The sequence below is a fragment of the Mirounga angustirostris genome, unplaced genomic scaffold, assembly GCF_029215605.1.
Source record: "Mirounga angustirostris isolate CCGP_5_RB_7025 unplaced genomic scaffold, mMirAng1.0.hap1 SCAF_10, whole genome shotgun sequence".
Taxonomy (NCBI): Eukaryota; Metazoa; Chordata; class Mammalia; order Carnivora; family Phocidae; genus Mirounga; species Mirounga angustirostris.
In genome coordinates, this window is record NW_026991718.1 from 108,342,956 (window position 1) to 108,464,851 (window position 121,896).

The 121,896-nt window shown below is 50.5% G+C and overlaps 2 protein-coding genes across 7 annotated transcripts; one reads left to right on the forward strand and one right to left on the reverse strand.

Moving 5' to 3' along the window:
* Nucleotides 1-43,917: 43,917 nt before the first annotated feature.
* Nucleotides 43,918-63,172, forward strand: ADRA1D (adrenoceptor alpha 1D). Its single transcript, XM_045883826.3, has 2 exons — nt 43,918-45,693; nt 61,693-63,172. Exons 1-2 carry the CDS (start codon nt 44,577-44,579, stop codon nt 62,292-62,294), a joined length of 1,719 nt encoding a protein of 572 aa, XP_045739782.2. The 5' UTR covers nt 43,918-44,576; the 3' UTR covers nt 62,295-63,172.
* Nucleotides 63,173-70,855: 7,683 nt separating this feature from the next.
* SMOX (spermine oxidase) lies at nt 70,856-120,856 on the reverse strand. Of its 6 annotated transcripts, none has more exons than XM_045885439.3 (8): nt 120,663-120,856; nt 95,862-96,095; nt 91,957-92,183; nt 87,724-87,897; nt 86,814-87,573; nt 85,972-86,132; nt 84,023-84,112; nt 83,129-83,582 (listed from the first exon to the last, which is right to left on the reverse strand). In XM_045885439.3, the coding sequence occupies exons 2-8, from the start codon at nt 96,067-96,069 to the stop codon at nt 83,445-83,447; spliced, it is 1,758 nt and encodes a 585-aa protein (XP_045741395.1). In that variant the 5' UTR covers nt 96,070-96,095; nt 120,663-120,856; the 3' UTR covers nt 83,129-83,444. The 6 variants fall into 6 exon arrangements, with proteins under 6 accessions (XP_064428930.1, XP_045741395.1, XP_064428927.1 ...); XM_064572857.1 differs by having other exon boundaries at nt 91,957-92,204; XM_064572860.1 differs by lacking the exons at nt 83,129-83,582; nt 84,023-84,112 and adding an exon at nt 70,856-72,161 and having other exon boundaries at nt 91,957-92,204.
* Between the last annotated feature and the right edge of the window lie 1,040 nt (nt 120,857-121,896).

The window sequence follows — 121,896 nt, forward strand, 5'->3', positions numbered from 1 at the left end:
AAACTAAAAAGAATGGCTGCATCAATTTCCACCCCCCACCCCTCATTCTCTCTTTCTTTCCATTCTCTGCTCTCCTTGGTGTTGGCTTCACTCTGAGCAGCTCTTCATGTCTTCATGGGTCAATGGCAACAAGACCACAAGAGCAACTTCAGCCTAATATCATCTGACATCATCCTTACATCCAGAAATCCCAGAAGAAAGAATTTTGCCTTCCCAAAGCCTTCAGCAAATGTCTCACTGGACCAGCCTGAGTCATGCCTATGCCTCAGAGGGGCCATGGAGATGAAATAAGCTCACTTGAAAGTCCAGGATTGTGTGCTCACCCCAGAGCCTTAGAGGTTGGAGTTAACTCCACAATAACAACATAAATAATGTGAGGAATCAAAGGTCTATAAAGGGTTAGAGGTTTGCTCAAAATCACACAGCCACTGTGGGCAATCAATAAGAGAATGATGGACCACCCAACAGAAAAATGGGCAAAAGTTTTGAACAAGCTTCTTTTGAACAAGCACTTCACTAGAGAGATTATCCAAATGGTCAATAAACATATGAGTATAAGGTGCCCAACCTGATTAGCCATAAGGAAAATGCAAATTAAAACCATAATGTAATATCATTACACAACCACCAGAATGGTGAAGATGAAAAATACAAAAGGTATCAAGTATTGGCAAGAATACAGAGCAATTGGAAATCTCATACATTGCTGGTGAGAGTGAGGTTGCTGAAAACAGTATCTACAAATGCTAAATAGATGCCTACTCTACAGCCCAGCGATCCTACTCCTTGGGGCATGTGCAATGGAAATGCAAACATTTATCTATCAAGACATGCACAAGAATGCCAGAGCAGCTTTATTCATAATAGCTAAAAACTGGAAACAATTCACACTTCCATCCAAACCGGAATGAACAAATAGACCATGGTATAATCATAAAATGAAATACCGTACAGCAATGAAAAAGAATAGCCTGTTGTTACACACAATGTGGATAGATTTCACATACGTAATGTTGAAGGGAAAATGACAGATGCAAAGGTATGTGCACCAAATATTTCCACTGGTCTGACTTTCAAGAACTGGCAAAATTAAGCTATGCTATTAAAAGTCAGGATAGTGGCTACCCTTGAGGAGGTAGTGGCTGGGAAGAGAGCACAGGGTGGGGATTTTGGAGGTACAAATCATCTTCCAGTTCTCTAACCAAGTGCCAGTTACATGGGTGAGTTCAGTTCATGAAAATTCATCAAGGAGCAGTACACTTTTGTTCACTTTTCAGAATGAATGAGAGTTCAATTTTTTTTTAATTTCATAAAAGACAAAAAATTATCCATCCTGTTAATGAAAGAACTGGAGTTAATAAAACCAAAGCCTTTCTCTCCCAATCAGAAGGTTTTCTACCAAACAAATTCCCCAGCACACCTTCAGGGTCCCCTTTAGCCAGACCCAACAAAGCTGATTGCTCCTGTGTTATACTTTATTGGAGAATGGAGTCCCCTTGCCTCTCTCATCCTTACCCATGTACGAAGGCAGCTTCCCAGCCTGGCCTGGATCTTTCCTTTGGCAGCTTGTACTACCCTCCCTGCTCTGGGTGGGAGGTAGCTGCCAGGATTCCAGCCTCCCTTTTCACCAGCTCTTTCTCTTCTGGAATTTCCTTGAGCCAAATGTTCTTTGAGTCTTTGGCTGATCTTGCTGAGCTCTTTCCAACTCCTGTTTAATTCCTTCAATGGGTAAAAGTGTTCCAGATTCAGGATGAACAGATGGATGCATGAGAAATGAAATTCACACAGTCATGAAGGCCTTTGGTCCTCATTGCCAAGGTCACATTATAGAATCTCCTAGAATTCAGGCCACAGGAGACCCTCTACCCCATAGGCGATCTGTGCCTTCAGAGCTCCAGCTATGGGTGGGCTGCACTCAAGGACCCACTCTCTCTTTGCTGGTCTCCTTGAGGTGATAGCATCTGTTTCTGGAACAATATTTGAAATTGGACTCATAGGTTAGTCTAATGGCAGGGGTGGGAAAAATCAGTCTATGGCAAGTGTGAAGTGTTCTTTGAAGCCAGGACTGGAGGTGAGTCTGAGATGGGGTCAGAGGGTCCATTAATGACCCCAAAGTGTAGGTCATAACCACCAGCTCAAGTTTCCCTCAGTGGGGAACAGATCAAGTACTGTGTTAGGACAAAGGTATGCAGATGCCCTGGCAAAAGGTACCCGAGCAGCCACTCAGACTCAGAAAGAAGATGTGGGTTTTGGCTGGCCAAAGTGGCACTTTCTCCCAATATCCAAATTACTTAGTAGTAAACTTTCCAGTCAAAGCACGTCTTTTGGCAATACTGAGGGCCTAACAAGCTTCAGGGTCGCTCCAAGTTTATCAACCTTTCTCCTCTTTAGCAAAGAGCTTACACTGAGAAACCCTGCTTCACAGGCCCACCTGACCCTTCCCCTGACCTCAGACCTACCTCCAAGTGCAGCACCTCAGTTCCACCTGGCCCCTGACACTCATTGTCTCCCAGCCCTCATCATAGGCACAGCGAACCCCAACAATCCCAGAATGCTTCCGGGACCCTACACCCACTGGTTCTCATGTTGAGGCCACCCACATGGTTTGGGTGACCCTGAATGCACACTTTGAGATAAGGAATCGAGCGCAAGTTTAATCTGGGGAGAAGTGACAGCAGGAAACACTCATGGGAGAGTTGAGATCTGAAAAAAGAAGAGAAGGCAGCCCCCAAAAGGGGGTATATTATCCAGCAAGTTACCACTATGGGCTTCTGGAGCTACTCCTGTGAGCGAGGCTGGGAATGAGGCTAGCTGTGTGTAGGTCCAGCCTTGGGGGAGCACACAGCACACACTTCTGCCAATTGCCGAGGTGTCCTTCCCACTCCGTAGCTCATTGTGTGTGTGTGTATACATATACATCACCTCTTCTTGCCCTTTGCTCAGGCCATACGTGATCCCCAGCCAGAAAAGGAAGTCCTGGGGCAGAGTCACAGTGTTCACTGTGCAGAGTGAATGCTGCAGGGATGTGGGCAGGGCACCAACAGCATCCACTATGGTCCCCATAATCGTGTCACCAGCACCCATCACACCAGTGTTCATGGAAGACTGCTCAAGGACTCGGCCCTGTGCTTGGCTGTGCCATGGGGACAGAGAAGAGACTCAGGCCCAGCCTTGGGCAGACAAAGCTCACACCTACAACAAGAGCCAACACTCAACCAGATGCCAATATCCCCTGGCGTGATGAGTGACCCTCAAGAACATACACTATGAAGGAGCAAGGGGAGGAAGAAGACCCAGCAGAGGTGCAACCATAACCGGGCCTTGAGTCATGCACAGGAACTGGGCAGGCAGAAGGAGAAGAGTGGGCTGGCAGGCCCAGAAGGAGTGGGGTGGGGTGAGCAAGACTGGGAATGAGGGTACAGCTAGCTGTGTGTAGGGCTGGTGAGGCAGGTCCAAAACAATTTAATCCATCAGCCAGATGTGCATTAGCTCCCACTGAACACATGGTGTGGATAACCGGAATGTCAGTTTGATTAATTATGCATTCTGTTATGGTTATAACTATTTATGGATTGGAGGGTAAAGAATTATCAGGCAGCGCTGGAATGGCAAGAATTCGGGAAGTTAGCTCGGATGAAATAAGTGACAGAGACCCATGGAAGCTGGTTGAGCAGGGGAGTGCCATGATGAAAGCATTATTCCCATTTGTGGCCGTGCCCCCACCAGGAGGAAATCAAGCGGCTTCCGGCGCCTGTGGATTCCTGGTAGAGGGTCTCCTTCCATCCTCCAGTGAGCTCCCACATCTGGTCTCCCTCAGCTCAGCCCTGCAGATCTACCTGAGCTCACTATCTGACTGGGGAGGGCCTCCTCTGTGCACAGAGCTCGCAGGAAGTGCCCAGGAATTAGCTCCTGGGTGAGGGTGGGAGTTGGGGGCGGTGCTCCAGCCTCCTCACCCCTCACCCCTCAAGGGACATTCAAGCAGAAGCCCCAAGCAGGACAGAGTTTCCTGAGGGCCCCCACCAGCCCATTAATGTGCCCTTCACTGGCATTTCCTCCCTTCCCTGTCTCTCCTCCCCACTCCTCAGAGTGACTCCTGGGACTATCCCCCAAATAACTCCCTTGGACCCAAATTGTTCTCAGGGTTACAACACATGGCACCAGACAGAGAAAACATGCATGTGGCGCTCACATATGAAAATTGCCTGCGAGGAGAAATGTTTAATAATCTTTCTCTGGATCTGAGAGGACTGGCGGGGAATTTAAGAGCAGGTGAATCGGGGTTGAAGGCAGAGAACTCTGGGGGGTAGTCCAATATTTCCTTTTCTCTTTTTGATGAAGCAACAGTGGTAAAATCAACTCAAAGTTACCCATATATCACTAAGTTAAGGGAAGAGCATCTTAAACAGAACACGTAAATTGTCTAGGGCACCAAACCAGACTGCTCATTGAGGCAGAGCATAAATGCTAGAGGGAGATACAGCACCTGTCCCAGTTCTTTCTGTTCTCAGACTCCCTTCCTATCTCCCTGGCACCCATCCCCACTCGCGCAGTCACTCAGTTTCCTAGCCACAAGACCATGGAAAGAGACACTGATAGTGTCCTGTTGAAGGCACCCCCCTTGGCCACTGCCACATCCCACACCCAGCTGCTAGCACGCACCTGCTCTCTGGCCACTAGAGTCCGCTGTGCTGCCTGCCACACAGGCTAGGCATGCCAAATGCCTGAGGATGGGCTCTCAGCCACGATAGGAGTTGGTGGATAACTATGCAGCATCCATGGTGGGATAACCTTGAGGCATGCACTTTACACTGCTTCCCAAGGGTTTCCCGTGGAACTGAACCCCACTGCCCACAGTGGTAACTAGACTGATAATGCCTCTGCATGGGCTGACTTCCCTTTTCTGTCTCACTTTCGCCTCCCCAGCCAGTGTTTCCTAGGATCACCTCCCAAGTAAGGTACTTGCACTCACATGCTCACCTGACGCCTGCTTCTTGGGGAACCCCACTTTAGGTAAGAGTGGGCAGGTCACCTCTTCTCTCTGAGTCTCTAGTCCAGGGTATAATATCTTCTGTCATCTCAAATGAAGGTGCATGGGGCAAGGTGAGGTTCATTCAACACTTGAACACAGTAGGAGGACCGTCAACATTCATTTGATGATGATAAAAGTTGAAAGCTTGCTCTGAGAACATCATAGCTATAGCTTCTCAAGTGCTTTGTACAAGTCAAGAATTTGTTCATCTCATTTGAACTGGATGACCATCCTGTGAGGTGGGATATATTATCTTAATTCACAGCTGAAGATGTTGAGGTTCAGAGAGTTTAAGGAGCTTGCTCAAGGTCACAAAGGAAGTGATGGTGCCAGAATTCAAATCCCCACTTGACCCCAAACTCTGTTCTCCTACCACTATGCAAAACTCTCTCCAAATAAAAAAAAAATATATCATCTTTATATCCAATGTTGGTTGTAGATTGAATTTGGCAGGGGAATTACCTTTTTCTGCCTTGGAAACTCCTATTCACCTTCAACATTCAGCTCAGGCTTCATTTCATCATGGAAGCATTCTCTGATTCCCCTCCTCAGCAAGGCTGGGCTAAAAGCTCAGGGCCCCACTGGACTCCACTCACATGCCTCAAACCCTGCTGTGATTCTCTATTTACTTTACTGCCCACATTCACCTCCCTGCCCAGCTCTATAAGCTGAGAGCATAGCTTGAAACATAAGACATGGGGTCTCCCCATGGAGACCCTCAAAATGGCTTCAGGAAGGTTCCCAACCACCTGTGCCAAAGGCCTGGGGCCCCTCAGGATACCACAAAGCATTATTAATAATAATAATAACTCAGTAAACAAAGAAATTACTATCATGAGGACACAGTGTCTCCCTGCACATCTCGGTCAGGAGAAAAAAGAGAAAGTATCATTTAGCCAACATGCCTCTCAGCTTTTCTGGGGCTTTGTTTCCTCATCTGGTCTCAGTGACCCCCCACAGCCTTCCACCTCCGACAAGGGGTGATTCTAGGGATGTCCTAGTCCTGCTGCACATCTCAGGGGAGATAAGGAGTGTGAGATCCCCTCTAGGGCCTTATCCTAAAGTCAGGAAAGCAAAGTTCTCAGACATGGCCCAAATGACAGTATGGGCCAGGTGCCCAATTGGTTCAGACTGGGGGAAGTGAGAAAAAGGAGAATGAGTCAGAGACATTGTTTTGTCTTCCCCTGTGATAAGAATTCCTGTGAATGGTGAGGGAAGGGGTGAGTACTGGCAGGGCCTGAGGAAATGGGAGTAGGAAGAGGACCAGGCAAGGGTGTGAGATCAACCAAAATGCCAGGAGGGTAACTTTGGATCAGGACTGCAGAAGGTTACATCAGGGACAGGGGAGCTGGAGTATTGATACCCCACATCTGTCAGTCATTAGTTAAGAGCTGCTGCCAGGGTATAAATTTCCAACTTACTCTTGCAAGGTGGGCTGCAGCACCAGGGAGCCTGGGAAGTATAGCTCTCTACAATCTAGAGCAGAGAAGGGAGAAGGACAAGAAATGTATCTGTGAGCAAACCAATGATAGGCATGCCTGATGACTTAGGAGACTCAGTCTTAGAGTCACAATGCTTGAGATGTTGTTCCCAATTTCTTTTTTTTTTTTTAAGATTTTATTTATTTATTTGAGAGAGAGAATGAGAGAGAGAGAGAGCATGAGAGGGGGGAGGGTCAGAGGGAGAAGCAGACTCCCTGCCGAGCAGGGAGCCCGATGCGGGACTCGATCCTGGGACTCCAGGATCATGACGTGAGCCGAAGGCAGTCGCTTAACCAACTGAGCCACCCAGGCGCCCCGTTCCCAATTTCTATTTCATGATTTCAAAAGATAACTCAAAGTTACCCAGTGAGTTCTCAGAATTTCCTGAATTTAGAACCTGATTGCCTATGGTTATGAGATTCCAACATAAATGCCACCCTCTGCAACAGGACAGCTGGCTCAGCCAGGTGGTATGCACCCAGGAACATCCAGACCCAGAATTTTCAGTTCCCTGAAGTCTCAAGGCCTGGTTTCTTGCCAAAGGGGACCAGGACATTCTCTAGCTGTGAATGTGGCTGATTATTGAAGAAAAACCAAGTTAGACTACCTTTATGGTGACCAAAAAAAAGTGGGCCTTGCTAAAGCTCTTCTAAAAATTGTTAAAACCAAAGAAATGTCTGGGCTTCCACTGAGTTTTGTGTTTTTTTGGTTTTTTGTGGGTTTTTTTGTTTTTTTGTTTTTTTTTTTTTGAGCATCAATCTCCTAGGATGCAAAGCAACCTGGTGTCTCCACACTAACAGCATGCTGGAAGAAGAAAAGCTGAGGGTAGGAGGTAGGGAGGCAGAGGAGCTTGAGCAAACCCAGGACTGCTTGAAGTCCCTACGGGAAACAGGGATGAGAGGCCTTGCTCAACCTGCCATGCTGGCTGCCCCTAGCAGGCCGTCTCTGTCCTGAATCATGTCATGGGATTTGGCCCCACATGTCAAATAACTAGCTCTAGAAATTGACGGCAGGGCACAGGTGAAAGGCAGGGACTCCCAGTACATTCACAGGGTCTCTGATCTTTCCCCCTGCAGGGTCTCCCAACTGATGCCTTCAAGCAAACAGAGACCCACTGCTTTCATTCACTTCTAAACCTTGCTCAACCCAAAGTCCCAGGCCAACTTTAGGGCATTTCCTCCACCTCCTATCATCTGCAGACCCCACCCTCAGCCCTCAGAGGTCCCAAAGCTGTCAACCCCCTGCCACACATCTTCATCCAGTCCTGTTCATTGAGAAATGGCCCAGACTCCCCACCATTAAATACAGTGGCCCAGGAGACAGTGTCCTATAAACTCAGTTCCTGGGATGTTTGAGAGTGATAACATCTTGATACGTTCCTCCTTGCCTGGAGATGCAAGACCTAAGCCAAAGGAAATGATGTGGTAATGGCAAGACTTCAAGCATGTGACAGGCTAATGGGAGAGATATTTTGAGGTGAGGAAGCCCCTCCGGAATTATCAGTCACCAAGGCCAGGGGTTCTAGAACTGGAATAGTGTAGGAAGTACAGCTCCATTTTTAATCTTCCACAAGCTCTCTGGACACAGCACAGATGCTCCCTTGGCACCCAGGCACATGGAGCTATAGATGCTGAATCAGAGGGTTCTGCAATAGGGAGAGGCGGGATGGGGACCAGATGTCCAACATCATTGCCAGCTGATCGACTAGTAATTAGTGCGAATATTCCCTTCCCTCAGTTCTTAGTGACTCTTTATTCAGATTAAAATCAAGTCTAGGCGAGTTGCAAGAATATCTCTTTATGATCCCAGAGCAGGCAAGTCCCTGTAAGCGAATAGCCAGAAAAAATGATTATCTTCATGTTCTGCTTGCAAGCCAAGTGGATGTCAGGGTTCTGAATGCTTCTTCATCCAAGAAGAAAAAGGCACAGATAAACTATACCTTGAATCACAAGTAATGACTGTGAGAAGGCACCTGAAATCAGGCAATGAAGCTCTCTGGACTGGTTTGGGATGGCGTATATCAGTGCCCAAACTATTATCAGCAGAGGCACCAAGGTCAGGTGTCTCCCACAGCCTCATCACCTCCACGCATCTTGATGGAGTCTCCTTGTACATCATTATCACCTTGGTGAGCTTCACCATCTTCTTCCCCTTTATAATGACCAACATCATCACCAATGACATCAGTCATCTCCCTCATTCCACTTAACATTGAAGTTCAGCTCAGTGTCACCTCCCCTGGACAACTTTCCCAGCCATCTTTTCAGGCACAGTTGGTTGTTCCTTCCTCAGTGCCCCCAAAATGGCATACTCCTGTGGGGCTGATCTGTGGGTCTCTCTCCTATCAGGCTGTGAGCTTTTCAAACCCTGAGCTGATTTTCAATCTTTGTTTCCTTAACATCCAGCAAGTGCCTAGAATGCAGTAGGTTCACAATATTCATGTACACAATAAAAGACTGAGAAGACATTTCAACAACATGGTGCATAGTTCTGCTTCCAACTTCCACTTGCCCTATCTACACAGCTCATTGAGTGAACCCCCTACAGCTGCGGGCCTTAGACAAACCACTGGGCTCATCTGTCCTCTCTTCTGTATCTTCCCACCCCCAGCAAGTGGCCAGTTCAAGGTATGGACTGTGTGGGTTCCTGGAGAAGAAAGGGCAGCCATAGGAAGTATTTGAGAATAAAGACCAACAAGGCTTGATAGCAGACTGGGTATAGAAAATGATGATGAGGGAGGAGCCAGGTGATCAAGAAGGCTACTGCTGCTGACTGACAGGACAATCTAAAGGAAAGCTGAGGACAGGATGGGGGGAAGGGTGAATTCAGTTGAGGACAAGTTGACTTTAGGAGGTCAGCGGGAGATTCTGGTAAGTCAATGGAAATACAAGACACACACCTAAGGGAAGTGGTATGCCTGAGGCTGGGCATGAAGAATTTGGAGTCCTCCACATTGAGATGAAAATTGAGGGCATACAAGATCATCCATTTGAGAGTTCTAAGGACAAGAGAGATCAAAGAGCAAAGGAGAGCAACAGGCCCAACCAAGACTCAGCTTTGGAAGCACTATCATGTACTGGGGATAGGTCATGGGGATAGGGACCCCAGGAATAAGTTGACATAACAGTGCCATATTCAAGCCTGAAGCAAAAGGAAAAATCAGTGATGCTGATCCTGTCTTTATTTAACATTTTAATATGTTATTCATCATGGATTTTGGTATTTTCATTTTTTAAAATAGTTCATTAAAATGTTATCGTGAGAGATAGGATCGAATGTAACAGCCCAGGAATGTCCTTCTTAAGAAAAGGAGACCTGAGACAGCTGAACCCTGTGGCCAGAGCCCAAGCGCCGGATCCCACCGGCCAGGATTCAAATCCTGGCTCTGACGTCTCTTAGATGTGTGATCTCATGCAAGTCACTTCCCTTCACTAAACTTGGCATCCTCACCTGAAAAATACCTTCCTTAGCAAAGCTATCACAGTGCCTAACTTACATGGTGATTCCTAAAGAGTTGTCCCCACACCTCTGGGCACTTAAGATGGTGAGGAGGGAAATGAATTGGCTGGACAGGGAGGGAATGGTAGGAGTGAGGAGTCTGGGGAGGAGAGAGAGACAGTGCAGCCAGGAAACCAGGCTCCTTCTTGTCCACATCTGACAGACAGACAGAGCCAGACAGAATTGGAGCTCTCCATCCACCATCTCCACATTTTAGATGTTGCATTACACTCTTTTAATATCTGTGACTTCCTTCCATTTCTTTGCGTGGGGGATGGAGACTCCAAACCTTCCCACAAGGCAGGAAAGGCCCAGTGCTCAGAGTGAGCTGGACCCTGGCCACCGTCTGACCCAGTCCACACTCCCTCCCCTGTCCTCCAGAAGCATTGTCACAGACCCTTTGATCGGTACCCTCAAGGTGACGACGCACAGCCACTGCAGCTTGGCTCCCGGAGGACGGGGTTGAGGCTGGGTTGGGGAGGGGGCTCTGCCATCGTTTCCTTCCCAACCCTCTTTTCTCAGAAGCCTGTAACTCCCCAGCATGTTTTGCCCTGGTGGAAAATGTCCATGTTTGGTGTCTGCCCAAAGGAGAATCTCTATGGAAAGTTTGAGAAAGATTCCCTCTGGCTGGGAATGTGAAAAAAAAAAAAAACAAAACTGCCTTTCCCATTTGGAAAAAAAGGAAAGAACATACTTGAGACGTGGTTATTTTTGTCTCAGATTCAGAAGGAACTGACTTGGACAGTGCTCACTTGGCCTGCATTCCCATCGCTTTGTTGGTAAAGGCAGATGGACCAAGCCACACGGAGGTGATGCCGACCCCAAAATACTCATGTCTCTTCTCATGAGTCTTTTTTGTTTTACTCTTTCATTAGATGTAGCCTACAAATAATAAAATGCACAAACCTTAAGAATCTCATGTATACAGCTTGATGAATTTTTACGTAGGTGTATAACCATATAACGCCGCCCACATCAAGATCTAAAACATTTCCAGGACCCCAGAAGGCTCCCTCCTGCCACTTCCCAGTCAATACTCACACCCTGAAGTGAGCCAATTAGTTTTGCCTCTTCTTAAATCCCATGTAAGTGGAATCATACAGTATATATGCTTGACGTCTCGTTTCATTCATTCACCATAACACCTATGAGATTCATTCATACAGTTGCATATTTATTACTTTCCTAAGGCAGACATAATGACGCACCACAGACCGGGGGGGCTTAAAACAACAGAAATGTATTTTCTCACAGTTCCAAAGGCTAGAAGTCCAAGAGCAAGGTGTTGGCAGGATTGGTCTCATCTGAGGCTTCTCTCCTTGGCTGGTAGACCCCGTCTTCTCCCCATGTCTTCACATGGCCTTCCCTCTGTGCATGTCCGTGTCTTAATGTCCTCTTCATATAAGGACACCAGTCATATTGGATTAGGGGCTGTCCTAACAACCTCATTGTAACTTACCTGCTTCTTTAAAGACCTTGTCTCCAAATATAGTCACACGAGGTACTGGAGTATAGGACTTCAACATGTGAATTTGGGGAGAGGAACACAAGTCAGCCCATAATACATATAATACTTAATGTTTGGGGGGTTTGTTTTTTTTTTTAAGATTTTATTCATTTATTCATGAGAGAGAGAGAGAGAGGCAGAGGGAGAAGCAGTCTCCCAAGGAGCAGAGAGCCCGATGCGGGACTCAATCCCAGGACCCTGGGATCATGACCTGAGCTGAAGGCAGTCGCTTAACCAACTGAGCCACCCAGGCGCCCTTGGGGGGTTTTTTTTATTGCTGAATTGGATTCCACTGTGTGACTTTACCACAACTTAGGTATTCATTCTCTTACCAGTAGCCATTTGAATTACTTCCAGGTTGGGACTGTTACAAACATTGTGGCCATCAACATCTCTACTACGCCTCCTTTAGTGAACATAAGTACTCGTTTCTGGTACGCACGTACCCAGGTGTCCAATTGCTGCTTCGGTAGGGGGATGAGCAGCTTCAGTAGATACCGCCAGACGGTTTCCCAATGTAGTTGCACAAAGGCTCTACATCTTTGCCAACTCCTGTATTATCACACCCTTTTATTTTAGCCTTCTCCAAGAATCTTTTTTTTTTTTTTTTTTTAGATTTTTATTAATTTATTTGATAGAACACAAGTAGGTGGAGCGGGAGGCAGAGGGAGAGGGAGAGGGAGAGGGAGAAGCAGAAGCGGACTTCCCACTGAGCAAGCAGCCCGATGCGGGGCTCGATCCCAAGACCCTGGGATCATGACCTGAGCTGAAGGCAGATGCTTAACAGACTGAGCCACCCAGGCGCCCCAGCCTTCTCCAAGAATCTTAAAAATGGTCTCCAAGCAAGTTCATCTGCAAAATCTATGCTCCTGGGAATTGTGGAGAGCATTTACCATATACATGTATGGATCACCCCCATTTCTTTTGGGCCAAGAACTCTGGTCCTCTGCCTCCACTCCACTCCTGCTCAGGAGTCTTGAGGTTTTTAGTGGGATGTGTCCCCAGCTGGGGCTGGTACAGCATAAGATCTGGGGGAGCCGTAAGGCCAGTGAGTAACTGACCAGGGGAAGAGAAGAATGAGAGAAAGTGAAGAGCAAAATACAGTTAAAAGAGTTGTTTCTGGCCTCCTGGGGAATGAAGACTACGTTTGTATCTCAGAGAGAGCTTCGAAGAGCCCTTGCAAGATCATCTGTTTCCTCACAGACAGTTCCAGCCAGCTTTTTGTGAAAAGGAAATTCTCAGAGTCCATCCAGGCCCCACTAGGAGGCTTCTCGAAGGAGACCCTTCAAAATAGTCTTCACCCTGAAGGTCTTGGATTCAGGACAGACCTTCCACTCCCCCATTTCCTCCCCCACCTTGCCTGCCCTAGTGCTGGAAATTCCCACAGAGTGCCATTCCCCTGCATTACCACATTCTCTTTCCTGGTATCTTCAAACCTCTGAAAACTGTCCAGTCAGAGAAAGACAAATACCATATGACTTCACTCATCTGTGGAATTAAGAAACAAAACAAATGAGCAAAGGGAAAAAAAGAGAGAGAGACAATCAAGAAACACACTCTTAATTATAGAGAACAGACTGGTGGGGGAATGGGGGAAACAGGTGATGGGGACTAAGGAGGCCACTTGTTTTGATGAGCATGGGGTGATGTATGGAAGTTTTGAATCACTATATTATACACCCAAAACTAATATAACACTGTATGTTAACTAACTGGAATTAAAAAAAAAAAAAAAACCCTCTGAAGACCATCTAGATCTGAAAGGAACAGGAAGATAACCGTGACTTACCCAGGTCCCCACATGCAAGTCTGGCTCTTCAGAACTAGCAGCACAGGGGCTTGTTTGGAAAAACATAAAGCAAATCCTTATCTTACTCCTCAGTCCAAAATAAAATCCGGTTGAAGCGAATATTTAAGTGTAGAAAAGAAACCATAAAAGTATTAGGAGGAAAAAAAAATTAGTAAATTTACTTATAATCCTGGAGTGCAAAGTCTTTTCTATTTATTTTTTTTTAATTTTTTTTTTTTAAGATTTTATTTGCGAGAGAGAGAATGAGAGAGAGAGCACATGAGAGGGGGGAGGGTCAGAGGGAGAAGCAGACTCCCTGCCAAGCAGGGAACCCGATGTGGGACTCGATCCCGGGACTCCAGAATCATGACCTGAGCCGAAGGCAGTCGCTCAACCGACTGAGCCACCCAGGCACCCAAAGTCTTCTCTATTTAAATAAGATAAAAACCCAGAAGCTATTAAGGAAATGATTGATACATACAACTACATAAAAGTTAAAATTGTTTGAGGGATGAAAAATGCCATTAAGAAAGTCAAAAGATAAACACTGAACTGGGGGGTAAAACTTGCAATACATTTGTCAAAGCCTCCTTTTCTGAAGTCACACCAAAAAATATTTGTATTAATTAGAAAGGGCCTCACAACCCCACAGGAAAAAAAATGGAGGAATGGGTAAAAACAGGAGGTCACAAAAAGAAGGAATGCAGATGTCCAATACACATAAGAAAAAATGCTCCACCTGAATCATAAATAAGTTAATGCAAATTGAGACAGTAAGATGCCTTTTCAAAACTGATTGTAACTGTCAGGAATGCAAACATTGAACAACAGATATTTGGTGAGAGTTTGGGGAAACAGGCATGCGTGTGCACTGTTAGTGGGTGTGTATATTGATGGAGTCCTTCTGCAGGATGATTTAGTAACACCACCAAATTCTACAGCTCACATAGCACTCGATCCAGCAATTCCACTGTCAACAATTTAACCTCCAGATATACTGACAAAAGGGTCCAATACATATGTTCAAGATGTTCATTGCAGCTCTGTTCTGAAGAAGCAAAAACTGGAAGCAATCTAAACTTCAACCAACGGGCAATAAATTGTATATTTATTGTAATGGAATATTATATGCTTGTAAAAAGAAAAGAATTAGGCAGACCTGCATGTAGATATAAATAAATCACCAAACTATATTTAGTGAAGAAGGCAATTCACTGAATAATGATTGAGCCTTTGTATAAATAAAAAACCCGAGAGTATAACAGGAATGTTTTTAGCTACAAAGACTCAGAAACATGAGTAACAGTGGCTTAAACAATAAAGACAGTTCATTATCTCACATAATAAGAAACCTGAAGTTTGGGAGTTCAGGCTTGGTAACAAAGTCATAAAAGACCGATCTTTCTGCTCCTCCATTCTCTGGCTATCTGATCTGTTATTGTCACTTGCTTTTGCAAGATGGCTGTCTCTGCTCTAGGTACCCTCCACATTTCAAGCAAGAAGGAGGCAGAAGATTTAATGCTACTAAAGGTTCTTCTCATGCATGTCTCTTATACTCATGGGCCAGAACGGTGTCACATGAGACCCCTCCACCATCCAGTTGCAAAGGTTTCTGGGAAAGTGGGTATCTAGCAGAAAAGGAACCTGTTACCATGATTGCCTTAGCCGACCATGATTTGTCTTTAGAGGCTGGGCACATTACCACCCTAAATTAACTTCTTAGCAGGGATTATTACCAAAATAATAATCAATATTTTATTATAATAACAACAATTATCTTAAGCCTAGTTATAAAAATGTTTTAAATGAATGGGTAACTAAATCATCAAACAAGCTAGAGATATGGCTATCTGGTTGGCTTTATTGAGAGCCAAAGATAGATGGTAATACATATGTTAGTGACCTCAGGTGGGGGCGATTTAGAGCATCTGCCATGACAGAGAATGGAACAGTAATTCTCTAAAGGGCACAGGGTCTGCTGCTTTAAGCTCCAAGACCACTCCCAAAGGGCTACTGACAGAACCCAGAATTTAGCAATATCTTGATTGTTTTTGAGAACATAAATTGGATTCATCTCTCTTCTTTTGGGGGACTGGGGACTCCACGCAGGACCCAGGGAAATTGCTTTGTCTAAGGTGCTGACAGACTGGTGAGGTCTACTTAACCCAAGGTACTCACTAGCACCCCTGCTGGAGAAAAGAGTGATCCCACCAAATGCCCTGAATCCCAGCAGGATCTGGGTTCTCGTAAGAAGCTCCCATTTTCTGCCATGTCTCTTCACCTTAATGGTATTCAATTTCCTCACTAGTTAAAGGGGGCAAGTGGACCCATCATCTCAAAGACACTTTCCCAGTCTGTAAGGCAGCAGTTCTAAACAAATCTTCTCCCTCCACCACAACCTCTATGGGTTTCGCTATCACAGATCCTGGAGGTCCAACAACGGGGACTCAAATCCCAGCTCCCCCCTTACAAGCTCTGTAAGCCTTAAGCAAGTTATTTAACCTCTCTGAATTCATTTACTCATCTAAATTTTTTTTTAAGGAAATACTTTGCAGGAAAGGAGGTTCACTGGGTTTCTACTCCAGCTAAACCTGCTGGGGTCCCTTCTGGGGTCCCAAGTGGTCCCTATGTTGCCAAACCCAACGGGCATTCTTTTGTCCTTATTTTTCCTTTTTACAACATCCGATAGTGTCCCTTCCAGCCTCCTCCCATCCTTGCAGCTCCTCTCTCCCCTTCCGTGAGCCCAGCTTCTCCTGCTTTTCTTCTCCCCCAGTCCATGCTTCTCCTTCTCCCTTATGGGATTTTCTTCTCTTCTCAATGCCAATGTTTTTACACACATACAATGATGCTCTACCTCCCTCACAGCAAAAGGAATGTAAATTAAAACAATGAGAGATCACTGTTCGCCCATCAGATTAGCAAAACATAAAGAGTTTGGCAATAGTCTGTGGGCAATGATATAGGGAAACAGGCACTCTTGCACATTGTAGAGGTGCAACAGGTAAAACAAACAAACAAACAAACAAAAAAAAAAAAAACCTTTGGAGGGCAATTTGGCATAATCAAAATTTTAAATGCATAGGAGGATTTAATCCAGCAATTCCATTTATAAGAATTTGTACTAGAGATAAAATCTACCAGACATCTACCCAATGCCCTTCTTTACAACAGAACCTGATTTTGGTGGCAGAGCAATGAGCCAAACTAAAAGATATTTCCCAGCCTCCCTTGAGATAAGTATGGTTGCCTGACACAGGTCTGGCCAATGAGATGTAAGAAAAAAAGTGTTTGGAAGGCTTCTAGAAAATTCCCTTAAAAGGATAACAGACTTAGCTGACCCTTCTCCCCTTTGTTGTCTTCCCTCCTACCTCCTGCCTGGAGAGAGGATTTGGTGGCTGGATCCAGAGCAGCCACCTTGTAAACACAGGAAACGAACATGGAGACTTTACTGTGATATCATTCCAGCATTTGCCTACCGCAGATTTCTCATGACATGAGAAAAAATATGTCATTATATTGCTTAAATCTCTGTTGTTTGAGTTCACTCTTACATGCAGCCAAAATTAATCCCTAAATGATGTTTGTATGTTCAAGGATATTTTTTGCTGTATTGTTTATAGAACAACAGCCTGAAAACATACTGAATTCCCACTTAAAAGGAGCTGGTTAATCAACTCATGGGACAGGCACATGATGGAATAGTATGCAGCTATATAAAAGAATGAGATAGATTTGTAGTGCTGATAAGGAATAATTGTCAAGATACTTTTAAGTTTTAAGTTTTAAAAGAAAGATTGAAAGTAAATATAATGTGCTAACATTTATATAAAATTGCATTATAGGCTTAGAACATTTCCAAAATACATTAAGGAACTGGTGTGTCTCCAGAGGTGGGATCTCGGTTGTTAAGGATCAAGAGTAAGAGGGGAACTCACCATTCACTGTATACCCTCTTGCACTGTTTGAATGTTCACCATGTACATATTTTAATCTTCCCAGTTAATTAAAATTGTATTGCTTTATCAAACGAGAGAGAGAGAGAGGGAAGAGGGAAAGTCAATTATTTCCATGACTCCTTCTTTTCTCTTCCTTCTTTTCATTGAATGACCCCCATCCCATGGCCTCAACTGCCACATATATGTGAATGGACCCGAACCTGAATTATTCAGTCCTGAGCTCTCAGATGAATGCCACACTTCCTTATTGGACCACCCTCTAGACATCACCCCATGGAGGCCCCATAGGCACCCAAATTCAGTGAGTCCAAACCCACAATTCTGCTTCTCCACCAATGTTCTCAGTAAAGTGGCCAGTGGTACCCATTCAGTGGCCCTGCCATCTGGGAAAGGAGGAATGGCTCCAAGTCCTGCTTTCCCCCCTCTGTCTCAAACCTCCCCCCTCTCCCGTCTGGCTTCCTTGGTCTCCCTAGAGATGCTGCACTAGTCAGAACCTTCCAAGAGCATAGCCAGATGCCCAAACCCCCTTCTTTGCCCCTTTTTGCATGAACCACTCTGTTTACTTCTTATTCACTGTCTCCCCACCCCGGACTGGCATTCCCACGAAAAGAGTCTGTGTCTTCCTCGGCTAACTTCCTCATATGGACAGCAGGCCCTGACAGCAGGGGTCACACACTGATTGCATGAGCCAAAAGATGTGGCCAACACCTCACCCTCCGCTTCCAATCCTGTCCCATCTGTCCATCTTCCCCACCAGCCCCCAAACCATCCACTTCTCTCCATCTCCGAAGCCATCATCCTAATCTAGGCCTTTCCACCTCTCCCCCTAGTCATGGCCACAACCCTCAAAGGGACTCCCTACATCCAGCGTGGCCCCTCGGACACTGTCAGAATTGAATATGTAAAAATGGCATTGTCATGTCGCCCACCAATAAATAATAATAATAATAAATAAGTATCGCAGAGCCCACTGTTGTGTTCAGACCCCATTACAGCCCCTGGACCTCCAAAAGGCCCTCCACTCCTGCTTCACACCTCTGAGCCCATCTCAGAGCCTTGGCCTCAGTCACAGGGAACCATTTATACTTCCTTGAAAATGTCAATGCTTCAAATCTCCATGCCAGCACACACATTTCTTCCTCCACATGGAACACTGCCACCATTTCCCACTACCACTCTTTAATTTTCCTTTTAGTTAAGTCCTTCAAACTCAGCTCAAAGGTTACCTCCTCCAGGAAGCCATCCATGACTACCCAGCCTGACAGAAGGCCCCTCCCATCGGGACTGTGAGGTCTTGAGGGAGGGGCCCTGTCTCATTTGACGTCCATGTCCGGTGCCTAGAAAAGTGTCTAACATAGAGAAAGCTCTCGATAAATGTTTGTTGAATGATGAAATAAATAAATAAGTGAATGAATCAACGGGTTTTGCTGGAATGAAATGAGGCATGTATGAATTACCCGATAACCATGCCAGGTGTGTAGCTGTCCAGTAAATGTAGTTTCCATTCCTTCCTTCCCCTCTCCTGTCACTCAGTTTTCCCTGGTCTTCCCAGCCCACGCACTCCAATGGGGTCCCCTTGGCAGGGAGGACATGCTTGGCCCCACCTGCTCATGAAGGACATCTCCCTCCCACCTTGCCTGCTCCGTGATTCCGAAAGGCCCCAGAGGATCTTGGAGATTAACCGATCTGCTACCTTCGCTGCATCACACCTGCCATGTGTGTTTTCCTTTGCCCCAGTCCCACCTCCCGGACCCACAGAGCCAGTCTCTGGGGCCCCGTGCAGGCTGCGGGGTCCCTGCTCCTTAGTGTATACTCACAGCCCTTCACTCCACCAGGTTCAGAGGGCCACACTGCCCTCTCCACCCTGCCTCCCCTGCTCCCTCTCACACCCACTGCCGGGCTCCCTGACCACCCCCGGCCCTCCCCAGCAGGGGCAGCCCCCCTCCTTCCTCTCCAGATTCCAGGGGCCCGCTGGGGCCTCCTGGAGTTCACGCTTGCCTCTCGGGCCCAGCCTCGCTGCTGGCCCAGACTGCACGGCTGGGAGCTGGATCCCGACGGCCGCCGAGAGGCCAGAACAGACAGAGTTGATTCCCATCATTGCTTCTCTCTAAATCTGAACCGTGACCAAAAGGGGAAAAAAAAAAAAAAAACAAGAGAGAGATGAAAAACCATAGGAACAGGACGTCCTTTTCAGTTGCCTCCCCAATTCTGTCAGGGGCTTAGTCCAACAGAGGCTTTAATTGGCCAAACTATGTGTTTTTCACTGAAAGAAAATGCCATAAATGAAATATGATTCACATTTGGCATGGGGGGGGCAGGGGGAGAGAGACCTCGTCTTTGTCAGGCCCTTCAGAAGGAATTTGGGGTGGGGTGGGTGAGGTGGGGAGGGCCCAGAACACCCCATGGTCCCCAGGGGCAAGGACACGTCCCCAGGGACAGTCTGTGTCCTGCATCGGGCCACAGTGGCCCGTACAGCCGGCCCTCACTTCCCGGCAGGGCGCCCAGCGCTGACCTCACACGGGCTGCATGCACCCCGAAGGTATGGGAGGCGTGGGGGTTGCAGCCTGAGAGCATGTGGCCCACGAGCAGAGGAGGCCACGAGGAAGCTGCCGGCCCCTACACAGGTGAGGCCCCAGAGGCCTGGGCCACGTGCACGGTCTCCTCCGCCCACACCTGCTCCCTTCTCCCATGTCCACACTTGACCCCATCCCATCAGACATTAGCATGAAGACCCAGCAAGGCGGGGGAGAGGCTCCTGTCCACTTCGAGACAAGTGTTAGACCTAAGATACATCAAAATGCCAAAAAAAAGGAGTCACTTCAGTGCAAGTCACAAACTCAGGGCCGACTCCCTCTGGTGAGTTTCAGGAGCCCCCAGGTAAACTCACCACCTTACCCAAACCCACCCCAACAGAGGCCTGGAGTTCCATTAGAGCTCCCTTTCGCCAGCTTGAGATCTGAAAAGCCTCAGAGAAGGGCATATCACTTCCCTGGAAGATTTCTTTCTTTTTTTTTTTTTCCTAAAGTTCTTTCTGGTTTTTGTTTTTTTTTCTTTTTGACAGAGAGAGACACAGCGAGAGAAGGAACACAAGCAGGGGGAGTGGGAGAGGGAGAAGCAGGCTTTCCGTGGAGCAGGGAGCCTGATTGCAGGGCTTGATCCCAGGACCCCAGGTTCATGACCTGAGCCGAAGGCAGACGCTTAACGACTGAGCCACCCAGGCGTGCCACCCCCGGAAGATTTCAGTGAGAAGAGTAGGAACTGATCGCAAGACACAGGAAATATACTGTGTGTGTGATGACAGGGGCCAGAGGAAGGGGAGAGGGAGGGCGGGAAGGGGGATGGAAGAAGGAGAGCTCCAAAGAAGAAGAAGGGGGGCGGCTGCTGCGAGCTCGGCCAATCAACCCAGCTTCCCAGGTCTCAGCCGCCCAGGATCAGGGTGGACCAGAGCAGCCAAGAAAGCCTTCCCGTCGTGAACCCCGTGTCACTCTTGACCCTCTCACTCACAGCAGGTCTTAGGCCAGTGGGTGTCTTCTGTTAGCAAGGTCACCTTCTCCAGCTGAGAAGCAACTGGAAGTTCCCCACATGAGTTAGGAAGAGAGAAGGAGATGCCCTCAGCAAAGGGGCTGGCACCTCCAAGGGAAGATCAATGGGAAGCAGACATCTCCAAGGTGGTCAGCTTGGGCCAAGGCAAGAAGAGGGAGCGCTGTCCCAAGAAGGCTCCAGTAAAAACAAGTGCATTTGACCTAAGAAGAGAGAGGACCAGAGAGGTGTTCTCTGGTAAGCAGTTTGTTATATTGACAAGCAAACAGCTGGATCCTAGAAAGGGGGAGGTGGGGCAGGGAACTCCCTTGGGGTTGAGGCCAGCAAAATGAAGCCAGGGTAAGTGAGGTGGAGGGGGGGCAGGGGGGGCGGGAAATGTGCCCCGAGGCCAATGGGAGCTGTTAGAAAGGTTTGCGTGGTAGAGCTGGGAGCCCAGCAGCGACCCTGAAGGCCAGGTAGCTCACCTCACCTCTGTGCCTGGCACCAGCCCTAGGGGATGATCAGGCAAAGTGCCCTGCGGACTTGTTAATGTGGCCGGTGTCTTGGGTCCCCTGCAAGTCCTGGGACCAGCTCAAACCTCATCAGGGCTTGCCTCAAGCTGGTGTCCGGTGCCCTGAGGTGTGTTTTCCTCTTCAGAACCTGATTCCCTGAATCCTAACTGGCCCTACTACCCAAGCGAACGTTCTGAAGAGGCCTTGTCTAGGCTCTTGTTATGTGGACCCCACCAGGCTGCTTCTCTCCCTCTCTCCCTCTCTCTTTCATTACCCCCGACATAGAAAGAGCCCCAGACAAGGAATCCGGGTCTGGTCAGGTCGGGGGACAAGCTGGCACTCACATCTGGGCCTCCGTGTCCTCCGTGAGGCAAATGGAAGCCGCAATATCAGCCCTGCCTGTCACAGGGCACTTCAGGATGGAACGAGGTAAAGGCACGGGAAAGCTCTTTGGAAACTTTCAAATGTTGTGAAGGTTTATTATGATTATTATTCATGTCTGATTTCGCCGCCTCTGTGGAGCCCCAGCTCAAGTTTGGGCCTCCACGATGCCAAAACAACCAGTCAAATCCATCAAAAAGTCACTCAATTGAGTGGGAAAAAATGCAGGCGGCTCTGGTGCGGCCTATCAAAAAATAAAGGCCCCGGCATATCATTGGTGTTTTTGGGAACGTGCAGTGGGTTGTTCTAGGCACTGTTTTTGAGTTTTTCTGAGGTTTTCACCTCCTGTGAACCAAAAAAAAAAAAATCAAGCCCGATGCGGGGTTTCCCAGGAGTGAGGATGGCTTTAAGATGCCAGGCTTAGAGGAGGGGGGAGACAGAAATTCTCGCAGGGAAGGACTGCTGTCACTCTTGTCACCCCCTCGGTCACAGCAGGTCTTTTTTTTTTTTTTTAAAGATTTTATTTATTTATTTGAGAGAGGGAGAGAGAGAATGAGAGAGAGAGCATGAGGGGGGGAGGGTCAGAGGGAGAAGCAGACTCTCTGCCGAGCAGGGAGCCCGATACGGGACTCGATCCTGGGACTCCAGGATCATGACCTGAGCCGAAGGCAGTTGCTTAACCAACTGAGCCACCCAGGCGCCCCGGTCGCAGCAGGTCTTAGGCCAGTGTATTGTCTTTGATTGGCAAGGTCTCCTTCTCCAGCGGAGAAGCGACTTTGGAAGGTCCCCAGGAGGGTTAGGGAGAAAGAAGGAGGTACCCAGATGGTTAGCCAAACCAGCAGAGCCGGAAGGAGCCCTGGCCCTGAGCACAGGGCCTGGCACCCAGGAGATAGAGAGCCAGAGTAGGAGGGTTGGCATCTGGGGGTAGAGAAGATTTGGAGATAAGAAGATGTTTTTAAATCAGAACTGTCCCAAGAGGGTGGCTTCAGAGGGGCAAGTAACTCAAGCCAGTTTGTTCTGCTCCGTGTGAGCAGTTCCGCTAAGCATTTTGCTGGGACAAAAGATGGAATCCAATTTTTAAGAGGCTTGGCTATCGTCCGTGAGTTTTATTTATGCAGGTCTTTCCAGCACCCCATTCTCATCAGAAGGTATCTAAAATGAAGCTTCTGGATGGAAGGGGAATATATGTGAGTTTAAAACCAAGTCACATCCTGGATTTAAATCTATCAGTTAAGAAGTCCTTCCCAATGGGCGCCTGGGTGGCTCAGTTGGTTAAGCGACTGCCTTCGGCTCAGGTCATGATCCCGGAGTCCCGGGATCGAGTCCCGCATCGGGCTCCCTGCTCGGCGGGGAGTCTGCTTCTCCCTCTAACCCTTCCTCCGCTTGCGCTCTCTCTGTCACTCTCTCTCTCTCTAATAAATAAATTAAAAAAAAAATCTTTAAAAAAAAAAAGAAGTCCTTCCCAAGCATCTGTGCATTCCCACTTCCTTGCTAGAGGCCAGTGGGAGGGTGAGGGAGGGGAATGAGAGGAGGGTGTCAGGGAGGATGAGACCCACAAGAAAGAAGGGCTATACCGTGGGGTGGTAGGAGTCCAGAGGCAAGTATAAGCTGGAGCTGGCCCCACAAAGTAGGTTTTGAGATAATATTTGGGAAAGAGATTTGGGGAAACATATTTCCAAATATGTATTTCGATCATTTTTAGCATACTGCTTGAAATGGAACTTGAAAGACAATTAATGTAGTAAACACTGTCAGAGCTCCACCTGCACCCCCCTGGAACCATCCATTTCCATAACTTCAGCTGCCAGCACCTATGACTCTCTTCCTGGGGGCTCCCACGGGCTGCTGGAGCATGAGTAGGGGGCAGGCTACAAGTGACAGCAAATTAACCCCCACCCCCCGCAGCCCCACCAACGACTGATGGGAATGAGCATGTAGATACCCCATCTCCCTCACCTCACGGATGGGATAACTCTGAGGTCCTTGTTCTTCACAGGGTCTCACAGCTCCCAGGCGGATTGAGCCCCAGGTGCCGGCAGTGGAAACTGGCTTGAGAACTCATCTTTTTTTTTTTTTTTTTTTTTTTTTTAGAGAGAATGAGATATAGAGAGAGAGCATGAGACGGGGGAGGGCCAGAGGGAGAAGCAGACTCCCCGCTGAGCAGGGAGCCCGATGCGGGGCTCGATCCCGGGACTCCAGGATCAGGACCTGAGCCGAAGGCAGTCGCTTAACCAACTGAGCCACCCAGGTGCCCCAGCTTGAGAACTCATCTTTACGCGCTGCCTTCCCTTCTCTGTCTCACTTCCCCCTTCCTCAACAAGTGCTTCCCAGGATCACCTCCCCGATAAATTACTTGTACCTGAATCCTTATCTCAGAGTCTACTTCTTGGGGAACTCTAATTGAAATTACACATATATTTTTATCACCTTTTCAAGTTTAATTTCATATTTTTTATCCTATTTAATCCTCCAGCAGGCTAAGAAAATGGAATTATTTTTTAGATGATTGATTAAGATCTCGAAAGTTAAGATAACCAGCTGAGAATATAATGAGTTAATGAGTAAATGACACACCTAGGGCTCCATTTAATATCCAGTATGCTGACTCCTGGCCTGGTACTCTCTTCATCACACCCCACCACCACGGTCATTCCCATCTCTAAATAAACTGCACAATAATGTAGCCCTAGAGTTCATGTTGGCAGTGTCCTTACAGGAGGGGTGTGTGGAATGATACATTTTCTAGGACTTTGCATATCTAGGCTGTAAATAATATATTCCTGTTACCTTTACATATGAACAACAACTTAGTGGAGCCAAGAATTCTTGGGTAACAATCCTAGAACCCTATTGATAAATAATTCCCAAAGTAAAAGACCCTATTTATTTATTTGAGAGAGAGAGAGAGAGAGAGAGCAGGAGCAGGGAGAGGGGCAGAAGGAGAGGGAGAAGCAGACTCCCCAGTGAGCAGGGAGCCCGACGTGGGGCTGGATCCCAGGACTCCAGGATCGTGACCTGAGCTGAAGGCAGACGCTTAACTGACTGAGCCACCCAGGCGTCCCAAGGCATAACATTTGTTATTGGTAAATACTGGTAAACAAAGATAAACAAAGATAAACCTTTTTTTTTTTGCTAAATTAATGGGCTTTATAAATTTCAAAAAGTGTATAGTCCATAGCACTCCCTAAGCATGCATCTTTCAGAGTATACCCATCACGATCTCCCACAACAATGGTGGACATAACATCTGCTTAAGAAATGATTCCCTAGAGGCACCTGGGTGGCACCACCAGTTAAGCATGCATCTCTTGGTTTTGGCTCAGGTCCTGATCTCAGAGTCAGAGATTGAGCCCTGCATCGTCTGCTTGAGATTCTCTCTCCTTCTCCCTCTGCCCCTCCTGCTCCCTCTTACTCTCTTAAATAAATAAATAAATCTAAAAAAAAAAAAAAAGAAATGAAATGAAATGATTCTCTATCATTTACCCCACTTTCTTTAGCAGGGAGAAATCTGAATCCAGACTGAATTACTTTTCTCAACATACCCAAAGTATGAAATCTTCACCAGGATGCACTGAAATACCAGGTTCTTTATTATTATTCTTTTATTGAAACACATTCAGCTCTTCTTTTTCACTGCAATTTTCTCACTTTATTTAAATTTTTATGGAAATTGTCTTCCAAAACTATGTATCTCTAAGAAAATTATTCAATAATTAGAATATTTGATTTTATATCCCATACCATGCATGGTCTCTGGTCCCCAAGATTCTCCAGCTTCCTTATCTCTTATTCTCAGAAAGGTACATATTATTTTATTGTATGAAAATATTTACAAATATTTGACACTTTTGAAAGTGTCTCTGTTGGATAAATAAAGACATGTCTGTATTCAGTGTAGTTATATTTTATTGGACTTGGTGATATTGTGTAATCACAATTCTTAATAATAGTGAAAGAAATGAGGAGATAGATGACTTCTGATAGCAAAATTCTCACACTTTTTTTTCTACTACTACGTGAAAAATATTTTCTCTTGCATATTTGTACATTATCATTTAAGGGTGTGCAATTCGGTTTTTTGATCTTCATCATTTCTGACCTCAGAAAAGCATCCTGTTGTGCCTCTAATTCTTGCTTCTGTTTCATTTTTGTGGTGGGCTCTATGCTTTCTCTTCAGAGTTATCATCTTCTCTCTCATCAATTTCATGTCTTGACCTGTTGCATGGCGTTCTATATTTTCTTTAGTTTGCCTGATCCATCACTAATTTTATTTTCTGCAATGCCATTAGGTTCTTTCAATGCATATTTTATGCTACTGAGTTCTTGTCTTACTTGAACAAATAATGCATGCATAAGATGCAAAATTGAAAACAGAAAAGGCAAACTGTGAAAACCTTTCCCCTGAGGCATTTCTCTCCACAAAGGTAAGCACTGCTACCAGTTTCACAGAATCCTTTGAGAAATAATCTCTAGACACACGCACACACAAACACACACACACACACCTATCTACATATCTATCTCTTAGTATGTTTTTAGTGACAAACCCCTATACTGTTGGGAATAATAATATGTCTTGACAAATAAGTCCATTTCCCAACCTCTTCAAGCCTCATGTTATCAGTTGTGACATTTTGACATTTATGGGTGCAAAAAAAAAAAGAAGAAGATAAAAAGATAAATAGCCCAACTCAAAGTAGCAGTAGTAAGTTTAAGGCATAAAACTAATAGTTTCCAATGACAACATGGCAGCATCCAGGCTGGTTGATTCAACAGCTCACACAGTCATCAAGAACCCAGATTCCTTCCATCTTTTTGTTGTGCCAGCCCCAGCATATCACCTTGCTAATTTGAGTCTTCATGGTCCCAAGATGGCTGCAGGATTTCCAAGCATTGTACCAGAAAAAAACTTCTGGAAGCAGAAGAGTGGTTATCTTTTCCTTGTGTCTTTTATGAAGAATTAGAAAATAATTCCCAGAAGATTCCAGAAGACATCCTCTTGCTCCCATTTAACAGAATTTCATCCCTTGCCAATGCCTAAACCAAACATTGGGTCTAAAAACAGGATTTCCAGAATGGCTTTAACCAGTTAGGACCTTCTCCCTGAGACTAGGGAAGGGACACCCAGAAGGCTTGAAGATAGATAGCTAAACCACCACAAAGCTCTATTAGGAAGGAGGAATGGTGGGGAGGTACAGTGAGGGATGGATATTGGGTGAGTAGTCCACTATGTCCCTACACCACACATTCTTAATCATCTCAGTTACCGTCTCAGTCTTCCACCAGCTCCCAAATCCCCAGTTGAACAACTTCCTGGGCCTCGTTTTCAGTGATGCAAACAACCACCTCTCCCTGCCCTTCCAAACACATCCAGTGTGTCCTCCCACTCCACGAGAAGCATCCTGTGCTGTGAAACTCCTCTCAGGGCATTCCACTCCCCTCCTGCTTAACAAATCTAGCAGCCCCCTAGAATACTCTTTCCCTGAGGCCCTCTCTAGTGGTTCCTGGCTTCATCTCTCACACCCCCCAGCATCTCAGGCTTAGGTAATTGCTATGGACTGAAAGTGTGTGTGGCCCACCCCCAAATTCCTATGTTAGAATCCTAATTCCCAATGGGATGGTATCAGGGGGTGGTAATTAGGTCATGAGGGTAGAGCCCTCATGAATGGGATTAGCACCCTTAAAAGAAAAAACAAAAGAGAGCTTCCTTCCCCTCTCTCTCTGCTCTCTAGTAGCAGGATACAACAAGAAGATGGCCATCTGCAGACCAGGAAGGGGTATCTCCACAGACACCAGATCTAGTGGCACCTTAATCTTAGGCTTCCCAGCCTCCAGAAGTGAGTGTGATAAATCAGTGTTTGTTGTTTAAGCCACCCAGTCTAGGGTGACTTGTTACTGTAGCCCAAACTGATGAAGACAGCTGCCCTCCTTGCTTCCTGACCCTGCTCTCCCCGCTAGCTAGTTGAAACTCCAGATCCTTGGAGACTCTGGGTCATATGGCTTTGTCACCCTTCCCTGCACCTCACTGCTGCCATCCATCTACCTCCTAGTCACTCCTCTCATTTGCTAATAATCATAGCACCTAATGACAGCATTGCTCACATGTCTAGTTCTCGTGATTTCAGCATCCACGTGTCTATCCCCACTCAAAACCCTGCTCTTCACTGTGACACTTCCTCTCCCTTACTCTTCTTCAACCAACTATTTCTAAGGTCACACTCTGGACTTGGGCATCACACAAGTAATTTCTGATAGCTATCTATTTTTTTAAAAGCTCTTTCACTGACAATACCCAGGAAAATTGACATATGCGTTTACTTTTTGATGTAGCTATCTCACTTCTAGGAATCTATCCCAATATAGCAAAAGTATAACAAGATGTTATATAGCTAGCAAAAAGATAACAAGATGTAGGAATAAAGCTAGTCAGAGCAGCATTATTTGTAACAGTGAAAGACCGGAAAAAATCTAAGTATCCAACAATAGGGACGTGGTTAAACGAATTACAGTTGACCTATGCAGTGGGGTGCTATGTCACTGTAAAAAGCAACAAGGAAGATCTGCATCTCCAATAAAAAGTGATCTCCGAAATATTTTATGTTTAAAAAAAAAAAGAAGCAAGGTACAAGATACTGTGTATCGTTTGCTATGTGTGTGTAAGAAAGGAAAGAAAGTGTCAGTGGTGGTAGTAGTGTGTGTGTGTGTGTGTGTGTGTATTTTTATCCAAAAAAAAGGTACCTTAGTTCAGGCTCTTCTAACAAAAACATCATCCACTGGGTGGCTTAAGCAACAAGCATTTTTTCTTCACAGTTCTGGAAGCTGGAAAGTCCAAAATCAAGATGGTGGTAGAGCCAGAGTCTAGTGAGAGCCCACTTCCTGGCTTGTAGACAGCTTCCTTCTTGATATGTCCTCATGTGGAGCAGAGAGGGAGGAAGCAAGACCTCTCCTGTCTCTTGTTATAAGGGCACTAATCTCATCATTAGAGCCCTACCTCGTGACCTGATTATCTCCCAAAGACCCATCTTCAAATACCATCCCATTGCATTCATGTTAACCTATGAATTTGGGAGTAACCAAATATTCCACCCATCACAGAAGGTAAGCCAAAAACTAATTTTTAAAATGGTTAGCAAGAAGGGGAAAGAGAGAACTTGAGAGATGGAATGGAATTTTGGAATCATGTAAATGTTTCATATAATTTTTTTAAAAAGGGGGGCGCCTGGGTGGCTCAATCAGTTAAGCCTCCAACTCTTGATTTCAGCTCAGGTCATGATCTCAGGGTCATGGGATCGAGCACCATGTCAGCAGGGAGTCTGTTTGAGTTTCTCTCTCTCTCACTGCCCCTTCCCCTGCTTGCTCTCTCTCTTTCTCTCAAATAAATAAATAAAACTTTAAAAAATAAGTTAATTCAAAAAGGAAAAAAAGCATCTCGAAAAGTAAAAAAGAAGCTTCAACAAATGACCTTGCTGTATATAAGGTTGGCAGAAAAATCATACAGAAAATAAATATTTCAAATGACTTAGAAACCTAGTATTTTGACCATGTGTCCCTAGTGGGCTATATTCTAAAGGTAAAATGAACAACAAAGAAATCTTAAACTGTGCACAGTAATCTCATTTTTTTATTCTTATGTTAATCCCCATACATTACATCATTAGTTTTAGATGAAGTGTTCCATGATTCATTGTTTGTGCATAACACCCAGTGCTCCATACAGAATGTGCCCTCCTCAATACCCATCACCAGGCTAACCCATCCTCCCACCCCCCCTCCCCTCTAGACAGTAATCTCATTTTTGGCAAGAAAGTTGGAGTATTTGTTTCCTATTGCTTGCTGTAACAAATGACCACAAAGTTAGTGGTCTAAAACAACACAAATTTCTCATTTTGTACTTGTACCTCTGGATACAATTCCTCTCCTCCATCTGTGAACCTATGAAACTCAAGCAGCAAGTTATATACTCCTCAAGTATAACGCAAGGACAGGCATAATAATTATAGACATTTGGTTCAAAGAAGAAGAAAATGGAAGGGAAAAAAAAGAGTCACATGTCCCTAGCAAGTTCAAAATCCAGCCAGAAAAACTCTACTTGGTTCCATGGTCTGGGAATAACCCTCTCTTGTTCACAGCCCCACCCCTTGGAATCATCTTTTATTTATTTTATGAAAAGTAGCACATGTTTGTAGTCCAGTAGTTTTATCAGCTTGTTTCTCACCTGTAGAATTTGGGGGGTGGGGGGAGAGGGCCCAGCAGCCTTCTTTCATTTTGTCCTCTCTCTGTACCTTTCAGTCCAAACTGACTGTTTCTGCTGGCATAAATTTGCAAGAACCTTGTGGATCTCCTGGGTCTATCTCAGGGATTTGCTTCATTAGACGAGAGGCTCCCTGACCAAAATTTCCTGGATAATCTCATTTCTATTCCTGGCTTCTGCTGAGGCAGCTGAGGGGTCCATGAGTCACACACCTTCATGGAGCTCCCCCCGCCATATGACCGGATAGTCTCAACAGTGCGATCCCTCCAAGGCACTCACAAAACGTTGTCCATCCACACCCTTCAATTCTTCCCAGACTGTGTTTCCTGACGGTGAATCTCCTAATTTTAGCTTCTTTTGCAATCTGGATAAGCTGAAAATTGCCCAAGTCCTCAAGCTCTGGTTCCTTTTTGCTTACTCCTTTCTCAATCAAGCTCTTTCCTCTTACATCTCCTTATAAGAAGCAAGAAGAAAGCACACCACATGTTGAACCCCCTGCTTGGAAACCTCGGCTAAATATCTAAATTCATCATTTATGAGTTTTGCTTTCTGCATAACTGCACAACCCAATTCAGTGCGCTTTCAGCTGATTCCCTTTCCAGCAGCTTCCAAGAACGTGTTTCTCATTTCCATCTGAGCCTCGCTGACAGCTCTTTTAATATCCATGTTTCTATCAATGGTCTGCTCATGATGGTTCAGGTACCCTCTGAGGCAATTACCCTGCTTCTCACTTCCTTCTGAGTCATTCACATCCGTATTTCTATTAACAATCTATTCAGGGAAATCTAGGGGGTTTTTTTCTTACCATGCTCTAAAAATTCTCCCAGCTGCCGGCCATTGCCCAGTGGCAAAGCCACGTCCATGTTTTTAGGTATTTGTTTCAGCCGCAGCATGAGTCCAGGCACCAAAATCTGTATGATCTTCCTCGTGCCGCTATAATAAATTACCATGGCCTAAAACAGTGCAAATTTATTAGCTTACAGTTCCAGAGGTTAGAGGTCTGACATGGGCTGCATTCCCTTCTGGAGCTTCTAGGGGAAACCTATTCTTTTGCATTTTCCAGCTTCTAGATGCTTGCCCCTTTCCTTGACTCATGGCCCACTTCTGTCTTCAATGCTAGCAATGGCCAGTCTAATCTTTCTCATGAGGTATCTCTCTGGTTTGGATTCTTCTGCCTCCCTCCTCACCATTTAAGGACTCTTGGGACTACCTTGGGTCCACCTGGATAACCCAAAATACTCTCCTTGTTTTAAGGTTACCTGATTAGTAAACAATTCTATCTGCAAACTTAATATCCCCATGCCATGAAACATAACAAATTCAGTTTCTAGGGATTGGGACACCGACAGCTTTGGGGAGTGGGGGGTGGATTATTCTGCCTACCATAGTCCGTATTGTTATTTTGAAATGTACACACATCTACATATATACACACATATATATTAAGATAAAACAAATAAGTACTTTTGATAAGGTTATAAGGAATCAAACTGATTTTCAGCATACGATAAAAGAGATACAAATATAAACTCAAAGTTAAGTAAAAACCCTCTATGGCCAATAAGCATATGAAAAAAAGGATCCCATCAACATCAGAGAAATGCAAATCAAAACCACAATGAGATAATCACATTACAACCATTAGGATGGCTACTATTTAAAAGAAAGAAAATAAGAAGTGTTGGTGAGGATGTAGAAAGATGGGAGTCTTTGCACACTGTTGGTTGGATTGCAAGATGGTGCAGCCGCTATGGAAAATGGTATGAGAGTTTCTCAAAGAATTAAAAATAGAACTACCATATGATCCAGCAATCCCGCTTCCGGGCATATATCCAAAAGAATTGAAAGCTGGATCTTGAAGAGATATTTGCACACCCATGTTTATAGCAGCAATATTCATAATAGCTAAGAGACAGAAGCAACCCAGTTATCTATCAACAGATGAGTGGATAAACCCGATGTGGTATATCCATACAATGGAGTAGTCTTCAGCTTTAAGAAAGAGGGGCACCTGGGTGGCTCAGTCGGTTAAGCATCTGCCTTCAGCTCAGGTCATGATCCCAGGGTCCTGGGATCGAGTCCCACATCGGGCTCCCTGCTCAGTGGGGAGTCTGCTTCTCCCTCTGCCCCTCTCCCCTACTCGTGCTCTTGCATGCTCTCTCTCAAATAAATAAATAAAATCTTTAAAAACAAATTTTTTAAAAGAAGGAAATCCTGCCATATGCTAGAACATGGGTGAAACTTGAGGACAGGTTAACTGAAATGAGGACATTATGTTAAGTGAAATGAGGCAGACATAAAAAGACAAATACAGGATGACTTCTCTTATATGAGATGTCTTAAGTAGTCAATTCGTAAAAAGTAGAATGGCGGTTGCCAAGGCCTGAGGGAAGGGGTAATGGGTAGTTGTTGTCAAATGGGTACAGAGTTTCAGATTTGCAAGATAAAAAACAGCTCTGGATCTCTGTGTCACAACAACATGAACGTACTTATCACTCCTGAACCATACACTTAAATGGGTAAGATGGTAAATTTCATGTCAGGTTCAAAAAAGGTTTATGTTATCTGTAAATATTATCACAATAGAAAAAAAAAGCAAAAGAATCAAGTTTCTATCCTTTTTCCTTGTAAAATGTATTTCAGAATAACCAAATAATTGATGAAAGTTCTTCTTCATAGAGGAATCACAGCTCATAAATACAGAAGGAATGACAGATTTCGAAAAATCACAATTTCACAACCCCAGAAGAAATAATGAATCTAGGCAGCAAATGACTATACAAATCTTCAAGTGAAGCTTGTGGGGAAACTTTGTAACAGACAGTCCAGGCTGACAACTCCTGAACCCACAGTTGATTCTTAACATCCTAAGAATGTACAACTGGCTATTACGCAATCCCTACTGTGATGCAATAGGAAGTATAAAACACAACCTGTGAAGTGTCTAACACAACCTATAATGTACACTTGCTAAAGAAAAAAAAAGCACAGAAAACAGAAACAGAAAAAGAACATCGAAAAATGTCTAGTTGAATACATTACAGAGTATCACGAGGAGGGGGCACCAGCAAAAATGGCAGAGTAAGGATCTCTGAAAATTCTCTCCTCTATAAAAGCAAAAATCATCAGAATCAACTTTTTCAGAACTCTGCAAATTAACTTGAGTTTATTATTAACAGAGCACGTATTCAAAGAAAACCAGCTGAATCTCATTAGGAACAGGGAGCTGTGTGGCATGGTAACTTGCCCTCATCCCATCCCCCACTCTCCCGTTCCAAATAGTCTTAAAAAAAGTAACAGCCCGGGGCACCTGAGTGGCTCAGTCGTTGAGCGTCTGCCTGCGGCTCAGGTCATGATTCCAGGGTCCTGGGATCGAGCCCCGCATCCGGGCGCCCTGCTCCGCGGGAAGCCTGCTTCTCCCTCTCCCACTCCCCCTGCTTGTGTTCCCTCTCTCGCTATGTCTCTCTCTGTCAAATAAATAAAAATCTTAAAAAAAAAAAAAAGTAACAGCCCACACTGCAGTGAAAAGTAGCAGTCTGGCAGCCACCAGAAGGAACAGAATAGGGTTGGAGCCCTTTCAAAGCCATAGTCCTAAAGAATTATCATTATTTGACCTGTTTAATTTTGGAAGATCCCACCTACAAGGCTAGCTGTCTTTGACCTGAATCGGTGCTTTCCCAGTGAAAAAGAGTGAAAAGATTTTTTCCCCTGGGGGCACATTGAAAACAATTAAAAGCAAATGTTTAACTTACCACTACCTAGGGTGGTAAATAACAGTTGGAGCAATATTAGGCTAACCAAAAAACTTAAAAGGAAAAGCTGGGAATGAGATATCCATAGGTACTTAGAAAATCTCTGACATATTCCTGGGGGTCTGGAAGATCACCTGGGTGTATAAGGTTGGGCAAGGGCTCAGGAAAGTCCTGAGAAGGCCCTAAGCTCTCACCTCTGACTGATTCTAAGGGTCTACACACACAAGTGGAGGCTAAGAAGGGGTGTCAGTAGTCTGACTGTTGAAAGTCTGCCCCAATATGTACCTAGAGCCCCTTGGCAAAGACTGCAAAACTCGTTTCCAGGCATTTAAAATGCTCTGTCCAGTCATTAGCTGACAACTAACCTAACCACACAGACTTCAGTGGCCACACATGACAAAGAATACAGACTTTCCCGAACTAGTTCAGAAAGGTCATTAAGCAAACAACAGCATCTACAACAAACAGCAATAAAAACCAACCCTGGGGATGGGGCTAGAATTCAACTTCCAGACCTGCCATATTGTATTATTTTAAATGTACAGCTTTCAACAAAAAACTATGAGAGATGCAAAAAAACAAGAAAGTTGGACCCATACACAGGAAAAGAGGCAATCAATAGCGACTGCCCCAGAGGAACCCCAGATGATGAACTTATCAGAAAAGACTTTAAATCAGTGTCTTTAAATGGAGTGAAATGATGTTTGGCCACAAAAGGAGTAAAGTACTGAAACATACCAAAACACAGATGGATCTTTAAAATACTATGTTAAATGAAAGAAGCCAATCCCATGATTCCATTTTAATGACATGTTCAGAATAGGCAAAATCTATAGAGATAAAAAGTAGATGGCGGGCACCTGGGTGGCTCAGTCTGTTACATGTCCAACTCGTGATTTCAGCTCAGGTCATGACCTCAGGGTCCTGGGATGGAACCCTCTGGAGAAGGCTCTGTGCTCAGTGGGGAGTCTGCTTGAGGATTCTCTCCCTCTGCCCCTCTGCCCCTCTCCCCACTCTCTCTCTCCCTCTCTCTCAAATAAATCAATAAATAAATAAATCTTAAGAAATAAAAAAGTAGATGAGCAATTGCCCAGGATGGGGGAGGGTGAGTGGGGGGGAATAGGGAGTGACTGGTTATGAGTAGGGGGGTTTTCACAGTCTAAACAGTGGCCTCTACCTTGGATGGTCAGTGGGTCAGTCATGACAAATGACCCAAGCCCAGAGTGGGGACCCAAGGGTTAACAGAACAGATATGTCTCTGCCCTCAAACAGCCTCAAGTCTAGTAAAAGAGGCAAACATGAACCATGTCATCAGCCCAGGGGAGGACCCTAAGTAACAGTGACAATCCTGCAGGAGCTCCTGACCAAGAGCCACACAAGGACCAGGCAGTTGGGAAGGTCCAGATGCCCACTGGCAGCCTCCTATGGGATAGGAGTAAGGGTAACATACTATTTCTTCATCTGGGTGATGGTTACACAAGTGTGTTTACTTTATGAAAATTCAGCAAGCCATTTACCCATGATTTATGCAGTTCTCTCTCCATACTTACGCTTTAATAAGAAGTTTCCTGGAAAATATTCCATTGACTCAAATATTCCATTGGAATTAAATGTAGACACCTTTCTGCATCTCTGTGGCCCCCAGCTTCCTGTGTAGCTGCAACTCATGCCCTCAATCCTCATTCTCTGTACTCTAAGCTCACCAAATTGGTGGCAGAAATGCCAAAATTGTCCTGGCCTGAGAATTTTCTACATGCTTTTCTCCTGCCTGAGGTGCATTTGTCTATTCTTCACAAACTCGGTGTTTCTGAAAATCCAGTCTCAGTTGAAATGGCATCCTCTTGGAGGCACTTGACCTCACCACTCCATCTACATTGCCCGGTGCCCTGCACGGTCCTTGCACGGTGCCCTGTGTGCGTTTCTCATTGCACTAGACTCATTGCACTTTTGTGTCTTATCACCCGTCTCCCATGATTGACTACAGTATCTTATCACCCGTCTCCCATGATTGACTACAAGGCTGTATCTTACTCAACATTTTACCCCCCTGCCCAGCAAAGTGCTTGATGTATAGTGTGCACTTGTAATAAATATTTGTGAAAGAATGAATGGGGAAATGGGAGGCAATGATCAACCCAAGAGTGGAGCCAGGACGTGGCCTTTCAGGCACTGTGCCAAACCAGTAAGTGAGGTTTTGTTGGCAGAATCTTGTGGCCCCCACTCAGTCACCCTAGATTCGCAATAACTGGAGATTAGGAATTATAGTTACTCCTAGAGCCAACCTTCAAGGGGAAGGAAATGCATTAAATAGCACAAGAAACGAACAAAGCCCCTATAATCCCCACCATCTCCTCACCCCTCCCCACCTGGGAAATCTGTGGCATCACAGCGTCTTGATTCTTAACACAATGGCACTGGGGCAGCTCCGGCTTGTCAGAGGATGTGACTGTCAAAGCATCTTTGTGTGCAGGTGTGACAATGCTTTTCCCACACAGCAGGGAGAGACTGCAAACTGTAATTTCACCTTGGCCCCCTATTATCAAAACCATACCACTCCCTCCCCAACCTTAGAATATACCTAAAAGTAACTCCCCCCAAAGGTACCAGGTACAGCTGGGGAAGATCTCTTAATGCCAAAGGAAATGTTTAAAAAGTACAAAGAGCTTAAATCGGGGCTGGTCAGAGATAAGGCCAGTATCCTTGGGTCAGCCCTACACTGGTAACCTACTCTCAGAAGGAAGCCATTGGCCAACCCCGCCAGCCTGCTCTGACCAGCCACCTGCCCACAGCCCGACACCTCCACTTGGCCCCAGAGGAACCCACTGATTCCAGGCACATATAGTCTTATCCTTTAATGTACATCTGATTTCCTTACCCATACTGTGAACTTACTGGGGCAAGACACCAATATCTCCTCAGAACCTGAATATACAAACGGACAATGGCCAGACCATATATGACAATGGAACTCTTACCCACAATCTGTAGCAACCAGCCCAGGAAACCAAATGCTCACTGCAATGGACCTGGAATGGTCAGGAATTGTTCAGTGACTTCCAGCTTCTTGATTTCATGTACCTGCTTCCAACCCAGGACCCACCAGATAAAGACAAAGATGCTCCCCCCACTAATCACATAAGATGCTCCCTCTTGTAGTCAGTCTCCCTCCAGTGTCCCCATGTCAACAACTTCCAATCACAGCACACCTGAAGCCTTCCTTTCTCTTTGTGCTAGAACAGCTTCCCACTCCCTGCCTGCCTCTGAGTCCCTGACAAATGCAAGTAATGGTGGCGACTCCCTGTTGCAGCAGGCTCTGAGTAAACAGCCTCTGTTTGTTCTCATCTAGGAGGTCTTCACCTATGTCCACAGTATTCCTGGAGGGCCCAACAAGACACAGTCTTCACTGCCCATCCTGCAGACCCCAGCCTTCCGCCAGGTGCAGACAACATGTGAGCCCTCTGTGCCTTGCAAATCATGACTTGTCAAATCCACACCAGTGTGGTAAGCCAGCACTTAGTCCAAACTCCCCTCCCTTTGCATTGAGTCCTTAGCTACTTATTATCGGTTGAGTGCCCAGATTTTTTTGATTGGATCTCCTTTGTTTGGATCCTTGGTGGAACTGGGCCATTCCTCTTCATCTTTTGTTCTCATTTATGCTTCCATTTGGTGCTGTTCTGTCAAAGTTATTGGTCACCAGATGGAGAATCACAGGGCAGAACACAGGCAGAGGCCCCCTGTAGGCTGTAGATCAAGCCAGCCTCATAGAGTGGTGAGTTTGTCATTCTCACTACACTAGAATCCTTTCAGACAACCTGCTGTGGGTCACCAATGAAGCTGGATGAGGTTCTTCTTCCATCTCAATACGTTGTCCAGAGAGAGTCTTCTCTCTGGTCTTCCATAGGGAGTACAAATTGTCAGGTCTGCATTTGGAGACAGCCCCTGTCAGCTGAGGTCCTAAAGACACAAGGTGTCAAAGCATCACCTTTCTACAGACCATTGCCAGCTCTCATGGGTCATCCAAGTCCTCTCCTCCTCCAGGGAAAACGCCTGCCTCTGACACATTATTCTCATTTGAATCCAAATTCTTGTGCCTGTCTTTCTAAACGGCCTAAGTTCACCAAGGATCATTTAGACTTTCAGTGGCCACTTCGGGGAACACGTGACTTGCACAAAATTGTTCATTTGAGAGACACTTTAGAAAACAAAAGGAAGAAGGAAGATATTTTGATCAGTGTGCAGAGGTCCCCAAAGGAAATTCTGATTTAAAAATTGTTTCACTGAAAGATTCTTTGACCAAAGCTAATGAGCAATTTGAAAACTTAAGTAACAGCAAACTAGACTCGTTGTCCTTCATCTTCCCCCTCCTTGTTCTCCAGTTACTTCCCTAGATGCAGCCCTGCCTCTTCCCCCTTACCCTTCCACTGCTCCCCCTCCACGCCTCCAGTGACTCCTCCCTCCTCCTCCCCTGTCCAGCCCCTATGCTTTCCCCAACCACTCCTAAGATCCTTGAATGCCAGTCACCTCTAAAGATTCATGCCTGCATGAGCCAGGTATGCAAATAATTGTAGAATTAATTAATTAATTAACCAGAACTTAATAATAACCAGTTATTAATTAACCAGAACTGAATTAGTAATTATAATTAAAGATTTCCCTAAACCCAGAGAAGACCAGCAAACTATTCATAGAAGAATTGAGAATTCGTTTGGATGCGTGTGAGCCTGGGTTACCTGAGCTGTTACTAATTTTACAGACATTGGTCAGAACCTCAGTGCTGAATCCTGGATGACAGAAGCTAATTAAACTGACCTGGTTCTCTCTAACCACAGTAAACCTGAGGGTCAAAAACAGGCCCCCAAAGTAAAGCAAGATCCCCTAAAAACCATACCTGAAACTTTCCTAATAAAAACCCATTGGGTCACAATTCAATCGTGCAAAAGAAGAAAAGCGAGGCTTTGTGCCCCGTTGGGTGCTAACTCCCACAGCTGAGTGGCGAAGATATTGGCAGGGCCACACTCCTGCCAAGGGCTCTGGGGGGCAGGGGCAGGGGAATCCATTCCTTGCCTCTTCCAGCTTCTGGTGGCAATCTTTGGCCGTCCTTGGCTTGTGGTCACATCACTCCGTTCTCTGCCTCTATCTTCACATCACTTTCTCCTCTGTGTATGTGTGTCTCATCTCCCGCTGGCTACTTATCATTGGGTGTGGGGTCCACCTGGATAATCCTGGATGATCTCCTTGTCTCAAAGTCCTTACCTTAATTACATCTGCACAGACTCTTGTTCTAAAGACGGTAACATTCACAGGTTCCAGGGATTAGGACGTGGACATATCCTTTGGGGAACCACCATTCAACCCACGACACAAGGTTATGATCCTAACTAAATCACCAAAGAACAGATCTCTGGAGGGATTCAAAGAGGCCATTATAAAACACCAGCATTTAGCTTCTGATTTTCAAAAGGAAGAATGGGGGGGGGGAAATCTGCTTGTAACCTTTCCCCACATAATCTCTGGTACTCTCTCGGTGGCCAGTCGGTGGGACCAGATGATTTCAAATGGGTATTAGCTGAACGAGTCAATGATGTCCCTCTGCTATGTATGTACAGACCCAGAGCGGCCTTCTACCCAGATCAGAGAAGTCACTGGGTCTTGCAGCGTCCAGTGACCACCTTCCTTCAAAGTCCTGGGGCCCTAGAGAAGAGTCCAATCCAAAGACCACAGGAACATGTCAGACATATTCCAACCCTGGGCCCTTTCTATTCCCTTTTGGGAGCAGGGGCATGTAACACTGTAATCCGGCTCCAGCTGGTGCCTCCCAGAAGCGCTCCTCCTGGGAGAAAGTTGTCTTCTCCTGCCATAAACAGACCAGGCTCCCTGGAATGTGTGAAGTCCCCCCTAGTTGCCTCTTGCAAAAGGCTGGCACACATACATTCAAACCCTCAGTGACACTCAGGAGTATGCAGTCCTTCCTGTCTTGATCTGTTGATTCCCACGTTCATCCACCAACTGAACAAACTCCCTGAGCAAACTCGAGAGCCCAGGCCTGCACCGGCTGCTGGGCACAAAGGGACAAATATGTCACAGTCACGGAAAATCCCAAGAGGGCCCCTATCTCCAGGTACTAGAGGTCAACAACGAAATTACAAAGCATTGCCGAGGAAGAAATCAAAGCCAATGGGGGACCCAAAGGAGGAGGTGAGTGGGATTTTTGCAGACACTTAATCCCCACATGGGACGGTTATTATCACCATTTTACATTTATGGGGAAGTGAAGGATTCAAGAATCAGTGACTAACCTACAGAAGAGAGAGGAAGGGAGAATTGGTAGGAGCCCGAGGGATAAGGCACGGAGAACACAAACGTGGGGAAGGCCAGTCTCGCTTCCTAATATTTTTCCTGGGACACTTGGGATTTTTTGTTTGTTTGTTTCCTCCACCTTCCATTCCTCCAGGGAATCATTATCAAGGGAAATCCTCCTTTCTTCACTGTCTTCTCTAGAGAATCTTGGCCCAGGAGAAAGGAAATGGAAAATGGCTTTGGGCCATCTTATTTGTGAGCTGGAAGGTTGACATCCCAGCAGGAGTTGTCTTAGCCTCCCTAATTGGGATTGGAGTCATGCAACCCTGCCTGGCCTCTCAAGTTGATTATAGGCCACTTCCTCCGAGTTGACCGGCCTATTTTAATTCTGTGTTAGGAAATCTCCCTCATTAACATTCGCCTCTCTGTTTGAGGGTCACAGAAATTGTCAGGTTAGCAAAGTTTATCCCTGGAACTTTCTCATCTTTCTTTTCATTCCCACAGAATATCCCTAGGGACCGTCTTCCCGCTCCTCGCATTACCCACAATGGGTAATCTGATCTCAGGGGCCGGAGGAGGTAATAAACTTGTATGTTACTTGTACTAGGAGGTACAAAGAAAATGTGATGTAATGAGAAATACTGGTTCTTGGAGTGAGGAGACCCAGATCATAGGACTAGACTTCTAGGCAAGAAGGTGAGAGATTCCCTTAGCTGGGTGGGGTTCACAGCAGCCAATCTACCTGCTCTTTTCACAATCCACCCATGAGGCTTTGCCTCACTAATGTCCAAATCAAGTCTTCCCAGGACTCTTGCTGTCCTGCAACACAGACAGGCTGGCTGGTCATCAAATCCTGTTCCCTTTTCCTGGGCACTTGGCTGAATCACATCTCCCCGCTGCATCGAAGTGGGAGCATGGGCTCAGACAGAGGTATTGGGTGTGGTTCCTAAAATGTCCACATAATCCTCCACGCTCCCCCTCTGTTCTTTGGGCAGCTGGATGTTGACAATTTAGAAGAGGTCTCCAGGATCCTGGAGAATTCCCAGGCTCTGGGAAAAAGTGGAGCCACGCATTGGAAGGAGCCTGAATCCCTGAGTTGCCTCTTGGAGACCTGTCCATGAGAGCTGCCAACCAGGTACATTCACACTGGATGTTGAGTAAATGAGAATTAAAGTTTCATTGCGCTAAGCCACTGACATTTGGGGGTAGTTTAGTACAGCTCTTAACCTACCGCAACTAATCTCTGCCCCACTCAGGGAGTTTTCCACCCTAGTGTGTCTTCCAACTTTGTCCAATATCCTGTTTCCCAGCTTATTTCCTCTCCTAAAAAACATAAAAAGAAACAAAAGAATATCTCTTAGGAGCAGAAGCAAACACAGCTGCAAAGCAAACAGCCACTCCAAGGGTCCACAGAGCAGTGGGCTGCTTGCCAGGCGCTGAGTAGGATATCATTCTATTGGCGCCCATCCCCAACCTCTTCCATCTCCACTGTGATGGGAGATATAATCACTAACCTCCAACTCCATTAATTTTAAGCAAAAATTAGCATAAATAATCAAATCATAACTGACCTCAAGTCCCCTGCAGCTTCAGTTGACAGAGGGATGGGGCTGAGAGGATAAATTACAAGTATCTCCCTTCCTACAAACAACATCCTTTCCCCACATACTCCCTGACTCAGGACCACCGAGAGGTGCCAGTCCTAAGCACCAAACCCTGCTGTCTTGAGGATGAGAGAAGGTAGACCCGAGCCCTGACCACAGGATGTAACTGGACTGAATGACACAATTAGGGGCATCAGGAAGGCTGAGGTTGTGAGTCAGTCGGGATTATGGGTCTGGTGGTAGCCAGGGGTAGGGTCAAGCCATAGTAAGCTCAAAGATCAGGCTAGGACAAGAGACCCATTTGCAGCTGAAGAATAGAATGGATGTCCATGTTCTTCATAGGGGACTGATCTGGCAAGTGGCAGCTTTAACCGTGTCCTCCAATGGCATGCATGATTTTATACTCTTTCAGATTCCACTGCTATTCAGAGGTGGGGAGGTAATGGGAAAGAGTTCCTCTGGATTTGGATTTTCTTTGAAGCTTAAATTGAAGAGAGTCTCCAGGACTCAGATATCAAAGCCAGAGAAAACTTCAGTCCATAGCAATGGGACAGCTCTCCTCCTAACGCTTAGCGACCCTTTCTGCCATTTGAACGTGAGCCTCAGGAGGGGCTTTGCTTTATTCAACATCCTATCCCCAGTGCCCGGAACAGTTGCCGGCGTATAGCTGGTGTTTTATTTGTGTTGAATGAACAAATAAAGGTTGGTGGGGTGGGAGGGAACTGGGGGCCGCTGGTCCCCAACAACAGAATACCCATCAGGAACGCCTTCTCCATCAGCATTCTGCCCCATTCAGCATTCTGACTCAGCAAGTGACAACCGCCTGCACCATCTTCACAAGAGGGGAGAAGGTCCAGATCTCCTCAAACCCCTCATGACCTCTCACGGGAGCTGAAGTCCAGGTTTATCAGCCTAGGGGTTAACCTCTCTCTTGTGGAATGAAATTCTCCTTTTTCATTATGCTCGCTCTAAAGGGGTCTCATAAAGGAGCGGAGAGAAACACAGGTGCTAGGGATTCATCTTAAATCAGGTCTCACCACTGGATCACAAAGAACCTAAAGACCCGCAGGGTCACCATGGCCCCCCTGACTTTCATGCCTACTCTTCTATAGTAAATTTTCAAAGACCCAAGTAAAAGATGGAAGACGTAATGGGGAAACTGAGGGTCTTGGAAGAGCTGTTTCTAAGCCAGGACTCTAAGAGCTTTAGCTTCCTGGGGGGGGGGGGGGTAACCCATCTCAACATTTGCACCATTTTCTGCTTTTTCTCCAAAGCACCTTCTCATCTAGGTCTCTCCAACATCCTGCCCTCAGTCATCCACAGCCAGTGGGCACCAAGGCCCTGAGTTCTCCACCTCTTCCTAGACACCTCTCCAAATGGACCCTCACCTCCCCACCCTCCCCGCACAGCCCAGGCCTTCTTCATCTTGCCCCTACAGGGTGCTATTATCTTCCCTGCAATTCCCTTCCCCTGCCACCTAACTTGTCCAGCATGACACACTGGTTAGTAATTTTAGGTCTTTCTGTCTCTCCCTACCCAGTCCTGCTAGTTAGCAAGAGGCTCCTCAAATCCAACCCTCCACCTGTGTCCCTGGTTCAAAGCATCTCCACACACACCCTGCCCTCTGTCCTCCCTGTCCCAATCCTGCCCTGCCAAGTCCTAAAAACAGTCCTAAAAACAGCAGCCAACAAACCCAGGCACTGCTCTCGAGAGGTAACAACATACTAACTAATTTAATGTTCACATCATTAAATAGACACTACTCTTACACTCCTTTTACAGATGAAGAACTGAGACACAAAGAAGTCAAAGAGCTCATATGGTACACAGCCAGATGTGGAGCCAGCCAGTCTGCCAACCCCCCACTCTTTAACCATCGGGCCAAGTGCCCTTTCCCACCCTCCAGCACTTAAACTCTCCCTCCCCAGAACGCCACTTATTTAGTGTAACAAGGAAGTTTTATTCCGACATCTGACATGGAGGCGAGTAACAATGCAGAAGTTGGTATATGCAAACCGATGGGTGGTGGGCAGGGTCCAAGAGCCATAACCAAATAGTCTCTTGTTCCTTTTCCATCACAGACCAGCGCTGGCATCTGGTCCCTCCCGGGGCTCTCCCCACTCCACCGCACCGGACAGAGGTGTTTGAGACCCTCGCCTGGCCAGTGGCTGGAGAGGAGTGAGGAGGTGCGGCAGATCCCTCCAGGCAGTCCCAGGAGGCGACGGCCGCCGTATTGCGCGCTCCGGTCCGCAGTCCGCAGATCCCGGGTGCTTGCTGCTCTCTGGCGGCCGGAGCCGGGAGCCCGGGAGCCCCGGGACCCGGGAATCGCGCCGTCCCGTTCCGCGCGCCCAAGGGCACCAGCGAGTGACCGAGAGGCTGGGGAAAAGGGCGGGAGGAAGGGGGCCGCGGCGGAGGGGAAAAGGGGAAGAGGCCCGGGAGCGGCGCGGGAAGGGGCGAGGAGCTGACGGCGAGGAGAGAGGGCGTTCGTGGGCGCCCGCGGCGGGGCAGGGGTGGCTGCCGCGGGGTCGGAGCGGGTGCCAGCGCCGCGACCCCTCCGGACCCCGGAATTGCCGCTCGCCCGGCTCGCGCTGGCCCCTTCTCCGGGCGCGTGGGGCGCCCCCTCCCTCGGCGCCGGCCGCCCCCTCCTCCTCCCCGGCGCTGCCCCTCCTCCGTCCCGCCCCCCGCGCCCGGTCGAGAGCGCCGCAGTGGCTTTGCCTGCACTGCCCGGCCGGCTCGCCTGGGCACGCTCAGAGCGGCGCGCGTCGCCGGCCCCGGTTCTCCGGCCGCCTCCGCAGCCAGCCTCGGGAGCCCCGGCCGCCGCCCCCCGGCCCCGCTCCTCTCGCGGACCGCCGCGCCCCGCGCTACAGGAATTCGGGCAGGACCCCGACGGGACCCGCGCGCCGCGCTGCAGCCGGAGCCCCGCGGCTATGCCCGGGGCCCCTCTCCTGGCCAGTCGCCCGTCCTGCGCCCGGGCCCGGCCCCCGACGGCCGCGCGTTGAGATGACTTTCCGCGACCTCCTGAGCGTCAGTTTCGAGGGACCCCGCCCTGACAGCAGCGCGGGGGGCTCTAGCGCGGGCGGCGGTGGGGGCGGCGCGGGCGGCGCGGCCGCCTCGGAGGGCCCGGCAGTGGGCGGCGTGCCGGGAGCCGCGGGCGGCGGCGGCGGCGGCGTGGTGGGCGCGGGCGGCGGCGAGGACAACCGGAGCTCCGCCGGGGAGCCGGGGGCCGCGGGCGCGGGCGGCGAGGTGAACGGCACGGCGGCCGTCGGGGGGCTGGTGGTGAGCGCGCAGGGCGTGGGCGTGGGCGTCTTCCTGGCCGCCTTCATCCTCACCGCGGTGGCGGGCAACCTGCTGGTGATCCTCTCCGTGGCCTGCAACCGCCACTTGCAGACGGTCACCAACTATTTTATTGTGAACCTGGCCGTGGCCGACCTGCTGCTGAGCGCCACGGTGCTGCCCTTTTCGGCCACCATGGAGGTTCTGGGCTTCTGGGCCTTCGGCCGGGCCTTCTGCGACGTGTGGGCCGCTGTGGACGTGCTGTGCTGCACGGCCTCCATCCTCAGCCTCTGCACCATCTCGGTGGACCGCTACGTGGGCGTGCGCCACTCGCTCAAATACCCCGCGATCATGACCGAGCGCAAGGCGGCCGCCATCCTGGCACTGCTCTGGGCCGTAGCCTTCGTGGTGTCCGTGGGGCCGCTGCTGGGCTGGAAGGAGCCCGTGCCCCCTGACGAGCGCTTCTGCGGCATCACGGAGGAGGCAGGCTACGCCGTCTTCTCCTCGGTGTGCTCCTTCTACCTGCCCATGGCCGTCATCGTGGTCATGTACTGCCGCGTGTACGTGGTAGCGCGAAGCACCACGCGCAGCCTCGAGGCGGGCGTCAAGCGGGAGCGCGGCAAGGCCTCGGAGGTGGTGCTGCGCATCCACTGTCGCGGAGCCAGCACGGGCGCCACCGACGGGGCGCCCGGGATGCGCAGCGCCAAGGGCCACACCTTCCGCAGCTCCCTGTCCGTGCGCCTGCTCAAGTTCTCCCGCGAGAAGAAGGCGGCCAAGACGCTGGCCATCGTCGTGGGCGTCTTCGTGCTCTGCTGGTTCCCCTTCTTCTTCGTCCTGCCGCTTGGTGAGTGACCCGTCTCCCACCAGCCCCTTCCTTTCCTCCTTGAGCCTGTGGCTGTGCCTTCCGGGCACCCAGACTTGGATGGCCTTCCCAGGCAGAAGGTGACTCTCCACCTGGGCATAGAAGGTTGACTTAGTAACCTCCCTGGTCTCTTAGGCAGGTGCACTTTGTGGTCGACAAATGAGAGGCCCCTCGTGCTTGCAGGATTCATTTTGCAGGCTTCTGACTTCTGTCCTTACCCCCTCTGAATGGCCATGACAAGTCCCGGGCTTGTTTTAACACTCCCGAACCCCTAAGTATAAGAGATCTGCGGCATCTGTGCGGGCGTCTGCCCCATAGTATGTGGTCAGCAGTGTATATGTTCCTCTAAATACTGCACCACAACACACACACACACACACACACACACAGATACAAATTTCAGCTCCCAGAGGTGGGTGCACAGTGGGTGGGCCTCCATTCATGTGCAGGTGCAGCATGTACATGAGCAAGGACTAGAAGCCACCTGCTTTCTCCAGGAACTCATTCAGTTTCAGATGGCTAGGAGACCCTCCCCACCTGGTATCTGTGAATGCGCTGGGCTCTCGCTTCTGAAGTCTCCTCTTGGAGGTGGAGGGGGCGGGGGGGGGGGGGGCGGGGAGGGCCTGTGTGGGATGAGAGGGAAGGGGATAGGAACAAATTATCAAAGGGAAAGTTAATATCGTTCATCATTATTTCTGACATTGACTGAGTCCTTTAGTTCTTTAGAGAACCTTCCTGTTTCTTTCAGCAGCCTCCCTGCAGTCCTGTTCTCAGGGGCTTAGTCCCACCCCCTGAAGGCCCCTCCTGGAAGCCTTGGGGCCGGGTCAGCACAGGGAGGAGAAGGGGAGCATCATCTCTGGGGATGCATTTGCCCTGAGTCATTTTGCCCATGGCTGCAACTTCAGCCGGCCCAAGGCAGGCCTCCCTTGCCTTTCCCAGGCCTCGCTCCTGCCACACTCTGCCACGGGGTCAGGAAGGGGACAACGGCTTCCCTCCGGCTCCCCTGCAGTCCCTCACCACACAGAGGCCATGGTGAACTTTATGTATTATAAATTAGGGTGTCACTCTCTGCTAAGACCACTCCATGCTTTCCAGCTGCCCTGGGAACAAAATCCAGACTCTCCACCGTGGCCTGTGAAAGGGTGACCTTCAAATTTATTATTGTCCAAGCCGAAATGAGACGTTATGAATATTTATGCTGGGATCACAGGCACAAAGCGGGACAGTGGGGGCAGAGGGGGCAAACCCGGACATGCGGTCCCCGTCCTGGAAGGAGGGCCCTGAGTGATGGCCTCGCGGCTTGGCTGCCCTGCCCCTTGCTCACTGCATCCTTTGGCTCCTCTGACCCTCTTCCAGTTCCTTGCCCAAGCTGAGCTCCTGCCCTTGCACTTGCTCTTCCCCTTCTCTCACCTGCCCTCCCCACCCCCTCCTGGCTAACTTTCGGTCTCCATTTAAATGTCCCCTCTTCAGAGAGGTCTTCCCAGATGCCTCAGCCTCTCTGTGTCCTTCTCTGTACTCTCTCCCTTGGGGAACAAGGTTCTCTTCCTTTCCTGTCTCCTTAGCTGACATCTAATGACATCTGCATGCTGCTTGGTTGGTGTTGACTTCCCCGCACCGGCCCGAAGCTCTTCAAGGGCAGGGCCGTGTCGTTACCAAATGCACAGCGCCCAGCGCGGTGCCCGGCATGTGGACAACGATGCGGCCCAGCAACAAGGACCACAGGCTCTGGCACCAGACAGCCTGGGGTCAAATCCCAGCTCCGCCCCTGATGGGCTCTGGAACTTCAGGCAAGTCCCTGAACGGCGCTGTGCCTCTGTGTCCTCATCTAGAAAATCGGGGCGGTGGTAATGGTACCAGTGCGCATCTGCAGGGCCGTCGTGAGGGTTCACTGAGCTCTTACGTGTAGATCGAACCACTGTCACGCGCGCCCTGTGAGCTTTTGCTTTTGTAGTAGCTGCTCCCTGAGTAAATCACTGACTTGAAAATCAGCCAGCCAGAGGTATTGTGGGGGTACAGGGAGGCATGGACACTAAGCAACATACTGGGGGGGGCAAGTAGGCAGGCAGGAGAAAGTCAGTGTGGCCCCGCCTTTAGAGACCTGCCCCAGATTTAGTACCTTCCCCACCAAGCTCCCCACCCAGGCTCCTTTCTTCCACCAACCAACCCCTGCCCTGTCCCTGCCCAGACGTACCCCATCCCGGGTGCCCTCATTCCCCCCTGCGCCTCACTTCACACTGCCCACCCACCCCCCATAGGGAATGATCAAGCTGTGTACAGAATGCCACCTCCCATTATGTTCTTTTAACTTCTTTTAAAATTTCAAGTTACAGAATGATGCACAGATAAGGAGAGAATGATATACTGAGTGTCCTGTACCAATAATCACCCATACGGAACAGAGGTTAACATTTTGCCATATTCACCTCAGATCCCTTTCTCTGTTTCTCTCTTCAAAGAAATAGAACACAGCCAAAAGTAAGTTCCCTCCTGCGGTCCCTTCCTCCTTTTCTCCCTCCCTCCCCAGAGCTAAATCTGGAGTCCGTCAATCTTACCATTCATATGTTTATACGCTTACCACAAACATCTGTATCCATAGTAATATAGAGTATTGTCTTGTGTGCCTTTAGGATTTATATAAAAGGCATTTTGCATGCACATCATTCTTCAGTTTGTCTTTTCCATGCAGTGTTACGTCGCTGAGATTTACTCGTGCTAGTTCATCGTAGCAGCAGTATGGAATTCCGTTTGAGAGTATTCCACTTTGTGTTGATGCGGTCTTGTGCTGAACATTTGATTTTTCATATTTTCACTGTTAACAGTCAACACTGCAAAGGGCTACTGTTTTCAGTTTTTGGTTTTTTGTTTTGTTGAGGTTTAGAACCACGTGCTCCTCTTCCAGGAAGTCATCCCTAAGTTGCCACGGCCTTTGGCTCTTTTTCAATCCCTCCATCTCTGCTGCTTCTCACACTTGGCGTGGGGCCCCCGGCGTGTCCTTGTCTCCTCCTTCCTACCAGTCTGGGCTGTGCCCAGCCTCCTGAGCCCCAGAGTAGAGCCCAGGGCCGCTGGTGGAGCCGAGTTGAGTGGAATCTGGCAATAGTGAGCAAGCAGGACGGAGGCCAAGCAGGGAAACAGAATATTCTGATCTGCCTCTGCCATGGTATGGCTTGAAGGGCAGGGCCTTCAGTGGGGGCAGGAGTGGCTTAACGGCTGTGCAGAAGGGAGAAGGGGCCAGGAGGTCCTGACAGCACCCAGCACTGGGCCCAGGCCTGCGAGAAGGGAGGTTCCTTTGAAGGACCAGGGACAATTCTGAGCAGCAACTTTGGGGAGGAATGTGGAATCCAAGGGGCTGGCATATCTTGGTATGGAAGTGCCAGCATATGGTCGGCGGGGGAGGATGTTGGGGACTTAGGTAAAGGGGACCAAGAAGGAACATGGGGTATAGCCTCCCAGAAAGAGGATGGAGGGACAAAGAGAAGAGCGGGGCTGGGGATAGAGCTTCGGGGAGTACCCACTTTGAAGGAACCAGAAGGAGGCAGAGAAGGGGTCCGCCAGGGGGAGTGGCATCTCCCTCCTCCCAGGCCCTGGTCCCCAGGCCAGGTGTGAGGAGCACCAGAGGTGGAGGGATTGAGCAAGAGCATCGTGTGCCAGCCAGGGCCATAGCCCATGGAAATGAAAGCACCTAGTAGGGCCACAGCCCAGGGGTTGTCGAACAGACCCAGGGTGCCCCTCACCCACTTGTCCGCACTCAAAACAGTAGAAGCACAGGCCACAGCCACAGTCTGTCTGTCACCTGTCTGACCCCAAGATGCCAGGCAGCAAGGCCAGGAAGGGAGGTACTGGCTCCTTCCGGGGCACCCGGGGAGCTGTGTATGGACACATGATGCGTCACTGGCCCTCATGAGGGGGTCCCCACCTGTTTGTGCCTTCCCTGCTGATGCCGTGCCGTCCGCTCCACAGAGTGCCCACGCAGCCTAGTTTGCCCAGGACAGCCCCGGTTATGCCCGTCGACCAGCGTGATTACTAGCAGTGCTCCCCTTTCACTCTCAAAGGTGTTCCAGGCTGAAGGACAGAATATAGGGTCACCAATCCTTGGGGCCTTTGGAGGAGGGGCCCCCTGCTCTCACCTCCGCAAGCTGGCGTGGAACTGGGTGCCTTAGAAAATCACAGGACATTGTGAAAGGTCCCTCCTGACGTCTAAAGGAACCCAAACTTACAGAATGCATGTGGAGAGCAGTTCGCGCCTGCACACTTTCAGGGGCGGGGGGGGGGTGGGCAGGGTAGGGGTGGGGTGGGCGGGAAGTGCCCCTGATGAAAGCCTCCACCCCAGGGCACTTCGTGCAGGAGGCCTCTCATCCCCAGAGGTCTGGGCCCGCCTTTTGGGGTAGAAATCCCTGTGAGCAAGAGGGGAACAGAGGAACTGGGGAGACCTTGCCCCAGCAAGCACCCATCCGCACAAGAGCTCCCTTCCTCTCCCAGGAGCCCCCAGACGTTCCCTTGTTGTTCTCATGGTAGCGGCGCTTCACGGCATCTGGCTTTGGTCTGCCTGGCAGGGGCCCCCTTAGCCATCCCCAGAGGTGGACCTGTCCCCTGGGACCTACACACACACACACACACACACACACACACACACACGCGGCAGCCCCACCCCCTATTATTCCCAGCCACCACAGACAGGCCCCTGTGCTGCCCTCCAGGCTCCCTTCTTTTGGACAGGTCACTGAGCCTCTCTGGCCTCTGAGTTGGCCTCTGACTGTGCTCGGTCATGCAAAGCAGCCTCAGAGGCTCAGAGCCCACAGTGCCCTCCCAAATACGCGTCAAGGTGCACAAGGTGTCTGCAGGCTCAGCTATGAGAAGTCCCAGGACAGTCCAGCCACTGTCCCAGGCCCCCTCCTCCCGCCGTCTGTGAGCCACGCCCAGGCCTCCCTCCCGGACTGTCAGGCTTGGCCCTGTGATATCGCTGCCCCGCCTGGCCCCCCTGGATTCAGTTAGGTACTCCTTCATGCTCCCCAAATACTCTGCACATGCTTTGATCCCAGTACATTGTAATTGCTAGTATTGTTACACATACGACACAATGTGAAGACAGAGGAAACTATACATACGCAGACATAGAAGAGCAGAGGTATTTGTGGGGGGGCCCTGTGGCTTGGGAGACATGAATTGGAGAGTGCATGAGAAGAGGAGTCACGAGATGAGACAGGATGCCATCAACAGGAGAAGGGATAAATAAATGGTGCTGTTTTCATTGGCTGAACTACTATACTGCTAGGAAAAATAACAAATGTGTTGCCCACAGCAACGTGGATGAATTTCATGGACACTACGCTGGGCAAAGTAAGCCAGATCTGAAATTAAAAGCACACATACTATATGAGTCTGTGTGTACAAAGTTCAAAAACAGGCAAAACTAGTCGATGATAAAAGTCAGGATAGTGGGTATGCGTGTTGACTGGAAGAGAGAGCAAAGAAACCTTCTGAAGGGCTGAGAATGTTCTAGATCTTGGTCTGGGCAGTGACTACATTGGCATGTTGCATATGTAAAGTCATCAAGCTATACTCTTTTTTTTTTTAAGATTTTATTTATTTATTTGAGAGAGAGAGAATGAGAGAGAGAAAGAGAGAGAGCATGAGAGGGGGAGGGTCAGAGGGAGAAGCAGACTCCCTGGCGAGCAGGGAGCCCGATGCGGGACTCGATCCAGGGACTCCAGGATCATGACCTGAGCCGAAGGCAGTCGCTTAACCAACTGAGCCACCCAGGCGCCCCCATCAAGCTATACTCTTAAAATGCATGTGCTTTATAACTTGACTGTCATTATCGGATGCCTTAATTAGAAAGAGAGAAGGTGGGAGGAGGCAGAAGAGAGGCTTGAGCCATGCTGAGGAGTCGGTGTCCAGACTGGAAAGCACACGTGGGCAGCCAGCTATAGAGGATAGATTCCTCATGTGCATCTGAGTGTTGACCAAATGCCAAAGGACTCATCTCCACACATTCCCTGAGGTCATGCAGGGGCCTACAGTCGCAGGGGGAGTGGGAGGGGATGTTTGTGGCAGGTCCTCAGCGGTGACATCACCGTCCCTGGCCTGAAAGCCCGAAGAAAGGACTGGCATGACATCTCCTAATTGTGCCTTTGCGGTACCTGGCACATAGTAGGTGCTCAGTAAGTGTGTGTAGAGGGAGGAAGTGGTGGACCCCATGGCCTCTTCACATCCCCCCCATGCCCAGGGTCTGAGTGGTAAAGTACAGCACCCCCCCTTTTTTTTGTTTTCTTTTATTAGGATAAGAACACTTAACATGAGATCGACCCTCTTAACAAGTTTTGAAGTGTACAATACACTATTGTTAACAGTAGACACAGCGTTGCACAGTAGATCTCTAGAATGTATTCATCTTGAGTGAAACTTTGTTTATGCCTACTGATGAGCAGCTCACTACCCACCCCCCACCATTGCACTCTTTGATTCCCATGACCCAGCTTCAACAATGCCAACCCAAGGCCAGCCTTGGTTTATCCCAACCCCCACCCACTCTCCCAGCGCTGAGGATTATTTTGTTTCGTTTTGTTTTCCAGGATTATTTTGAAGAACATCCACACGCCATATCAGTTCATCTGTAAATTCTTCAATAGACATTTCTAGAACACAAGAACTTTTTTTGAAAAATAACCACAATCCATTATAATACATAAAAATAATTGTTTAATATCACATACTTAGTGTTTAGATGCTACCAATTGCCTCATAAATCTGTAATTTGTTCGAATCAGGATCTGAGAAAGGTGCCTATGTTGCGTGTGGTTGATTTGCCTGCTAGGTCTCTTTAATTGGTAAGATTCCCCTCCACCCACCTTTTCCTTGCAATTTTTTTTTAAAGATTTTATTTATTTATTTGACAGAGAGAGAGAGACAGAGAGAGAGGGAACACAAGCAGGGGGAGTGGGAGAGGGAGAAGCAGGCTTCCCGCTGAGCAGGGAGCCAATGTGGGGCTCGATCCCAGGACCCTGGGATCATGACCTGAGCCGAAGGCAGACGCTTAACGACTGAGCCACCCAGGTGCCCCTTAAATATAATTTTTTGAAAAGGAAATACATGTACATAAAACAAAATTCACAAGGTACTAAAAGGTATACAATGGAAATTCTCCATCACACCCATAAGCTTCCTATCTCTTCTGCCCATGGGCAACCAGTGTTGTTAGTTTCTTGTATATCCTTCCAGAAATATTTTTTGAGTGCATACAAGCAAACATCCATCATTTTCCCTCTTTTTCCTATGCATAGTACCATTCTGCCTGCACTGTTCTGTCCCATTGCTTTTTACCACTTCATATATCCTAAGAGCTTGTTCCCTGAGGGTACATATAAAGCTGCCTTGTTTTTTTTTTTAAGTTGAGTCTTCATGAACTAACCATAATTTATTTCACCAGTTCCCTATTGATGGACATTAAAAAAAAAATTTTTTTTAAGATTTTATTTATTTATTTGATAGATACAGACACAGCGAGAGAGGGAACACAAGCAGGGGGAGGGTTAGAGGGAGAAGCAGGCTTCCCGCCGAGCAGGGAGCCCGATGCGGGGCTCAATCCCAGGACCCTGGGATCATGACCTGAGCCGAAGGCAGACGCTTAATGACTGAGCCACCCAGGTGCCCTTTTTCCTTGCAATTTATTTGGTGAAGAAACTAGATCATTTGTCCTGAAGAGTTGCCCACCGTCTGGAGTCTGCATCCCCACAGGGCCATTCAGTGTGTCTCTCTGTTCCCCGTACTTCCTGTAAACTGCCTTGATCAGAGTCAGGTTCGGTGTTTTGGCCAAGAATTCTTCTCTTTTGTGCTGTTACAAGTGGTCAGGGGCTCAGGTGCCTGATAAGATGTCTCAGGCTCAGCTCATACTTTTCTTCCCCCAGAACCTGGAAGCAGCTCTTTTTTCTAAAGCGCCTTGGTCTCTTTAGTGGCCAGTGATCACTTAAAGATCACAGTCTGAGCTCTCAGCTGTTCAGTGATACTGAGTTGGCCCCTGATTCAGCAGACAGAGCTAGGAAGTACATTTTATTTTTTCGTAAAAGAAAAATACACCACTGACGGGATGTACCTCCGCCTACATGCCCGCAGCTATGGAAGGGCGTCCAGGGCCAGACAAATAGTTCTCTGCCAGCCCTACAGAGTTCATGGGTCCTGAGGCAAACATGGGGGCACAGGACTTCTGATCTATCCCTGGTCCATCTCGAGCCAGAGGACCTGCCACTTACCTCTCACCATGGAAAACTGGCAGTGCAAGGAATTCAAGAGAATTGGCTTGGCACAGCTGGCCCCACGGTGCCCTCAAATCACCCCTTCATGTTCTCACAATCCATCTGAGACCGGACCCCTATCCGGGTCACCTCTTCTTGCCAGCCTTCCGTGATTGTGCCCACTTCAAAATGGCCTTATCTCCTACCACTTTCCCCTTCCCCTTCTCTGTTCCAGTGATCCCAACTTTTTGGTTGTCCTCCAACTTCTCAGGTTCCCTGTTGCCTCAGGGCCTTTGCACATGCCCTTTCCACTGTCTGGCATTCTCTTTGCTCAGATAGATGCATGGCTCAATCCCCCCTCGGGGTCTTTAGGTCTCAGCTCAAGTGTGCTTTATTAGAGAGGTTTATTTGACCCTTTACAGTATAGCAAAGAGGTCTGCGGGCAGCAGAGGTCCCAGGCTCTCTTGACAGAGGAGCTATTGAGCTCCAGAGTCAGAGCCACTAAGCGAGCAGTTGTGAGAAGTGGGAGAGAGAAAGGGAGCATAAGCGGGGAATTCCTTCTCTCCTAACCCTACTGGCAAGAAGACACCTGGCTATCTAGGAGAATGTGGTATTTTTAACCCCACTCTATCTCTCTGGCCAGAGAGAATGGCTGCCTGTGGATAGAAAATTCCCTAGTGATGGAGGGGGTGGGAAAGGGGGCAGGCTGGGGTGCAGCCTGATATTTCGTGGTCGGCTGCAAGTTATGAGCAATCCTGGCTGTGAATTCTGACGTTCTGCCAAGAACAAGTTCCCTTCTGGTGATGCCAGAAGGATGCTGTTAATCACACAGTCCGCCCCATGGCTTCTGAGCTATCATCCCCAGCGAGGCTTGGCCAGATTGGTCAGCTCCAGCCTAGCCAGCATCTCAGTAGCATCTCCTAGACCTGGACACCTCTGGTCCTTCGGCGTGGGGACTGGCCTGTGATCATCAAGGCTGCAAACACAAACCTCACAGGCTGCCTCAGTTTCCCCAACAATGTGTGGGCCAGGCTGGCCCAGCCAACATGCCATAGAATGGGCTTACCTGCGGACATAGGAGAGGCCTTGCCTTTTATGACTAGTGGATGCCCAGCCCCCCTGGACATTAGGTTAGACTCCTGACAGAGGCACCCCAATATAGGGAATGGGGGAAGGCAGGTGGGAGCAAGCCTGATGGGAGACTCACATGAGAGCAAGGTCAAGGAGAAGAGAGAAGCAAGCAGGAGTTGGGCCTGTGCTCATCTCCCACCTGTGTTCTTACTGCCTCTCCTCACAGGTGCCTAGATGCGGCCCTTCAGCCCCTGCTCTGGGGCAGGCACTTGTGTTAGAGGCTGGGATGAAAACATCCATCAATCTCATTGCTGCCTTCAGGAAACCGGTAGTCTGGGAGGGTAGGCAGAGCAGTAACAAATTTTATTAAAATGCGGGCTTGCATAAGAGAGCCCGTAACCCAGGCTTGGTGGGGCAGACGCCTGCCCCAAGGCTCGAGGGCTGGGACGGAGGAAACAGTTGGGGCCAGGCAGAAAGGCAGAGGGAGCCCAGCCCCTGTGGGAGGACCTGCTGGCAGCATCGTCCTTCGGCTTGTGGCCAAATTTGGAGGGGAGCAAGCTGCAGACAGCATTGGGTCCTAAAAAGCCTTGAATGCAACACAAGAAAGCTTGGGCTTAGTCCTCAGACCCGCTGGAAGCCACTCGCGGTTTTCAGAGGTTTAAGGAGAGAAACCAATTTTAGAAAAAACCTCCAGCAGCTGTGTGCAGAGTGGAGAAGCCAGAGGACCCTTGGGGGCTGTCACAGCCATGCAAACAAAATGAGATGCCAGACTAAGCAAAGGTTTCAGGAACAAGGTGAAGAGAGGGACGCCGCTAGAGAGAAAATCAAAGGCACCAGGCATGATGGCCGATTGGACATGGAGGGTGGAGAAGAGGGACTCACTGAGCAACTTGGGCAAGTGTTCAGCACCTACTGAATTGTGTGTTCACTGTGCCCAGGAGGGCTTCAGGGCCATGGGAGTGTAATGCCAAGCAAAACAGGCACGAGTCCTGCCCTGGGGACTTGGCTGCAAGTCAAGAGAGATGCTGGACAAGATGAAAACTAACTCAAACAGTACGGGAGGGGGCGGTAAGTGCCACAGAGGGCAACAGCCCCAGTTGAGGGGGATGGGGAGTGCTGGGGGGGGGGAGAACAGTGCGATTTTACATGGGAAGTCAGGTGAGGGCACGAGCCATGTGGCTATCTGGGAGAAGAAGATGAGCAGGAAAAGCAAGTGCAAAGGCCCTGGGAGTGTGTCTGGCCTATCCAAGAAGCAACATGGAGGGCAGTGTGGCTGGAACAGGTGGGGAAGGGAAGTAGGCAGGTGTAGACAGAAAGGATAGAGAGAATGAGGTTGTAGCCCGAGAAGCAGGAGAGAGGTTGCAGCTGGGACAAGGGCACGCTTGAAGGGGACTGATGGATGGAGCGCACCACCACACAAGTTGGCATGCTGACCTTGGGCAGGAGAGGCTCCTTCTTACCAAGGAGGAGAGGTGAGGAAGGCTTGAGCAAGTTCACAACTTCCTTGGCTTCTGTTTTCTCTGTGAAACAGGAAGTGAGTTCAGCTGCTCCAGGCGAGGCGAAGGGGCAGAACAAAGGCTCAAGGAGCTGGTGCAGGACTTGGGGAGAGTGGGCTGAGGGTGAGCAGCAAGGTCCCTGGAAGCCCCAGACAGAGCTGAGGGCGGGGACCCTAACGTATTCAGGGAGTGGGTGAATCGCTCCGCAGTTCTAGTCTGGATGAATAGGTACAACCCAAATCCAGAAGGATGTGGACATGGGAGGATTGAGGAGGGGACATGGGAGGTGTGAGTGACTAGTAGCAGTCTCAGCTAAGCAGGGATGATAGGAGAAATCCAAGGCGCTGGCAGAAGGTCAAAGTACAGATAAGAAAGAGAGGCCAAGAAGCTGCAGCCAGCAGTGGAAAACGGGTTTTAAGTGAAGAAATGAAATGCTCAGGTTTTCTTCTAACAGGATCCCCCAGGATCGAGCCCCACATGGGGTGGGCTCCCTGCTTAGTGGGAAGCCCGCTTCTCCCTCTCCCACTCCCCCTGCTTGTGTTCCCTCTCTCGCTGTGTCTCTATCAAATAAAAAAATAAAATCTAAAAAATAAAAAATAAAAGGATCCCCCAGGATGCCTAGGTGGCTTAGTTGGTTGGGCGTCTGACTCTCGATTTCAGCTTGGGTTGTGGTCTCATGGGTGGTGGGATTGCCCCATGTCAGCTCCAAGCTCAGCAGGAAGTCTGCTTGGAGATTCTCTCCTCCTGCCCCTCCCTGCACTCACTCGTGCTCTCTCTTCCTCTCTCTAAGATAAATGAATAAATCTTTTAAAAAAAATAATAATAAATAAAAGGATTCCCCCCAGCTGCTGCATGGAGAAAAAGGTGCAGGGGCACAGGGACAGGTGCAAGGGGTCCACTTAGAAGAGCACTTTGGGTAGATGATGATAGTAGCTGAGACCAGGGGGTGGCACAAAGTGGGGGGGATTCTAGGACCAATAGGAGTTGGTGATGGATGGGATGCAGGGTGTGACAGAGCGGTTGGAATGTATGAAGCACCAATTTTAGTATATGTGCCGCTGAAGCGAGCACTGGAATGTATGAAGCACCAATGATGTGCCAAGTACATGTGGAGGGCTTACCCTTTAAAGATGAGATAGACATGGGGTGCCTGGCTGGCTCAGCTGGGAGGAGCATTTGACTCTTGATCTCAGAGTCATGAGTTCGAGCCCCACGTTGGATATACAGATTACTTAAATACATAAATATATTTTTTAAAAAGAAGATAGACAGGAAATTGATAGTCGCCTGCCATGTTCTTGGCACTTGGAAATGAGAAGATGTGCTATAGGGAGGGTACCCCTAACTGCAGGGTTGGGAGGGGTGGTATGAGGAGGGCTTCCAGGTGGAGGTGTCTCTGGAGCTGGCACCAACAGGGAGAGGAAAGAGGAAGGGCAATCCAGGATGAGCAGGAGCAAAAGCTCCCAGGCAAGCCTGGGGAGCCCACTGCGGCCAGAGGGCAGCAAGAAGTCAGCGTGGCCATTCAGCTGACGCACAGGAAGACAGAAGTAAGACTGTTGCGGGAAGCGGGAGCCATAAGAGAAAGGAGAGCAAGGATGTGATGCTGGGCGCCAGTACGGAGCGGTGGGAGGCTGAGGGAGGGGGTCCCACACAGGCCTGTGTTTCCAGTGACAGTTGCCAAGTTGAGTCCGCAGGGCTGGGCTCTCTGCCTGCAAGGAAGGCTGTGGGAGAGGGAGGCAGGTCGGGGCAGAAAAGGGGGCTGCCAGGCACTGAGAGACAGTGGCCTTGTCTCAGAGCCCCCACCTGCTCACTGAGGCTTTCCTGTAGCTGGGCTCAGGGGCTGGCACAGGTGTATGCCAGGCTGCTGCAGAGGGATGAGAAAGCAGACAGCTGAGGTTGGCCTGAGTAGCCACAAGTCAGAGTGGCTGGGGGAGCAGAAAGCTGGGGTGGCCGGAAAGGGGCTTGTCCACCGAGGCCCCCACAGCCGGGCGGCATTGCAGGGACAATGCCCATGAGCCAAGTGCCCATCCTCAGGGGTCTCGGGGCAGTTCCCCATTTCATCCATGCATGCAAAGGGCAGGGACGTGCTCACAGCCCCCCTGGGACCTCAGAGATCTTGGCCAGAGGTTCGAACTGATGAGACAGGGTTGGGGAGGGGGCAGGACAGCAGGGAGAGTGAGACTGGGTGCAGGGAGGCTTGGGGGGCAGACTGCGGCCTTCTGGGCAGAGGTAGCTGTGAGGCTCGGAACTGCCACTTTTGGGGGGGACAGAGGTGCTGTTGCCTGTGGAAGCTGGAGCCCACGCACAGGCGTGTGTATTTTCCAGGCAAGATGTCTGTGCATGGTGGGCAGAGAGCTTATGAAACAGTAGTGCCAGATGCTGTCAGTGTCCCCTCCATGCCACCCCTTGGACCTTCAGGGCACATCAGCCAACTTCCATCCCAACACCTGCCCGCATCTTTGCCCAGGGCCTTTCTCCACCCACCCAAATCCTCATCATCCACCCACACAGCAGGAAGCGTGGGAAATTAACACCCCTGGGAGTAGCCCATCCAGTGACTGATGGGAATGGGGGTGTAGATACCCGCCTCCCTCACCCCACTGGTGGGACAGCTCCGAGGTTCCTGAACTTCATGGTATCCCAGAGCTCCCAGTGGGATTGTGCCCCAGTTGCCCACAATGAGCGACTTGCGCTTGAATCCTTGTCTCAGGGTCTGCCTCTGGGAGAGCTTAAAGTAAGACAAGAACCTCAGGAGGACACAGTAGGAAAATCTTGGGGCAGAAAGGCTGAGTGTGGATCCCAGGTCTTGTGTGTAAGGAATTCCCAGCCTGTAGCAAGCTTCTGCACAGGTTGCTTGAGCATAAAATAGAATAGTGTTTATAAAACGGTCCAGGACATACTAACAATATGCCGTGTCGCCCACCAATCTGAGTAAAAACCACGCTGATAACGATGCTGTTTGGCCAGCTTTAGGCTTGCAACTGAAATAGTCCACTGATTTGTCATCCTGGGCTAAATATAAAGGAACTATGGCCTGAGTCAGAGTTATTTTCAGCACCGTGTCTTACTTTGCAACCATTGAGGGATGCTATTCAGAGGGCCACCTTCCTGGAGGCTGAAGTCAACCCTGGTGGCCCCCACATTCCAAGACAACTGTCTAACTCCTCTTCCAGGGGAAATTGCCTCCTCAGCATGTGATGACTGATGCCCCAGCCTCCCCCAAGCCCACCAGGTCTTGGCTTCTGTTTCTGGCTACTCTCCAGAGCTGGGAACTGGGTCTCTTCCCGGGGTGGAGTTGTCCTCTCTCAAAAGTCACCGAAGAGGGAGAGGGGAAGTAAAGAGACGCCAGTGTTTATTAAGAGCCCGCGAAGTCCTGCACTCTGAAATGCATGAATCTTCACAACATCCTTTCCGGAGAAATTTTGGATTTCGCAGAAAGCGTGAGACTTGGATGGCTCACTAACTTGCTCAGGGCTGCATGACCGCAGTTTCGAAGGCCTGTGCCTCGTGACGCTGGGTGACTCCTTCTGCCACTGCCACCGTGTGTCTTGGCACCGAGATTTCTCTATATGGTGGGAGGTGGGGGATGGGCAGGTGCTCCCAGGTCAAAGGGGGGGCCTGGTGCCTCTGCCCCCACAGTAGGGGACCCTGCTCTCATTTCTTTGGGGGCAAAGGGAGAAGAGAGCAGGGCCCATGATTTGTCAAGGACCCCTGCCCCTGGCCCGCTTAGTCTCACGGACACCTGCAACTTTTGCCTGGGGTGGGATGCTCCTGCCACCTCCCTCCCCCCCCCACCCCCAGCTGTTGCTGAGGGTGTGAGAACAAATAAGCGTGGCTTTTGCTTTCTGGGTCATGCCCTTGCATTTTGTCAGGTGCCTTTTGAGGACAAGACCCCCCAAGTCGGTGGTGGGGATGCCAGGGGAGAAGTGTGTGAGGAGGAGGGTCTTTCTGACACAGCTCAGGTCCTAGTGCCCGCACCCCCTCCTGCCTGGCACTCTGCTCCACAAAGCCACCCCCAGAAGCCCCCCCAACCACTTCCACTGGGACAGCCCCGCAGACCTTCACTCCAACAGCCATGGGCATTGTGTTTATTGAGACTTAATTCTAGGCTCTGACTCTCGCCTGCTTGAAAATATCCATGGCTCTCAACTACCCACAAATAAATGTGGGAATTCCCAGCATTTCAGGCCCTTCACCTTCTGTCCCAAATGATGTTTTCTCGGCGTATGGCACAGGACATTCCCAAAACCCCAACTTGTACTCCTCTTGCCCACCCGTCCCCTCCACTCCTCTAACACCCTCTGTCCCTCCTCATCCTGGCAGGCTCCTGTCCATCCTCTGAGAACCCTGGAAATCCCCCGCTCCACATGCTGAGCACTACCATCCGTGTCCCCATGCATCCGTGTCTTCATTCCCTTGATAGTTCATGCACATAGCTACTCAGGGAATGGGGCCCTGTTTGCTGTGAGCCCAGCACAGTGCCTGACGCGGGGCAAGCCTTGGTCAACATTTAATTCAAAGGTGCTTACCCTTTTTGTGCTAACGACGTCCTTGGGCATCTGGCAAAGCTTATGGGAGCCCTTCTCGGAGTTACGCTTTCAAATGCTAAAACTAAAATACAAAGGATTGCAAATAAAACCAATTTCGCGGAAAACATCAAAATATTTGTGAACGAAATCTGTGACTTAGTAAGTAATGTGCTTCTAGGTTAAGGCATTAAATAGGAGGATCTAGTGGTGCGTTCTTATGTCTGTCGTTTCCAAATGGTGAGCAGCATAGACAGTATTTCAAAGCATCTGCAACAACTGAATGTGACAGGAAAATATCTGGCAGGACCTGCTCATATCAGGTCGAGTCGTAGGAAACTGCCAATCGGGCACCAGTTTTGAGCTACAAGAACCGTGATTGCGTAAATGGCTTTGTCTCCTTCTACTCGGGTTTGTTGCGGACGCTCGTCTTGGGGGAAACGCACAGTATCAGGTAGCTGTGAGTAAAATGGAAGATGATGATTTTTCCTCCAAGTTCATGGACCCCTCGAATGATATCAGGGACCCCTTGGGGAGAGAGAACCTTGAGAGCCCGGAGTTGACGACTGGGCCCCTAGTTGAGGTCTTTGCGCCCAGGGGCTGCCCGGGCCTCCCTCTCCCCGAGCGGCCGTCTAACCGGCGTGGCTCTCTGCCCCCCCGCAGGGTCCCTGTTCCCGCAGCTGAAGCCGTCGGAGGGCGTCTTCAAGGTCATCTTCTGGCTCGGCTACTTCAACAGCTGCGTGAACCCGCTCATCTACCCGTGCTCCAGCCGCGAGTTCAAGCGCGCCTTCCTCCGCCTGCTGCGCTGTCAGTGCCGGCGGCGCCGGCGCCGCCGTCCCCTCTGGCGCGTCTACGGCCACCACTGGCGGGGCTCGACCGGCGGCCCGCGCCCCGACTTCGCTCCCGGCCACGACGCCGCGCCTCCGGGGGCCCCGCTGGCCCTCACCGCGCCCTCGGCCCCCGGTTCCCCCGGCACGCCCGAGGCGCAGGCCCCCGCGGCCGGTCGTCGAAAGCCGCCCTGCGCCTTCCGCGAGTGGAGGCTGCTCGGGCCGTTCCGGAGACCCACCACCCAGCTGCGCGCCAAGGTCTCCAGCCTGTCGCACAAGATCCGCGCCGGGAGCGCGCAGCGCGCGGAGGCCGCCGGCACCCTGCGGGCGGAGGTGGAGGCCGTGTCCCTGGGAGTCCCCCACGACGTGGCCGAGGGCGCCACCTGCCAGGCCTACGAATTGGCCGACGACAGCAACCTCCGGGAGACTGATATTTAGGGACCCCGAGCGAGGCCGGGGAGCGTGCTGGGGGAGGAGGAAAGGGGCTGCCGGTGGGGGAAGGGGGCAGGGCGGTGAGGGAGGCCGGCTTTGTTCAGGAGGCCGGGCCGGATCAGGGACCCGGACACGGATCAGGGACCCGGACACGGATCAGGGACCCGGACACGGATCAGGGCGGCTGCTCTGTGGCCTCCCTGAGGAACTGAGGCGGGGGTAGGGCCCTGGAAAGGGGAAAAGTTGTGGCCCCCTCCTGGACACAGGTGCCTGGAGCTCCTCCTTTCGGAGGAAGGGGCTGCGGGTTCCGGGGGGGCCATTTGCTCCCAATCTCTGTTTGAGAAATACTGCCCCATCCATGCCCTGAACCCTGGACAGACAGCCTCAAGTGTGGCGAGGCAGGCCCGCCCCTCCTCTTGGGGAGGAAGGGTCGCAGAGGCCCTGCCTGGCTGTCCCCAGTGCCTCCCCGAGGGAAAAAGTCAGTGGGACCAGGGCTTTTCCATGGACACAGTTTCTCCTTACTGCCCACTGGAGGAACCCAGCGGACCTGCCACCACCACCAATAAGCTTTGGTGGCAGATTGGATGAGCATCCTACAAGCCTGTTGTATTTACCCATGGACTCGCTCCCCCTACAGAGGCTCCTCCATGCATACCACATCACCTGGCCCTGCCCCTCATTATGTCCCAAGGGCCTTACTGTTTACACTCTGTACATAGTGCCTGTGCCCATCACTTCTTGCCGGGATCTGGAGCCATCAAATGGGGAGAGCTTTATTTGTCATTTTGAGACATATTTATTGGTAAGAGTACTTCTATTTTGTCCAAACTGTGCAAACAGTCCCTCTTCAGCTTGTAACCCATAAAGAACTACCTTTTTTTTAATTTTTTTTTTTTTCTGAAGTCCTTCAAGTTCTAAAGCCCCACAAGAGGATAGATTGGGTCTGCATTCACCTTTCTAGTTTCAACTTAACTATCTCTTTAACTGATGGCTGCTATCCTCTGGGACTTTTAGCATGACCAAAGGACTCAGGGGTTTTGTTGGCTTTTAAAATTTACATGATTAGTCTTGGGAACCAAACAGTAATCATAAGCATAAATTTTCGCTTTGTAAGTCTCCCTAGATGAATCTGTGATGCCCTGAGGGCCTCAGTGAGGAAGGTGGCCATCAGTTAAAAGGGTGAAACATTACATGAAAAAATATATAAGCCCAAGTAGACAAGTGGGTGAGTGAGAGAACACCTACCTAGGAACCATGCTTGTTAGCTCTGAGTGAAATGTCCAACACTTGTTCCATTCTCAAGAGATTGCAGGTAGTTCAGTCTTCAGCTGGATAATATCAACCACATACATACAACCAGAGTGGGGGTGGTGACTGTGGTCCAGTGGAAAGCTGGTTAGGCGATTCCCCAGGGTGTCTGGAGTGGGAATGTTCTAATACTGGAAGAGCCAGTTGCTGGGGCCAACATGGACCAGTAGTTTGAACCGGAAGTTTCCATCCTGTACTGAGGAAGTCATCTGTTTGAAAAGTCACCCCAATTTTAGACCTCTCACCCCAATTTAGACCTCTCACCCCAATTTTATAAGGTAAAAAGATAGCCAAGAGCAGACATTTCATACTGTGGGTCTGCAGCAGATTCTAGACTTTCAGGCCTGGCATTCCTCCCCCCCCCCCCCCCCCCCCCCCCCGCCCAGGCACAGGAAGGGCAGTTTAAGGCAGGTGCTGGGAACATAATGCACACCCCAGAGAGGGCCCACTTTACAGCACATTGGCCACCCTAAAGCTGGGGACAGTCCTTGTTATCTTCTCACAGAGGTGGGGGCCATCCCTCAAATCAGGGGTCAGCGAAGGGGCTGACCCCCTTGTTGGAGAATTGAACATTGGGCTCCTGGGCAGGGGTTCCAATAGCAGGGGAGGGTCTCTGAGCAGGCGAACGTGGGCTCCCATGTGCCAGGGCAGTTGAGCCCACAGGAGGTCAACAGTGAGGACAAGGGAGCAGGTTGGGGAGGGAACCTTCGTAAGGGGGATTTTAGGGGCCCTACCTGCCCTGGATAACCCAGTAGGTGTGCAGGCAGGTAGGGCTGGCAGCTTGCCCAGTACTTTCTCTAGGCGCAATGATTAATCTGCAAGATGTATCTGCTGTTCAAGCCTCAGCCCCCATCTCCCGGGCACAGGGCCCTCTGCACACAGCTGTCTCTTCCTGTACCCCCATACCAAGCCTTCAGGAGATCAGGGAGAGCTACAGAGCCCCCAGAGAGGCTGTGCCACAGGGACCCTCCAGGGACCCAGTTCTAATCATCAATAAAGCACTGAGTTGCTGACCTGGTGTCAGGACGTGCCAAAGTGTCGTAGAATGGCCCAGAGGGATGGAGGGACTAGCAAGAGCCCTTCTAGAGGAGGGAGCCTCTTGCAAGTGATTTTGGGACATCTGGAAGAAGTGCATTCACTGCATCATTTCCTGAGTCCTCAGGCACCCCAGTCCACACATCTGATCAGAGATATTATCTCTGAGGTACATACAGAAAATGAAGCCCTTATCTCCACGAAGGCCTATGACATGGCAGGGTGACCAGGAGAGTGGGAAGACTCTCTCAGCACGCATCAAAATGGGAATAAGTGTTCCTTTACACGATCTTCAAGGAATGGGGTGAGGCCTTGAGGGAGTTTGTGAGTGGGAAGGGGATGGCCCTGTGAGATGGGACAGGGACAGAACGAGCCTCCAAGAACACTGGCATTTGCCTGAGCCCTTTGCCCCTCACCACTGTAGAAAGCTTCCTTCCTGCTGCCCGCTCCAGGCCCCAGTCCAGTCTGCCCGCCCTCCTCTTGAGCTGGGCTCTTGCCACCCATCTTACCTTGCTTCCCACACTCTTTCAGGGACCTCTGTCCCCAGCCCCCAGAGCTGCTTTTGCAAGTCACCTGGGACGTCCCATTTCCTCAATCTCCTTTGTCTCTGCCACAGTCCACGCTGGTGGCTGCAGTGTTCCTCTCCCTGCCCAAGCCACGCCCCTGGGATCTCTTCTGGTCCCCTGACTACTCTCTCTCTCTCTGCCTCCTGTGCAGGCGGGCGCCTCTCTCTGCCCTTATATGTCCCCCAAGGTTTTCCTCTCCCTTTTCTCAACTCTCCACATGATCCCATCCACTCCAAATCATCTCAATGACCACTTGTACATAAATGGCTCCCAAGGGTTTGTCCGTAACTCCAGATGTGTGTTCACCCTCCCCTTTGGTGGTTCCCAAGCACCCCAAATACAAGCCCACTAGCTTCCCGCAAGGCCATCTCCTCAACTCCATGTGGGCATGACGAGGCCACTGGTGCTGGGGCCATAAGCTCCCGGAAGCCCTGAGACTACCCACCTTCCCCCCTCCTTCATCTTCCCAAGATCTTCCTAGATCCCCTGCTCAAAACTAAACCCCAAGTGTCCCTCGGCCTCACTGGTGGCTCATACCAAGATCATCCTGGCCTAGAGCCCACTGATAGAATCCATACCTATGTACGGGGAGAGGGCTCCCTGTCCCCAGAGCTGCTCAGGGCTGCGTGTGAGTGTTCATTAAATCCTGGATTGATGGAGTTGGCCCACTGACCCTTCCCTGGGACACTGCCCCACTGCCCACCTAATGCTCAACATCACTGTCTTTGCAAGACCCGCACCCCCACTGGTTCCACCAGCCCTCACAAGGCTGGAGCCTGGTCCTCCCCCAGCCAGAGAGCAAGCTGTGCCTGAGAATTCTACAGAACACCTGCTCTATGGGTCTTGCAGCCCACCCAACCCTCCACCTGGAGCCCCACCCCAAGCCCTTAATCCCTCCTGCTCCAGGCGCTGACAGGTCCTGGCAAAAGGTTTGGGACCTCAGTCGCCCTCCTTTCAGTGACCTGTCAGAGCCCCGACTCCTCAGTGCCCTCCTGACCCTGTTTCTATTTCCATCCTGTTGCACCCCCGGGGAGTTACATGTTCACCGGCCACTTGGAAAGAATTTCCTTTTTTTTTTTTTCCTTCTACTTCTTGTGGCTCCAGCGAAGCACAAAACCAGATGCTTGTCAGGGCTAAACAGGTCCACAGGCTCTGCTCAGAACAGATCTCTGGGGAGCCCTGCAGACCCAGGTGGTGCTGGAGGTGGGGCCTTCGGGCAGGGGGGCTGCCCCGGACTCTCCCACCATTCGGAGCTGGGTTTCTTCCTTTCCCCAGCCACACCCTGGCAGGAGCAAGGAAACAAAAGGCATGCTGAACAGGACCCCAGCCTACATTCTCAAACTGCTCTGGTCTGGGGAAGAACTAAGCAGGAATGGCAGGATGCATTTAGAATCAAGAAGAAATCCAGGAGCTGGGGCCTCGACAGCCTGAGCTCCCGAGCGGAAGGGAGGGATGCATCGGAGGCAGTTAGTTGCAGGGCCCTCCCCTGTGAGGTCTGTGGACCGGCCCTCCAGGGCCTCACCATTCACTCAACTCCACCATACCGTGTGTGTCTACCTCTTTCCATCCTGCCAAATCCGAAGAAGGGGTCCCCATTCCCACTCCTATGAGTGACCCAGATTGGTCCCACTGATCTCTTGAGCCAAGCCACATGGCAGATGGAGGTGGGTCAGATCACGTGGTACAAAACACAGCTGTCCGGGGACCAATGTCCACGGTTGGAGTGATGCTCCCAGATCAGGCAGAGGCAGACAGCCATGGGCATCTCCAGCATGCTGGAAAGGTTAAGAATGCAACTGCAAGTAATAAGGACGCTGATTGACAGCTGCTTAAACGTGGGGCAGTATTTTTCTCACTTGACAAGTTACAAGGTGGGAGGCTGCTAGCATTGTCCTTTGCAGGTCTTTGCATTCTAATCTCTGGTGTGTTGACTTGTATCCTGTTTGTTGCCTAATCATGATCAATGTTTCCATAATCCATTCTTATTCAAAACAGAGGGGGGTGGTGAAGGAGAAAGGTCTGCTTTTATCCCGTGACCTGCAAGGGAGACTGCTAACCTCAAAGGTTGGGTGCTTGGGGGCCGAGGTCTGCGGTCAGCCCACCACCTGATTTTGTGCAACCCACAAACTAAGAATGAGTTTTACATTTTTAAATGGTTGGGGCAGGATGGGGGGGGAGGAAGTCAAAAGATTGTGTCACAGTGGGAGAATTATACGGAGGTTTCCTCTTGGCTCACAAAGCCTAAATTTTACTATCTTGCCCTTTACAGGAAAAGTTTGTCAACCCTTGCTTTAGGGCAACGAGGATCACTGCCTCTCATTGGGCACACTGCTATCCTGAACACAATCGGGATGTGGCAGTAGGAAGAAGGAAGGAATGGCTACGGAGCAGGCAGTTCTCAGAAACAGAGTCCCCCCTCTAACTAGGAACCTGATGCAAAGGGCTTTTTCTGGAAGCCCTCAGCCCTGAGGACATCTTCCCAGACTGACCAGATGTATAGGATTTTGAAAGAGAATCCAGGAAATATTGGCACTGGCTATGTCTCAAAAGGCTCAAGGAGGTATTATTTGCTCCATGAACTCGCCCCCAGCCAAGGTGCGGTCCTTGATATTACAAGTCTAGAAAATGGGTCTGGTCAGGATTCCACAGTTACCAGTCTCATATAAGCTGACACAGACAGCCTAACTCACTAGGATGTGAAGTGCACAAGCCCAAGACCAATGTACTAATTTTTAATGGGAAGTGGAGCCTAACTATATACACAAGCCAATATCTTCATGATGACAAACGAACTTGATGGGAAGCCAAACCGTCTGAAAGTCCCTTAGTGAGTTCAGAGGCTGAGCAGAGACATTAATAGGAAGAGTTGTTGATTGAGTGCACCAGGCATAGGGCTCCATCCCTAGTCCGCATCTTCCCCTCTTTGCGCATCCTGCCTCTGTTCCCATGATACGCCCACCCATCCAAATGACTCAGGCTTCAGTCCCAGCCTTCTGTCCCTCTCTGTGCCTTTAAGTTCACTTTGCCTGTCTCCGGTTTCATCCATCATGGACCCATTTCAGACTGGAACCCTCAGAAACCAGTCTTGACAGCTTTTATGTCTCAGCTCTCGGGGAACAGCTAGGGCAAGCCAACAAGCGTCAAATGCCTGGTCCTCTTGCAGATTTGGCAGCTGGTGTTCCTCCAACCCCAGATGTGAACTGCACAGGTGGGGGCCCAGGTGCCCTCTGATGCCTTTCAACCAGCTAGTCCCCACTAGCCAATAACAAATGGCCACATGATGGTCGTTGAACAGTGCATGCATTTGATAATATTTACTGAGCATCTACTTACGTGCCCAGGAGATGGGGAGGCATCAGTGGACAAAAGAAAAAAATCTCTGCCTCCACAGAGTCCTCATTTCAGAAGAGACAGGAGTGATGGGTACTAAACGACATAAACAAAATGTACAGTAGATGGTGACAAGCAAAAGAAATATAACAGGGAAAGGCAATAGAAGTGTTGGGGAGGGGGGAGATTGCACTTTGAGATTAAGTACCCAGAGAGGTCCTCAGAGAGAAGGTGATGTAGGAGAAAGGCCTGAAGAGGGTAAAGGAGTGAGCCGTGCTGATCTCTGGGAAAGAGCATTCCAGGCAGAGGGAGGAGCAGGTGCAAAAGTCCCAACTTAGGAGGAGGCCTGGTGTGTTTGAAGATTAGCGAGGAGGACCGAGTAGGCAGAGCCTATCAGGCAAAAGAGGGGAGCAGGCGCTGAAGGGGCCAGCTGCAGGAGGTGATGAGGGCCGAAGTACACAGGGTTGTGTAAATCACAGCAGGACCCTGGCTTTCCAGGTGGGGCAAGGTGAGTCAGATGGGGCCTTCGGCAGGCTTGAACAAAGAAGAGACAGGAACGGACTTGGGGGGAACAGATCACTCCGGCTGTTGTGTTGGGCTAATAAAGAGAAAGAGGGACCAGAGCAGAAGCAGGAGGCCAGTTAGAGAGAGAGATGACTGCAATGGTCCAGGCAAGAGATGGTGGTGTTTGGGCCACTGGCCACAGGGATGGAAATGAATGATGAAAAGAGGTAGAGTCTAGAAGATTTTGCAGATGGCATTTCCACATGCCAATCCCCACACTCAGCATTCTCAAGCTACCATCTAGACCTGCCTGCCTTGTTAGGAGCCCCTAACAACTCAGGAATGTTTTTCTTTTTCCTGTGCCTCTTTTGTCTCCCCCTACATACAGGTATGTCCTAAAGATCTATTCTCGGGTTTCCTTTCTTTCCATGTCGCCATCCATAGGAATGCCCATGTCCCAAATCCGCATTTCCAACCCCAGCACTATCTCCATACTACAAATTCTGTGGTTGTCCACATACAAATTTTCTCCTGACTTTACTACTGAAATTCATACACACGGTTGGTGTAGGAAAGCCTTTTTTAAATCAAGGACAGAGACTTCCGACTTAAGATGCCATCCTGTCAAGCCCTTTATAAGACCCCTTCCCCTTAAAACATCAACAAAGACCTAAAAAGAGGATAGAAATTCAAAACAGGTCTGAAAAGTAAGGGTATCAGCCAACCATTTGGAAACAGTGGGGACTCCAGAGCTGAGGAAGTTCAGCTGAGGAAAAGAGACTCAGGGGCCCTTGCCCGAGCTTTGCCCTCCACAACAAAGGCACCACCGGCTGGGAGTTGGTAAGGAAAAGCTCTACCCTCTTCACTGCATATCTCCCCACTCCCCAGCCATAACCCCAAGAAGAGCCCACCCAACTATCTAACTTCCAGTCCCTGCTCCACTGCCCAAGGACTGCTTTCTGAGTAGCTGAGGACACAGTAATGATGCCCCCATCCTCCTGATTCCCTGCAGGAACTTTCTAACTTCAGCAAAGACTTCATGCCCACTGGACTGTCCAGGCTTATGGGTCTGGGCTCAGAAGGGACCTGAGAGCAGAATAGGACGGTAGAGGTTCTCAGATGTTCCGTTTGATAGAAGAGTAGCCAGCAGCTCTGAATTTTTAGAACGAAGTTCTTCCTCATGAGCTGAGAACTGGGTAGTTGGGGGGTAGAAGACCTTTCCTCAGACTGATAAAACAGAACTAAAAGAATGCCCAGTGGCTTCTGTCTCCAGCTCTCTGAGCCAGAGTCAAGCCATGGAATGCATCCTCCAGGGAACTGAATCCCTTAGCCCATTCCTGCCAGGCCCATTGGCAGGATTGAGCCACCCTTATACCCTGGGTGGCTTCCTCATCTATGGGCCCATTGCTCATCCTGTCACCAGTGCCTAGAAATAACCCTCTTGGACTGAGCAACTCCCCAAAGAGAGGCGGATCAGTCAGCTATTGCCACGATAATATTGCAAAAAAGCCACCCCTAAATGCACAGGTTACAAGAGCAAGCGTTTTGTTTTTCTTGCTTATGTGTCTGTCTGCAGGTCCTAAGTTTGTTCCAGGCTTCCATGGGTTCGGATCTGTTCCCCTTTCCTCCAGAGCCTCCTGGAAACATCAGCTATCGGGGGCGCGTTCTTCTCATGACAAATGGCAAGTACATGAGAAGCAAAGCCCAGCTGTACAAGCATATTTAAAACTTCTGCTCATATCACATCATGTTTGTTCACATTCCATTGGGTGAAACAAGCCAGAGGGCCAAGCCTAACGTGACTGGGGCAGGAAACTAAACTGCTCCCAGAGGGAAAGGAGAGTGATTGGATATTTGCTGATTAATCTTCCAATCCATCACAAGTAGCTGGGTTAGGACATGAACATATGAATTTGTGGGGGACCCAATTCAGCCCATAGTAACCTCTTCTGGGGCAGGAGGGCAAGGTCACATGGCAAAGCCTGGGGTCATGGGGAGAAGGGAAGAACCCAAGGTCACTGTCATCATCTACCACAAGTAGCAACACCAATCTAGTTCTTGCCCTGAGCTAGAACAAACACTGGTCCAGACTGGAACACCCACTCCTCTGGCCTAGAACAAGGACCCCACCATCCCTAGCACTAGGTTTCCTGGTCTGTCACTGGGGCCCAGCTCACATTTTTTGTGAGAAGCAAATGATGCCCTGTTGTACATGTGCTTTGAAGAACAGAAAGAGTGATAAAGAGAGACTGTGGTTTTTGAAGCTAAACAGGGTATCATTCAGGCATAAAGGCAAGAGGCAGATATTTCCAAGCATGAATGAATGTTTCTCTTAAAACAGTACCTTTTTAAAAAGCCCAGTCAACGTAAACACAATGAAAAAGAACAAATCTGAAGCAAAAGGGGCGTACGACTAAAGTCACAGAGAACACTGTGAACAATTTTTAAGCAGTAAATGTTTAAACCATCACGAAAAGGCCAATTTTCTAAGAAAATATAAATCGCCAATATTGCATCAACCCCCAAAAAGTAGAAAACGTTCACAGAAAGTTAACCATAAAAGAAATTAACCATAAAAGAAAGTTAACCATAAAAGAAATTAAAACTTTGACTGCAAAGTTCTACTTCCAAAAAACCAAGTCCAACCAGTTTTGCAAGTAAGTTCTTTAAAACTCCAGAAAACAGATAATTAACATTCTATTCATACTTTTCCAATGTATATAGTAAAAAGATGCAAAGCTACCCAAATTATTTTAAAAGCCCAAGAGGGGAAGAAAAAAAGCCCTGGAAAGCCCAAGACAAAAAAAATCTTAGGTCACTTGTGAACATAGATACAAAAGCCTAAACAAATATTTGTGCATGAAATCCAGCAACATATTAAAGCAATACTATGTCATGACCAGTGTGATAGATTGTATTATAATTATGACAACATCTGCTGCCCAACTTGCTGGGCACTTTTCTGCAGGAGGATTCTATGCCTATTCACCGACATCAAACTTAGCCACTGATTGGCTTTGGCCAATGAAATGTGAATCGAAGTAACATATGCCACTCCTGAGTAGAAATGTTAAGATGTTCCAGTATCTCTCTTTTCCATCTACCATGAGATGCTCCATCAACGTGGGTCCTAGAATTAAGAAGACATGAAATCAATCCTTAGTGCTCACATGACATGAGCAATAAATAAACTTCTGTTGTAATTCACTAAGATTTGGGGATTGTTTGATACCAGAGCAGAATTTAGCTTAAGCTGACTAATACAACAAGGTAAAGACTGTCCCCAAGAGGGGCGCCTGGGTGGCTCAGTCGTTAAGCATCTGCCTTCGGCTCAGGTCATGATCCCAGGGTCCTGGGATCGAGTCCCACATTGGGCTCCCTGCTTGGCGGGAAGCCTGCTTCTCCCTCTTCCAGTTCCCCTGCTTGTGTTCCTTCTCTTGCTGTGTCTCTCTCTGTCAAATAAATTAATAAAATCTTTTAAAAAAAGACTGTCCCCAAGATACAAGGAAAATATTAGAAATATTAATGTAATTAATATATTAACAGATAAAAGGAGAAAAACCCTATGATAATCTCCAATAGATCCAGAAAAAGCATTTGATAAAATTCAATATTCATTCATAATAAAACAGTTATGAACTAGATATAGAAGGGAATTTCTTTAACCTGATCAAAGGTATCCACCAGAAACCAAAAACAAATAGCGTACTTATTAGAAACTTCAGAAGCATTCCCATTAAAGTCAGAAACAAGGCTATGATCCTCCCGTCACTGCTTTACTCAACACTGTGCCAGTAGCTATACTAATACAATAAGAAAAGAGAAAAAGAAACAACAGGTACATTGACGGTAAAGAAACAAGGCTATCTAACTTTGCAAGTAATATGATCTTCTACCCGGAAAACCCAAGAAAAATAACTGACAAATAATTGAAATGAATAAAAGAGTTTGCAATGTAGCCAAGTATAAACCAATATTCAAAAACAAATAGCCCTCTTATTCCCCGGCAATAATCATTTGATGACATTTCAAATCAGTGGGGAAAGGGTGGGTCATGCAGCAAGTAATATTGGGATGACCAGCCGACAATGAGAAATAAGTGTAAACCCACATCCCTGCCTCATACGACAAGTCCACTGAAGATCTAAAGATATAAAAAAGAAGTTTAAGAATTATTTAAAAAACATAGAATACTAGCTTTATGACTTGGGATAGAAATGCATATTCTTAAATAGGTTATAAAAAGCACAAAACTGATGGGATGCCTGGGTGGCTCAGTCGGTTATGTGTCCGACTCTTGGTTTCAGCTCAGGTCATGATCTCGTGGTCATGGGATCAAGCCCCGAGTTGGGCTCTGTGCTGAGCATGGAGCCTGTTTTAGATTCTGTCTCTCTTCTCCCCCTGCCCTTCCCCTTCCTACTTGCACTCTCTCTCTCTAAAAACAAAACAAAACAAAACAAAAAAAGAAAACGTTGATAAGTTTGTTCATTTCTGAGTGTAAAGCTTTTATATGTGAAAAGACTCCATAAACAATGCAGCTGACTGGAAGAAAATATTTGTAATTCTTATCACGGACAAAAAGACTATTATCCTTAATATATTGTTTTAAGCTCCTACAAATCACTAAGAAAAAGACAATACCAGAAATGTGGGCTAAGGGATAGGACAGACAACCCACAGGGGGGAAAAAAAAAACCCAAATGTCTAATGATCATAAGAAAAAATATCACTAGTTGGGAAATGCAATTAAAACAAAAATAAGACACCTGGTTTTACCTACCTGATGACAAAAAAAAAAAAAAAAACACGAATTTTTCATTACACTGAGTGATGGCAAAATGGCATAAATACAAGTGTTCTCATACCCCATATGTGGGAGTATAAATTTGGTGAACCTCTTTTCAGGATAATTTGGCAGTGTCTTCCAAAACTGAAAATACTATGCCCCATGATCCAGAGACCTTTACACATGTGCATACAGGGGCATTCCCTATGGTTATTGCAGCATTGTTTATAATAACGAATAACTAGAAACAACAAAATGTCCATCCTTGGTAAAGTGGATACTTAAATGAAGTATGGTCATACAATGAAATGCTATCTATCAGCTAAAAGGAATACATGAGATACATAATTTAAAAAGAGCGTTCTCCTTTTGTTGTGTGAACAAAAAGCAAATTGAAAGAGAATATGTACAGGGCAATTCCATCTATCTAAAAATACACAAACATACAAAACACAATATAATTTACATTCACACTATTATGGATGTAGAAATAGATTTTTATATTTTGGTAGGACAAACACCAAATCCTTAAGGGGGGGGATCAGAATTAAGGAAATGATCACAGGAAACTCTAGCTTTGTCTGTAAAGTTCCTTTATTTTTAGGAGAATATTTTCACGTCTAGTTATGTCATTAAAAATTACTTTTTAAAAACCTGAGAATTTTACACCAGTTCTATTATTACCTTCATCCACATAACAAACTTTTTTTGCACCCTTATTAAATACTTGGGTGCTATGGGGATACAAAGGTGCAATCTCTGTGAACCACCTAAGACACATGGTCACATTATTAGCAAACAAGACAAGTACAGTGAAGAAGTACAGTAAAGAAGAAAACTGCAGTGCTTTGGGAATTCGGAAGACAGAAATTGACCAGATGGGGTAGGGAGTTATAGATAAGACAGTAACATCACCAGAAAACTTCATTAAAGGGGATTACCTGGATGCTGAGTCTGAAAGCTTTGGCAGCTTGAGAGAAACTCTTGAGAGAACCAAGAGAGAAATGACACCTTCTTCTAGGGAAACACAATTCTAAAAACAGCAGATTACTCATCAGAATCATGGAAGCCAGAAGAAAAGCACAGCATTTAAGTGCTGAAAGAAAAGAGCTGCCCATCAGAATCTTACATCCAGTGAAAATACCCTTCAGGAATGAAGGGGATGGGAGGCAGCTAGAATGAACCATGTGGTGAGGAAGACATCCCTAAGAATTCTCACTTAATATAGATACAGATAGTTACATATTAAAATATCCATAGATATGTATATAGACATGGTTAGTATACACATAGCTCTGTCAGCTGAGAGAGCCTAGAAGCAGCGTCACCCCCATAGCAACAAGCACACCTAATACCCAAACCTTGGTTTCTAACACCATCCCCTATCACAAGGAGCTAGGGTTGCATCAAGCAATGGCTGCTTCTCAATGTCCACAATAGTCAAACTGTGGAAAGAGCCCAGACGTCCATCAACAGATGAATGGATAAAGAAGATGTGGTGTATATATATACAATGGAATATTATGCAGCCATCAAAAAAAAAATCTTGCCATTTGCAATGACGTGGATGGAACTAGAGGGTATTATGCTGGACAAAATAAGTCAATCAGAGAAAGACAAGTATCATATGATCTCACTGATATGAGGAATTCTTAATCTCAGGAAACAAACTGAGCGTTGCTGGAGTGGAGGAGGGGAGTGGGAGGGATGGGGTGGCTGGGTGATGGACATTGGGGAGGGTATGTGCTATGGTGAGTGCTGTGAATTGTGTAAGACTGATGAATCACAGACCTGTACCCCTGAAACAAATAATACATTATATGTTAAAAAAGAAGAAGAAGAAGATAGTAGGAAGGGAAAAAATGAAGGGGAGGAAATCGGAGGGGGAGACGAACCATGAGAGACGATGGACTCTGAGAAACAAACTGAGGGGTTTAGAGGGGAGTGGAGTGGGGGATGGGTTAGCCTGGTGGTGGGTATTAAAGAGGGCACGTACTGCATGGAGCACTGGGTGTTATACGCAAACAATGAATCATGGAACACTACATCAAAAACTAATGATGTAATGTATGGTGACTAACATAACATAATAAAATAAAATTTAAATAAATAAATTAAATAAATAAATAAATAAAAGTAAAAAAAAAAAAAGAAATGGCTGCTTCTATGACTGGGGCAGGACATAGACAAGCTGAGCCTGGAACATCTTGTAGTGCCAAAAAGTAAAGAACTGTTGGGGCGCCTGGGTGGCTCAGTTGGTTAAGCGACTGCCTTCGGCTCAGGTCATGATCCTGGAGTCCCGGGATCAAGTCCCGCATCGGGCTCCCTGCTCGGCGGGGAGTCTGCTTCTCCCTCTGACCCTCCTCCCTGTGATGCTGTCTCTCATTCTCTCTCTCTCAAATAAATGAATAAAATCTTTTAAAAAAAAAGTAAAGAACTGTTCAAAAAAAGAAACACACACACAAACACACACAAATGTCAAAGGGACATAGGAGCCAACTGAAAGAGTTCCCAATGGTCAAAGCTGGAAAAATTTAATAACAAAACTAAGTAGTATTGGATAATCCAAAGTGTAAAGTAAATATCCATGAGTCCATTCTGATACATAGAAATGACTGAATAAATTAATAAAGGGCTGGGGGAGAGGGGAAAGAATTCTCCTATGCAGAAGAATTCTAACAGATTAAGGTAGGTACTCTAAAGGAGGGGAGCATAAATAACTCTTATCTGTGGCTGCCCATAGTGACTTCCTTCCAAAGACTGGGACATGGAAAGGGGGAAAGAATAACTTTACAGTGCAGAAGCCCGACCAACACCACCTCTGTCAAGTGAGCAAGGTCCATATCAACAGTCATAAATCCTGTTGGTGGTGTGTGCCCTTGATATGATGAGATGGAATGGCACTTGACTTCTGTGGTTTTCCTCCCCCAAATCTATAACCCCAGTCTAGTCATGAGAAAAACATCAGACAAATTCCAGTAGAGGGGCATCCTACAATATACCTGACTGCACTCAAGACTGATAACATTGTCAAAAACAAGAAGAGTCAGAGAAAATGTCGCAACCAAGAGGAACCTAAGGAAACATGACAACTAAATGTAACGTAGTATCCTGGGTGGCGTTCTGGAACAGAAAAAGGACATTAGGTAAAAACTAAAGAAATCTGAGTCAACTATAGACTTTTTTGAACGATAACCCACCATCACTGGTTCATCAGTTGTAACAAACATATGGTATTAATGTAAGATGTTAATAATAGGGAAAATGGCTGGAGGCAGGGGACTCTATATATTTACATTTTCTTAAGTCTAAAACTGTTCTAAAACAATCTACTGACACCACGAAAAAAACTGATAGAACCGAAAGGATAAATACATAATCATAGTTAGATACTTCAACACTATTCTCTCAACAATTGCTGGAAATAGACAGAAAATCTGCAAGGATATAGAAGAAACCAATAATACCATCCACCAACAGGATCAAATCAACATCTATAGAACATTCCACCCAATAGCATATAGCAGAATACACATCTTTCGCAAGCCCCATAGACAGACCATATCCTGGACCATTAAACAAACTCAACAAATTTAAAAGGATTTAAATCATACAGTCCGGGCGCCTGGGTGGCTCAGATGGTTGAGCGTCTGCCTTCGGCTCAGGTCATGATCCCAGGGTCCTGGGATCGAGTCCCGCATCGGGCTCTCTGCTCCTTGGGAGCCTGCTTCTCCCTCTGCCTCTCTCTCTCTCTGTCTCTCATGAATAAATAAATAAAAATCTTTAAATAAAAAAAAATAATAAAATAAATAAATCATACAGTCCAACTTTTGCTTGTTTGGGAAACAAATAAGTTCAATTTTTAATCTATTTATTTAGTGAATGTATTTATTAAAGAATAATTAAATCTTTTTTAAGGCTGGCATACAAAAAAGAAAGCACTAGGGGCACCTGGGTGGCTCAGTCCTTAAGCGTCTGCCTTCGGCTCAGGTCATGATCTTAGGGTCCTGGGATCGAGCCCCGCATCAGGCTCCCTGCTCAGCAGGGACCCTGCTTCTCCCTCTCCCACTTCCCCTGCTTGTGCTCTCTCTCTCTCTCTCTCTCTCTCTGTCAAATAAATAAATAATAATTTAAAAAATAACAAAAGGAAAGCACTAAAAGTCTGATAGAGAAAGGGAAAGAGTGGGGAGAGGGAGAGAGGGGGGAAAGAATGAAATGTGGAGGGAGGGAGGGGGGAGGAAAGAAAGAAAATTTTATCTTGGGGCCAACAAGGTCTCTTTTTACTGTTAAGAATGAAAAATAAGTGATACTATAGAAGAAGTTACAATCTTATTTTATTCACTTATTCAATGTAAATTAAAGATACCTGTGATTTGTTGGATGTTCTTGTTGAATTCAGAAAAGCCCACAGAGAATCCAGCACACACGTTCTCCCTGCAGCAAGGAGGCTGTAGTCCCATATGGCCAGCAGATGGCGCCAGAGGACTGCTTCAGACCATGAGTTTGCCCCTGCTTCCAGACACCCTGGAGTCAGCCCCGGATCCTCCCCACCTCTCCTAGCTTTGGTGAGAAGGGGAGCGAGCCTAGCCCTTCCTGTGTCTCTCTCTCTGCAACTTAAGGATCCCCCCCCCCCCCCCCGCCAAACAACCGCTAGGGTAAGGACAGTGAGAATGCAGAGAGAGCAAGTGTAGAAAATGCTAGCGTGAAACTTGGCTGAAAGGAAGGCAAGGGAAAGTGGTAGAAAGAGGACGGGGCAATGGGAAAGACAAGGGCATCTTGAAATGTGGATGGGAAGGATGGAGTAGAGAGAAGGGGGAGAGGAAAGGATGAGGGAAGGTCCCTGAGTATGGGGCATGAGATGCACAAGTGGAGAGTCACATACTTCCTTTGGGGGAGGGACGGGGGCAGTCCCAATCAGGATGGGTGTGAAGACTAGCTATTTGTAGATTTGGCAAGGAAGTTGCCTCCAGTGGCTTCTACAGAAACTGTGAAACAGGAGACATTGTTGTCTGTTGACAGTGAGGAGACAGGGGCTTCAGAGGATGAAGGGGGAGAGCTGACAGGGGAAACCCGGGCGGGGGGGGGGTCTCAAAATTGCTCAACTATTCACTGTAGTTGAGCTCACTGTAATAAAATATGCTGGCATTTTGCATCCTCTAACAGAGAGCCAGGTTTTGAAAAATCAGTGCCTGCAAAATCAGTATTCAACAGCCACTTCCAGATTCATGAGAGGCGAGACCAGCTCTTGTATCCACATCTCCTGTTAAACAGTATAAAGCAGGGCTTGTGACCAGCCCCTTCCCTTCTTCTATTACATGCCTACCATGTGCTTAGATGTCCTGGATGCCACCTTAGTAGGGCCACAATTCCTCCCATCTGTTGAGATTTGATTACCCTACACCAATCAGGAGTAGCCTCAACATTATGAGAAAGCATGTAACTCTACCATTATGTTTGGCAGACCATTCATTAAATAGGCGGTTTTCTAGAACTGAGCCAGCAGCCCACCTCGCTCTGCACCTTGGGGTTACCCTTGTGCTCATCTCAACAGGCCCAAGTAAATGCAGGGTGGCTCAAACCAGAAATGCTTCTCTCCTACATTGGTTTGTGGGCGGTGCAGACATTCCACAAGGCTCCCATGAAGTAGGAGCTAACTGCTAACCTGTCCCATACCGGCAAAGGTGGGAAGACACAGTACTTGCCAAGTACCCTGGGAAGGAACATTTCTGAGGCTTCCACCAGACCACAACTGAATACCTTGCTCATGGATCCACCGATGCCCACAGCACAAGACACCAATACAACCATCCTCCTAGAATCCCGTGCCAGAGGAGAAATTTCCTCTCAAGTGACTTTCTATGGGGGATAGGAACTGTTTAGCAGGCGTTGACGTGGGTGGTGGCCTGTGCATGCCACGTTTGGCACCCCTGGTAGAGTCCTCTGAGTGTCCCTCAATGCCAAGGCTGCCTCAGAGCCCTAGTCACAACAAGGAACTCATCCTCTGTTCCTGGCACATCTAGTCTGTCTTGCTTCTGAATGGCCCTTGTTTCTATCTGCTTCACATCTGTTTGTGGACCTGCAAACCATAAATGCTCCCCACGTTATGTGATTGTTTGATGTGGAGGTGGCACCCTGGAAGGCTGTGGCCAGCTCTCCAGGGCCACCCCTCCCGCACCTGTCCCCACCTTCCTCCCAGGGCTGCTCTCTCCCTTTCAGATGGCATGGTCTCCAAGCTGCGTGGCCCTGAACAGTCCCACACTGTTCTGGGACCCTCGATCTCCTCTGCTGTGAAACAGTCCCCGCCTCCCTCACATGGCTGCTGATGCCCAGATGGGGGGACATAGGCGAGGGGTCCAGTAAAGGTGACATACTAGTTAACGCAGGCCAGAGCTTATCATCAGGCAGCCAGGGGGACATAAGTAGGTCCTTCCTCCCTTTATCTGCTCTCAAGATGCTTCATCTCTGCTGCAAGGAGGAAATTCACTGGGTCAACACAACCGTATATTTTGGGATGGGTGTCCTCAGACTGTTTTTTCAACTTCTTAAATTGAGTTATATCATATACACAGAAAAGTGCATAAATCTTCAGTGTATAACCCAATGCATTTTTACGAATGTCTATACCCATTCAACCACCGTGCAGGTCAAGATACAGAACATTTCTGTAACCCAGAAAGCACCCCCATACTTCTTCCCAAGCACTACCCCTCCCCTCATATCTAACACTATAGTTTTGTAGGTTCTTGAACCTCATATTAAAAAAAAATCATACAGGGGCACCTGGGTGGCTCAGTCGTTAAGCACCTGCCTTTGGCTCAGGTCATGATCCCAGGGTCCTGGGATCGAGCCCCGCATCGGGCTCCCTGCTCCGCGGGAAGCCTGCTTCTCCCTCTCCCACTCCCCCTGCTTGTGTTCCTGCTCTCGCTGCATCTCTCTCTCTGTCAAATAAATAAATAAAATCTTTTTTTAAAAAATCATACAGTATATAGCCTTGTGTCTGGCTTCTTTCACTCAACCCAATATTTTTGAGATGAACTGATGTTGCAAATATCAGCTTGTTTTTTTCTATTGGTGCACAGTATTCCATTGTATGGATGTACCACAGTTGGTTCTACTGCTGATGGACACCTGAGCTGTCTCTAGTTTTTAGCCATCGCGAACTATGTTGCCATGAACGTTCTGGTACATATGTTTGGTGGGCTTATGCATTCATTTCCCTTGGGTGTATAGCCAGGAGTGGAAATGAAATGCTGGGGGGCCCATGCTAGCTTTAGTAGAATCTGCCACACAGTTTCCCAGGGTGGTGCAGCCATTTCCACTTTCTCCAGCAATGGCCTCAGATTTCTTTTTCCCCCCCAGCACCAGCCTCTTCTTTTCAGTGCAATAAATAGAAAGAGCCTGCAATGTGCAGTCAGACCTCAGTGACCTTGGGGGCCATTACATAACTCTTACAGGATTTGTCTCCCCATGGGGATAAATCGCCCCCCCCAGCCTGAGTTGGCATCCATATCAAATTAAGAGACCCGAGCGCCCAGCCTTCACAACTGACGCTGTGCCTGGCAGGTGGCTGGCTCTAAGTGAATATTCCCTCCCTCCCCCTTGCCCACACCTGAAGCTGCCCAACATGCAATCACAGAATAAACATTTATGGCCCTTTCACCCTCACAGAGCCCTTTAAAATTCCTCTGCCAGTGATCCTGAGCATCTGCTTATTACTTTCTTCCCCCATACTTATGTTTCAGGCCACTTCTATCCACCCCACCTTAGTCAGTGGGGAAAATCTAGGACACGGGGAGGGTTCAGCGCACTGGGTCAGTGCCTCCCAAGGTGAAGTCAACAGACGGTGCTTCCTGCAAAGTAACTGTGGGCCAGGAAGGAGACACCCCCAACCCCCCCGGCCACAGTAAAGTCCAAATTTACATTGTCTGCATAAGCGCCATTATGAAAGATCTCCAAGATACGTTACGTTAACTAAAACAAGCGAAATGCGGGATGGGATGAATACTTTGTCACTTTTGTGTAAAAAGGAGCAAGAAGGGCCCATATTTATATTGACATAGTGGAAATGGATGCCCAAGGCACTAAGAACATGGGCTGGGGGGAGCAGCCATGCTACTGGGGACAGGTGTGGGAGGAGATGGCCCCATGCGCCCTTTCATGACCTTTGAGCTTGCACCACATCAATAGAACCTCTTCTCAAAAAATGTTTATATACTCACAATTTTTTAAGTTATGTGTCAGGTGATGTGAGTCCCTGACCAAGCACCAGGCGGCCCCACCTTGGCAGAGCAAGGATGCCCGTGCGCAGCGTGCACGTGGTGGGTGGGTGTGCAGGGGCGTGTGTGTAAGTGGATGCAGGCAGGCCCGCGGAGGACAGCTCCATCATAACCACAGGCAACAGGGGAGAGCACGTAGGCATAGCAGGAGCCGGGCCCTGCGCTTCTGAGAAGGGGGCCCAGCCTGAGTTCACACAGTCCGACCGGGGGGCCCACCAGGATGTTCACAACTTCCTCCACCTCCCAAATCCCTTAATTCTAGGCAGTTCGAACTCTATCATTACCAATCTGGAGTAAGAACATGACTGAATGTTCTTTAAGGTTCTATGTGTGTGTGTGTCCATATGGTTATATGTTGGTGTAAGGGTGCGGGGTGGTGTATCGTGTGGGAGTGAGTGTATGTGGGTGCGTGTGTGCAAGTGGGGGAGGGGAGTGCTTTCACTCAGCAAAAAAAAGCAGAAAAGACTAACGCCCCCAACAAGTGATAGGCCCTTGGAATACAGCAGGTGGGCAACACTTAAGAACATCCCCCCAGAATGGCCAGACTGTCCGCCTGCCCAGAAGTCAACAGCAGCCACCACCCCAAAGGCCAGACCTAGGGCCCCATGGCCAGGTGACACTCACTAATAATTAGTACATCTGAGCTTGACATGAAGCCACAACAGATGTCCCCTCCCGTGGAACTCACCTTCACTCCATGTGGCCATGCCACCCCGTAGGGCTCTGAGAGGTCCAGCAAAGGGCCAGTGGGCAGCCACAGGCCCATCCCGGAGGAGCTGAGCTGAGTAGTGAGGAGCCCTGATCCCTGAGGGGTCTCGCCGGCAGGAAGGCAAACAACCACAAACAGACTGAGGTGAGGGGTTACTCCTTCCGGTAAGGGCAGATACCTTACCTCTGGGGACACAGCCAGGTCACAGCCCTCCCACCATCCCCTCACTCAAAAAATGAGCTAAAAAAAAAAAAAAAAAAAAACTAGAGACACACATACACATAAAGAGGCTGAGGTAAACGGAAGAATAGAGAGAAGCTGAGGAGCATGGGAAGGGCAAGCCTCTTTTATTATCCCAAAATGCAAAGTATTGAAGGCACTTACAATAACAAGGCAGGAGGGGAGGGGGGGTCAGAGCACAGAGGTAAATCAACGGGCCCCACCCTGGTCACCACCCGGCATGGAGAAAAGGAAAAGCTACAGGACCAGATCTGAAGCCAGGCCGGGTGGCTACCTCTACCAAAGATACAAATCCAGTCTACAGAGGATTAGAAAATGAGGAGCACACAGCAGCGAGGGGCAGGGCTGGTAGTCACAAGTTAGTGGCTCTGTAAGGAACACGCTCGGCAGTGAAGAGGGCCCTCAGGTCCCCTGCTGGAAGAGGTCCCGGTACATCTCGATGAGACGGGCAGCCTCGCGCTGGCCAGAGAGCAGAGCACCATGGGTGGTGGAGTAGTACTTGCGGTGAGTGGCCTCACCCGAGAACAGCACCTGCATGGGCTGGGCCAGGGGACGGGGAAGTGAGGGTGGAGGAGCGAGAAAGACTGGGAGGCTACCTGTCTGCCCCCAGAAACCCCCCCCCATCCACACTACAAGTCAGACAGCAGGTACTGCTGCTTCCGCGGGATGAGGAGTTGCCCGTCCCTCCTGGCCACCTTCCCCTGCTTCTTCCCCAGACATCCAGGCCTCAGTTCTTTCTGCTCAGATGCTGTTAGGAGTCCTGGTTGGTTCTGCAGTCTCAGAGGCTCATTGTATCTCTTACAGTGAACTCAGGGCTAGTGGTTTAACCTCCTAAGCCTTGATTTTGTCACCTGCCAAATGGGTTTGTACCACCTGCTTCTGAGGGTGGCTGTAAGGATTAATTGAAATAATGTATCTAAAGCACTTAGAACCTGGAAGAACATAAGCACTCAATAAAGTTAGGCGGTAATTTAACAAACCTTTATGGAGCCCCTATTAGGGTCCAGGGACTGTTCTGAGCACTTGGAAGATAAAAGGTGACCGGGCCGCTGCTTTGAGGAGTTTCCTTGCTGGTGGGGAAGCCAGACACGAAACCCAGTTACTAAACGGCGTCACTTGTGACATGATGGGTGTTTGGGCAAGGTGCCGAGAGCCCAGAAAAGAGGCCCACTGTAAGGGGGATCACACAAAGCTTCCCAGAGGACAGGATCTTTGGGCTCCTTCTCAGAAGGTGCGAGGTAAACAAACAGGCAAAGGACGTTTCAGGAAGAAGGAAAAAATGGGGGCAAAAATGCATCAGAGCAAGGGACAGTGAAATATTTTGGTACAGCCAGGGCTCACCCTCAAGAAAGCAAGCTGTCTACGTGGGGTCCAGGCAAAGAACAAATGCTTGCATCCCAAGCTTGAGTTAGGACTTAATCCCACTGTATCTCAACCTGAACGTACAAAGGCACCAACTGGGGACCCTGTAGTATGTTGTTTCTCATTCAGCAGGTCTAGGGGGTGCTGAGAGCCTGCATTTCTAAGGCGCTCCCCCACGATGCTGACGCTGCTGGTCCACAGACCACGCACTTGGCATAGGGAAGCTTTAACCCACCAACAAGGGAGCAGCCTGAAGAGGTAGTTGGGCTGGAGGAGGGCGGGGGGAGGCATATTGTGGCAGAAGGCAAGCTGCCTCCTCCCACATCCATGCTCCTGTTTCTCCTCCGTCACAGAGCCCTGATTTTTAACCGGGTTCATGGCCATCCAGAATGAAAAAAAAAAAAAAACGATGCCTCCCAACCTTTTCTGCAGCTGCTATAGGCATGTGACTTAGTTCTGGCCAATCAGCTCCAAGGGCACTGTTGCTTAGAGGCAAGTCTTGGGGCGGGGGGTGTTCCCCTCTTTTGCCTCCTCTGCCTGTCACAGCCTCGCGGCCCTCTAGAACCACAAAGTGGCCTGGAAGATGGAGCCAGGTGCCAGTGACGTTGGGTCCTGATACCTACCTCTGGATTTCCCCTTGTCTGATAGAAGGAAACTCTGTGTGGTTTTTAAGCCCCAGTTATTTTCATGTTGTTTCGCTTTGTGCTGTAGGCACTAGTCCTAACTGATGCCGGTGACAAGAGAAGGTTTGGTTTTTAGGAGGGCGACTGTGGCAGCAGCGAGGGCCTCTTCCTCTCTCCCGCTGAGCACAGCCAGGCCACGCACAACACACGCTGGAAATCTTCACCACTTATACCAAAGAATTGTTCTAAATATCATTCTGTTCGGGTTTGAACATTTATTGTATGTGTGCGCTTGCTGGGGGGAACTCGAAATCCACTTTGTAAGACCAGAAATATATACAATTATTTCTCTCAGATTTATTCTTTTTCTCTATGATTTATTATAGAGTTGATATAATTTGGGGGAGGGTCAGTATTCTCAATTTTATTTTCTGAAACATAGTAGGCAAAAGAAGTAAATAAACCATGTTGGGGAAACTTACTTCTGTGGAATCAGTGCCGTCCAAGAGAACTTTCCACGGTGAGAGAAATGCTTTATCTGCTACAGAACCCCACACAGCAACACTAGGCACACGTGCCTATCAGACTTGGGAAACGTGGCCAGTGCGACCAAGGAACTAGGTATTTAACACACTGATTTCAATTTTAATTAATTCATTTCAACGAAATGTGGCCAATGGCTACCATATCGGACAGCAGAGCATGAAATGGCTCAGCTTCTACCAGCTCAATAAAGCGTTTAACATGTCAATTTTGACCCTAATTTTTCTTCCAGATGTTAAGCGCACATGTCCTTGTTTTCTCCTTCATCACAGGAGCTACTCCATCCGTCTCCGCTTCGCACCCCTCGGTGAGCACCGCCCGCCCCCTGCCCGCCAACCAAGCCCGCACCCAAAACACCTGCCCCCGGCCCCCCGGCCCTCCTCAGTCTGCACCACGCTCACCGCCATCTTGGAGCTCTCGGTGTACGGCAGGGGCTTGGCCAGCTTCTCCACGTCTGCCCCACTAGAGCCCACCTGCGTGTACGAATAGGAGCCTCGGAAGTAGGGGTTGCTGCCCCAGGCCGAGCGCAGGATTCGCCGAGGTTTTGGAATGTTGGGGTTCCCTGTTGGGGAGTTGGGAGAGCCAAGGGGAAGGAAGATAAGAAATGGCTAGACACAGAAGACAGCCCTGAGCAGGCTACTGCCAGTCCACAGCCGGGGCTGCAAGAAGGCCAGGCCCCTGCGGGCAGGCACGGAAGACGCAGCGGGAAGGGTGGATGCTCGGTGCTCCAGCTATTTACCCCCGCAGCGCCTCCTTGTGGACACCCCCGGCAAAACAGCTCATCCCTCCGGGGCCCTAATTTTCCCGTATGAAAAAATACTCCAGATCATCAAGGTTCCCCTTCCCACTTCAGGGGTTCTCGTGAGGCTCTTCTGGGGTAGCGGATGAAAAAAAAAGGTTCAACTAAAAGAATCAGAGAGTGAAACGCTAATCCATCTCCTAACAGGACAGTATGAGTAGGAAATGGGCAATCTGAGGTTTGGGGGTGATACCTGAGTTTTTTTACCATCAGCCCTCAGAAGAAACACAGCGCCCAAGGTTCTGAGTGTTTCAAGTTCCAGAGGGGGGCTGCGGGGAGGAGCCCGCAATCTGGGAGCCCGGGCGCCGGGCGGCAGCTCTCCCAGTGGGCGCGCCCCTCGGCCGGCAGGATCAGGGGCTGCGGAGAGCTACTGCTGGTGCAGGAGAGGCGGGGGGGGCAGCGGGCGGGGGGGCACAGGCGGAGGCCGGAGGCGCGGGGACACACCTGTGAACTGCCGCAGCATCTCCGTGCAGATCTCGGCCACCGCCTCGTCGTCGCACTTCTCCATGACGAGGGCCTCCTCCCCGCAGATCCAGCCGCTCAGCACGTGGCCGTAGCGCTCGGGCGGGTAGAGGACGTCGAAGCCGCAGATCTTGCGGTACCAGAGCTCGGGCGGGTAGGTGAGGGTACGGCTCTCCGCCTCGTCCTCCCACACAAACTGTAGGCTGTTGCACTCGGGGCCCCAGAAGGGCTCCTCAAATTCCAGAAAGATCTTGTCGGTGGTGCCGATGCCCAGGCGGTGGATGGCAGCCACCTTCTCGGCGGGCAGGCCTGGCCGGAAGAAGCTGGTGTACTGCCTCTTGAGCACTCCCAGCGACACGGTCACGATCACGTGGTCCGCCGGGATCACCTCGCAGTCCTCACACTCCACCAGCACCGGCCACTGCTTGTCCTCATCCCGCCCATCCCCCCGGGGCTCCTCTCCCCCCTGGCCGCCCTCCCCGGCGTCATGGTTGTGGTCACCTTCGCCGCGGGGCTCAATCTCAGGGCCCCGGGGGCGGGCCGAGGCCTGGTCCCAGTGCACACAACGGACGGGTTTCCCCAGCTGGATGACATGGGTGGGGATGCCCTCGGCCAGTAGCTCCACAACCCGCATGAAGCCCGAAGGGATGATGTGGTGGGCCCCGGGGATCTCGGTCCACTCCCCGAAGGCGCTCAGGGACACCTCGTCCATGCTGTGGGAGCTACTCTCACAGCTCTCCACCTGTGGGAAGAGCCAGAGAGGAGCTAGGTGACCACCAGGGCCAGGCAGGGGTCGTAACAGGACCTCAAAGTAGTGCCATCCTGCTTGGACCCAGACTCCCCAGAATCGGTCTTCCTCCCACCAGCACCTGCTCTGAGTGGACAAGGATACCTTCAGGTACTGCTGGATCATGGCGAGCTTCAGGCGCTTGGTGGCCTCCGGGTCCTCAGGGTCATCCCTGATGCGGTTGCGCACCTCCTCCCGGGTGAACACCCCCACACTGTTCTGACTCTCAGCATTGACTGGTTTACCATGCCGGAAGAACTCCTGGGTCAAGTTATAGACCTGCCAGAGAGACCCCAGGAGACTGAAAACACACTCCCTCATCCCACCTCCATTTCAGACCAAAGAACCCCAACTCAAAAGTCCCCACCTTCCAAGTGTTCCCAGATACACTGAGCTCACGGCTCCTCTTGCTTGGTGAATCAACGTGGCACTGGGTGCCACACTCAGGCTGCACCAACAGGGCCAGTGTTCAGGCTGACAAGTTGCCCCGGGGCAGCCAGCCTCCTTGCTTCCAGATGGCCCTCTAAGACCCCCCGGGTCTGTGAGGGAGAGGGAGGGAGCCCTGGAGGCTCTCTTGCTGGGCCCTTGCTGAAAACAAAGCAAAATGTTTGGTGCCCAGTGGGAAAGGAACCGCCCCCACCAAGGGCGCTATGTGGCCAAGCAGACCAACCACGGGGGAACCCAGGTCTGCACACATTTCCTTCTTCCCAGAACCAAATGCGCAAACCCTTTCCCTGCAACTGCTGCCCAAGTGTATCTGCTTCACCCTCTCCCAGGAGGGAGAGTCTGGAACTGTGCCCTGGCCAGTGTTTGTGGGGGAGAGGGAACAGAAGGAGCCCTGAAATCTGAGCTCCCAGGAGACCCGCCCTGGCCCTGCTCGGGTCCACACAAAGTGCCCCTTTTACTGTGGAACCCAGACTTGTTTAAGCAAGATAGCCGTGTTAGGGCCGGACGTGTGGTGGGGAGGGAGGCCCCAGTATGCCGAGGAACAAACATACATTTCACAGGCATATTTTGACAAGAACTCCAACCCACACCTTATCAACAGAAAGCAACAAACAGTCCCTTGGAGCCCGGTCCTATTGCGCCCCCTGCCTGCCCGGCACATAACTCCCACCAAACACTGGGCTAGTCTCCCCGCGGAAAGGAAGCTAGTCCTGGGTCAGGCATGGCATCCCCGGAAGGCCAAGTCCGAGCCCCAACATTCACTCAACAAACAGTTACTGGGCTGTACCCAACACAGATTATAATCATGAGCAAGAAGGAAAGTCCCCTGCCCTCGCTCGGACTGGGGAGATATCATAACTGAGCTGTTTCTACATGATGTGCTGTGATCGGGAAGAACCCAGAGGTTGTGAGATCAAGCCAGATGACCTTGGCTAGTTGGCAGTGAGAGAGAGAGGAAAAGATGAGGGAGAGGTGAGAGAACGTAAGTGGCTCAGGCTTGCCGAAATGGGCAGCGAGGAAAGAGAAAGTTACAAGAGATGACTTTGAAAAGGCAGGCAGGGGCGGGGCATGAGGGACTAAGAGTCATGTCAAGGACTCTGGACACTAGCATCACTGAAGGGTTGTGAGCATGAGCACACGCCCACTCTCCCTCCCAGGACACTGGTACATGTGGGCTCCTTGGCCAAACATCTGTGGCTGGTGTCAATTAGTGGTTTGTTTCCCCTCCTAAAGTGAGTTTGAATTTGGTCAGCGCACATTCATGGGAATGATGTCTGCCCTGTAACCCAGCCCTGGTACAGGGCCCTGGGCTGCTCAGTAGAGGAAGGAAGGTGACGCTGCCCATCCCCCACCATCCCACTCAAGGGAAAAACCTCCCCATGAGCTAGAAATATGAATTAAACATGTCTCTGAAGTATACAATATAAAGAAGAAAATGAGTTAAATTGTTTGCTTTTCCGACGTCCAGTCACAAGATGCTGGGCATTTGGCCTTAACTGGAGTCCTCAGCAAATTCCTCACCCAGTACCACTGCCAAGGAGTCAGGCTTTCGGCTTGCCTCCTCCTCCCTGAGTTTTTTTCCTCTGGTGATAAGCAACATGGTAGCCAGTCCTTAGCTTATGTTGACTAAAGGCCGAAATGTGCAGCTGGGAGTGATAAATTTAGTCCATCTACATGATTCTTTGTGTCAACCCCCAACTGGGACAGCCTTCACTGAACATGGGTTTGTCATAGGGCTACAGTCTCCTGCCCTGGATTAAATTACATCTTCCCAATGTGACCAAGGGAAATGGCACAGGCCTGTAACAGCCAATAATACTCACCCTGATTCTCATTAAGCACTTTATATCAGGATCTCATTTAATCCTCATGACGCTCTGAAGTAGGTTTAACTGCGTCCATTTTATAGATGAGGAAAGTAAGAGTCCTCAGAGAGCCTCAACAACTCGCTCAAGATCATACAGCTCATAAATGGTCGAACTAGTATTTGAATCAAAGTAGTCTTGCTCCAGGGAGCATGATACTAGTGCACGAACTCATTTATTTGTTAACAAATAGAATGGATTCAAATGAGCAGCCCTTCAAAGTCGTCACCTTTGGAGGAAGGCTGCATATTTCTTATGAAGCCACCCTCAGGCAGGGCTTCATAGGCTTAGAGCGTGCCTCTTAGAATGGCCTCCAGCTCTGGTTAAGAGCCACACAAGGAAACCTCTCTTTCCTCAGGGTTAACACCTCTTCCTTCTGACCCACAGCATCACTGCTCCAACTGATAACCCACCTACTCTCCATCCTACTCTCCACAACTCACACTCTTAGCTTTCAAAACTCAAACCCACAAGCAGAAGCCGATGATGATCTACTTTTAAGCACATTTAAGAGTACAAGCAAGTCATAGACCCTGAAAGTCAGTCTCAAGAAGCATCCATGCCTAAAGCACTCACGATAACCTGGAAATAAGGATGTGACTAATTCTCAGGAGACCAGAAAGGTCTACTTTGGAGAATACTAGTTCTTATCTGCTCGTTAACAATTCAGTCTCTTTGTACGTGAGTGAGAACACACAATACCATGGGATTGCACACAACATACCTTGTGGGTGCATACACAGAAGTCACGGTGCGCCTGCCCCCCATTGAGCAAGGACTATCCCCAAGAGTCATTTCTCCTTTCCCATGCCCAAGAGACAGAAAATGTGCAATAGGTGCTGGTTGGTCAACTTACTGACCTGGAGTGAAGGGTCATTATACTGCACATGACAAGCTATCAGAAGGCAAGACCTACGTGCTACCTTGCTTGTTAAGTGCAGTTCACAGGGCCACTGAAAGATACTAAAAACATGAACATTTTTTTTAAAAACCTGTATTAGATAAGGATGTGTGCCATTGCCACTTCTATCCAACACTGTACTGGAGACACCAGCCAGTGCAATACTGCAAGAAAAGAAATAAGTTGTCTTAGACTGTGCTGTCCAATACAGTAGCTACTAAACACCTGTGGCGATTTAAAAGTAATTAAATATTTAGTTCCTCAGTGTTACTAGCTACATTTCAAGAGCTCAAGAGCCACATGTAGCTAGTGATTACCCTACTGGATAACGCAGGTCTAAAACATCTCCATTATTGTAGAGAGTTCTACTGCACAATGCAGGTCTGAGGATTAGAAAGAAGGAAACAAAATTGCCATTTTTTTGTATAGTATGTACATAAAATTCCAAAATATTATTAGAATATAAATTAATATGTTAATGGCTGTAATATTAGCATTAAAATAATACTTTATCAAGGTAGCCAAAATCAATATATAATAATCAGTTATAGTCCTATACACTGGAAAAAATTAGAAGGTAAGTTTTAAAAAATTACCACTTGCAAGAGTACCCAAAAGCAATAACAACAACAATCACCACCCAAGCACCTACTAATAAATCTAATAAAAGATTTTTTTTAAGATTTATTTATTTATTTGAGAGAAAGAGAGAGCAGGGGGAGGGGCAGAGGGAGAGGGAGAGGAATCTTCTAGCAGTCTCCCTGCTGAGTGCAGAGCTCAATGTGGCCGATTCCAGGACCCTGAGACCATGACCTGAGCCAAAATCAAGAGTCAGACACTCAACCAAATGAGCCACCCAGGTGCCCCCTAATAAAAGATATTTAGGGTCTTTCTGAAGAAATATCTAATCATCTGTATCAATTGTCTCTTACCTAGTACTTCCCCACTCATCATCTTCATTCTATCCTCAGATTGTCCTGATTTTCCAAATACAAGGCCCAGAAAGTATGCAAAAACATGACCAGAATCACAGAAGACCCCACAGGTCACCCAACTCTCCCCACACTGCCAGGGTGCTCCCTGCCTCCCACACCCATGTGCCCAGTTGCCCTGCTAACACCTCACCTCGTTGTATAAATCACTGAATTCCTCAACCACGTCCTTGGGGATCCTGCAGCCACGGTTGGTGAGGTAGCAGGCCACGCCATTCTTGGAGTAGAGGCTGATGCGGCCCACACTGCGCTCCCCATCAGTTGTCTCTTCAAGGAGGCCATTGGCTTCTGCTAGATGATAGATGGGATTCCCATGGGAGCCATGGATCCAGGTGGCTCCCAACTCAAAGGTGGCGTGTCCTGATGGTGACAACAACAGCCCTTAGAGGGGCAGGGACTTCTTCAGAGAGGGCCAGAACACCACCTCACCCTTCTTCTTCCAAGAGGCTCTTTCCATCCCCACAACAGGGCAAGAAGGGAGTTAGGTCCCAGTCTGGCAACTAATCAAAGTCTTCAATGAAAAGTTCCCAGTGGTAACCACATGTGGCACAAAATGGATTCCGCTATTCAGCTGAGATAACTGCCACCCCTGAATGACTTTGTGATCTGCTCCAGAGTCACTTCACTGGACTAGTTAGAAGGCTCTCCTTTTCCATCCTACCTTTGTCTAACATAACACCAGACACTGGACCCTCCTTCCTCATTGGTGACCCTCCCTCAGGAGACACTCTGTGGGCACCTGAGGGTACAGTGGTCCCAGCGAAGGGAGTGAGGTTATCTGAAACACCCAGTAAGGAAATCCAGGAGGAGGGCCTCTGGCGCAAGGTCCTCATCTGACCTTACTCCAATTCCTCAACATCTCCAGTGGCCCCAGAGTCTAAACCCCTATCCCAGACAGAAAGTGGCCCCTCTCCCAACTTAGTCTGGGGCAGAGGAGAGACAGCAAACATTCCAGTCTGGAAGACTCCTCCCCAGGGTAGTCTAAAATAGACTTCCAGAGAAAACTAAGCTCTCTCATTCTAAGGCAGAAGAACATAAGGTGGCAGAACCCTGGGAGTCTGACTAGGGAAGGGGGCAACTCCTGGACCCAAGTTGAGACAGGGCTAGGGCTGGGGCTGGTTCTACCACCCCATCCACAACCAAGGCACCAGATGCTCTGAGGCATCTGTGCCTGAGCCTCAGTTTCCTCTTCTGATGCTACAGGGACTGTGGCACATTGTCTCCTTCCTTGCCTAGCTCCCAAGGAAGTTGAAACAATGAAAGAAGAGAGAGGAACATTTTTTTGTGTTTTGTTTTGTTTGGGAGGACTGATTCAAGATATCATGTGCAGTTAAATTTTTTGGCAAGATGATCACAATAATTCCTCCTATCCTTGTACACATGGCCCTTTGCAACGTGACCTTGCCAGTCCTCCCATCAATAGGTGGGGCCTATTTCCCCACCCCCTTGAATGAGGGCTGGCCTCTTGACTTGCTTTGATTAACAGAACGCAGTGAAAGTGATGTCTTTGGCTTCAGAGCCGAGGCCTCAAGAGATCTCAGGGCTTCCACATTCACCCTCTTAGAATGTGACCACCGTGGACAGGCTTATCCTGCTGGATATGTGTGGCCCAGCCAAAAAGCCAGTGCCAACCACCAGACAAATGGGTAAGGCTGTCTTAGACAAACCAGCCCCGGTCAAGCCACCAGATGACTGCAGCTGAGTGGGAGATCCCAGGCAAGACCAGCAAAAGAACCACCAAGCTGAGTCTGGCCCAAATTCCTGACCCACACAATTTAAGCAAATAAACCATGCTGTTTTAAGCTGCTACATTTGGGGTGATTTGTTAGGCAGCAATAGCTATCTGATATGCCATAATAGACAACAGTATCACCCCTCACCCCACAAAATGGACATTCTTTTTTTGTGTGCCTTCCCTCTGCTGGGTGTTTCTAATTAAACCACCAGTTACTAAAAATAGCCCTGTATATACTACGTACCAAACACAGAGCAAGAGAAAAAGCAATCAACCTCCTGCTGGCAGCCAGTGAGAAAGAATTTACTCCTATCTCTGGAGGAGGCAGGAATGTGTATGTCCCTTTGTCCAGGAAAAGTGGGCAGACGGGAAGGCACAAGAAGCTAAAAAAACCCAGTGCCATGCCTCCAGGCTTGGGGTTCCCCAAGGTGTCTTGCCTGGTTTGAGCTCCCAAGAGAAGAAGGGAGCCAACACCTTGGGGAGGGGCCTGGGCCCTCCCCAGGGCATGCCAGGGAGCTCCAAATCCCACAGCCACTGGGTAGCGACATCCAAGCACGGGGCACCCTTCCTGGCTCGACACATGGCAAAAGCAGGTTTGAGGTGAGCAGCCTGGGGTCGGCCACAAGGTCAGCATCCCACCTCTATTCGCCAGGCTCTGCAAGGAGGTGGGGTGAGCAGACCCCAGTCTAAAGATATCTCCTGCCCTCTCCTACCTGCCCCTCGGCTGCTGTGATCCTTGACACCCCTGCATCCAAGGGCACCAGCACCATCTCCTCATCTGCCCCACAGTGTCCCCAGAGCCTCTGGCCTTCAACACCTGCCCAACACCCCTGAGACTCACAGCCACCGTCTCACACTGAAGCAGGCCCAACTGCAGCCCGGGCATTCAGCCCTTCGAGTCTGCACACACAACACATGCAGATTTGCCCTTCCCTGGACGTGCTCTCCCCACTCCTGGCAGGGTCTGCCTCGATCTTCTTCACATCCATTGCCCCACGCATATCGCCCCCTCCTTCTTCTGCCCACCCAACTCCGCCCATCCCCAAGCTCCCCCAGGTCAGGAAGGCTTCTGCCACCAATAGATGGATAGATGGTGCATCCCCTCAGCTTCCTGCAGCCCCAAGCTTCCGCCTCACTGCCTGTACCATGCACGGTGTGTCTCCGCGGTCAGCGACCACTGAGACTGGGCCATGTGTCCTCTCATCTGCTTCTGTGTCACACACTGAATGTCTTATCAAGACTCAAGAACCACAACTGGAGCTGCCCCTTCCCGAAGCCTCCCAGTCAGCCAATCAGATGTTGAGCAAAGAGTCCCAGGGCTTCCCCGCTGGCTGTCCCCAGGTTTACGAGTGCCTTGGATGGCACCTTCATCCTCACTGCCAGCACACTCCTACGTGTGCCAGCAGAAGACAGACGCAACTCATAGACGCCTTCCAGGAAACGCTCTAGAAGACTCCCAATGTGTCAAAGTTTCTGAAAGAGAAAAGGGCCCCATGTGTGTCCTCAGTCTCTGCCCGTTCTAAGCCTGACCACCTACATCTCTGAGCCAGGTTCCACATCCATCAAATGTGGGCACATGATATCTGTATGGCCTTGCTGCCCCATGTGGCAACGGACCCAGATACAAAATCCTCTGGAGGGTCAATGTAGCATGTGCCTCAGGCCATCATGCGTGGTCCCTACCCACTCAGCCTCTCATTGGCCAGACCCCTGGCTGGGAAGCGCTGACCTCCAGCTGCATTTCAGGCAAGTTCCCCACCCGTTAGGACCCCTGGCAAAATCTGCCCACCCCTGGGGTAAGTCTCCTTCCTGGCTCCTTTCTCAAGAGTCTTCATTACTCTGCGACCTAGACCGATCCTCTTCCCAGACAATCCTAAGATCTGCCCATCACCCACAAATCCCATCCACCTCTACTGCCCTGAGCTCCTATTGCCCCAGGACTAGCTCTCAGTCATGATATACTAATTCACACTCAAGAGTTAATGACTAATACAAACTTACAGAATTCCTCTTCTTGTGAAGTAGAAACCAGTCCACCCACTGCCAAGAAGGTTTGGCTGGGTGTCCTCTCCTTCCTAAATACTGTGAACTCTAGGTCATGTTCCAAAATGAAGGCCAGAGCCCCACCCTGCCCACCTCAGAGGGTTGCTCAAAGGGCAAAGGAAGCTTCTGGCAAATGCCCAGGCAGCATGCATGATGGAACATTTATCGCAGGGAAAAACCATAATAATGACATTCCAGGCAGGGCCAGAGCACTGAAGGACAGAAGATGACCTTGGCCTAGGAGCTGGGGGGACACTCACCGAGTTTCACGCTCTGCACGCGGCCTCCGATGCAGCTGGAAGCCTCAAGCACAGTGACATCCGTGAAGCCCTGCTCCAGAAGTGCTTTGGCTGCAGCCAGGCCAGCCAAGCCAGCGCCGATCACCACCACACGAGGCTGTCCCCTTCTCCGTAGGCCACGACTGAGAGGGTCATCCGCACTGTCGCCACTGGATTCACAACTTTGCATACCGTCCGTACTGGCCTCCTAGGAACCTGCGAGGGGCAGGGGTGTCACGGCTTACCTGCTCTGCCTTCACTGCCCACATGCTCTAAGGGACACTCATGAGCTCTGTCCTCAAGGGGGAACCTCGAGCCCTCGGGCTCCTCCTGAGACCTGGACAAGAGGACCCAGGGAGGAGGACAGACAGAGGGAAGGAGAGAGGTGGGGAAGAGGCACCGTGGGCCCCCACAAGGAAGCAGGACTACTGGGATCCTGCCCCAAGCCCCCAAAATCCATCAATTCCATCCCAAACCTGCTCGGCACTGCCTCTTCCCCGAGCCTGAGACAAGAGCCAGTCAGGAAGGGTTGAGCAAAAAAGCCAAAGTCAGGAGAAGCTGACACTGCTGACCCTGAGCCAGCCTGCCCCAGCACAGCTGTTGTGGTCCAGCTCACACCAACCCCGGCTGCTCACACAGACCTTAGGATGCTCACATGGACCCCAGGATGCTCACACGGACCCCAAGACACTCACACAGACCTCAGGACTCTTGCACACACAGCGCTGGAGCCTCTACTTTCCCTCCCTTGCGTGGTTCTTCCCTGGCACTCTTTCTCCTTTACCCCTTCTCTTCTCCTCTAGCTTTCTGCTCGTCTTTCACAGCCTGAGCGAAGTGGCAATTTGGTGGGCAGGACATAGTCCCGCCCTCCCCCCAGAAAGTGCCACGAGGCCGGTATCAGACAAGCCTCTGCTATTCCGGGTAGGTCTCTGGTTGTTTTCCCCAGCCACCCAGCCCCTCAGTCACCGCAAAGCAGCAAGGAGCCCAGGAAACGGTGGACTCTGAGGACCCATGGCACCAGAGGCCAGACGTCAAATTGACAGTTACACTTAGCCAGCTTGTTCAGAGACGCCAGGCTAGGGAGCTGATGGCTGGGCAGCCAAGGGGGGGGGGGGGTCCCTGAATTGCCCCAGTTCTAGGAGAAGCTACCCTTCTATTCCCAGAGTGACCACGAGGGTCTGAAGGTGTCTGTGGGCCATCCCAAGGGGCCACTCAGCTCTGATCCCGTCCCTGTTCCCTCCCTGACCCATGCAACTCTGATTCCAATTGTCTTTACTGAGGTTTCAGTGGCAGAAACTCCAGACTCTAACAGTGTCCAGGACCTAACAACACAGGAGGAAGGGTGGGCGGAAGGTGGCTGCAGGCAGTGGAGTGGACAGGGGACATAAAAAACTGTCTCCCATACCTAATAAAGCTCAGCATAACCCTTCCAGTGATGAAGCAGTCGCACCCCCAAGAATAAACCCAAGAGAAGCAGGGCATGTTCCACCAAAGAGACATGCTAAAGAAAATCCATAGCAGCTTTATTTATAAAGGCCAACAAACAGAAGCAGCCCAAAGGTCCAGCCATGGGAGAATGGATAAATAAATTGTGCCATGTGTAGCATTTTCGTACAAGGGAATATCCTTCAGCAATAAACAGAACGAAATTACTGATACCCTTGAACGTTACATTGAACAAAGGAAGTCAGAGACCAAAGAGTACATAGTGTATGCCTCCACTTACATGAAGCTCATGAAGTGGCAAAATGAACCTGTGACGAGAGAAGAGAGATTGGGAGGAAGGGAATGACTGAAAAGCGTCAGGACGGAACTCTCTGGGGTGGAAGGAATATGTATCTTGATCTGAACGGTGGTCACACATTGTATATATAAAGATCCACTGACTTGGACATGTAGGATTTGTGCCATTTGTTATGTGTGTGTACCTCAATAACTATGCAGATATCCATTCCTGGCCCGAAAGCGGGGGGGTGGGGGGTGCGGGGGTGCGGGGATGGGGGGGTGGGGAGGTGAGAGAGAGAGGGGAAGAGAAGAGAAGCGAAGCGAAGCTACACACCGACTTCCTTCTCGCGTCTCCTGGTCTGACCACTAAAGCTTCCGTCCCACCTTGAACCGCGCCCTCCAACATCTCTCTATCATAGGATTAGCAAAGGGGCCTTTTTCTGAATACGCTGAGGCTGCGAAGCTGCTCCTCACGCCTCCCCCACCCGCTCCGCCTGCCGACGCCACACCTGGGCACCCGGGCTAGGACGGCCACGTCCCCAGACTCCCGCCCGCAAACTCCCTGCGAACCCCCCAGCCCCAGGCCGGCCGCCGCGGTTCCCTAGAGGGCCGGAAGGTGGCGCCCGCGGCCCCTCCGAGGCCGAGTCTCTGTTGGAGGCCGGGGCTCCCCGCCCCCTTCCAGAAGAGTCCGGTCTGGCTCTGCCTTTCCTTCCTGCCTCGGGGCTCCTTCGATCCCTGCCCGCTCCCTCCAACGAGGTGCTGTGCGCATCTGGGAGCACGGGGTCCAGCGGCCCGCGTCCTCCCCTCGCACCCTGCCCCGGCCCGGGTTCTCCTTCCGGTGGACTAAATTTAGAGGGGAGGGTGTGGCTGCCTGCACCCGGGGCCCGCGCGGCCGGCGGGAGGAAGGGTCCGCAGGGCGACGCGGGCTGGCGTCAGGTTGGTAAACACACACAGGGTGCTCAGAGCTGCCGCGGACGCCACCTGCCCCGCACCCCGCGATGCGACGTGGAGCTGCCGCACGCCCCGCCCGCGTGCCTCGGTCCCCAGGACTGGGGGGAGGGGGGGCTGCCTCAGTCCTGGTCTCCGGGCTCCATCCGCAATCTCCCCCTCCCGCCCCCGCCCAGGGCCACCCTCCAAAACCGCCTCGCTTATACAATAAAGGAGGGGATTGCTTCAGAGGTCTCACACCCGACTGGTGACGACCCCTTTTTGGAAAAGTTCCGGGGGGGGGGGGCGGGTGTGACTGGGATGAAACGGCGGGGGGGGGTGGGGGGTGTCCCCACTCCCCTCTGAAGTCTCTTCACAGAACCCCCAATCTCCGTGGGCCACCGCGTCTGAAAACCCGGGGTCCAGTTAAGCTGGAAGCTGATAGAGGGAAAGAATACTTGGGGCGCAGCGCCTTCCCAGCCGGCGACATGAACTTCCTGGCTAGCCTCAGAAGGGGCCAGCTTGTCCTCACTACATTGTGATAGTCAGATAAGGCCCTATGTGGATGTCACAAGATGGACAATATTTGTAAGAGCCTCAAGTGTGAAAATCACCTGTAAAGTTCTGTAACTAAATTATAAGCAGAGTGCCTCTGGGTGAGGGTTCAGAAATGCATGGTGGGAAATGGCAGGTGGGCAGTTTGCCTTTAAGAGGAACACAGAAAGAACCCCGAGCTCCCAATGTATCAGAGACCTTAAATTCAAACAGACAGCACAGGGGTGGAAGTAGGTAAGCAAGGGCCATGTGGGTCACCTACATCTCTGATCTTCACAAGGAACCCCACAGTCCAGTTCCCTCCACAGGCCTTGTCCCAGATGGGACTCCCAAGGAGCCAGAGAAGCCTTACACACAGCCCACAGAAGGCAGAGAGATGAGGAGTCCACCCCATGGCCCCCCATATCAACCCAGGGAGCCAGCACACCCTGGGGTCCAAACGGAAAGGGACAGAGAAAACCATAGGCAGGAAGACCTACTGTGTGCCAGGCCCTCAGCTAAGCCCTGAACTGGACCTTCCAGTGCTCTGGTATCTCCAGCCAGGGTAGAGAAGAGGGGGTGAGAAGCAGCTTGTTTCCTGTTGGTTTGTGGCATCTTTTCCTTTCAGATTTTTTTTTTTTTTAATTTTATGAGAAAATGGCTTATTGAGGAAGAAGACTCACTTACTGCTCCTCCATGCCTGCCTGTCCTTCTCTCGCCTTTGGGAAATAAATAAATAAATAACATCCTCTCCTTGATCTGTATGCACAGGAGAAACAGAACACCCTGTACTTTTCGAGCAGATAAAGGAGAGAAGAAAAAAGTGCTGGTTCAGCCAGGCAGGGAGGAGAAGGAGGAGGAGGGGTGGGGGAGGAGGGAGGTGCAGGGCAACAGCCACTTGTCTTCTTGCTCCTGCTTCCATGGCAAAATGAGGGTGGGAGCCTGGAGCTCCCATATCCCCAGGCAGGCCAAGCCTGGTAGCTTCGAGAAATCAGGCCCGGCCATGGCATAAGCATCCCACCCTCATTCAGAATGCCCCACTGCCTGACCTCTGCTCTGGCCTGCAAGCCAGCGACTCCCCCTGCTGCCCAAAGCCAACACTGCCCTGATTGAACCTGCCCAAGAAGCCAATCTGGAAAGCAGGCGGCAGCAGGGGAAGAAGAGAGGAACAGGGGTGCCTGGGTGGCTCAGTCGTTAAGCTTCTGCCTTCAGCTCAGGTCATGATCCCAGGGTCCTGGGATGGAGCCCCACATCGGGCTTCCTGCTCCACGGGAAGCCTGCTTCTCCCTCTGCCACTCCCCCTGCTTGTGTTCCCTCTCTCGCTGTGTCTCTCTGTCAAATAAACAAATACAATCTCAAAAAAAAAAAAAAAAGAAGAAGAAGAAGAAAAAGAGAGGAACGGAGGGAAGAAAGGCCCTGTCCCTGGGGCAGGGTCACCAAAGAAAGAAGGATGAAGACTAGCAGGCCAGGCCCACTGCACCTTCTCTCAACATGCTCACCAGTTTCATTGCATCCCCCTCAAATTGACCCTCCAAGAAGTGCCTCCTAATCGCCAAATACCAGAGACATGCTTTAGTGCTGGCCTCCTCCTGAGCCCCTCTTGGAAATGCCCAGAACGGAGCTGGAGACAGCTCATATCTCCGTGTGCTTCCCCACCATGGTTAACACCGCTGGACCTCCGACCTGGCCCAAGGCTCCAAGCTGAATGCACCCTTAAGGGAAGACCGCCCTTATCCATCAGGTCAAGCCATGTCCAGCCCACAGCCAGAATCACTGTGGCCTCCACTCTCCACTTCCCCACGCACTCGCCTGCCTCCTCCCTCTGAACTGTACCCCTAGAGAATTGCTGGGCCTGCCCCAAGTGTCACCCAGGCCTCTCACTGACCAGGAACCTAACCCAGCAATTCACTGAGCACTAACCATGTACCAGGCATGGGGAAGGCCTCGGCATGTCAGCCCTTTAGCCTCGGGACCCGGCTGACCTTTCTGGCTTCGAGTCTCGCTCAGACGCCACCAAACATACACACATACCCCAACTTCACTGAAGTCTTGGGATCCCCAGCGCTGCCCACCCGAAGCCCTAGAGGAGACACCCCTCCCTCACACGCGTCAGAGAAGCAGGCTCTGGCCTCTGTTAACACGCACACCCTCATGCAGGGCTTGCTCCACTGATGTTTCCCGAAGCAGCTGACCCCCTGGAAATGTGCGTTCCTTGCACTAGCTGGGCTCCGCGATCACCCCCATACACCCACCCAGCCCCCGCCGCCATCGCTCTTCTGTTCCCAAAGCAGGGACATCTCACCCCAGGAAATCCTATGCTACGATTCAGTAATGAGGCTGCAGCCCCACAACCACCGAGTAGGGTGTGGTCCCAGGCTACACGGGGGACCCCTCCTCAGGCCGTGGGGGTGAACCGCAAGGACGGTCAGTGGCCCAGCTCGGCGCAAGGCGCCACTTCCTCCTCAGGACTGGAGTCCGCTTCAGCTCACCCGGCAATCGGCAGGTCACTTCCCGCCCCCCACAGCGGCCACTGCCACCAAGGGCCAGTTTCCCAGGTGCCCACGCCCTTCCAAAGTCTCCCCTCACCAGAAACAAAAAGCCCTTACCATCCTTGGCTCCCCTCTAAACACAGGCTACTCCCAAATGTGTCTGCTTCACTGTCCTTTTCCCAAGGTCACCTCATTGTGAATGACCCATTTCCGAGAGAACAATATGGCCAAGGCAGTTAGCCCACCTGGCTCACCTCACCTCACCCTTAACGGTCCAGACTCCACCAGGTGAAGCACTCCAAAATGGGCCCACCACTTCCGATCAGTTGCCTTCTCCCTTCCTATAAGCCCCATGTTTGCTCCTGCAGGGCTCTGGGGGGCCACCTGGACCCTCCCCTAAGCAATCTTGGGGACTTGGAGAGTATCTCTCCTTTGAACAGATACTCCTAGTGCTCAAGGGCTGCAGCCCTTCCTCAGTTTCCCTGGAGGGACTCCTCTCTGCTTCAGGTTTCTAACAGAAGGGAGGGAGGGGGAGGGAAGCTGGGGGGCTGGTCCAGGGGAATCTCTTTGGACTGCCTGGCAGGTCTGGGGAGGGATTTGGATTCTCCTGGGCCCCCCAGACAATGCAATTATTCTTCAAATGTAAAAAACGCCCAGAAATCCCAGACCAGCTGCTTTGCACAGTGACCCAGACAAAGGGGCTCTGTGTCTGCACATGAGGCCCCTCCCAGCCCTCAACCCCAGGGAGGGGCTGGGCCCAAACTCCTCCCAGACAGACCCTCCCCAGGCCTCCTCACCCAGGCCAGGCAGCCAGGAAGTGAAAGAGGGAGGGCCAGGCCTGGCCAGCCACAGGGGCATGAGGGTGGGCAGTGAGACAGTCTAAGCATGGGGACAGGGCAGGGGCAGCCTGGGAGCCCAGTCTTTCACTTACCAGGTGACCCTAGGCTAGTGTCTTCCCTTCTCCGGGTCCCACCTGGCCAATACCTCTGAACTCACCCCAAGGATGAGCACCGGCACCCCACCTCCTGGACATACTGGTTTGAGCCCCATCTGATGCTTAACTGCCTCATTTAGTCTTCCAGCTTTCCCATTTGTAAAATGGGCATCAGTACCGCTATGTGGTAGGACAGCTGGGAGGATTCAATGAGGCAGCACAGACAAAAGGCGTGGCCCCCTGCCAGGGCCATCTCTGAGAGAGCAGAGAGGTAGGAAGACCCCTGAAGAGACCAGGACAGAGATGGGAGACCTGGGGGCCCCATCGCACTTCTAGAAGAACCCCAGTCAGCGTCTGAGCTCAGACCCAGGCCTCAGCCTTGGCCCCAACCCTAGTATCAGACGAGACCTTGACCCTGACATCAATAAGAGTACACCACAGCCTATGTTTCGCTGACCTCCAACTCTGAGTCAGCCTACATCCTACCCAGTTCTGGAGGGTCGGGCATCAGAGACAATGGTCACCAGCTAACCCCAAGCTCATAAAAGGGACAAGGCGTGGGAGCCTCATTCCACAGAGCTCACCCACCAGCAGTGTTCTCTGGCTCTCGAAGGCCAATGTGGGGAAAGGGCTCTGGAGGCCCCATCTTCCTTACTAGCACTTGGACTTCTCTCCCAACACAATGTCTTTGTTAGCCATCTTTCTTCCTCATGACCAGATGTGTAAAGTCCCTGAAAGCACAGCTTTAAAAGTCTTTGTAAGCCTTTTCAGGAGAAGCTGGGAGCCCACTCCGCATGGAGAGAGGCAGCCCTAGACAGGGTGTCCAGGGGGACAACACCAGTGGCATGGCCCACACAGGCAGTGGTGGGCAGGAGAGGGAGGCCTTCCTGGAGACATAAGCACTGTGGTCTGGCCTCTACTTCCCTTGAGGCTCTGCAAGGCATGATAGATCCAGGAGGATTGTTCCAGGACCCCAGCTTACAGCTGCCTACAGAGACAGACCGTGGAGATGACCCAGCCCGGGCTAGAAGCCTAGCTGGGGGTGGAGGAGGGGAAGCAAGCCTGGAAAAAGCCAGAGAAAGGGTAGAGTCCTTCTGATGGGCATAAAGCTCAGCTGGCAGTCTGAGAGAAACGGAGGTAGAGATGGGCCAGGGCAGAGCCCAGGACTACAGTCCTGCTCCCACAGCCACACTCAAATGGCTTTGCCCCACACCCCGCCCTAGATATCCCACCCTGAGCAAAAGTGAGTGAGTGGTTCACACTCTGACCATAGATCAGATCAGGGGCTGGTCATGACTGCTTCTAAACAAGCAGCGATGAGCCTTTCCAAATCTGGGCCAGCCCACCAGCCCAGCTTCCATCTCCAACCCCCACTCCCCATAGCCCGTGCCCTGGGGCCCCATCTCTGTGCCTGACTGTGTGCACACATCATCTCTGGCCAGGTAGGCAGCCACCTCTCTGCAAGCAGGGCCCACGGTCTTCCCCTCAGATCCCAGAGCTTCCAGATGCAAGCAAACACCATGACCTCCCCCCACCCGGCCCCCGCCAGCCCAAAGAGAGGTCAGGGGGCTGAGATGATGACTTCCACTCCTGGAGGCTCCTAGAGAAGATGAAATTGCCCCAGACAGCAGCCTCTGCCCCAACCAGGGTGGCCTTGGGAGAGTCCATGAGCCCTGAAGCCTCAGTTTCCCTTTCTGTAAAATGGGAATAATAAAATGGCAATAATCCCTATTAGCCAGCCTCCAGTGTCCCCCAGCAAAGTCCTAAGGGCACAGATCTCACTGTGGCTCCCTTCAGCAGCCCTTAGGATAAGATCCCATGGCCTGGATTTCCTCCCTCTGAGCAGAGAACCTCATGCCCAAACTGTGAATCCCCCTCCAGGAAGTCACCAACCACCCAAGTGTAAGAGACCACAGAACTGATCACTGTCCTAGTGACCACACTGTTGTGGGACTGCCCTTGGTGATACAGACCAGATGAGGGCAGAGGAGAGCTCAAAGGAGATGGTGCTCACAGTGACTCACTCTTCTGGGAGGAAGCTCTCCTAAAAGGGTGAACTTGAGAGAAAATTAGCCTCAAGCCCAAGATACCAGCCCTGTTTTAAGGCACACAAGTCACTGTGGCCCTTGAGGAACCTCAGAGAGGAACCCTCCCTCCTCTACTCTCTCTCTCTCACACACACACACAATCACAAAAATATACTTCCTTATGGTTCACTTGATGATCTAGCTTGATAAATAGTCCCTCCTTTGAGGATAGGCTATAGCACCATGGTTTTCATACAGGCCCTCCCTGGGATCAGATCACTTGTTTTTTAATACCAGTGGTTTGAATCTTCACCACTAATTAGATGAGTGACCTATAAGCCTCGGTACCTTCATCAGTAGAATGGGGATAAAGCGTGCCTGCCTCACGGAGCTGAGTGTGACAGTGCAAAATACCTAGCCCAGAGCCAGGCATGTAGCAGCCATAGTTCTTATGTTTGTTTTCCTACAGGCCCAAGTGCATGCTGGTCAGGGTCATGGGCCGGGGGGGCGGGGACGGGGAGGGTGGCCTGGGCCAGGAGACCAAATGTGGTGGAGATGGAGGAAGTTGAGTCAGTAGAGAAGTCACAGACCCTCCTGCAAGATGACTTCAGAGCAAGACCTCCAGAGAGGCCCGCCCTACCCCACAGTGACACTGCCACAGTCTGATGACAGGAGAGGAACAGAGCATTAGGAGAGAAGGGCCACCCCACTTACGGGGGATGCTCGGACCTCCCAGGCAAGGCTTGTGAGGCTGAAAGCGCAACAAAAAGACAATCCATGTGGTCACCAGCCTCCAAGATGGCCCTCAATGACCCTCGTCTCCTACTACTTGTACCCTAACGTAGTCTCCTCCCATGCTGGCCTGTGTAACCAAGAGGATATCATAGAGTGACAGAGCATGACTTCTGAAACTGGGTCAGAAAACACCCTGTGGCTTTGACCTTGCTCTCTTGGACTGCTTACCAGAGGAGAAGCCAGTCACCACCTTGTGAGGACACTCCAGAAATCCTATCAAGAGGCCCATGATGCAACAGACTGAGTCCTACCAACAGCCAAACCATCTTGCCAAGCTGTGAGTGAACCACCAGGAAGCAGATCCTCCAGCCCCAGGCAAGCCTTCCAGTGAGTGCAGCCCCAGCTAACATCTTGTCTCAACCTCCTGAGAGACCTCAAGCCAGGAACACCCACCTAGACTGCTCCCAAATGCCTGACCCACAGAAACTGTGAGGACAGTAAGTAGCTGCTTTAAGCTACTATGGTTTGGGGTCGTTTGTTATGCAGCAATAGGTAACTAACACAGCAATTCTGTCTCCCCAGAGACCCCCAAGGTAAAGACCCCCCTAGGCAGACTCCCCATTTGACTCAGGATACCAGCTCCCTTTCTTTCTGAAATGCAGGGCTGTGTTGGAGTGAAAGAGAGGCTGGCCCAGGCCCTACAACCTACAAGTCTAGGAGACAGGAACTCTTTTCCCAACCAGTGCATTAGGCTCACCTGGAGATTTTTACAAATGACCAGTACCCAGCCCCCATGCTGGGTCATTTATATCAGACTCTTTGGGATGGGACTGAGCATTGTAAGGGCCCTATATGATGCTACATATAGCCAAGGCTGAGAACTACCACTCTAGAGCAGGCTCCCAATGCAGACTCCAGGCCAGCCCGGAACATCCAGGGTCCGCCTGTGCAGGACGAGGAGGCAGAAAGAACAGCAAGGCCAAGCAGTGCCTAAGATCCACTCCCTCCCCCAGGTTGGGCTGAGGGTCTCCCTCTACCTCCCCTCCCCTGCTTCCCTGCAATGCCAGCCCCACGCCTCTAGTGCACCTCAGGCCGGACAAGTCCAACTCTGCCCATGAGGACTGCTCCCTTAGAGAGGACCCAGCGTGCCGGACGGCGTTGAGCTCGCAGTGGTCCTGCGGAAAACTTTATTTTCTCACCTATCAAATGGTGATTGCCATCATATCTGCTCTGCTCTCTCATGGGTCCTAGGCTCCCCCTCAGATGTCTTCAGAGAGATTTATATGTTTTGCCTCCCCCGAAAGACGCGGCCCTGCCTGGCACTGCATTAGCCCCGGGGGAGGACACAGCAATGGATTAAAGAGAGAAGGTACGGGGCGCCCGGGTGGCTCAGTCGTTAAGCGTCTGCCTTCGGCTCAGTTCATGGTCCCGGGGTCCTGGGATCGAGCCCCACATCGGGCTCCCTGCTCGGTGGGGAGCCTGCTTCTCCCTCTCCCACTCCCCCTGCTTGTGTTCCCTCTCTCGCTGGGTCTCTGTCAAATAAATCTTAAAAAAATAAATAAAAAAAGAGAGAAGGTACGACAGGGATGTGATAACAGCCATGATGGGGACTGGGGGAGAAGATGGGACAGGCACCTAATGGGGGCAGGGAGAGGAGTCAGAGAAGATTTCCAGGAGAGTCCTGAGAAATGAGCTCTCGCGGGGGAAGGGCAAAGGCTCAGAGGCACTGTCTGCAAGATCAGCTCTCAACACCACCCTTCCCACCCCCTCCACAACTCATCCTCCAAGCTCCAGACCACGGAGCCACATGGCCACACTCACCCGACCTTCCTCCGCAGCCGAGGCAGCCACCACCTGAGCCACTCGGCAGGCGTGCAGGGCACCCCTCGGCTTCCCCAGGTGACGCAGCCACACACATAAGCTTGTCCCCACAGGGGCACCCAGGAGAAGGGGCAGGATGGCCCTGGCTCCCCAGAGGGCACCAGGCTCCTTGGGCAGCACCCCAGCCCTCCAGAGAAAGGGGCAGGATGGTCACACAGTCCCTCGGCAAACAACACAGGCACTGCAGACTCAGTGTAGAGCAGGGTGAAGAGCAGTGAGAAGTCTGGGTGGGCACAGGACCTGGGGGGGCAGCACGTTCCAGGCCTAGGGTGTAGCCAGCGGGGAAGCCGCTGGAGGTAAGCACCAGCAAGTTAGGAGAGAAAACGAGGCCTGAGGGGAGAGGGGAGAAAATGGGGGCAGGAGGAGGCAGAGGGCGGATTTTCATTCATTCCTTCAAAAATGTTTTATACTCGGGGCGCCTGGGTGGCTCAGTCATTAAGCGTCTGCCTTTGGTTCAGCTCAGGTCATGATCCCAGGGTCCTGGGATCGGGCCCAGCATTGGGCTGCCTGCTCGGCGGGGAGCCTGCTTCTCCCTCTCCCACTCCCCCTGTTCCCTCTCTCGCTGTGTCTCTCTCTGTCAAATAAATAAATAAAAATCTTTAAAAAAAATGTTTTATCCAAACACCCATTAGGATGGCTACTGTCAATAATAAATAACAAGGGTGGGTGAGGATGTGGAGAAATTGGAACCCTTGTGCACTGTTGATAGAAATGTAAAATGGTAGGGCTGTCTTGGAAGACAGTGTGGCAGTTCCTTTAAAAATTAAACATAGGGGCGCCTGGGTGGCTCAGTCAGTTAAGTGGCTGACTCTTGGTTTTGGTCCTGAGACGGAGCCCGGCGTCAGGCTCCAAGCTCAGTGCCCAGAGTTTGCTTGGGATTCTCTCCCTCTCCTTCTGCCCCTCCCCCGCTCTCAAATAAATAAATAAATAAATACATGTAAAATTTAAATATAAAGTTACCATATGATCCAGCAATTCCACTCCTGTGTATATATGTAACAGAATTGAAAGCAGGGTCTTAAAGACATAGTTGGACACCCACGTCCATAGAAGCATTATCCCAAAATAGCCAAAAGTTGGAAGCCAGCTAAGTATCCAACGACAGATGGATAAACAAAACGCATTAGGCATATACAATGGAATATTATTCAGCCTTAAAAAGGAAAGACATTCTGACACCTGCCTACAACATGGATGCACCTTGAGGACATTATGAAAAGTGAAATAAGCCAGTCACAAAAGGACAATTACTGTATGATTTCACTTATATGAGGGACCAAGAGTGGTCAAATCCAAAGACACAGTAAGTAGGGTGGTGGGTGCCAGGGGCTGGGGGGCGGGATATGGGGGGCTAGTGTTTAACGGGGATAGTCTCAGTTTTGAAAGATGAAGAAAAGTTCTGGAGCATAGCAACATGCCTATCCTTAATACCACTGAACTGTATACTTAAAAATGGGTAAGATGGTAAATTTAATGTTATGTATCTTTTACCACAATAGAAACAGTAAGAACAACTACAGCAACAAAGATGATTCGTGAGTGCTACTCTGTGGCAGGTACTCGGGATACAGCAACAGCCGGACGCCTCCACCACCAACCCCCCAGAGGCTCTAACAGGTCAGGAGTGACAAGTGCCACCACACGAAATCAGGGTGAGGGGAGAGGCGGCCGCTCTGTGTGGGGAGGTCAGGGAAGTCTGGCTGATAAGGGGACACTGGCACAGAGGAAGTGACCAGCAGGAGGGGCGCAGAGGATGAGAGTGCTGCCATGACCTCCTGGGGACTGGCTGACTGACAGGATGTGGGGGTGAGGGCGAGGGCAGGGTCAGGATGACTTGGGTGACCAGTCATGACGCCATCAACCCTGACAAGTTCTGTGTGAACTGGCTGTCTCCTCTCCCCTTCACGACAAGCCTGTGGGGAGGGAGGATGAGAAACTGAGACCAAAGAATTTGGCAGGAGGACCCCCCAGCCCCCCCACCTCCCCAGGGGAGGGGGCTATCCCAGCTCCCCGCAGCCCCTGACTGGGGTGAGCCGCCCGCACCCGGAGATCTGCCCATTCTGCGGATGGAGCCCTCAAAGCCTGGGACGGGGGGCGGCGGATGAGGAGGTGGCTTCCCCGTGGGGCTTCTCCCCTCTCCCTGCCAGGAGCCACAGCAGCCTCAGTTCTGGGGTGAAGGAGGACAGCCCTGTCAGCACTTTCCATCGACTCTTTCAAAACCACTGACAAGAACCGAGGCTGGGAGACAAACTCAGCCCGGGCACCGTCCCCCCCCCCCCCCACCCTGCGCCAGCCCCTCGTGACTGCACAAAGCCCGTCTGTGCTTGGGCTCCAAGGCCCGGGAGGAGGGAGGTCTCCTGCAAGCCCATCCTCTCTCCGGAGCCGCGGGGTCCCCGCTCTGCCTCGCCGGGGACACCCTGCCCACAAAGAGGTGCCACAGCCCCGACGGCAGAGCCGGAATGCCCACGGCGGCCGGCGGGGCCCGGGCAGTGTGTGTGGGGACCTGAAATGCTTGGCACGACTCTGTCCCCCCTCCGGCAAAGCTCCCTCTCCTATGGCCCCCACTCACCAGAGTTTATCACAGGGCAAAGGTGGCATGCAGGATCCCAAAATGAAAAAAAAAAAAAAAAAGGAAAACATCCTCAAAATACCCAGCCACCAGATACACTCCATAGCAAACTTGTATTTAGGGAGCCCATGCTGGGGACTTGGCATTCACTGAATTTTTTAATATGACACACTGCTGCCCATTTTACAGATGACAAAACAGGCTCAGAAAGGTTCACAGATGGGAGGGAGGCCACCCGGATAGAGTGAGGAGCAGAGCAAGGCTTGACAGCACTGAGCTCATCTCTTTCTGCCCAATGCTCGCTGGGTTCTCAGGCTCCCACTCAGCCTCCCCAGGCAGCAGGCCTGAGGACTGCCCTCAGCTTGGCACTTCTTCTGTCTTCCCCTCCCCACAGACTGACACTGAACACATTGTGCCAGGCACTCGGGGCTGGCAGGAGGCATCCCAGGGCCTGGCGGCTCAGCCCAGCTGCACTGCCAAAACCTGGGGCTGCCACTGGGAGGCCACCTGCCTCCCAGCCAAGGAGCTGGTGGGGCGCACCGTATGCCACCCTAGCCTCCCTACCCCATGAGGGCTGGCTTAAGGCTTGCCAGGCACGACGCTGCGCCGGGCCACAGCCCTTTGCCCTTGGTTTTGTCCTCCATAAACAGGGACAGAAATGGGGGTCTAACTGCTTTTCTAAGAGCAACTCACTCATACTTCCCTCTAGACAGTCCCCTCCTTTCTCACCGGCCCAAGACATTCCCCCTCCTGGTAACTTCAGAGCGGTTTAACTGTGCTCTCCTAACGAGTCCTAACACAGGATCACCCAATAAAGGGCTCTCCATAAAGTCCAACCCTGAAGCAGAAACCCCCCACCCCCGCCCCCACCAGTGCCAGAACCCGGTCTGGAAAGCCAATGGTGTTCATTTCAAAATGCACATGTGGGCCCTGAGCCCATGATTTAATCCATAAAACACCTACAGAGTTAAGACACTGAGCTTGGACAATAAACATATTCTTCAAGTCCTTTTGTTGAGTTCAAAGTCTCACCAGCTTAATAACTCACCAGCTTTTGAAATCAAGAAACATCTGTTCTTATAAATTCTGTCATCATCGTTATGACTACTTTTGCTGAGCACATGTGAGGTACAGAGCACAGTGCTGAGCATTTCCCGTGAAATGTATCAGTTGATGCTCGCATCGATATCCCCATTCCACAGAAGGGGAAAACTGAGGTTCAGAGAGCTTCCACAACCCCCCCCCCCATCTGGCATAATGCGCTCCAGAATTCATTTAGTAGGATCTTAACGCTCAGGTTCTACTCTTTTGTAAAACCAGGGAATGAGTCAGGTTCATTATCTTTTCTAGAGTTACCTTTTCAGATTTACTCAAAAGTTAATCATGCCATTAATTGTGTATGATTTTTTAAATTTCTAAAATAAAAAAAGGAATAAAAGGGATCTCTGTGTTTAACATTTAAAAGCCTCATTTAAAAATCTTTCCTAAGGATGTCTGCACATTGGTGATCCTGAGTGTCTCCTGCTTGAGTCATCTTAAAATCTAGCTGACTCGAGGTCTCGTTTTTGGCCAGTCTGAAAGAAGGACCCATCAGCCCCTCCTCCCTGGGGTCTGGAGTTTGGGGGGCTGGGCTGGGCTGGCTTGGGCAGGAGGTCTGGTTGTGGGTAGGGAGGCATGGTTGCACGTTTGGGGACAGGCTCTGTGGGGGCTGTGAGGGAAAGAAAAGGCATCAGACCAGATGTCCGAGAACCTGGCTTTGAGATCCAGTCATGCCATTTGCTGGCACTACCAGTTTCTCCATCTGTGAAATGGGGTAACAGCTCATGCGGGTGGGGCCGTGTGGAGAGGACAGGAGCTATGGGTCTGCCAGGGCCTGGCACCAAGTTGGCAGAGGGTAGCTAGGTTCTTTCTTCTGTTTTCTAATGAATTACAGATCAGGGCGCCTGGGTGGCTCAGTTGGTTAAGCGACTGCCTTCGGCTCAGGTCATGATCCTGGAGTCCCGGGATCGAGTCCCGCATCGGGCTCCCTGCTCAGCGGGGGGTCTGCTTCTCCCTCTGGCCCTCCCCCCTCTCATGTGCTCTCTCTCTCTCATTCTCTCTCTCAAATAAATAAATAAAATCTTAAAAAAAAAATTACAAATCATTTCCCAGTGCTTCTTAAATCACACCTTCCTTAACATCCTCCCCCAAGAAGCAACTAGAGGATAAAGGAATCTGGAGTGAGGGGGCAGGAGTACTCCACTCCCCCCCTCCCCCAGAGCCAAGCTGCCCTGCTGTGGCGGAACCAAAATGCTTCTCTTTTCTTCATCTTCCGTCCTCTCAGCCTCTGATGTAGAGAGAGCAAGAAGGAGGAAGGAGCCGGGGCAAAGGAGGACAGGAGCCTGGCGCTGGGCTGGGTGAGGACGCTCGGGAGCATCCTCTGCCAGGGGCCACCCTGAGTGCCTTCGTCACTGCGTGCGGTGCGCCGTGATAGCAACTTCTCCTGGGTCACTGCTAGAGCGGCCTCACCCCATCTCCTCTACCCGAGCTGCCGAACAAAGAGCCCTCACACCTCAGAGGAAATGAGGTATGGCAAGGGGCGAAGCAGGGTAGCCTCCCTGAAGGTTCCCCCCAGCCACGGGGGAGCAGAAAGGGAGAGGCAGGGAGCAGGGCCCTGGGACTCTCCCCCTCCCCCTCCCGCACTGGCAACACCCCTTCCTGGAAGGTGACAGGGGGAGATTCTTTTTTTTTTTTTTTAAAGATTTTATTTATTTATTTGAGAGAGAGAATGAGAGAGAGAGCATGAGAGGGGGAGGGTCAGAGGGAGAAGCAGACTCCCTGCCGAGCAGGGAGCCCGATGCGGGACTCGATCCCGGGACTCCAGGATCATGACCTGAGCCGAAGGCAGTCGCTTAACCAACTGAGCCACCCAGGCGCCCCGTCAGGGGGAGATTCTTAACCTTTTGGGAAAATGGACTCAGAGCTCTGAGAATCTGAGCAGAAGGGTCATATAAGCAACCTGCCCCCTCCCCGTGCTTTGAGCCGGGAAAGGGCACAGCTATTCTGGAGGAAGCCCAATGTGTGTATTTTAAGGGGGGGGGGGGGGGTCCTGCACTGCCACCCCACCATCTCTGCCCACCCGTGCCACATTTCACACTAAAGCATCGTTCTGATCAAACCACTACCCTGCTCAAAGACCTCTGATGGCTCCCCAAGGCAGGCCCCTGCCACCTTCCCCCTGCCCTTGGCACCCCGTCTCCTAAGTGCACCCACTGGACCTTCTGACTCCCACACCCAGACCAAGCCTGTGACATCTCATTCTGTCAAAATCTCCCCCCGCCCCCGCCGGCCACTCCTCTAAGCAGCAGGTCCGGGCTACCCCCGCCGTCCCTCTTTCTTCCCCTCTGCAGAAGATTACTCCTCGGGTCTAATGATGGAGTAGACATAAGCAATTTGCCCAAAAGCACTGTCCAGCTTGCTTTGGGGATTTCCCAGGCCCCTTGCTGTCTGGGCCCTACATGGCCTGGTGGGGTGGGAGGAGGGTGGTATCTGAGGGCCCCAGTCAGATGAGATCCCCAGACAGGACCCCACCTTAAGCCTCACCATGCTCTCTGCTGGCCTTTGTACCTCTTCATGTCCCTGACAACTGTCCCCTTCCCTGGGTCCCCCCCCCCCCCGCCGGAGACACTGCCTACAGCCATGTCAATCACACAAAGAGCAGCCAACCAGTATTTGAGTGTCATAATGGCCCTACAAGGGAGGTCATATCATCCCCACAGTCCAAATGAAGAAACTGAGGCACAGAGCAGTTTAACTTCTTGCCGAGATCACAACCCCACTCTCGGGAGATGAAACGCTGGGAGACCTTGGAGAGCAAGGAGATGGTGGGGGAGGGGTGGGGGGAAGCCGTCCCAGGATCACAAAGACCCAGGCCTGGCTACCACAAGCCTCCTCCCAGGTCCCTTCCTCAACCACCCAGTGCAGCGGAACAGAGCTGTTGCCACAAGAAGCCAGGGCTGGCTCTGGGCCCAGATCCCTTTCAGACCAACCCTCCCTCTGCAGTGCCCTTTTCTTCCACTGACGGTCCAAACAGTACCCACCCCACCAAGCCTACCTCCTCCAGGAAACTACCCGTCTATCCTTCTTTCCCTACCTGGTGCTTCCAGGCCCACCCATCACCCGGGCTTGTGGTCTCTTGCAGAGGAGCATCTTTCCACAACAGCCCTTCACACCGGGTGTTTTCCTGGTCAGTGGGACATATTATTAGGCAGTCTTCCCCAAAAAAGACTTTCATGGTCAAATCACTTTAGGAAACACTAAAAGCTTTCTTTTTTTCTGCAGGAATTGTCAGAACCTTTAATTCTCTTAAATGCATTCTGAATCTCCCACAGGCTGGTGGAATGAATTTGCCAGTTTCTACCCTTATCTGCCCTGGAACCCCTGGGGTTTCTCAGAACAGTCTGAGAAATGCTGCCCCTTCCCACCTCTTCAGAACAGCCTGGCACAGCACAGGGCAGACAGGCAGGGATCACAGGGGGATATCCTTTTAGGACATATAGGGGACATTTGGGGAACTCAGCCTGCGAGCCCCTCTGGGCACTGCCCTCAGGGCCTGTCCTTTCTACCTTCCTCTGGGTGAAGTGACTGCTTCCCCTCCTGCCAGCATCTGGAAGGGATCTCATCTCACTGGGGCCCTCAGATACCACCCTCCTCCCACCCCACCAGGCCAGGTAGGGCCCAGACAGCAAGGGGCCTGGGAAATCCCCAAAGCAAGCTGGACAGTGCTTTTGGGCAAACTGCTTATGTCTACTCCATCATTAGCCTTGAATTTTAATATTAAACCAAAATTAAAATGTATGAAGCTGCCGTTCTGAGATGCCGGGCCCCACCCAGGAAACCCTGTAACCCTCCACCCCTCCAACCCCAGCTCCCCAGGGAGGGCATGGGGTCCTTCAATTTACAGGAAACTCGGGCCTCAGAGGGGAGCAGACACTTGCCTGTCACGGCCCAGTCAGGGGCAGAGCAGAGAGAAGCACCCAGATACACGGGGAGGTGGCCAGGTGGGATAAGACCCCAACGGCGGCTCAGGTAACCATCAGTACCAGCTGCAAGGACTCACACAGGCCAGGGTGAAGGACGCTGCACACCCTGGGGGTGACAGCTCAGCAGCTAGGGTGACTCTGGGGACTTTCAGAAGAGGATGGCATGTCTGGGGCTGAAGTCAGCTGTTTCCCCAATCTTCTTGGCCCCACCCTGGCTGGAGGAAGAGTGCTCACCCCTGATTGGCTACCCACAGGGCCGGGCTCAGCTGTCAGCAAAGATAAGGTGCCCTATGCACTGACAGTGTGTCACCCTGCCTTGTGGCCATCGCCTAAGACACCCTCTCGTGGTCTTGAGAGTTCCTCACAGTCAGGTACTAGAAAAATCAGGCCTATGTTACCGGTCTGAGACCCAAACTGCCAGAGGCCCTCCACCCAGCCCCACCTCCCAGCACAGTGGCCCCTGCATCCCACACCCCTACATACTCCCCTCCCCCAGGACCCCACACACGCAGCTCCTATGCCTCCTACCACAGAGCCCACAGGACCCAGGATGGTCCCCTCTACCTGTTCTAGGTCCCGCCTGACCTGCACCTGGCCCTGCCTGCCTGCCTGGGCCCTGAGTCCCCAGTCTCAACCCTCCCTACACAAAAATGGCCACAGACCAGCAGGTTTCCACCATCCAGGAGCGTGTGAGAGATGCAGAGGTTCAGGCCCTGGCCTAGACCCACTGAATTAGAGCCTACATTTTAACAGGATGCCCAAGTGATCCATGTGTTAGAGTTTGAGAAGCACTGGTCTAATCAAGTCATTGCACCCGAGGCCTATAACTTTCGATGGCTCCCCAGGGCCTAGGGAATCAAGTCTAGACTCAGCAGCTTGGCACTTAAGGCCTTCCCTGACCAGTTCTCCAAGCTTAGGTTCCCCCTCCACCTTGGGAATGCCATCTCCCCCTCTGTTGGCTAACGCTGCCCAGGATTTCAGGACCCTCTAAAGCATCACCTCCACCAGATAACTGGCGGAACTATAACCCCTTATATCACATCTGGCATGGCTCACTCATTTCCTGCAGAGTGGAGATCTTATCTTGTGTTCCCAGTGGCTCTGAGCACCAGACTGGGGCACAGGTGCTGACCACAGGTAACAAGGTCCAGCTGAGGGGCAAGTCCACCCTTGGCTCCAGCCTGCCAGCCTCGGGCTCTGCCACCGTCTTCACCTCAACTCAGCAGGCAGGGACTCGGTACGGACAAGTCTCCCTGCCAGAGAAGGGGCACTCCCAAGAACCATGGGCCTGGGGAGCTTCTGGCGGCGATGTGCTTACGCTGTGCCTCAGTTTCCCAAAATGAAAAGAATGCCACCCACTCTTCCTCCCTCTTTTCTGGGGGGGACTGGCAGGATCTGCTGAGATAGAGGAGCAGATCTCTTCGTCTGTGGGGCTCAGAATTTGAAGCAAAGAGACTCCATCCCTATATAATCAGCAACCCTTGTTCGGCTAGCCGGCCAGGCCCTGGGGAAGCCAAGTCACCTGCCCAGCAGCGTCCTCATGACCAAACAGGAAAGCCTCGAAGGACAGGGCTGCCACACCCTCCACCCACCTCCCTCCTTCCTGGCCCAGTTCCTCGAGGCTGGCACCTCGTGGGAAATCCTCCCTCCTTTATGCTGGGTCTGCAAGAAGGCACTCCAGCATGTAACCTCTAGGAGTTCCCAGCTTCCACAACCTCTGGGGGGCAAGCAAAAAGTCTCTCCAGTCCCATTTGACAGACAGACAGACAGACAAAAAGAGGTAAGGACAGGACCAGTAGTGATGTGGATTAAGCTCTATTCAGGTCTCATTTCTCTGTGCCCCCAGCTCTGCTCAAACCTCCATCCACTCCCCAAGGCCAAGTCTGAAGCTCCACCTGACAACATTCTAAAAGTAATTCGAAGCAGGTTATCTGCAGATTCCCCTACCTGACCTCTTGAGCTCTCCAGAGACAGATGTAGAGGGCAATGGGCAATGCTAAACCCAGAGAGTTGACATTCTAATGGCATCCCAAGCAGGGAGCTGTTTTTGCACTTGACCTCCCCAGCACCCCAAAATCACAGTCTGCATGACACCCAACTACTTGGCCTGGGCCTGGAGTCCCTCCTGGAAAAAATGGGGCATGAAGCAGAGAACCTCAGCTGCCCACTCTGAGTGAGGACCCCTTCTACCTTAGAAGGTATGACTTCTTTCCTACCTCCCCAGCCCCCAAGGCCAGGCACCTCTGGGAGTCCGGAAAAAGCCCTTGTTTGTTAAGAAGGCTTCAGCTGGTGCGGATCTGAGCGGCATGGGAGAAGTGGCAGAGTGGAGTGGTTTAAGGCACAGTTCCTGGAGCCAGGTTCCCTGGGTTCAAATCCTCACTCTGTCTCTACTGAGTTATATGACTGTGCCTCAGTCTTCCCATCTGTAAAATGGGAATAAGACCTACCTTATAGAGCTGTTAAGAGAATGAAAGGGGTTAATATTTTCAAAGTCTTTAGACGACTGCATGGCACCCAGTGAGTATACCAGGGCCCTGGCCCAGCCTCTTGTGCTCTGCTTGATTTCTCCCACCCAGGATACTCCCCTTGCTCCAAGCCTTTCCTAGGCATGTCAGCACTCCCCTCACAGTGTCCCCTTGGTCCATCACCAGTCCCTCTCTCCAGGGCCCTCCCAGAGCTGAGGTCCCCTGACTCTCAACTCTCAACTCTGAGAGCACCAGCCACACAATTTAATTCTCAGCTGGCTCCTTTGTGCAAAGAGGAGAGCTGTGGGTGGAGAGACAAGGGTCTATAGAAAAACCCCCAGCCCCAGCTTCTTCCTCCCCTTCAACTCCCTGCCCCCAGGGTTGGGCAGCCAGCAGGCACCCAAGGTATAGGCCTGAAATAAATCTCTGGCTGCCCAGACTGCCCCCATCTCCTCAGTTAGATCACACACACACACACACACACACACACACACACAGCCCTCTGCTGACCCAGCCTGGATTTCCACCAAAGAGAGCAAAGGAAATCATTGATGCCCAACCCACCACAACCCACACCAGCTCCACATCCCCCAAACCTACCTGATCCCCCTCTAGGCATACAGGCCCGCTTTTGAGCTGCCTGTACCTTCCCCACTTCCATTTCATATCCCGATTTTACAGCAATTGGCACAACTTCTTTAGTGGACAGAAAATAAAAATCCTCAGGGTCGCGTAAGGTTTAAAGGGGGGCTCTTGCAATGACTGCAATACCCACGTCTTTCTGCCTAACCCAGCCCTGACCTTCCCACCTGGCTCAAGACTTCCCAAGAGTCAGCTACATGCCAGGAACTATGCTAGATGCCCCAGACACAGCAGTGGGCCATTCCGTCAAGGTCCAGCCCTTGAGAAGCTGGACAAAGTAAACAGACAACTGCAACAAACGGTTATGGACTGCGATAAATATAATGAAAAAAGGAAACCAGATGCTATGATGAATTACAGGGGAGTAGGGAGGGGACCTCTACCAAGACTGGGAAGGCACATTAAAGTTGAGACCTAAAAAATAAGAAGGAGTAGAACCAACCCAGTAGAAAACCCTAGAAGAACATTCCCGGCAGAGAAAATGGCACAAGCAAATGCCCAGGGCAGGAACAAGCTTCTGGTGTTCAGGGGGCAGAAATGATTCAGACATGGCTATCAGGAAGAATGCAAAGGGGACGGCGGTCAGGATAAGGCTGGAGGAGGTCAATGGTGGCCAGATCATGGAGGGTCTAATCAGTACGCTTTGAAATTTTATTCCAACTGAAACAGGGAGCTATCAAGGGTTTTAGAGGAATGTGATTATCTAATCACTATTTTTCTAAATCATTCTTGTTGCTCTGTTACAATAGATTAGAGGTGGGCAAATGGGAATTTGGAGAAAGCAGAAAGCAGCTACTACAGCTTCTGGGCAAGACATAAAAGGTGGCTTGGCCTGGGTCAGTAGCCTGGGGCCATAGCAGTGAGTCTGGGCATGAAAAACAGGCCTGAGATAGATTTTGCAGAAAAAGCCAAACGGACGTGCTGTTGGACTAGATGTGGGGACGGAGGCAAAGGGAGGAGTTGGTGCCACTAGCTGTCTTTACATGTGGGTGGGTTATGGGCTGTTTCGGGAGATGGGAAGGCCCGCAGAGGGTCACATCTGGGGAGTGCCGTCAGGGTTCTGTGTCATCCATATGAAGTTTTCATATCTACGAGACATCCAGGACACCCTAAACCATCAGATGGGTGGCTAGATAGAGAAGCTGGGGCTGGTGACAAAATTTGCTACTTAAGATCATGAGAAGGAAAATGATGTACATTTAAGATCAGTGTGTTTGTAAATTAATGCTTGATTTTATAAATCATAAGAATGAGAGCTGGGAGGATAGGTAAATAGCGGGAGTCAGGACAGAGGAGGGACTGAGGACAAAGCCCTGGGATCCTCCAACATTTAGAGTTGAGTGAAGGAGTTGTCCCCAAAGACGACTAAGGAAGGGCTAGCCAGGGAAGGAGGAGGAAAACCAGAAGTCAAGAGAGGATATTGATTCTAAAGGAGAGAAGATCAATAAGACCAAGGGGGTCAAGGAAGACCTGCTTGTGGGAGCGTGGTAATCACTGGAGACCTTGACTGGGGCAGTTTCAGTGAAGTGCTAGGACTGAAGCGAAGGAATGCGCTCCAGAGAAGCAGGTGCAGACAGCTCTTTGGAGAAGTTCTGCTGTGCAGAGAACTGGAGAAGTAGGTCTGTAGGTGAGGGAAAATGAAGAATGAAGGCCAAAAAGGGGGGCTATAAGTAAGGGAAGGAGGGCATCAAGGTGTGTTCTTATCCTGTTGTGAATGATCCAGGAGAAAAGAAGCCACTTCTGACACTGCAGAGAGGGGAAGTAATCCAAGAGTGTGGGACAGGGAGCGAACCACCTTGGAGCCCAAGTGGCGGCCTGGGCCCGTGGCAGGAACTGAGATGCTTCCTCCCCCCTCACAAGAAGGAAGGGGGGGCAGAAGCGCCAGATTCTCGGCACACACTTTCAGATGCATACCTTCTCAACCCTCTATTCATGCCCACTCCAACAACCCCTGCGGCACCTGCTTGCCTGCTGCTGGCTCCAAACACCAAGTTGCCCCCCACGGACTGGCACGGGATGTGCCACCACCAGCCCGGTCTGCAAACAACCTGTGGGTACATCTGAGCGTTCGTGCCAGCCACTGCACTTACCTCACGGGGGCTCTGCCTCTTCCTAGGGCTAGCTCTGAGGGGGTCCACGCGCCCCTCACCTGCCCTACCAGAGCCCCAGCCCCCAACCCCAAGGCAGTGGCCTCTTCCTCAGCCCCTCCCCCCAAAGTGAGCACTCAGTACACCCTACCCGTTTCCCAGCCTGGCTCCCCAGTTGGCCCTTCTGAGAGAGCTGCTCCCCACCCTGCCTGCCGCCCCCCCCCCACCTCCTCGAGACCACCCGGAGAGCCGGAGGAGGGCGGGCTGCCCAGCCTCTCCCGGTGTCCCGGCCGTCGCCCCGGCGCCTTCTCTTCTCTCCCAGCGCCCACCCCCTGGACCGCCCGAGTCGCCGCGGGGCGTCGGCGCCCGGCTTTGTCTGTGCCCACCGAGCGCGCCCGCCGGGCGCCCCGGGCGCTCCCCTGCAGCACGCAGCTCCGGGGGTCCTGCCTGCCCTGCACTCCAGTGCGCTGGCCTGGCCCGCGCAGCCCCCGCCCCGGGATCACCCCACCCGGCCGGACCACCGCTTCCCCGGACGCGAGCGAAGGGGGCGCGGCGCCCTCTGCGGTCCGCGAGCCTCCCCGGCACAGCGCACCCCAGCCCTCCCGCCCGAGCGCCGCGCTGACCGCCGCAGCCCGGGGCCGCCGGAGCCCTCGGGGCCCCTCACCCTCCCGTGCCGGCCGCAGCTCCTGCCGGCGCGAGCGAGAACTGGGGGCCAGGGGCCGGGGGCCGGGAGCGGGCGCGCGGTACCTTTCCCTGCTGAGCCGGGGAAGTGAGTCTGCGGCGAGCGGCGCTCCAGCCTCGGCCTCCTCCGCCTCCCCTCCTCCTCCAGCCGCCTGGCTTCCTCCTCCAGCCGCCGCTGGGACCGTAGGGGCCCGAGCCAGCCGCCGCGGCCTGTGTGGGGCCCCGCTCCGCCTCGCGTCCCCGGCCCACCCCGCCGGGTCCGCCCGGGCCCGGCCCCCAGCTCCGCCTCGGGGCGGGGACGCGCCGAGCTCCTCCCCCGCCCGGCCCGCCGGGGGCGGGGAAGCTGGGGCAGCCGGGGCCGAGGACCGCCGGGCCCCCGCCTCCAGAGCCCCAGGCCCAGCGCTCCGCACCTGGGCCCGACACCCCCTCCTCTAGCTGGGCGCCAAACGTCCCTACTCAGCCCCAAAAGAAAAGCAGCCAGCCCAGCCCTGCCCGCCCTGTGCAGGGCGTAACTCGGGCCAAGGCTGCCTGCAAGACGACCCGCGGAGCCAGGACGCGGGCCTCAGTTTACCCGCGGAGCTCAGAACCCTGCTTTCAGAGGGAAGGGGCGCCCCTCTCTCCTCCTGGAGCTGCCTTCACTCGCGCAGACCCTACACTGGATCTCAGTTGGGATCAGAGGGCTCGTCCCGAGGGCCACCGCCAATCTCTTTCTCTTCAACACCGGTGCCTCCACTACCACCCGCCACCACCCCACCACCCGCCACCACGCCTCTGAGACCTCCGCGCCTCACTCTCCAACCCTAGACAGTAGGCGGTCGGGGCAGGGGGCTCTCAAACAGCCACAGCCCGTCCCTTCGCCGCCCACTGAGCGGAAGTGGCCTTTAAGAAAACAGCCTTCGCTGGGCGCCTGGGTGGCTCAGATGGTTAAGCGTCTGCCTTCGGCTCAGGTCATGATCCCGGAGTCCTGGGATCGAGTCCCGCATCGGGCTCCCCGCTCTGTCTCCCTCTGCCTCTCTCTCTCATGAATAAGTAAATAAAATCTTTGAAAAAAGAAAAAAAGAAAAGAAAACAGCCTTCGCTAGTGCCCACTGCCTCATCCTCGATTTAATAAAAAAAACGGAGCAAGTAGGTGTGAGGGTCAGTTTTTCTTTTCTTTTAAAAATCACAGTTATTGGGATATTATTTGCTTATTCGCTCTTTGAGATTCTGCAAGCACCGCTCTGGTCCCCCTTACAGTTTTTCATTTGTGCTCTTTTAAGGGGTGAGGTCAATTGGTCTGGTACCATTTCATTGTTTAACT

Excerpts from the sequence above, each read along its gene's own strand:
- SMOX (XM_064572857.1), bottom strand. The coding sequence starts at position 96,069 with ATGCAAAGTTGTGAATCCAGTGGCGACAGTGCGGATGACCCTCTCAGT. Across the intron at positions 87,574-87,723 it reads TGATCCAGCAGTACCTGAAG|GTGGAGAGCTGTGAGAGTAG; the intron begins GTATCCTTGTCC and ends CTCTTCCCACAG. Across the intron at positions 83,583-84,022 it reads CTAATAGGGGCTCCATAAAG|CCCATGCAGGTGCTGTTCTC; the intron begins GTTTGTTAAATT and ends CCCCTGGCCCAG.
- ADRA1D (XM_045883826.3), top strand. The coding sequence starts at position 44,577 with ATGACTTTCCGCGACCTCCTGAGCGTCAGTTTCGAGGGACCCCGCCCT. Across the intron at positions 45,694-61,692 it reads CTTCTTCGTCCTGCCGCTTG|GGTCCCTGTTCCCGCAGCTG; the intron begins GTGAGTGACCCG and ends GCCCCCCCGCAG.